The sequence below is a fragment of the Silene latifolia genome, chromosome 10, assembly GCF_048544455.1.
Source record: "Silene latifolia isolate original U9 population chromosome 10, ASM4854445v1, whole genome shotgun sequence".
Lineage (NCBI taxonomy): Eukaryota > Viridiplantae > Streptophyta > Magnoliopsida > Caryophyllales > Caryophyllaceae > Silene > Silene latifolia.
Genome location: NC_133535.1, coordinates 161,087,393 through 161,231,182, shown reverse-complemented (window position 1 = coordinate 161,231,182; position 143,790 = coordinate 161,087,393). Strand labels below are relative to the sequence as shown.

Sequence of the window (143,790 nt, the reverse complement as noted above, 5' to 3'; positions counted from 1 at the left end):
TAATACTGGTTTATAGAATCCAGCAGTCTCGAATGTCCCTGGTTGGTCCTCAAATTTTGTTCGACCGCTTTATCTGACCTAAGGGTTCTTCCGTGAGATTTCCGATGAATTTTGTTCAGGGATCATGGAATCCCGAATACCGAGTATATTAACACTTCAATTTCAGCCATTTCAGAGAACGTACCAGACTATGTTTCTTTTTCCTCCGGTTTTTCTACCACGTATCCGAGGTCTCTTGAGGAGTTACTTTATTTGATTTTATCCCATCCGACGTCTCTTAAAAAATTACTATATTCGAATTTAACCCCAAAAAATAAGTATAAATCCATTTTTCACAATTATTCGAGTTTCGGCACATGCTGGTTAATAGAATACTAACAGCCTCAAATGTCCCTGGTTGTTCCTCAAATTTTGTGTGGTCGCTTTATCTGACCCGAGGGACCTTCCGTGAGATTTCCGGTGAATTTTGTTCCGAGACCCTGGAAACTTGAAAACCGTGTATTACACTTTAATTTGAGCCATTTCAGAGGTCGTACCGGACTTTGTTACCTTTTCTCCCCATTTTTCTACCACATATCCGCGGTCTTTTGAGGAGTTACCCTATTCGATATTAACCCCAAAAACAACTATTAATCCTTTTTTCACAGTTATCGGAGTTTGGGTTGATGCTGGTTTATAGAATACCAACAACCTCAAATGTTCTTGGTTGGTCTTCAAATATTGCGTGGACGGTTTATCTGACTCGAGGGACCTTTCGTAAAATTTACAGTGAATTTTGTTCCGGTACCCTGGAATCCTGAAACCGTGTACTATACACATTAATTTGAGCCATTTCTGAGATTGTACCAGTCTATGTTTCTTTTTCTCCCCGTTTTTCTACCACGTATCCAATGTCTATTAAGGAGTTACCTATTCAATTTTTACCTCAAAAAACAAGTATCAGTCTATGTTTCTTTTTCTCCCGGTTTTTCTACCACATATCCAAGGTTTATTAAGGAGTTACCATAATCGATTTTAATCTCAAAAAACAAGTATAAATCCGTTTTTCATAGTTATTAGTTTATAGTATATCAGCAGCCTCAAATGTCCCCGATTGGTCCTCAGATTTTGTAATAAGGCTGCTTTATCTTATCCGAGGGACCTTCCGTAAGATTTCCGGTGAATTTCGTTTCGGGACCCTGGAATCTCGAAAACTGTTTATTATACACTTCAATTTGAGCCTTAAAGAGGTCGTACCAGACTATGTTTCTTTTTCTCCCGGTTTTTCTACCTCGTAACAGAGATCTCCTAAGGAGTTACCATATTCGATTTGAACCCCGAAAAACTATTATCAATCCCTTTTTCACGGGTATCGGGGTTTGGGCTAATGATGGTTTATAAAATACCGGCAGCCTAAAATGAACCCAGTTGGTCCTCAAATTTTGTATGGCCGTTTTATCTGACCCGAGGGACCTTCCGTGAGATTTTCGGTGAATTTTGTTCCGGCACCTTGAAATCTCGAAAACCTTGTATTGTACAGTTTAATTTGAGTCATTCTAGAGGCCGTAACTGACTATGTTTATTTTTCTCCCGTTTGTTTACCACATATCTGAGGTCTCTTAAGGAGTTATCATATTCGATACTAACCCCAAATAAAAAGCAATAATCCGTTTTTCACAGTTATCGGAGTTTGGGCTAATGCTTGTTTATAAAATACCGACAGCCTCAAATATCCCCGGTTGGTCTTCAAATATTGTGTGGCCGCTTTATTTGACCCGAGATACCTTCCGTGAGATTTTCGATGAATTTTGTTCCGGGACCTTGGAACCCCGAAAAACCGTATATTATACGCTTGAATTTGAGCCTTAAAAAAGGTCGTACCAGACTATGTTTCTTTTTCTCTCGGTTTTTCTACCACATATCAGAGTTCTCTTGAGGAGTTACCATATTCGATATTAACCCCGAAAAACAAGTATTAACCTCTTTTTCACAGTTATCGGAGTTTGGGCTCATGCTGGTTGACAGAATACCGACAGCCTAAAATGTACCCGGTTGGTCCTTAAATTTTGTGTGACCGCTTTACCTGACCTGAGCCTAAAATGCCCGTGAGATTTCCGGTGAATTTTGTTCCGGCACCTTGAAATCCCGAAAACCGTGTCTTATTCAGTTTAATTTGAGCCATTCTAGAGGTCGTAACTGACTATGTTTCTTTTTCTCCCGGTTTTGTACCACATATCTGAGGTCTCTTAAGGAGTTACCATATTCGATATTAACCCCAAATAAAAAGTATTAATCCGTTTTTCACAGTTATCGGAGTTTGGGCTGATGTTGGTTTATAGAATACCGACAGGCTCAAATATTCCCGGTTGGTCTTCAAATATGTTGTGGCCCCTTTATCTGACCCGAGGGAACTTCCTTGAGTTTCCGGCGAATTTTGTTCCGGGACCTTGGAATCCCGAAAATCGTGTACTATATACTTCAATTTGAGCTTTTCTAGAGGTCGTACCATACTATGTTTCTTTTTCTCTCGGTTTTCTACCACGTATCCTAGGTCTCTTAAGGAGTTACCATATTCGATTTGAACCCAAAAAACTAGTACCAATCTCTTTTTCACAGTTATCGGAGTTTGGGCTTATGCTAGTTTATAGAATATCGACAGCCTAAAATGTACCCGGTAGGTTGTCAAATTTTTTGTGTCCGCTTTATCTGACCCGATGGAGGCTTCCGTGAGATATTCGGTGAAGTTTGTTCCGGCACCTTTAAATCCCGAAAACCGTGTATTATTCAGTTTAATATGATAGGTTAACTCCCCAAACTCCGATAACTCTGAAAAAGGGATTTATACCAGTTTTTTGAGTTCAAATCGAATATGGTAAATCCTTAAGAGACCTCCGATACGAGGTAGAAAAACCGAGAGAAAAAGAAACATAGTATGTTACGGCCTCTAGAATGGCTCATATTAAACTGAATAATACACGGTTTTCGGGATTTAAAGGTGCCGGAACAAACTTCACCGAATATCTCACGGAAGCCTCCATCGGGTCAGATAAAGCGGACACAAAAAATTTGACAACCTACCGGGTACATTTTAGGCTGTCGATATTCTATAAACTAGCATAAGCCCAAACTCCGATAACTGTGAAAAAGAGATTGGTACTAGTTTTTTGGGTTCAAATCGAATATGGTAACTCCTTAAGAGACCTAGGATACGTGGTAGAAAACCGAGAGAAAAAGAAACATAGTATGGTACGACCTCTAGAAAAGCTCAAATTGAAGTATATAGTACACGATTTTCGGGATTCCAAGGTCCCGGAACAAAATTCGCCGGAAACTCAAGGAAGTTCCCTCGGGTCAGATAAAGGGGCCACAACATATTTGAAGACCAACCGGGAATATTTGAGCCTGTCGGTATTCTATAAACCAACATCAGACCAACCGGGATTCCAATTTTGTGTGGCCGCTTTATCTGACCCAATGGACTTTCCATGAGATTTCCGGTGAATTTTGTTCCGGCACCTTGAAATCCTAAAAACCGTGTATTATACAGTTTAATTTGAGCCATTCTAGAAGTCGTAAAAGACTATGTTTATTTTTCTCCCGTTTTTCTTACCACATATCTGAGGTCTCTTAAGGAGTTACCATATTCGATATTAACACCAAATAAAAAGCATTAATCCGTTTTTCACAGTTATCGGAGTTTGGGCTAATGCTGGTTTATAGAATACCGACAACATCAAATGTCCTCGGTTGGTCTTCAACTATTGTGTGGCCGCTAGCTTTATCTGACGTGAGGGACCTTCCGTGAGTTTTCCGGTGAAATTTATTCCGGGACCTTGGAACCCCGAAAAACCGTTTATTATACACTTTAATTTTAGCCTTAAAAGAGGTCGTACCAGACTATGTTTCTTTTTCTCCAGGTTTTTCTACCTCGTATCAGAGATCTCCTAAGGAGTTACCATATTCGATTTGAACCCCAAAAAACTATTATCAATTCCCTTTTCACGGTTATCGGAGTTTGGGCTAATTCTGGTTTGTAGAATACCGTCAGCCTCAAATGTCCCCAGTTGGTCCTCAAATTTTATTTGGCCGCTATATATGACCCGATGGACCTTCCGTGAGATTTCCGGTGAATTTTGTTTCGGGACCCTAGAATCTCGAAAACTGTGTATTATACACTTCAATTTTAGCCATTTCAGATGTAGTACCGGACTTTGTTACTTTTTCTCCTTGTTTTTTCTACCACATATTCGAGGTCTGTTGAGGAGTTAACCTATTCGATTTTAACCTCCCTCCCCCCCCCAAAAAAAAAAAAAAAAAAAATATCAATCCATTTTTCACAATTATTAGAGTTTGGGCTTATGCTGGTTTAAAGAATACCGGCAGCTTCAAATGTCCCCGGTTGGTACTCAAATTTTGTGTGCCCGCTTTATCTGACGTGAGGGGCCTTCCGTGAGTTTTTAAGTGAATTTTTTCTGGAACCTTGAAATCCCGAAAAACGTGTATTTATACACACACACATCAATTTGAGCCATTTCAGAGGTCGTAGCGAACCATGTATCTTTTTCTCCCGTTTTTTCTAATGTATCTTTTTCTCCCGTTTTTTCTACCACGTATCCGAGCTGTCTTTAGGAGTTACCCTATTCGATTTGAACACCAAAAATCAAGTATCAATCTCTTGTTCACAGTTCTCGGAGTTTTGGCTCATGCTTGTTTATAGAATACCAGTAGCCTCAAATGTCCACGGTTGGTTTTCAACTTTTATCTGGCCGTTTTATCTGAAACGAGGGCCTTCCGCGAAATTTCCAGAGGTCGTACCGGACCATGATTCCATAGGTCGTACTGGACCATGATTCCAGAGGTCGTACTGGACCGTGTATTATACACTTCATTTTAAGCCATTCCAGAGGTCGTACCGGACCATGATTCTTTTTCCCCCAGTTTTTCCACTACATATTCAAGGTCTCTTGAGGAGTTACTCTTATTCGATTTTAACTCCAAAAAACAAATATCAATCCTTTTTTTTTTAGCAATTATCCGAGTTTCGGCTAAAGTTGGTTTATAGAATATCAACAACCTCAAATGTCTCTGGTTGGTTCTCAAACTTTTTGTATGGCCGCTTTATCTGACCCGGTTGACCTTCCATGAGATTTCCGGTGAATTTTGTTCCGGAACCCCAAAATCCCTAAAACCGTGTATTATAAATTTCAATTTAAGCCAAATTCTAGAGGTCGTATCGGACCATGTTTCTTTTTCTCTCTGTTTTTCTACCACGTATATGAGGTCTCTTGAGGAAATACATATTCGATTTTAACCCAAAAAAACAAGTATCAATCCACTTTTCACAATTATCGGAGTTTGGGCTATTGCTGGTTTATAGAATACCAGCAGGCTCAAATGTCCCTGATTAGTTCTCAACTTTTGTGTGGCCACTTTATCTGATTCGAAGGACCTTACGTGTGATTTTCGGTGAATTTTGTTCCGGGATCCCGGAATCCCGAAAACCAAGTATTTATTCATTTCAATTTGAGCCATTCTAGAGGTCGTACCGAACTTTGTTACTTTCTATCGATTTTTCTACCACGTATCCGAAGTGTCTTGAGAAGTTACCCTAATCGATTTTAACCCCAAAAAAAAGTATCGATCCCTTTTTCACAGTTATCGGAGTTTCGGCTCATGCTGGTTTATAGAATACTTGCAACCTCAAATGTCTTCGATTGGTTCTCAAATTTTGTGTGGATGCTTTATCTCACATGAGGGACCTTCCGCAAGATTTCCGGTGAACTTTCTTCCGGGACCGTAGAATCCTGAAACCATGTATTATACGCTTTAATATAAACCATTTCAGTGATCGTACTGGACCATGTTTCTTTTTCTCCCGTTTTTTCCACCACATATTCGAGGTCTTTTGAGGAGTTACCTATTCATTTTTAACTCCAAAAAACAAGTATCAATCCATTTTTCACAATTATCCGAGTTTTGGCTAATGTTGGTTTATAGAATATAACCAGCCTTAAAAGTCCCCGGTTGGTCCTCAAACTTTTTGTGTGGCCGCTTTATCTCACTCGGTTGACCTTCCATGAGATTTTCGGAGAATTTTGTTCCGAGATCCTAAACTCCCGAAAACCGTGAATCAAACTTCAATTTAAGCCATTCCGGTTGTTTGAGAAGTTACCTTATTCATTTTCAGCTCCAAATAAATAGTATTAAACCATTTTTAACGAGTATTCGATTCCCGTCTCTCACTTAATTATCGCACACCGGCAACCTGACATGTCATCCGTTGTTCCTCAAAATTTGTGATGCCGCTTTATCTGACCCTGGAAATCATCTGTGCGATTTACGGACATTTTTGTTCCGGGACCCTGGAATAGCGAAAATCGAGTATTATACTTCAATATAGAGTTCAATTTGAGCCGTTCGGAAGGCTGTACCAGATTGTGTTTCTAGCTCTCCCAGTTTTTCTACCACGTGTCCAGGGTCGCTTAAAAAGTTACCCTGTTCACTTTCAGCACCAAATAACAAGTATTAAACCAATTTCAACGAGTACGAGATTTTCGACCGAGACCGTCCGTGTGATTTACAGACATTTTTATTCCGGTACCCTAAAATCCCGATAATCGTGTATTTAAACTCCATTTTGAGCCATACTGGAGAACGTATCGAATCTTGTTGATTTTTCTCCCGGTTTTTCTAGGACATTTCCGTGGACGCTTCAAGAGTTACCTTGTTCAATTTCTGCCGCAAATAACAAATATTAAAGCATCTTTTAACAAGTATCCGATTTTCGCTCGAGATTTATTTATCGCACACTGGCAGCCGCAAATGTCCACTATTCTTTCTCAAATTTGTGAGGTCGCTTAGACAAACATGGGAAATCGTCCTTGTGATTTGTAGACAATTTTTTTTCGAGACCCTAAAATCTCGAAAACCGTGTATTATACACTTTAGTTTTACATTTCAATTTAAGCCGTGCCGGGTCGTGCTTCTTCTTCACCCGATAATTATACCACGTGTCAAGGGTCGCTTTAGCAGTTACTCTATTCGATTTCAGCCCCAAATAACAAGTATTAAAACATTTTTAACGGGTCTCCGATTTCAGCTCAAGACTGGTTTATCGCACACCGGCCGACAGCCTCAAATATCCTCTTTTGCTCTTCAAATTTTGTGAGGCCGCTTTGTCTGACCCGAGAAATCATCTTTGTGATTTACGGACATTTTTTTCCGGGACCTTAGAATCCCGAAAAACGTGTATTACACTTACTTTGAGCCGTTCGAGAGGCCGTTCCGGGTCATGTTTCGTTTTCGAGTGGTTTTTCTACCATGTGTCTCGGGTCACTTCAGGAGTTACATTATTCATTTGCAGCTCCAAATAAATAGTATTAAACCATTTTAAACGAGTATCTGATTCCCGTCTTTTCACTTTATTATCCCACACCGGCAACTTGATATGTCATCCGTTATTCTTCAAAATTTGTGAGGTCGCTTTATCTGACCCTAGAAATCATCTATGTGATTTATGTACATTTTGTTTCCGGGACCTCGAAATGCTGAAAATCGTGTATTATACACTTCAATATACAGTTCAACTTGAGCCGTTTGGGAGGCCGTACCAGGCTGTGTTTCTATCTCTCTCGGTTTTTTTTACTACGTGTTCAGGGTCACTTCAGGAGTTACCCTGTTCAATTTCAGCACCAAATAACAAGTATTAAACCAATTTTGACGAGTATCTGATTTTTGCCTGAGACTGGTTTATCGCACCGCAACAGCCTCAAACGTCATCCATTGCTCCTCAGAAGTTTTGAGACCGCTTTGCTTGACCCGAGAACCTTCCGTGTGATTTACGGACATTTTTATTCCGTGACCCTGAAATCCCCAAAACCGTATATTATATACTCCATTTTGAGCCGTTCAGGAGGCCATATCGGTCTGTGTTTTTTTTTCTCACGGTTTTATTGTACGTTTCTATTCAATTTCAGCCCCAATTAACAAGTAATAAACCATTTTTTTATGAGTATCCAATTTTCGCCCGAGATTTGTTTATCGCACACTAGCAGCCTCAAATGTCCACTATTCTTTCTCAATTTCCGAGGTTGCTTAGACTGAGCCGAGAAATCGTCCTAGTGATTTATAGACATTTTTGTCCTGAGATCCTGAAATTCCGAAAACCGTATATTATACACTGTAATTATACAGTTTAATTTGAGCCGTTTAGTGGCCATACCGGGTCGTGCTTCTTTTTCTTCTGTTTTTCCTACCACATATCAAGGGTCACTCTAATTTATATGGATGATGTCTTGGTTAAAGAGATCCTTATATAGCCTGAAACATGCATCTAAAAAATGGAATATGGAACTTAGTAAGTGCTTAGTTAGCTTCGGCTTCATTCAATTCAAACATGATTAGAGCCTATTCTAAATGATTGATTAAGCTTCAAATAAATTCTTGGTAGCTCTAATTTATACGGATGGTGTGTTGATTACTGGTGTCGTAATGGAAGACATTCAAGCTTTGAACGATAGTTTACATCAGGAGTAGGTCTCCTGAGAGACGGTCTCTTAATAAGTTTTATTGAGAGATCATTGTACAATTTTAAGAAAAAGTGGTATTAAAGGTAATCTAACTTGATTATTATGTTTGCTATTTAATTTCCCCGGTTAATTACATCTTATATGACGTACCATCCCATAACAAAGAGATAAATATTGATCAGAACTCTTATTTTGACAATTATATATGATATTAGATTATATATAAAAAGTTTGATTACATTGTCATCGCAAAATTACTAGTATTATACTCAAACTAAAGTATTTTTCGAGAGTTTCATGATGATATATAATATTTTTCAAATAGGTTAAGCAAAAATATTGTATGGTATAAGATAAAATAACTAAAAATAAATAAATTATATGAAATCACAATAATGTCACCACAGTTTCATTAAGAAATATAGCATAACCTTATTTACATTTTCCATTTTATACGTGCGTTACTAATTTTAACATCGATCTTATATTAATGCAAATAAATATTGTCACATGTCAAACAAATAGTGACAATGCCATTCATTGAGTTATTTGAATTTCGGTTTATATATAGTATGGATTTACAATAAACTCCATAGTAAATAAATGGTGAGAAACTCTCCATTTCTTAGTTCTTACAAAGAAATAAACTTCCATTTTTTTTATCGAACAGTCCGAATTAAATTTTGGGACGATAAATATCTTAGCTTTTAAAACTCCTGGACAAATTCCTGTATTGTGCGTCATTACGTACGTGCATAGGAATATCTATCATGATTTTTCATGGGTGCATACGCATCGTATGATGGATGCATTTTAAGGTTCGAACATGTGTTTTTTTTTTCATGTGTTTGACCACAGTGAATCAGTGATTAGTGTATTCAACTTCTAGGTGATTTTCTTAATGACTTCATATGTTCTTAATTAGGAGAGTAATGATTATGGATTAGTAATTTTCTAATAACCTTTTTTTACTTTCAAGTAAATTATCATATCATGATGACATGATATGTTTAACAACGCAAAAATAGTTTGAAACTAGGCCTAAATCGATAATTAAGCTATGTTATGAGAGTAATGATTATGGATAAGTAATTTTCTAATAACCTATTTTTACTTTCAAGAAAATTATCATATCATGATGACATGATATGTTTAACTAGGCAAAAATAGTTTGAAATTAGGCCTAAATCGATAATTAAGCTATGTTATTTTGGAGTTAATTTTGTTAAACTAAATTTATAGGATCTATTTTTTTTGAAATTGTAGGATCTGAACTGAACTGGACTTATAAAATTTGAACTGAACTTATAGGATTTGAACTTTTCTGAACTGAACATATAGCGATATATAGGAGCGGAACTTTTCTGAACTGAACTAATAAAATCTAATTTAACATAAAATTAATTTAACTTAACTTAATAGAAGTAATTATTATTATCTTTACTTTTTAGAGATAACATTAAAAAAAATATAGCGTGAAACACAAAATAAAATAAAAATTCTTTTTCACTTTATATACATTATTTTATTCATGTATTACATCTTTTTTTAATCATCTATTTCCACCTTTTCCTCTTCCTCATCTCTTTTTTCTTCATCTTTATTTTCCTCGCCAAATATTTGTCTTAATAAATATAGTTGTACATATTCTAACCCAAAGATGAGTATTGTTTTATAAAATCATTTTCATGAGTTGTCTTTTTATATATAGGTTTTTCTAACGTGTGCCCTTAGGACACACATTAATAACCCAAATATGGTAAGATTATCAACATATTCTCATGAGATACTCCCCACTAAACTAAAAGAATAAGAAAACTCAATATTTTTCCCGCCTAAATGCATTCTCCTATAAGTGGGCCTATTTTTCTGTCATCTTAATTCAATACATTATTGGGCCAACGAAAAATTCAATGGGTAAGTATAATTTTTTCGGTAAAACAAGAAACTCGGTGGGCCCCACATTGATATTTTATATTAATACTAGCTTATTTAATAATAATAGAATTTTCATAACTATATGCGCAATCTTTGCCACAAATAAAATATTTAGTATCCTATATTTCTATACACAGAAAAGTTCTAGCTCCAAACATTATAGTGTTTGTATAAAGTATAATATAGATTATAGAGTATAATTAATACAAATAAAATCTCCAAAATCTTATGATGTATAAATAAATTTTGCCATTTTAAATAACGTACAAAAATTAGCTATGATGTATAAATAAATTTTGACATTGAAACTGAGGTTGATTAAAGCTAGGTAAAAAAAACCAACTGATTATATAAATAAAACGTGACATGTCTATGAAGATGCGGACTACCTGCACCTGGACAGAAAGACCCTATGAAGCTTTACTGTTCCCTGGGATTGGCTTTGGGCCTTTCTTGCGCAGTTTAGGTGGAAGGCGAAGAAGGCCCTCTTCGGGGGGGGGGGAGGGGGGGGGCATCAGTGAGATACCACTTTGGAAGAGCACGAATTCTAACCTTGTGTCAGGACCTACGGGCCAAGGGACAATCTCAGATAGACAGTTTCTATGGGGCGTAGGCCTCCCAAAAGGTAACAGAGGCGTGCAAAGGTTTCCTCGGGTCGGACGGAGATTGGCCCTCGAGTGCAAAGGCAGAAGGGAGCTTGACTGCAAGACCTACCAGTCGAGCAGGGACGAAAGTCGGCCTTAGTGATCCGACGGTGCCGAGTGGAAGGGTCGTCGCTCAACGGATAAAAGTTACTCTAGGGATAACAGGCTGATCTTCCCCAAGAGTTCACATCGACGGGAAGGTTTGGCACCTCGATGTCGGCTCTTCGCCACCTGGGGCTGTAGTATGTTCCAAGGGTTGGGCTGTTCGCCCATTAAAGCGGTACGTGAGCTGAGTTCAGAACGTCGTGAGAGTACAGTTCGGTCCATACCCTATATTATAATATGGCTTCTGATCATAGTGTAAATGAAAGAGTATAACCCTTATTATTTCATGAATATAAAATCGGATTTATATAGATCGACCATATGTCAATAAGTAATGTACTCTGTACATAATACGGAGTATCAACCTAATTTCTGTATTAGTTGTAACTTAGGTTATACTCCGAGAAAGCAAAGATGTCAATAAGAGTAAGAAAATCATAAACGAATCTTTTTGTAATCATTTTGATCGTTTTAATACTTCACAAATTCTCATTATAGACGAATACTATCCGTTTATACGTATAGACGGATACCATTTTCCCTCACAAAATACTCATTTGCCATAAAGTGGGAAGCACATGGGAGGTGCCCCACCTTGTCCCCCTACCCATTTTATTAGAGGTCTTTACCCGTCTGTTCGCCCCGCCCGTTTATACCAAGACCTATTGTTAATACTTTGAATTAACCTTAAGATCCATCCTTTCATACCATAGTTGTTTTAACATATTTTGCGTGAATTCACTTAATTAACAAGATCAACGTCTTTAACAAAAACAATAATTAGCTCAAAAGACTAATTAATTACATTTATAGAGACAATTTACATTGACGGCTGGACCTAATTACATCATTTAAGCTCGACTAATTAAATCGATGATATGACATAATAACTATTGTCGAGCTTAAATGATATTTGAAGCGATTGTACCTGTACGGACGGCTCGACTAATTATTGGACCTGTACGGACGGCTCGACTAATTATTGGACCTGTACGGACGGCTATTTAAAAATCCGGATCGGTTCGGTTTTCTCCGGATCGGTTCGGTTTCCGGATCGGTTCGGTTTCGGATCGGTTCGGTTTCGGTTCGGTTCGGTTTGAGCTTAAATGATATTTCTAAACAACCTGTACAATCGGTTCGGTTTCGGTTCGGTTTGAGCGATTGGACCTGTACGGACGGTTATTGAGCAAAGGGGCCAATTTACCCGTCTAAGTGTCGAAGTGGATATTTCTAAACCGCTTCTATCGAAGTTTCGATTATATGGCAAAGTCTATTGCATTCAATACGAGGGTCTCAAAATGATTTGTTTTAAGTGTGGGAAGTTAGGTCACGACAAAGATTCATGTCCAAAGAATCGCCCAATTGATGTAACATTAAGCATTATTGATGGCCAGGAAGTACTACAAGAGGTTCAAACTATCGCCTGTAAAGATAACTCGCTTGAAGCAGGCCTTCGTCCGGAAGAGGAGCATGATTTCGGTGATTGGATGATGGTAAAAAAACCACCCAGAAAAAAACCGCCTGCAACACCAAGCACGTCGGTACAACCCGCAACCCACCCAGGTTCGATTTTCAAATTTGGTCAACCTTCAAAAGATACAGGCTCAAGATACAATGTACTATCTAAGGAAACCGAATTTTCGGAAATTCATAATAATTCACCAAATTCTATTCACACACCAAATCATTCCATAATTAACCCTGAATTACCTACACAAAATCAGCACAATATCCCAAAATTCAAGCAAAAGATTGCTACACTTAACAAGCAAACTGATAGGCTTATTTCGCAATCAAAGTCCATCAAAACCTCTGCTAAATATGTTAAGAAAGATTCAAGCATAAAATCATCTAACAATATTATTACCTTATCTAAATTTAATGCTAGCAATAATAATAATAATACCACTAATAATATCCTTCAGGATATTTCAAATATTCCATCTTCTTCAAAAAACCAATCCTCTAACGCCTCTGCTAGTATTTCGAATACAATTTATACTACAAGCTTAAGCTCATCTATCAATATAGCTAACAACCATGAACCCTCATCCATACTTCTCCTATCTCGACCGCCCCCTACCTCAGCCACGATGCCTCCCACAAAACCCCCAGATAGAGGTGGTGCCTCCATCACAACGAATAACGATCTCGACATGGCCGGAGATGGCGGCTCCCTTCCTAGGAATAATGGTAGCGGAGAGTCCGATAATGGATGTCAAGTTCGAAGCAGTACTGACCAATCAGTCGAATCTATCGGTGGAGTTGTCGATACCATGGAGTGTTGACAATATTCTCAATCTAGTAAGCAGAGCTTATCTATCGTCTTTAAATTACGCACCTGTTTTTATGAGTACAAGAATTCCTAATTTGTCACATAACCTACCCCATATCACTTTCATGGTATGGAACGTCCAAGGCACCGGTAGTAAGAATAAAATAAGCGCCATTAAGGAAGTGGTTCGAACGTATAAACCTACGGTTTTAGCGCTCGTTGAAACTCACATGGGTAGTGATCACGCAATTAAACTAGGTTCTATCCTAGGCTATAAAGGTCATTCTCGAGTGGATGCAATCGGTTTTAGTGGCGGAATTTGGTTATATTGGAACATGGATGTGGTCTCGGTCAGACCAATAAAAGAACATCAACAATTTATAACTGTTGAAATTGCTCGTAATGGGGAGCTACCATGGTTCTTTTCTGCTATCTACGCAAGCCCCGACCCCTTGAATCGTCGAGAATTATGGTCTGAATTGGAGAATTTTGCTAGAATTAATAACAGGCCGTGGCTTCTTGCGGGTGACTTCAATGAAACTCGAAATTTAAATGAAAGACATGGGGGAAGCGCTTCCATGGCAAGACGCTGTGAGAACTTTAATAACTGGATTGAGAATTGCGAATTTATCGAGTTAGCTTTTTCTGGGTCTCCACACACCTGGGCCCGGGGAAACTCGGTAGAGACAAGACAAAGCGCGAGATTAGACAGAGCTCTTTGCACAGCTGATTGGGGGACGATTTTCGAAGAAGCAATGGTTAAACACATTCCCGCCTTTCAGTCAGATCACTGCCCCTTGTTCATCTCCCCAAACGGTTTTGTTCCTCTCAATTCTGTCAATAGACCGTTTCGTTTTCAGGCTTGTTGGTTAACACATGAGAATTTTAAAGAATTCGTGGAGGAAAGCTGGCCATCAGACGGGAATTTCCCATCCCGACTTGATCTTTTATCAAAGAAACTTCAAAATTGGAACTCTACTATTTTTGGCGATATTTTTCGTCGAAAACGTTCTCTAATTGCAAGAATAGGAGGTTGTCAGCGTGAATTATCCTTTGCAAGACAGAGACATCTTATTAAATTAGAGGCAAAACTTAGAAAAGAATTGGATGAGGTCCTTGCCCAAGAAGAGCTCTTATGGTACCAAAAATCGAGAGCCGAGTTCATCAAAGATGGTGACAGAAATACCTCTTTCTTTCATGTCAGTACCTTGGTAAGGAGATGGCGAAACCGTATTGTTTCTTTGAAAAACGAACAGGGTCTATGGGTAGACGATCCCAACGAAGTAAAAAAGATGATTGTGGATTACTTCAAAAATCTCTACACGGATGATAACAATTCGAGCGTGATAGACGGCTTACCATGAGATTTATTCCAAGATTTTAATAACAAAGATTGGGAATGGCTCAATAGACCATATGCCAAGGCTGAGATTGAACAAGTTATTAATCATATGGGCTCACTCAAAGCCCCGGGTCCGGACGGTTTCCAAGCACTTTTTTATCAAAAACATTGGCCTCTGCTCGAGCAATCATTGTGCGACATGGTTATCAAGGCACTTGAGGGTAAAGGGTTGCCTGAAGGGTTAAATGATACTCATCTAGTTCTTATACCGAAAGTGGATACTCCAGAATCGGTTACACAATTCCGACCAATCGGACTGTGTAATGTGGCATACAAAATAATTAGTAAAGTCCTCGCAAACAGAATAAAAAAAGTATTGCCTCGGGTTGTTTCTGAGACTCAAAGCGGATTTGTTTCAGGCCGTCAAATTACTGATAATATCGTTATTTTCCAAGAAATGATCCATTCGATGAATAAAAAGAAAGGGAAGTCAGGTATTATGGCAATAAAAATTGACTTAGAAAAAGCGTATGACCGTCTCCGGTGGGATTTCATTCACGCTACTCTCTCCGACATTGGCTTCCCCGTCCTTTTAACAGATGTTGTCATGGAGTGTGTTACCTCGCCAAGACTGCAAGTCCTTTGGAATGGTGAACCTACCGAGAAATTTATCCCCACAAGGGGAGTACGGCAAGGAGATCCTTTATCCTCTTATCTCTTTGTTATGTGCTTGGAAAAACTTCAACAAGCAATTGATCTCGAAGTCCGAAACAATAATTGGAAACCCGTGACAATATGCCGAAATGGACCAGACATTACTAATTTATTCTTTGCAGACGATATGGTTATTTTCGGAGAAGCCAGTGCGGAGCAAGCCCTAGTTATAAGACGAGTTCTTGATAATTTCTGTAAAGCTTCGGGAGAAAAGATAAGCGAGACAAAATCCCGAGTATTCTTCTCAAAAAATACGGTACTCGATAATAGGGAAGCTGTCAATTTGGTGCTCGGTTTTCAAGAAACAAATGATTTAGGGACTTATCTCGGGATGCCAACGATAAATGGAAGAGTAACCCGTCAAACATTTACTCACTTAGAAGAGAAAATTAACAAACGCCTTGCGGGATGGTCAACAAAACGCATGTCTTTGGCTGGAAGAGCAACTTTAGTTCAATCGTCGTTGACTACCATAGCCAATTATAATATGCAAACGGCTAAAATTCCAAGGTCGGTATGCGATTCCATTGATAGAAAATCTCGGCGTTTTCTATGGGGAGGAAATGAAGAAAAAAAATCAATCCACCTAATCTCTTGGGAAAACTTACAGAAACCCAAGTCCTTAGGGGGTCTCGGCATACAATCGGCTCGACAAGCAAACGCGGCTTTTCTCACAAAACTGGGTTGGAGAGTCCTTTCGGAACCTACAAGCCTATGGTCGCGTACTCTAAGGGCTAAGTACTGCAATAACCGCTGTGATATCGACATTTTTCAAGCAAAGAATAATATGTCAAATGTATGGTCCGGGATATCGTCTCAAGCTAAAACAATAGTTCGAGGCACAGCAACCGCGGTGGGAAATGGCCGTCGAACCCTATTCTGGGACCACAAGTGGGTAGATGGTCTGTGTCCGTCTGACCATACTCTAGCGCCTATTCCCGATAATATCCTAGGCATGACGGTGAGCGAGATGTGGGATACGAATCATGGATGGAAATGGGATTTATTCTCCGATCTTTTACCTCAAGAATTACTCCAAAAAATAGCCTCAATTTCCTTAGCCATTGACCCAGACCTTGAAGATTCGCTTTACTGGACAGGTACGAGCTCGGGGAAATTCTCTTTAAAATCGGCCTTGGGATTCTTGAAAGGAGAGGACAGTTCGTCCCAACCCGAACCCATGGTATGGCGAACCATATGGCGGCTACCAATCCAACAACGAATTCGGATGTTCCTGTGGTTAGCTTCCCACGAGAGGCTAATGGTCAATGCTAATCGAGTCAAAAGAAACATGGGTGACGATCCCATATGTCCAAGGTGCGCAACTGACGAAGAAACAACCGAACATCTTCTAAGATCGTGTCCGGTCTCAAAACAAATATGGGCCCTAATAGGTATTGAGAATTCGAATCATTCCTTTTTTAACTCCACCTTTACTGATTGGTTGTGCAAAAGTGCAAGCAATGACGTCTCTACGACGGATAAGGATTGGCCTATTTACTTTGCTTTAACTTGTTTGTGGATATGGCGATGGAGAAACAATATTGTGTTTGGCCGAGAATCCGAGAACCCAACACAACCCCGAACATTCATATACCGCCAAGTTGAGTTAACTAAGCAAGCATACGACCGTTTTGACTTTCTGGTACCTCAACCCTTACATGCTGAGATATATATTCGTTGGCTCCCTCCTCCACACTCTTGGATGCTGTTGAACACCGATGGTGCTTCGAAAGGGAACCCGGGTCCAGCCGGGGGTGGCGGCATCATTAGAGACGAAACAGGTAATTTCATCTCTGCTTTCTTTTTGTCCTGCGGCAGTTGTTCATCCATGAAAGCCGAGCTACTAGCTCTTCTTGTGGGGTTAGAAAGAGCAAAGTCGATTCACATAAAGAAACTACTCATTCACATGGATAATGCGCCTTGTGTCAATATGATAAACGAAGATCAACTCGTATCAAACAGCTTGAAGGTTATAGTGAAACGCTGCAAGGAATTAATACGAGAAGAGCATTGGTTGGTTAAACTTGAGCATACGTATCGCGAAGCAAACCGAGCAGCCGACTCACTAGCAAATCAAGGAGTCTACTCAAGCACAGTGCCTACTTATTTAGATAATCCATCCGCCAGTCTTAGAACGATTCTTCGAGAAGATATATTTGGGGTAGCTATTCCCCGTGTAATAGCTCATAGTTAATTTACGGGGCTTCGCCCCTCATTAGTACCAAAAAAAAAAACTATTGTTCGAACCTCATTTTTCTCAATGAATATGCACCACAGCACCGGCGCTCATTTTACAATTTACATCACCCGAACACATAAAATGATGATATATAACCGTCCGTACAGGTCCAATCGCTCAAACCGAACCGAAACCGAACCGATCCGGAGAAAAATATTCGATCCAAATCCAATTCTTAATAACCCATACCCGATCCACTATTTAAAAATCCATATCCAAATCCACTATTGAAAAACCCGAACCAAATCCAAACCCGATCCATATCCGAACCCGATCCAATCAAATAGTTTTGAAAATTTAGGCTTTATTGTACTTGAAATTTCAATTTTGTCATATAAAATGAATTTTTTATATAGTCAAATCAAGTTTTGGATCAGGTATGGATTTGGAGCGGGTATGGATTCGTAAAAAGTATAATGGATTGGTTATGGATTTTGAAATTTTGGATATGGATTGGTGATCCACTAGGTAAGTGGATCGGGTTTGGATATTGCAAAACCCTATCCAACCCGATCCATTGTCATCCCTAGTGGAGTTTAATATTTAAAACTTGAGTAAAATTTTTGTGTCCTGTGTCTCAGGTTGAAACTCCTTCAAAAAGCAATCTTGTGGAGTTTATTTATGATCTGAAACTATGTCTTATAGAATTTAAGTCTATTTCCATGGTTATAAAAAAGTGGTTTACTTGATATATGTGATTTACAAGCTATTACATGCATATATTTGGAGATTTATGATCTGATCTATGTTTATAGACTTCGAACCTATCACCATGGTAAAAAGGGTGATTAACTTCGTACACGCACTACACGCCAAAGAAAATGGCTGCAAATAAGCAAATTTCCCCATCATCCCAAAAAAATGATGATACTAACAATATTGCTAACTAATGTTGTCAGGATCGGGATTCTACTTTGGATCGATAGGGAGGGTAGGATCGAATCGGTAGAATCGAATCGTAGAATCGCAAGATTCTACAAACTCCTTAAATATAATTTTTTATTTGGTAAAAACATATAATTGAAAATCAAAATACTTATTTATTAATATTTATTCATAAACTATTGGTAATTAATGATTTTAGTATCATTGTATGAACAACTTACACGAAATTTAGGTTTTTCAGTGTCATTATATAAAAATATATATTAATTTTTTTATTATGGAATCGGATCGTAAAATCGTAGGATCGTATTATGATCCTATCACTAGAAATTTTCAAATTAATAGGATCGTAAGATTCTACAACTATGATAGAATCGTAGGATCCAGGATCGATCAAGCATTTTTGGATCGTAAAATCGTAGAATCGTTGGATCGAATCGCGATTCTAACAACAATGTTGCTAACAATGTAACTATGAGTAAATACTACTCCTTCCGTCCCGGTCAATAATAATTTACACTTATTTATCTCTCACTCACAAGTCACAAAATAAAGTAAGTGTAAACTATTCACTAGGAAAGAGGGAGTAGTCATCATCGTAATAAAATTACTAATCACAATTCACAAATAGAAAAATTACATACTAAAACCGTTACTGTTAAATTCAACAACGGGCCTGGACCGCACCCAAACGGAGGAGAAATAGTCCACATACAATAGGCCCAAGAGGGTTCCACTCTAAAACCAATTGGCGATAAGTGGTAATTCTTCTCCTCTTTTATCAATGTGGAACAACCCTCACATGTGGGACTTGGGTTTCTTCACAGTTACTAACTTCAAAAACTTGTTTGGCTGATTAACATGACGCACATTATATGAATATAATTATAATTATGTATGATTAGCGTGTATAATATAAACAAAAATAAAAAGTAAAAAACTGTTTGTTTGCTAATTATGAATTTGAACGTTAATTTGCTTTCTCATGGTCGTCTTTGCAATCAGTTTAGAATAAGGTTGTGTCCATAATGTGGACATTAACAAAATGCCAAAACATGCAACGTAATGAGATCTACATATGCGATTCTCAAGGACAAAAGTTCATTCATTAATCAAATTAATCATTCAACATAAATAATTAAGCACTTGTAAACTTTTAATAATTAACTATTTAGTTTTCTTTTTATGTGATTCGAGTTCTTAATTATTACGGAGTACGGAGTATTATTTTGATGACCATGTAGTAGCTACGTAACTATACAAAGCTTTTAAAAAATGAAATGTAGAGAGGGCATTATTATTCTTTTGTACTACTTGGTGCAGGTCATTTGATGATTATTGATAGTTCATACGACAAAATTTACATTTTTAAATAGAAGTGAAAAAAGACTAATAGTATTTCTCGGTTTGGTTGGTCAAGCCATCGTTCTTGTATTAATTTAATTGTAAACGGTTGGTAGATGAAGAAGAAGGTTCTTCTAGCAATAACAACTCGGTCATTTTTCGATGAGATAAAAATGTGTCAATGTCATCAGATGGTAACGAGAAAATTACGTTTGTTCCTTGAAATTAATAGATCTTATCCCTCGGTATAATTTGTTTCTTTTTATTTACGTTTAGTAAAAAAAGTCACTAGGGTTAGGGTTATAAAGTTGACGGGGTTTGAACTTGACCAGCTAGCTAAGTTAGTTAACATCTGCAATTACGTTTATATTATTAGGGTTAGTTTTATATTATTTTCTAACTTTTAACGACTTTCATAAGTTTGCCATAAAATGGACAGTAAAAAAAAAAAAAAAAAAGGAAAATACTCCGTACATGACTAGAGAAGGGAATTAATAAATTAAACTAATAATATACGGTGATTTCTCTTTCTTTCTAAATTTTGAGTATTTTAGTTAGCAAATCACCATAAAATTTTATAAAAATTAAAATAAAACCAACTTTTTTTTTACACAGTATTATTTATTTTAGCCATGAAAAATCGATGATCTACTAAGAACTAAAGCTTATTACTTGAGCTGCAAGCAATCGCTATATACACACACAATCACTAAATTTTGTTTGAAATACACAAATAAGAAATTTAACTAATCTGAAATTATTGTGAAAATCAACCCCAAGCAAATAATAAGTCGTCAAGTCCATTTTCTGATGCTTGATCTTCAAACTTGAGCTGTGAATCGAACACAAAATCGTCGACTCCATTGAAAAACTCATCACTACTGCATGATTCTTGGTTATACGTAATTGCACCTTGGCTAGAACTTTGTTGGACGTCCACATTAAAAATTTGATCAATTTCATTTGAATTATAACACGTAATTAGATCACCATGCATAATATTATTGTTATTATGCTCAATAATCATATCATCCATTGTAAGCCATTCGGCAAAGAAGATTTTTGGCAGGCAGCTTTGATTGTTGCTTATTATTGATTGTTTCGAATCGACTTCATTCTTTAGAGTCGAATCGAGAGTTGAAATTGTGGTGTTTGATTTAACATCAACTAGTGATTCATTATCTTCTTGAAGAGTTGAATTGGTTTGCTCAGTTCTGGAAATAATGGCTTCAATTTCTTTGGCCATAGTAGGTACTTTTTTTTTGAGATGTGAGTGCCAGAAGTTCTTGATCTCGTTATCTGTTCTTCCAGGTAAATTTTGCGCTATTTGAGACCATCTATCAGAAAAAGAAAATAATTCAATTAGAACGTAATTTACAATAAGAAAAGTTTAAAACAAAATTAGGAAAATGATACATACAGCCCCAAAAAAGAAAATAAAAACTTAAATCAAACGTTAATTACATTAATATATGCATAAGTTTGTCATAAAAAGGTTGTATTTATCATTAATCAAAGAATTAATACTTCAATCAGTAATTTACGAATATATAGTTCACTTTAACTTATATTTCAAACCCGTTTTATCAATAGTTATTAAACACTAATTACATGAGAGAGTTGTACTGAAATCGAAAACTACGTAACTAATAAATCAGAGTAATGTTTTAAGAAAGTGCCTAAGCCATTACCTTTAGACTCTTTGTAAAGAAATGGCAATTTTTTATAAAATATTATAATTGGAAGTTTTTTTATAAAGAATCATTCAATAAATTTTTCGGTATAATTATGGAATTATGGACATTGCGTCATGATAGTTTTAGTAGCTTAATTATCGTTATTCTAGTATTAGTCATGGTTAAATTAATGGGATAACTTATTGGTCTGCCTAATTATGTATGTCATTAAACTTTATGTTCATGCTTTTCTATGTAGATTTCAGTCATTTCACTGTATTAATTTGTCTGCATGTTGTATAATAGCTTGATGCCAAGATTGTCTTGTACTAGGAAGATACTACCCAAATAAAGCAAACTCTATAAAACTAACTGACACTTTATTGCTAAACCGACGGATGTCAGCTCACTTAACTCGAACTTTTTGAAATTACTCAACCTGACTGAACCCGTTCCAAAATGGCTCGTAAAAGCGAAAACAACATATTTAAAACCAAATCATTATCTGACATACAAATTAAAAATGACCCAAATTCGAAATAACCAGACTCGAGTAATTAACTTACTTGTTTCCTAACGTGGCATGAAGGGTTATAATGGTATCCTCTTCTTGAGCACTAAATGTGCCTCTCTTAAGTCCGGGTCTTAAATAATTAATCCATCTTAATCTACAACTCTTTCCATTTCTTTGAAGTCCTGAAATCAACCAATAATATTTTAGGTCTTCAAATTTCATAAAATAAAATTAATACGAGTAAATTTCAACTAGTAATTGAAAATGATGAGGTGATGAATGAAATTAAAGTCAAGCTTATATTATACTTGTAGTACATTGTATTTTATGCAATGTAAATGTCATTGTTAATATATTTTGTTTGCACCCTTTAAATTGACTATTCTCTTTTTGTCTTACTAGTTCTTTTATTAATATAATCTCGAAAGCAAAAATTAAAATCGAATTGTATTTTAATTACTATTTCGAATCTTTGCAAACCATGTTCCTTATCATGAATTCGTCAAAAATTGATGTAAATTACACGTATAGCTTTTTGTATGTATGTGTGTGGATTAAGAAATTGTAAGCACCAATAGACTATTAATCGTAATTTATTTTATTTTTTTCAAGGGGACCGCTAACTAAGCGAGCATTAAAACAAAATAGGACGGGTTCTAAATTTCAAATATAACTAGCATGGGTGCCCGACTTCGCCCGGGCCACCTCTATTTAGCATAAAAATATATTTTCAATTAACTAAAACTACTTTTAAAGTTGCATAACTCATAAATTTATCATTAATATATATATTTTTTATGATACGGAGTATATCTTAAAATTACAATGAAATAAATTATGAGACAAATTCACTACTCCCGCTATTAATATTTTACTTAAATCGATTACTTAGCTAATTTTTCATATATACTTCCTTTTGTTCTTAGAATTGTTGACTTTTATTACATTTGTTATTATTACTTTTACTATTCCCGTCGTAATTATTGTTACTTTCACTACTTGTACATTAATATTGATATATTACTTTTACTACTCGTGCTCGCTGGTAATATTGTTACTTTGACTATTCAAATGAGTGATTACTATCATATTACTATATTCAATGTTATTACAAATCTTTTCACTACTAACATAATTACTTTTACTCTTTAAGTATCCCATGAGTGATTTACATATATGCATTAAATATATTTCATATATGCATTAAACTAATTAAGTCGAAATAATTATGGAATATTATAGTTTTTGGAAATCTAGGTTGATTTATTTACTTTTTAATAGTTTCCAAAATATAATATACTTATTTGTTTATGTTAAAATAATTAACATCTTTATACTAATTAATACCATAAGTGGGACATGTTTATTTTAAGGAAAATCACCATATTCCGGTGTTCTCTAAATTTATATTTCAACCAAAACTATATAATATTTACATTAAAGTCCCTTGTTCAGGTCCATCGCACAGTGCTATTGATTTAAAACTATATAGTATAATTAATTTGTATAGCTTTATTTAATTACATTGAAGTCCTTTGGTTTCTGGAATTAATATATAGTATTGATTAGTTAATTACGACTCATAAAGACCTTATCAACTAAGCTGGCTGATAGTAAATGTGAAATCGAAATGAGTAATTAAAAATTATGTAAATACTAGGTAATCACAATGACATGAACAAGAAATGAGCCAAAGCACATTATTTACTATTGACGGTGTGCCATTTTATTTACTACAGTAAAAAAAATACTTCGTACTCGTAATTAATATATGATGATAAAATCGAATTAATATTTAACAAAGTGAAAACAGCTTAACAATAGGTCAATCTGATGTGATATTGTGATGTAAAACGGTTTTACACTAAATTAGGGTAAAATTTCGACTTACCGGCATACACGGGTACGGAGCTCCAACAACCGTGGCCATGTCGAAGAATGTGGTTTCTTAACCTTTGATCTTCTTCAGGTGACCATAATCCCTTCTTATGCTTTGGTTTTTGCTTTGTTTTGTCAATTGATTTCGAACCCATTTTCAATAATTATCGAAAAAATATAAGAATGTCTTGAAAAATAAATAATGTGTTAAAAGAGAAACAAAATTAGTGTGTAAATGTTGGTTTTAGCTTAGTAAGAGAGGAGAAAGGAGATTGATGATGTTGTGTTGTAGAGCATTTGACAACTGACGAAGTTTTGGTATTTAAAGCACACAGTCGTTGTCCTTGATCATATAGTTGTTTTACTATTAAAATAAAGAAAGAATTATTTTTATTTTGTTTCTTTCTCGTGCTTTATTTCAATAGTTTTGTAATTAATTGCAGACGTTTGTCAAATTATGGCCGGGAGTGGGGACTAATCACTAATGTCATTAAGTAAGAGTACAAATTTTTCTTCGTCTTAGGCCCTGTTTGGTAATCAGCAGATTGATATTAGCAGAAGCAGATTGGTCAAGCAGATTATAAATGACAGATTGGATTAACAGGTTTGACTAGTATATTTCAATTAGCAGATTTAGTAGAAGTGTTTGGTAATTAACAGATTTTGTTTAATAGATTGTTGTATCTATGTGTAGATTGTTGACGGATTCATATTTCACAATCTACTAATGTGAATATCTTTGGTAGGCAAAGATATTGGAAAACGAAGAGATTGAGCTCCAATCTACTCTTTCAATATGTCATTTACCAAACACTCAAAATAGTAGATTGGTGAGTCAAACATGCTAAAAGCTTTGAATATGCTGAAAATTTCTCAATCCGCCGTTTACCAAACACCCCCTTAAGTTTAAGACGAGTCAAATATTAGCACATTTGTATAGATAAGACAAACAACTTATTATTCCCTATACATTTCACTTTTATCTTATTTAAAGTATTTGACCCGTTTTAACCTAAAGACCGATATATAATAAACTCATATTTTATACTCAAAACAAGATTAGGCAAAGGGGTTGGGTGGGTGTTTGGTGAGTTCGCGTCGGGTCATTTCGACTGTAGCAATAAACATTATGTCGTGTTATATGGGGGGCGGGTAAGTTCGGGTTGCAACTCAAGTTTGAGTGCTCAGTTCGGGTGTCAAATTGAACTATTTAAGTCACATCAATTTTGACAGATCTACTCAAACCACTTGTTTTTTGTGGAATATCTATCTATAAAATACTATTAAAAGGCTTCCTAAAAATGCCAACTAGACAAAGCCACGTAGGATGTAGAAAAGCCACATAGACATTCATATTGCCACCTTGGTTAAGATTGACACACGTCCACCCAACCATTCTCCACGCAGACATCTATATACTATATAATTAAAAGGCTACTTATACCATTTAATTTTATTTCACACGTCATTTTTAGATTGTTTAATATTAATTAATTTAATTTATATTGCTTACTTGATTAATGACAATTGACAACATAACACTTAGAAAATTAACATTTAGTTGAATGTTTTGTAATAAAACATGTTAATGAATTGATTAAAAAATTTCATAGTTTTTTTTTTTAAAATTTATTTTCATATGATGAAATATTGGTTGAAAATATTGTATATTTTTCTTTTTTTTTTGGTAAAAAGTTAAACTTAACTTTCATGAAATTGTACCACTTCAAATTTACACCTACATCTATTTATTTAAGATCGTTATACAAACCCTTTTAATTAAAAATAAAATAATTGTGAAGTTTAATAATATTCTTAAAAGTAAAAGCATGTGATGAATGAACATTCGGCCCCTTTTTACCCTTTCTTTTGACTATCTTTTGGACTACTTAGGCACGATCTTAGGCCTTTTTCTTGCATTTTGCTCCATATTCCCGCCACTATCGATTCCGGTGCTCTATTGTAGGTAATTGAGCTAGCTAGAGGAAATTTGGGAAGAAACAAGGCACAAGAGGAAGATAGCAAAGAAGAAAGGGGAGGGAAAGACGGAGGATGACCATGAGCCGACCAGCCGGCAGCCGGCCGACCGGCGGGCCGTCACAATGGCATATTCAAGCTTCAAAAATTGAGATTCCTCGGCGCCGGATGGGCAGCCGGCCGCCGGTCGACCGGCTGGCGGTCGCTGCTACCCGTGTTTTGTCTTAATTCCCCTTTTTACAACTTAAGTAAAAGGACACTATAAATACCCCCTAAAAACCGTGTTTTGACACACTGATGGTCTCAAGTCAAACCTCGCAAGTGCACGATTTTATCGTTGTACACTTAAAAGGGTCGATCCCACAAGGAGTAGGTGGAGTACTAATCGTTCTAATTCACCGGTTTAGCTAAGTCGATAAATAATAAAGAGGGTAGTAACAAACTAGCACTAAACTATCAAATTTAAAGACTAAAGACAAGGTAAGATAAAAGCAAGCTAAAAGTAAAGGATAAATCAAGTAAATAGAAAGACTAGAACTCGGTCCGACCATAAACATGAGTAATTCCGCATACTAATCGTCTCGGCTAATCAAAAGGGGTAGAAAGGAAAGGGGGAGATGGCTCTAATTCGCCTAGAACCTCCCTTCCGGTCTCGCACTAGGACACTAGCTACTCCGGCTAACCCCCCTCCCGGGTTCGAAAGCCGGTCTCCCTAACTCAAAACCCAACAACCCCAAGAACATGCATTTTCCCAAGGAGGTCAAGTAAATGGTCAAGGTCATTAAGCCCTCATCATATTCCGGGTCATCCCACTCCCCCTTCCGGAGGTCGATTTCAAACACTAGCCTAGGGGCACCCTCCCTCGGTTCTCCCTTCCGGTCTCAACCTTAGTTGGTGACAAGGGTCGGTCCCCAAATACTCGACTAACAACCTAACCAACTTCCGTTGGTGTGGCAAGGGTCAAAAGCCGACACTACCCGGAAACCAACCCTTAAGCATGAAAATTCCCCAAAACTACCCTAACCAATTTTCCCCACAAATTAGCCTTAGTGACAATTAATTAGCGAAATTACCCATATCGGGCCAAACCGAGTCCTAGAAGGAGACTACTCACTAATCATGGTTCTAATTGCAAAATAAACAATAAAGATGGAAACTTTGGTCACAAACATGGTGAGGAGACAAATCTTACTACTAAGCATGCAACAATTCAACAATAATTAAGAGGAAAAGTGATATTAATCTAATAACAAGGTTTATTAAACTAAAAGACACAATCTTTAACCAAATCCACTCAAATATTAAGTCTTTGAGGACAACTAACCAAGGATGAACAAATAAAAGAGAGACAAAAGAAAGATGAACAATACAAAGATGAACAATGATGAAAATAAGAACAACAAACAAACAACAACAACAATTTTAACATAAACAATCAAAAACTTGGAGGAAGAACAAAATGTAAACAAATGGAAATAAGGAGAGAAATAATACCAATCAAATAGTAAGAAAGGAATTAGGATAGAAAATCAAAGAAGGAGGAACCTTCAATTCTTCTTACAACCCAACTCCAATTACTAATTAATTGAAGAACTAGACTAATTAAGGAATGATTAGGGAAAGATTAGTGAAGTAATTAACAAAGGTTGAAACTTGGAAAGGGAAATAATTCAGATCTAGGGTTATGTGTCAAAACACCGAAATTTGGGGGTATTTATAGTGTCCTCCTACTTAAGTTACAAAAAGGGGAAATTAATACAAAACACGCGTAGCAGTGACCGCCAGCCGGTCGACCGGCGGCCGGCGGCCCATCCGGCGCCGAGAAATCCCAAATTTGAAGCTCGAAATTGGCAATATGACAGCCCGCCGATCGGCCGGCGGCCGGCTACCCGGCTCAGGGTCACTTTTCGTCTTTTCCTCCTCTTTCTTCCTTGCTATCTTCCTCTTGTGCCTTGTTTCTTCCCAAATTCACTCTAGCTAGCTCAATTACCTACAATAGAGCACCGGAATCGATAGTAGCGAGAATATGGAGCAAAATGCAAGAAAAAGGCCTAAGATCGTGCCTAAGTAGTCCAAAAGACTAGCAAAAGGAGGGGTAAAAAGGGCCGAATGTTCATTCATCAAATCTCCCCACACTTAGTCCTTACTCGTCCCCGAGTAAGTCCTCAACCGAAGTACAAAGCACTACTAAGATAAATACGGTGAGTGGGTGCACAATATAAGCATCACTCAACTAAGCTACTAACTAAGCCGATTGAGTATTAGCGCACTCAACGCCCCTTCAACTCACAATTTGACACTCATGAGGGAAAAGTGCCCTATTGCAAGGCAAGTTGGGTCTTGCTACAAAACTTTCGACACATTCATCATGAAAGCACGTAATCAACAAATAGAATGCATCTAACAAAATGATCCACTTTCCTCATCTAAGTGGTCGGATTTTTCGAACAACAAAACATGGTCTCGGTCGGGAGTACCGTCTCAGAAGTGCCAATTGAGGTGCCAACCCCCTAAATGTGACAAAAGCAACCCTTGTGTGACCAATGCTCAAGAAACAAATTCAAGAGCGGGGAAAGGGAAGAAAGGGCTAGTCCGTCGAGAATCACAAGGCCGACACAAGATTCAACCAAAGGACCCATGACTAAGGAGACCAAGGCAACGACATCCTCACGGTTTTCACTCGTCACTCAATGAAAGAACAAGGTGATTTTTGTGACAAAAAGTAACCAAAATCACTCAACTAACTCGACTAGCGAAAGCGTGCCCGCAATCTAATGTGTAACACCGTCCTATGTCCAATGAAATGCAAACAAAGGGAAAAATGCACAAAACATGAAGCAAGGGTTACAACGGGGCTAAGGAGAAGGTCAAAACGGGATTGGTGCAAGCACCGTTTGGACATGTGGAGCTAAAATCAAGAATTGTCGACACATCACATCCCATCTTTTTATTGCAACACATGAGACACGTCTATGCCCTAACATAGCAATGATGACCAAAACTATGCAAAAATTGCATAAACCCAACTCAAGTAGGAAAAATTTGATAAAACTCCTTTTATTTCAACAAATGGTAACGTCTACACCCTAACAAAGACTCGGTTTCCCAAGCCATGCAAAAAATGTGTAAACCCGACTCATTTTGGAAAAACATCAATTTGCCCTCTTATTTAGCAACGGCTTTTTCTACCCCGTTTTATGATGAGGAGGGGTGTTGCTTGCCTCTTTCTTTTCTTCTTAACATATATATACAACACAACTCATCTTTTTTTTTTTTTTTCCATGACTTTTTCACTTTTTTATTTTGTTTTTCATTTCTTTTTCAAAACCTCTTATTTATATACAACACCAAATGTAGACAAAATTTTCGACCCAATGGACATGTACTTCGTCCATCACCAAATTCCGACTCCACCACCTAGACACTTCTACAAATCATGACCCATTCTTGATTAAGGAGGGGTGTTTTTGGGATGTAGCTCTTTTAGTGGGTATGCCAAAAGGAATAGGCTAAGGCTCAGAGGGGTGAATCAAAAAGGAAATCAATGCAAGGGACGAAACTAAGCTAATTTGGCTTTTGTGAGGTTCATAAAACTGATTTTTGCTTCAAATCATGTGCACAAAAACGTAATGCAATTTCATGGTCTAAGGACGATGCGACACACTTATGCGTAGTGATGTGACACGCCTCGTGAGGAGACCTACTCTCAAACCTAGATGAGGGCGGGGTATGAATGTACCCGCCCTAGGAGGCTCTACCCTTACCTTTGAGTAGTTTAGTCGAGCCAAAGGTCTAGTCTACGGCCCTAGGTCTCACAAGATCGGTCTAGACTCATTGGTCAAGCTCCCCCTTCCTCGGCTAACTAAGAGGCCACGGGTGCGAGTCACGAGGAGGGGAAAGGCACTATTGGGCACATTAGTTCATCATGGGGGTACTTGGTTCCCTTCCTTTGACCATGTTCTTCCCTAAAAACTTATTTACAAACTCAATGCAAAAGAAAGAAATGCAACAAGTATTTACATGTGAACAAATGCATGCGGAAATTTAAACAAACACGAAATAAAACATGCAACAAATTGGCTAAACCTAGCAGCACATCAACACCAAAATTCCAAACGGTCTCCCAAGGAGACACCCAAAGCAACAAAAGTCCCATCCTCCTCCATATTATACAACAATATAAAAAGAGAAAGAACGGAAAAAAAAAAGGGAAAGAGATAAGAACGTCTATACCAGGCGGTCTTCTAGTCTCCTTTTTGCCTTGGATAGTCAATGTACCTTGCCACTTTGTTAGCCGAACACATGTATATACAATGTAATATTTTTTGAATTTTTGAATTTTTTCAATTTTTAGTCATTTTCTTTAATTTATAAACATTTACAATTATAAACAAATATACACGAGTGGATATTTCCCTCCCCACACTTGAAATGTACATTGTCCTCAATGGACAAAAGCATAGGGAGTGAATAAGGAAAAGAAATGAACATATTTTTTTGATTTTTGATTTTTCAAAGGGAAAATAACATATTTTTGTAATTTTTGGTTTTGAAAAATTAAAAAGACATATTTTTGAGTTTTTTGATATGAGAACTCCCTCCCCACACTTATTTATTTACATTATTTCCAAATGGAAATAAATGTGTGGAGGGATTTCAAATTAAAAGCATGTTTTTGTTTTTTTTTTTGGGCCCTCCCCACACTTATTTATAGACATGGGAGGGCAATTTAGTGAAAGAAAATAACATGTTTTTGGTGATTTTTGTCATTTTTCAATTTTTAGTTGGTTTTTATCTTGAAAATGCAATGCATGCTCTAATCTATATGCAAAAATTAAATGACAATGCAAGTTATTCTAAGTGAATGCAATTACTACATGTGACAATATATTACAAAATTGAAATCTAATGCAATCCTATATGATGCAACTAAATGAATTATCAACTAAATGCATGCGAATAATTTAAACATGAATGCGAAATTTGGATAAAAGGGAGAGATCGTACTTGTCATTTTGGATTTTCAAACGGGAGCATAAGCCTTATGATGGTGCAAGGCTAGGAATTCCAAGAGCCACTCTACTCTTCCAACCAACAAGAAATATTACCAATTTTCAAGAAATGGAGAGATGAAATACTAACAAAGGGTCATGGAACGAGATGCATAGGAAGCCACCATTGCCAAAAGCTCACATTTGAAAGTACCCTCTCCACTTCGCCAACTCAATTCTCAAAATCAATATCATCATCCAAATTGAAATCATCATTACCCCCATCACGAATAACGTCATCATCGGTACTCAAATTCCATCCTCCTCCGGACCCCGACGCCCCCGCATCACCATGAAATGAAGGAGCCACTCCACTAAACCACGTGCCACTCTCATGATGAACCACGGGAGTAGGGAAGGCCGGATTACCAAAGTAATCCGATTGCATGTGGAACCCTCCGCGAATAGTCGGCTCGGTGTAACCATGGGTGGGCCATTGGAAGTAATCCGGGTGCGGCCCATCCCTCGTGACAAACCCGCGGCGGGCATAATCATCATAAATAGGATAATTCCCTACTCCTTGGTTATAGTAGATGTGGTCTAGTCTCCGGTCAACCTCGTCAAACCGAGTATTCATTTCACTTTTCATTTCACCCAACGCCAAGTTTAGGTTGTCAAAGTACCCTACCAAAGTAGGGTCAAGGGGAGGGTGTTGATAGCTCGGTTGTTGAGACGTTGAAGGCATGGAGTGAGTGTCAAAATGTTGTGGCAAAGAGGTAAAGGTGGAAGGGTGAGACTCCGAAGTCGGGCCATGGCGCTCTCGCCGAGAAAGAGTTTGCCGGGCACCCCCGGTGTGGTCACGCTCACGAATGGTGAGGAGGTAAGTTGATTGGTCTTGCTTGATAGTTGTTTCCTTAGTGTTTGGAAGGACAATTGAATCCTTGTCATCAATTTGCCAATATTCACGATTATCGGCGGGGTCAACTTTGAACCAATCCAAAGAGTGAGTCAAGTAAAATTTTGATAAGACATTTGGTTCTTGAACCGGGTTGTACAAAGACTCGTCAAACCCACCAATATCCTTAGCCAATTGGGTAATCATCCCACCCACAAAAATTCCCACACTTTGGTCCGGGAAATTAGCCAATTTCCGAAGGTGTAGCACAAAGTGGAGAGCAATGTTAATTTGGAACGGCTTGGGCTTTTGGAAAAGGTAAGACCCAAGGATATTTAGTTCATCGGTCCTTACGGACCACGGCTCACTCCTAGCAAAGATGGTCCACCCCATAAATCGATGCCATACCCTTATAGCCGGAAAATGAATAGAGTTGGCACTCCTTTTTCCTACCGTGGGGTCGGGCTTACCCGAAATAGCCTCCCAAACCCTAGAATGATGAAAGTCGGCGGGTTCCCTATAAGAGTCCATGTAATTCAAACCAAAGGCCTTCCCAAACCTCTTCAAATTCATAGTGTGGTTTCGGTTCATAAGACGGAACCTAATCTCAACAATTTCCCCGGTGCTTCTCCTTTTGTCAACTTGAAGCGAGCTCAAAAATTCCCAAGTAAGGCAAGGGTAAGTCAATCGCTTAAGGGTGTACAAGAATCCCATTCCCACCCCTCTAAACAATTTCTTAGCATCGGTATCTATCCCTAGGTCCTTCATTGTTTGGCTACAAATGAATTTAGTAGCATGAATTGGACGATTTTTAAATAAGAGGAACTTACCCTTTTGAGTACCGGAGGCAAAAACCAGATTAGGGAAGTCGGGATCCGGTGAGGTATCCGTCACTTGCGCCACCCCGAATTGAGCCGACTCCTCAATGGCCCTAGCCGTGTCCGCCCTAGTTCTTTTGGAAGCCATCTTCAAGTTAGGTGAAAAGGGAAGTATTAGTGTGGGTTGAATTGGGGAATTAGAGAGGATTTGATGTTGAGGGATTGTAGAGAGAGAGAGTGAATTTTAGAGAGTGGTGGGAAAAAGGGTGGGTGAGAAAATATATAGAGGGCGGGCACGGGGCTGGGAGCCGGCAGGGGACCGGCCGCCGGTCGACCGGCCCATGGTCATTCAGCATTTGTTAAAAAAAATTAAATTTTTGTGTCAAAAATGGGATGTCTCGGCGCCGGTCAGCCGACCGGCCGCCGGCCTGTCGGCTCGTGGTCATCTTTACTTCTTTTTCTCAATTTTTCGACTCCAAAATTCCAAATGCCTCGGCGCCGGTACGCCGACCGGCCGCCGGCCCTCCTTCTCATCGTCAGGCTTTCAAAAATGAACTAACTACCAAAAATGCATGATATATACAAATTTCATGGGTTGCCTCCCAAGTAGCGCCCTTGTTTTACGTCGTAGGCTCGACCAAGTAAACAAGCCAACAATCTTCATAGTAAGGACGATAAAAACATCTTAGTTCACTAGAAAGGTATCAAGGATCTTCATTTCCTTTAGGACGGGATTGCCAACGTGATAATGCTTCAATCTTTGACCGTTTACTTTAAAAGTTCGGTCTCCTTGGCTTATCTCAACCGCTCCATGAGGGAAAGATCGGACAACGGTGAAGGGTCCGGTCCACTTCGACCTCAATTTTCCGGAAAAGAACTTCAAGCGGGTATCGTATAGAAGAACCAATTCCCCCTCCTTGAATTCCCTTCTAATTATGTGCTTGTCATGAAATCTTTTCGTTCTTTCCTTGTACAACTTGGCATTCTCATAGGCTTCTAGCCTAAATTCTTCCAATTCATTCAAATCGAGAAGTCTCTTCTCACCCGCCGTCTTCAAGTCATAGTTGAGATGCTTGATGGCCCAATATGCCTTATGCTCAAGCTCAACCGGCAAATGGCAAGCCTTGCCGTACACCAATCGGAATGGTGAGGTAACCGATAGGTGTTTTGAAGGCCGTCCGGTAAGCCCACAAGGCATCATCAATTTTCAAGGACCAATATTTTCTTGACTTGTTCACGGTTCTCTCAAGTATAGTCTTCAACTCTCGGTTTGAAATCTCGGCTTGCCCATTAGCTTGAGGATGGTAGGCAAGACTCTTCCTTTGTTGCACTCCATACTTTTTCAGCAAAGCTTCCAATGCTCTCTCCCCGAAATGAGTACCACGATCGCTAATGAGGACTCTCGGGACCCCAAACCTCGGAAAGATGACCTTTTGAAGTAGCTTGATTACCTCCTTAGCATCACAAGTCTTAGTTGGGATCGCCTCAACCCACTTGCTTACATAGTCGACCGCCACAAGTATGTACTCATTGCCGAATGAGGATGGGAAGGGACCTTGATAATCTATCCCCCACACATCAAAGAGCTCAACTTCAAGCATGAAATTCATGGGCATTTCGTGTTTCCTAGTGATGTTCCCGCTCCTTTGACATTTGTCACATCCTTTAACATAAAGGGCAACGTCACGGAATAGAGAGGGCCAAAAGAAACCACATTGAAGCACTTTAGCGGCCGTCTTCTTGGAGCTTGCATGGCCACCACAAGGCAAGTCATGGCAATGGCTCATAATGGAGGTAGCTTCCTCTCTTGGAACACACCTTCTTATCATCCCATCGGCACAAGACTTGTACAAGCATGGGTCATCCCAATAATAGTGCCTCACATCATGAAAGAATTTCTTTTTCTTGTGATAGTCATAGTCGTGTGGTATTATCCCGGAGACCAAATAATTCACTATATCCGCATACCACGGTGCTTCACCCAAACTTAGGGACAACAAGTGGTCATCGGGCAAATAATCATTGATAGGAAGCCCATTGTCAACATTGAGGTTGGTTAGCCGGGATAGATGATCGGCCACCACATTTTCAACTCCTTTCTTGTCTCTAATCTCCATGTCAAACTCTTGGAGAAGTAGTATCCATCTAATCAATCGAGGCTTGGACTCTTTCTTGATGAGCAAGTGTCTCAAAGCAACATGATCGGTGAACACAATAACCTTAGCTCCCACCAAGTAGGTCCGGAACTTCTCCATTGCAAAAACCACGGCTAAGAGCTCCTTTTCCGTTGTTGAGTAATTTGTTTGAGCATCATCTAGAGTTTTGCTTGCATAATGAATTGCATGCACCTTTCCATCCTTCCTTTGGCCTAAAACCGCGCCCAAGGCATGATCGCTCGCATCACACATCAACTCAAACGGCAAGCTCCAATCCGGAGGTTGTATAATTGGAGCACTTGTCAAAGCTTCCTTCAACCTATTAAAAGCATCAAGACACCGGTTAGAAAACAAGAAAGGGGTATCTTTGGCTAACAACTCGGTCAAGGGTCTCGCGATCTTAGAGAAGTCCTTGATGAAGCGGCGATAAAAGCCCGCATGACCAAGGAAACTTCTCACCCCCTTAACATTGGTGGGAGGTGGGAGACTAGCTATGACCTCTATCTTAGCCTTATCAACTTCAATTCCTCGGTTGGACACTATGTGTCCCAACACAACACCTTCTTGTACCATGAAATGGCACTTCTCCCAATTAAGCACAAGGTTAGACTCTTGACATTTACTCAAAACTTTCTCCAAATTCATCAAACAATTTTCAAAACTTTTCCCAACAACCGAGAAATCATCCATGAAAACTTCCATTTCTTGTTCAATGAAATCGGAGAAAATTGACATCATAGCTCTTTGAAAGGTAGAGGAAGCATTACATAGCCCAAACGGCATCCTCCTATATGCATAGGTGCCGAATGGGCAAGTAAAGGTGGTCTTCTCTTGGTCACTTGGATGGATAGGGATTTGGAAAAATCCCGAATAGCCATCCAAGAAGCAAAAATAGTCGTGTTGAGCTAATCTTTCTAGCATTTGATCCATGAACGGTAAAGGAAAGTGATCCTTCCGGGTGGATTTGTTCAACTTCCTATAGTCCACGCACATTCTCCACCCGGTTACTGTTCTTGTAGGAATCAATTCATTCTTGTCATTTCGCACTACCGTCATGCCTCCTTTTTTGGGAACTACATGAACCGGGCTTACCCACCTACTATCCGAAATAGGATAGATAATGCCCGCGTCAAGTAGCTTAAGGACTTCTTTCCTTACAACCTCTTTCATGATGGGATTAAGCCTTCTTTGTGGCTCAATTGAGGATGCATCCTCATTTTCAAGAAGAATTTTATGAGTACACAAAGAGGGACTAATCCCTTTGAGGTCACCAATAGTGTACCCAAGGACACCCTTGAACTTCTTGAGCAAAGAAATGAGTTTTGAAGTTTGGGTGTCATCAAGTGCACTATTGATGATGACGGGAAAAGTGGAATTATCCCCTAGAAATTCATACTTCAAAGAAGAGGGAAGAGGTTTAAGTTCAACCGTAGGAGGAGGCGTGGAACTCTCCTCCTTCTTACCGACTTCCAACATTTCAAATTTGGGAGCTTGTTCATGAATAGGAGCCGAATCCAACATCCATACATATGCAAGAGTCTCAACATCTTTGTCATCGACTTCATACCCACTAACAAGACAAGTCTCCAAAGGATCCATGGAGGAAGCTTTTGGGTCATGCTTCTCCATGGGATTCTCAAGAATGTCAACAATGCAACAAGTGTCACCTAGAGAAGGAGCTTCCATTGACTTGTGGAGTTCAAATTCCACTCTATCTTCACCCACTTGTAAAGACAACTTGCCACTCTTTACATCGATCATAGCTCCACCGGTAGCAAGACAAGGTCGGCCTAAAATAATAGGCACATTGTAATCCTCCGGCATATCCATAACAAAGAAATCACATGGTATGACAAGCTTCCCAACTACCAAGGGTACATCTTCAATCACACCAATGGGAAATTTGACCGACCGATCGGCAAGTTGAAGTGAAACTCTAGTAGGCTTCAAATCTCCCAAATCAAGCCTCTTGAAGATTGAAAGTGGCATGAGGCTCACACTAGCCCCCAAATCACACAAAGCTCTTTTAATAGCCACCCCTTGGATAGAACAAGGGATAGAGAAGCTCCCCGGATCTTCTAGCTTGTTAGGAAGCTTGTTGGTGTGAGTGAGTATAGCACTACATTCCTTAGAGAGGTTGATGGTTTGCACCTCTCCATTCTTCTTCTTCAAGGTGACAAGTTCTTTAAGAAACTTGCCATAAGATGGAATTTCGGTAATCATATCAAGGAAAGGAATAGTTACATTCATTCCCTTCAAAATCTCAACAAACTTCTCATATTTCTTTTCAATTCTAGGCCTTGCAAGCCTTTGTGGAAAGGGTACCGGTGCTACATACTCCCTTGGTGGTGGAGTACATTCTTTGGTCTTAGTTACAATAGGCTCATCTTGCTTTGGAGGATCAACCATCTCCACCTCCTTAGACTTCTCCACCACAATTTCCTCTTCTTGCACAACTTCAACCGGGTGCTCTTTCACAACTTCATTAGTCACCCTCTTTCTCTTCCACTTAGGAGATTTCTCAACCTCCTCCAATTGCTTCCCACTCCTCAAAAATACCGCGTTCATCTCCCTTGGGTTAACCGTATTACCCGGAAACTTCCCCGGATTTTGAGCCAATTGACTCAATTGTTGAGAAATTTGGGCAACATGAGTTTCCGTAGCCTTTTGTGATGCCCGAATTTCATCATTCACCCGGCTTTGTGAGGCAATGTGGTTATCAAGCTTTGAGTCGGATTTTTGATTTGCAATAACCAATTGTTCAAAAGCTTGTTCCCAAGATGGTTTTTGAGGGGTTTGGAAGTTTTGGTTTTGTGGTTGGAAATTTTGGGTTTGTTGTTGATTGAAATTTTGCCCCTTGAAACCTCCAAATGGTTGTTGGTTTTGGGTGATGAATTGTTTTCCTTGGAAACCGGGTGGAATTTGTCTTTGGAATTGAGAGTTTTGATTGAACCTTGGTTGTTGTTGAGGTTGGGAAGTTGTGGGATTTTGAATGTTTTGTGAAGCATAAGATAAGAAAGGGTGAGTTCTTTTTCCATTGACAAATTGGTTGTTGTTATTATTGTTGAACCCTTGCCTTGCACTAGTTGACTCCCAAAGCCCATTTACTTGCTCATAGCATTCCTCACCTAGGGGTGCAATCAAGGGACACCCAATGGGAGTATGCCCTTGTTCACCACACAACTCACAAGACAAGACTTGCCTCATATCGGACCCCTTAGGTTTTGAATTTAGCAAGGCAACTTGTTGGGTGAGTTCATCTAGCATACCTTTAACTTCCACATTCAAAACGGAATTAGAATCCTTGCTCTTGCCCTTCCTCATTTGCCTATCACTTCCCCATTCCATAGTTCTTGAGGCCATCTCCTCGATTAGTTCCTTTGCCGCTTTATGCCCCAAAATGTCTAAGGCACCTTTCCCCGATCCCGCATCCAATGAAAGCCTAAGGTCTTGAGTCAACCCTTTGTAGAAATTGTTCACTAGCTCGGCTTCGGAGATGCCATGGTGAGGGCACAACCGTTGGAGCTTCTTGTACCGTTCCCATGCCTCATATAAGGTCTCATCCTCTTCTTGAGTAAAACTTTGTAATTCACTCTTGACTTTGGCCGTTCTTGAGGGTGGGAAATATTTGTTCAAAAATGCCGAGGCCAACTCATCCCATGTCTTGAAGGAATCCGGGTCACAATTCTTCAACCAATCCTTGGCCGAACCCCTAAGTGAACGGGGGAACAACCTAAGGCGAACCGCGTCATCGGAAACCCCATTTGACTTGTACATATCACAATTTTCAAGGAAATCATTTAGATGATCATTTGGGTTCTCCAAGGGACCTCCTTCAAATTGGTTGTCTTGAACAAGGTTGAGCAAGGCATTTTTAATCTCAAAGTTGTTAGCTTGAATTCGTGGCCTTTGGATGCTTGGATTGACTATGTGCTTAGGAGCCATAGTGTCTCTTATCGGAACCGGTTCACCCATGGTGTTAGGCTCTTCTTCTAAAATCCCAAAAGGATTTTCAAACACTACTTCGGTAGCTTCTTGGTGATTAACTTCTTCAATCGGTGGATCAAGTAAACCCCTTCTTCTTAGAGAGTTAAATCTTCTTGCCGTGGCTTCAATTTCGCGGTCAAGTTGATATATCGGTTGACCCCGTCTTCGTCGCCTACTCATGCAAAAGACCTAAAAACTTGAAAGAAAGGATTAGTAACAAAGGACTTAGTCTAAACTAGGACAAAAACGATTAATATCAAGCCGTACTCCCCGGCAACGGCGCCAAAAACTTGATGGTCTCAAGTCAAACCTCGCAAGTGCACGATTTTATCGTTGTACACTTAAAAGGGTCGATCCCACAAGGAGTAGGTGGAGTACTAATCGTTCTAATTCACCGGTTTAGCTAAGTCGATAAATAATAAAGAGGGTAGTAACAAACTAGCACTAAACTATCAAATTTAAAGACTAAAGACAAGGTAAGATAAAAGCAAGCTAAAAGTAAAGGATAAATCAAGTAAATAGAAAGACTAGAACTCGATCCGACCATAAACATGAGTAATTCCACATACTAATCGTCTCGGCTAATCAAAAGGGGTAGAAAGGAAAGGGGGAGATGGCTCTAATTCGCCTAGAACCTCCCTTCCGGTCTCGCACTAGGACACTAGCTACTCCGGCTAACCCCCCTCCCGGGTTCGAAGCGGTCTCCTAACTCAAAACCCAACAACCCCAAGAACATGCATTTTCCCAAGGAGGTCAAGTAAATGGTCAAGGTCATTAAGCCCTCATCATATTCCGGGTCATCCCACTCCCCCTTCCGGAGGTCGATTTCAAACACTAGCCTAGGGGCACCCTCCCTCGGTTCTCCCTTCCGGTCTCAACCTTAGTTGGTGACAAGGGTCGGTCCCCAAATACTCGACTAACAACCTAACCAACTTCCGTTGGTGTGGCAAGGGTCAAAAGCCGACACTACCCGGAAACCAACCCTTAAGCATGAAAATTCCCCAAAACTACCCTAACCAATTTTCCCCACAAATTAGCCTTAGTGACAATTAATTAGCGAAATTACCCATATCGGGCCAAACCGAGTCCTAGAAGGAGACTACTCACTAATCATGGTTCTAATTGCAAAATAAACAATAAAGATGGAAACTTTGGTCACAAACATGGTGAGGAGACAAATCTTACTACTAAGCATGCAACAATTCAACAATAATTAAGAGGAAAAGTGATATTAATCTAATAACAAGGTTTATTAAACTAAAAGACACAATCTTTAACCAAATCCACTCAAAGATTAAGTCTTTGAGGACAACTAACCAAGGATGAACAAATAAAAGAGAGACAAAAGAAAGATGAACAATACAAAGATGAACAATGATGAAAATAAGAACAACAAACAAACAACAACAACAATTTTAACATAAACAATCAAAAACTTGGAGGAAGAACAAAATGTAAACAAATGGAAATAAGGAGAGAAATAATACCAATCAAATAGTAAGAAAGGAATTAGGATAGAAAATCAAAGAAGGAGGAACCTTCAATTCTTCTTACAACCCAACTCCAATTACTAATTAATTGAAGAACTAGACTAATTAAGGAATGATTAGGGAAAGATTAGTGAAGTAATTAACAAAGGTTGAAACTTGGAAAGGGAAATAATTCAGATCTAGGGTTATGTGTCAAAACACCGAAATTTGGGGGTATTTATAGTGTCCTCCTACTTAAGTTACAAAAAGGGGAAATTAATACAAAACACGCGTAGCAGTGACCGCCAGCCGGTCGACCGGCGGCCGGCGGCCCATCCGGCGCCGAGAAATCCCAAATTTGAAGCTCGAAATTGGCAATATGACAGCCCGCCGATCGGCCGGCGGCCGGCTACCCGGCTCAGGGTCACTTTTCGTCTTTTCCTCCTCTTTCTTCCTTGCTATCTTCCTCTTGTGCCTTGTTTCTTCCCAAATTCACTCTAGCTAGCTCAATTACCTACAATAGAGCACCGGAATCGATAGTAGCGAGAATATGGAGCAAAATGCAAGAAAAAGGCCTAAGATCGTGCCTAAGTAGTCCAAAAGACTAGCAAAAGGAGGGGTAAAAAGGGCCGAATGTTCATTCATCACACACAACCCTAGATCTGAATTATTTCCTTTTCCAAGTTTCAAACTTTGTTAATCATTTTGCTAATCATTCCTTAATTAGACTAGTTCTTCAATTAATTAGTAATTGGAGTTGGGTTGTAAGAAGAATTGAAGGTACGGTTCCTCCTTCTTTAATTTTCTATCCTAATTCCTTTCTTACTATTTGATTGGTATTATTTCTCTCCCTATTTTCATTTGTTTACATTTGTTTTTCCTTCAAGTTTGTTTGATTGTTGTTGGTAAATTTGCATCCTTGTTGTTTGATTGTTGTTGTTTTCACCATTGTTCATCTTTTCTTTGTTCTTCTTTTCATTAATTCTCTCTCCTTTGTTCTTCTTGGGCTAGTTGTCCTCAAAGAGTTAATCTTTGAGTGATTGTGTTAAAGATTGTGTCTTTTAGTTTGTTCATCCTTGCTATTAGATTAAAACCATCTTTCTTCATAATTATTGTTGGGTTGTTGCATGTTTAGAAGTAGAATTCATCCTATCACCATGTTTATGCTTAAAGACTCTATCTTTGTTGCTTTCTTTGCCTTTAGAAACATGATTAGTGAGTAGTCTCCTTCTAGGACTCGGTTTGACCCGATATGGGTAATTTCACTAACTAATTATCATTAAGGCTAATTTGTGGGGAAAATTGGTAAGGGTAGTCTAGGGGGATTTGCATGTTTAAGGTTTGGGTTTTGGGTAGTGTCGACTTGTGACCCTTGACCACCAACGGAAGTTGGTTAGGTTGTAAGTTGGATACCCGAAATTTGACCTTGTCACCAACTAAGGTTGAGACCGGAAGGGAGAACCAAGGGAGGGTGCCTCTAGGCTAGCGTTTGAAATCGACCTCCGGAAGGGGGAGTGGGATGACCCGGAATATGATGAGGGCTTAATGACCTTGACCATTTACTTGACCTCCTTGGGAAAATGCATGTTCTTGGGGTTGTCGGGTTTTGAGTTAGGGAGACCGGCTTTCGAACCCGGGAGGGGGGTTAGTCGGAGTAGCTAGTGTCCTATTGCGAGACCGGAAGGGAGGTTCTAGGCGAATTAGAGCCATCTCCCCCTTACCTTTCTACCCCTTTTAATTAGCCGAGACGATTAGTATGTGGAATTACTTATATTTGTGGGAGAACCGAGTTCTAGTCCTTCTCTTTATTTGATATTTCCTTTATCTTTTAGCTTGTTCTTATCTAGTCTAGTTTATAGTCTTTAAATTTGTTAGTTTATGTGTTAGTTTGTTACCACCCTCTTTGTTATTTATCGACTTAGCTAAACCGGTGAATTAGAACGATTAGTACTCCACCTACTCCTTGTGGGATCGACCCTTTAAAGTATACAACGATAAAATCGTGCACTTGCGAGGTTTAACTTGAGACCATCAGCATGACATTTTATTTCAACCACTATTTAAGATCAATAATAATAATAGTAATTTTCACTAACATTTTTTCCTATTTAATTTGTTTTGCCTTTTGAGCTCCTCACTAATGAATTATCTTATTTAATAAAACTCATAACTCAAAAATAAATGAAAAGGCAAATTAAAAGATGGGAATCAATAGTTTATAATGGCTATTAAACCTACAATAGTTTCTATTCACTAATCCTTCATTTAATAACCATTACTCATGAACTTCCAAATTAAAAACTATATTTCATGGTTGAATTAAAAAATTCCAAAAAAAAGGTGTAACTTACCAAAATTCACATCAAAATTTCTTAATTTACAATTAAAATTCCCATTTTACAATAAAAAATGTTAGTGAATCGATTAACATTATTCATAGTAATATAGCTCATAAAATTTATACATTTATTTATTTATTTAAAATTACACAAACTTGAAAAGAAAAACAAATGAGTAGCTTAATAATATTCTTAAATGTAAAATTATGGCATTTTATATTCAACCATTATTTAAGTTCAACCCATGATAAATTTCACATAAGTCTAATGATTTTCTTAAAGGCATCGTCGAATTTTCTCACAAGTCTCTTCTAATTCCCTACCATAGCCTAACCGTTACTCCATTTAAATCTCATACTAATTTTGCAATAATTCCTACCATCATAAAGATTATATAAAGCAACCCATTATATACAACCCTTTGAATGCTTTTGTTTTTTTTCTAATTAATATTTATGTCATTTTGAGTTTTATTATTTTTTTTGGTCAACGAAGCGTGCACTTAGTCGCATTACAATAGGGGGAGGGGGAATCGAACCTGAGACCTATTGTCCATGATACCTCCGTCTTAACCACTAGACTAAGACATCTTCGGTTATGTCATTTTGAGTTTGTGAACACTAATTTTAGTGTACATCATTTAACTTCCAAATTAGCATTATTTAATCTCTCCTATTTAAGATCGTCTCATTTGTTTTCCTCCGAAACAATCATTTTGGGGTGGTAAAAATTTGCAGTATTTTATTTAACTTGAATTTGGAATGACGAATTAAATTTGTGTATTGTTTTTTGTTGTACTTTTTTTTTTGTAGGCGGTACAAAAGGAAGACCTTGTAGTGAAGTCGTATGGTTAGAGGCTAACTCTTATGCCATGCACACTCCACAGGTAAATTCACTTTTTATATAACTAACAAGATCAATATTTCAATTTGGTTTTAAAGTTTTCTAATTCGTACATAATCAAATTCTAAAATTTATGAATTTTTATTAGATGATGATCAAAATTAAAGAATAGGAATATATATCAATGATGAAATAAATTTCGAATTCATTTGATATTCACAAAAAAAAATCAACTATCTAAATTTTTAATTTTATTAGAGATAACCCGTGATTTCCACGGGTAACAAAACTAGTTACAAGTTAGAGTCCAAAAATTCACAAATTGTTAAGTGGGTGTTTAAGATTGTTGCTGGCTGCCCAAAAAAAAAATATTGTTGCTACACCTCGTTGTCAAAACTCACTTGAAATATTTTTGATAAACCCTTAACAATGTTATTATATTTACGGTAATGATAAATACAGCCCTTAGGGCTGTATTTAATGGGCTGTATTTAAGAACTAAATTACTTTCCAAAATGGAAAGAAATTAGGAATTTAAAATACAATTACGCGTAAATTGATGTCATTAATGCTTGATTTAAGGTTTTCATTCCTTTTTTGGCACTTTAAATGTATTTATCATTTTCCTTATACTTAAAAGTTTATAGTAACAAAAAAATTTACATTTTACATATTATATTTAATGTAACTATGGAATAAAAAGGTTAAATAGCAGGATAATCAATTCATGGATTATACTGTCAATTGTACCAGTTGGTGTAGAATATGATGAGCTTTGTAATAAAGAATCTGAGTTTTATTTTAAAGAATACGAGCTTTATTACATAGAATCTGATTTCATCCATTTACACAATAAAAATATAACTTTGAATAAGCTCTAAAAAAATACAGATAATCTCGATTTGTTTTACCTTGGTTGTACCATGCTCATATACAACTGAATGTATAATCATATTTGTGCAGGATAACCGAATCGTGTTAAGAATCGACATATTGAAAATCTTTAGACGATCTAAATTGTAAAATCTTACAAAATTAAGATTTTACCTTGTATTAGATTCTAACAACAATGTACAAACCATCCATGCATCATTGACAATGTTAATAATGACAAAATTGGTAGTGTCATAAACTAATTCGAACCCGCCATCTTTAAATTGTAATAAAAATGATAAGGGTGTAATTAGTTTCACTAAGTGTAAGTTTATTTATTTCACAAATACCTTTTTTAAATAATTCAAAAATGTTGAACATATTAGCTCCAATAATTTGTTGGTAAGACTATCTCAACCAAAAATTTAAACTAATGATTGGGGTCCAATCAATATTTAATATCATAATACACCCCCTCGCTTCAATGCTATTTGGGTTTGAAAAGTTGTTAGTGTGCATACTTCTCCATATCATGTGCTAAAAGTGCCTGAAACTCACTCCTGAGATATCGGTGGCTCCTAGGATTTAAATCCGTAACCTCATTGTCACCTGGTTGAGATTCAATCAATATTTAATATCCTAATATAATTGGACTCCTTACCTTTTTTTTGGTCAATTTTTTGGAGTAATATAATAATTAAAGGTAAATAAATGATTGATATATATACGGAGTAAGGATCGGGTTGGCCAGTATGGGCTAGGTAGACCCGTAACCGGGGCAGGTCAACACGAGTCGGTCTGGGCCTGGTGGAGGTGGACCCAAAACCTGCCTGGGAGCGGGTTGGGGTGGTGGGGGGGGGGTGAGGGGGGGGATCAAGGGCGGGCCGAGTTGGTTTTGATCGACCCGGGCTTTACACAGTCTAGCGGGCCGATGAGTAAAACTTGATTCGAGGGGCGAGCCGGGTCGACCCTGAGGGTCCGTTTGGATTGAAGGAATTGGAGAGAAGGGGAGGGGAGGGAAAGGGAAAGGGAAAGGGAAAGGGAGGGATTTAATTTCCTTTGTTTGGATAAAAAATATGGGAGAAAGGAAATGGAAGGGGAGAGAAATGAGAGGACTTATTTTCCCTCCTATAGAACAAATTATAATCTTTCCAAGGGTGGCAAGATTTGGAAATAAAACATTATTTGGACTCTAATTATACCACCAGCATCCTTCAATCCTCCATCCATTCTTCATCTCCCTCCTTCCTCCCCTTCCATTTCCCTTCATAATTTTTGTTATCCAAACACCCAAATCCCATTTGCCCTCCCCTTCTCTCCCCTCCCTTCACCTTCCTTCCCTCCCCCTCCCCTCTCTTTCCCTCCTAAAATTGTATCCAAACGGACCCTGAGGGTTTGAACAGCCCTAATACGGAGTAATATAAAATGACAAGGGTGTAAACACAAATTGGAACTACCTTAAAATTATTAAAATTATGATTTATGAGGCACCTTTAGTCCTTGGGATGGTTATTGACTTCTCTTACAGTTATACACTTTTACCTATTGGTCAATTTAAAAAAGGCCCTACAAATAATTAATAATTGGTCAATTTAAAAAAGGCCCTACAAATAATTAATAATTAATTAGTGCTAAGCATGCTTTCAATGATGACTTCATTTTGGGGAGAAAATTTAAGTTGCTAGAAGTTTGGAAGCCTTGATTTTTTATAGAGCAGAGCAGGTCAGTCCATAAGGCCAGGGAGTCTATTCAAGTATTCATCAGTTAGACCATAGACCAAATATTATAACGCTCTACTTAATATTATCTTACAAATTTAATTGAATTTGTGTGTTTAAGTTGGTGTTTTACGTAATTTTGTCCTTCACAAAGATTTAATTTTGTTTGATTCTTTTTAATGAAAAAGATTAGTTAATAGAAACTAATTTAATCGAAATGCAGGAAGTATCCAGGTAATAATATCACTATACATTGTCAAAAAAAAAAAATATCACTAGATTCAAGCCTCCTTAGAGCGATCTTGTGGAGTATTTATGATCTGGGTCAATGCCTTCTAAACTTCGAATCAATCACTCTCGAATGACTTACCTGGTATACGTGATTTACAGGCTATCACGTATATCCGAGGGTTTATTCAGCAGTCAGCACGCATTGAAAGTAGTAAGTGCGGGTTTCATCGTCACCAAAAATATCACTACTTATTTTTTTCAATCGAAATATTACCAACCTATTGTAAATGGATAGCAATATCACCATATATATGAGGGATCACAAATTCTTATTTACATCCGTTATTATTTACAACGGAGGTATAAATCTAACCCAACCAACACCTTTTTTCGGGGTGATAGGGTGATACATCCCTCTGTTATAATTTACAACGGTTATAAGCAAGACTAATTGATGAGGGATTATTGATTGCGTAATGTGTTCCCAATGTCCTTGTCTATTATCCTGGAAATCACAATCAAGGGAACGAGGTTGGTAGAATCAGCGGGAAAGAAAACCTGCTTATTGGGATTGACATTAGTCCGACTTTGTGAAATGACTTGAGAGATGTAGGATAAGTAGTGTGAGGTTCAGCAAAGGTGAAATACTACTACTTTTAAGGTTATTTTACTTATTCCGTGAATCGGAAGCGGGCACCGACCCTCTTGAGTTATGCAAACTCATGTCCCACATCGATAGTTTAAACGTGAAAGGTCATCTTTAAAAGTGTTCACAAAATACAATAGTATGAGACTTTTTAGGAATAAGCCAAAAAGTAAATCCGTGAAGGCTTGACCAAAAGCAGACAACATATCGTATATACTATATCAAAACTCAGTTGCTAAATATATAATTTAGCGAGTAATTAAATTTTGAGAAAAAATATATTTTTAGTCTCTACTTAAGATACCAAACTAAAATGGTAGCTAATTATGTCTTTATTGTAGAGACTAAATAAAATAGGTAGCGAATTTAGTAACTAACAGTTTTTAAATACGAAAATTTGCTAGTAGCTAAGTACGTAGTTATTATAGAGACAAAACATTGTGAGTAGCTAAATTTATTTCAATATCATGTATATTTTTTATATTTTATAAAAAACATATGTCAATGTGAAATATACTTTTGGATTATTATTATAATTTACTTATATTATTATAACTATTATTAAGAAGGTACCTTATAACTTACATACATAATAATGAATTTTATTTTTAAGTAGATATTCATTACCCAAATAGTCATTAATATTCATGTGCCTCAATTGTTAACAACAAAAATTACCAATCTTTCTACAAGAGGTAGTGCATGGATATATATAGATGCATGTTCGGTGAGCGATGGTCCTACATGTCATGTCGCACATTGAGTGTGGGGGCCTAGCTAGGGTGACGTGGCGTATAGGGCTGCATTTATTATGTCCTAGCCAATTTAGATACAATGGCACTCACTTGATCAGGTGGTCGTAGGACGCAATCCAAAGTATATTGAAGGCATTGTAGACATGGCTCGCAAATTTAGGATGCAATCCAAAGTATATTGAAGGTAGATGAGTTCGATATATATGTTTAGCACAATTCCAAATGGGACACATGCATGGATATACAAGCCCAAGAGCATATGTGAGGGCACTCACTTGATCAGGTGGTCGGTGACATGTAGTGTAGACATGACTCGGTAGCATGGTAGGTGAGTTAAGAGGAGGCTACCAAGACTTGGTGATATTAAGAGTAGTGTTTAGAAGTAGGGGTTGTAGGGTGTGGGGAGTTCTCCACATCGGTAGTGTAAAGGTGAAAGGTCATCTTTACAATACAATAGTAAATCCGTGAAGCTTTGGCATAAAGCGAACAACATCGCTCTATTATGGACAGTAAACATAAACATAGTAAAAGCTCAATGCAGATATTCACGCTTCCGCATAACATGCGAGCTGATCCTAGCGGAGGACATTGTATATAAGCAAATAAGAGCCACTAACTCATCATATACTATTTACATGTCCATAATGACATCAGTTTAGTTGTCGGATTGTACACTAATATATGTAAGAAGAGGTGTCACCAAGAAATAATATATTATCGAACTTTTTGTAATTGAGTAGTGAGAAACGTTGGAGATTATTTATTTGTATCATGAGTCAACTTTAACCAAATGCATAACCGCATAATTATTTTACGTTGTTGGGCGTAAATCTGTTGTGAATCAATTTCATGCATGCACATTGAAAACAAAGAAACACAATTTAAGGAAAAGAAATAAAGTAAGAAAACATTAGTCTTCAAAAATCTAGTGTTTGAAATATTGTTGAATTGAATAATTACTATTTCTACGTGCATGTAATGTAATGTCAACTTTAATGTCGCGTATAACCGTATAAACTATAAAGTCAACTAGCTAGAGAAGAAGTATATCAGTATATGTACGTAGTGTCGGTGTTTCAATTGATTGGATTATACTCGTGTTTATGGAAAACATGAAATTGTATTCTAAACCTATATCATATTTCATGTGTTGAGTATATTACTCATGATAGATTTTCTAAACGATGACTAGCTCACTAATCACTAGTATTCAAAAGCAATTACTTGTTTAGATGTCCAAATTTTATCGACGATTAATTTATTGTTTCACTCATATTAAAATGAGAACTCTCAACTCTATCAACCGTACAATACTTTGTATTAAAGTTAATTAACACGACATTTTATTTCAAATCACGTTCGTTTTGCTATTATATGAATTTTAGCTATTTTATGTGAGGTACTAAAGCCCGAAAAAAAATGCTTGGTGACCTAGCCTCTTACGACAATTAGATGATTTAACCATGATATTATATTTAGCTGTTTCATTTTCTTTCGTTTTTGGGTTAATATTCGGACCTGCTTCTTTTTTTTTTAACCAGGTTGTTACATTTTGGTATTGTCCAATACTCTTATCTAACGTCATTATAATTTAAATACGTCCGCAATACTATTTTACTTTTGAAATGATAATAAAACCCTAGTAATATCTGTTTTGATACATCAAACTGAATAGGAGAAAGTTAAGATTAAAAGCGAAAAATATTTGACCGTCCAAATCAAATGAGAGCGACAAAAAAACATACATTATTCGGCTCCAATGAAGTATCCGACTTAGACTAGTAATCTCTCAAGACCAAATTAATACAATGATTAATGACACACATTTTAGCTAATTGTATTTAAAACTATATAATTAGGTGTTTGCATGGCACGAATATGATGAGCTGTTATGGCTGACGATGGAGGCATGAAGCTACTTCACTATTAAAATTAACTAATAAATTGATAATATTGTTTTAATTAAACTACTACTAATAATTTGAATGTTAATTAATTACGAAAGTGTCATTGTTCACTATACGTCTATACTGTCTGATCAATACGGACAATAATACAGCTTGTAGTGATAGTAAGGGAAAATTAAATTAAGAAGGTGCTACAAATTCAATAATTTTCATGCAGCCCATGCATGATTATATTTTGGTAAGATTCGCAAAATCAGACATTCAGACATAAGTATTTTAGGATTGACTAATTATACGACCATTAAGATCGAGTTATGAAAATTAGTTTTTTTTATTGATTAATTAAACCAAATTAAAGTAAGTTTAACAACTACAAAAATAAACAAATACATGAGCAACGCATTTTGCCACCTTTCATTTCTTAAGTATGTAATATGAATTACTCATCTAGGCCCTGTTCTTTTGAACTGAATAGAGCCGAACTTAATTGAATTGAGGTAATTGAAATGAGCAATTTACCTTATACTTTCGGACGAAGGGGGAATAGTTGTCACAAACTCACAATTGATTACTCGGAATTAGGGGTGTTCACCAGCCCACATATTCCAAGACCGGGGACCAGACCGGTTAGGAGAGGACTCAAACCGAAACCCTTTAGGTCCGGTTTTTCCGGGTTTGGACCTGACTGGTTTATTTTACAAGGTAAATTAAGTTTTATATTTTAATGTGGACCGGACCGGACCGAAGACGGGCCACCGTATTTTTTGTGACCCATAAACCGGACCGACCGGTCCGGGTCGGTCTGATTCGCCATTCCAAGCCACTTTTTGTTCACCCTACTCGGAATAATGTTTTCGATTTGAAGAGAGAGGGTAACCACTAAGGTTTGGCCCATAACAACACCGACCATTGGCTTCCATTATTTTAGCCCAATATTATCCGCAAGTGCAACATAACGAAGACCATGTCAAATACAAATTTCGTTGGGCTTTTGTTCATGCTTTTGGTATGGTATTGCACTTTTATGGACGAGACAACCCATTTAACTCGGTCGTTCGACTGATATAAAAGTGGGTACGAACGATGTATTTTTCAAAATTTATATAGACTCAACTCGTTAACCTATCCCAAACCCGCAAGTTTATTATTTTATATATAGAGATTCTCCAAACTACCAAATGCTTATTATGGCTTCTATGATCAGTTAAACTTATACTATGATTATTCTTAATTATTGTGTAGAGCATTTATGTGTATTAAATAAATAAATAAATAAAAATAAAAATAAAAATAAAAATAAAAATAAAAATAAAAATAAAAATAAAAAAAGAAAGCTCAGATACGCTAATCTCATCCAAGAATTCAGAGAATGGTGGCGGACCCAAATCAGCCACAAATGCGTTAAATTCATCACAGCTTTCAGGATGCACCAGCCGGGAATCGAACCCGGGTCTGTACCGTGGCAGGGTACTATTCTACCACTAGACCACTGGTGCTTTTTGTTTAATGATAGTCAAATATATTATATGACTAATTCTAGTAAGTTAATTTTCTAGTTGTTTTTACTTCTTAACTTATTGGAAAGTATGTTGAATCTAAATGCAAAGACAATACAATATGAATTTGAATATGAGTTTTGTAAAAAAAATATTTGATCTTGAAGGAATTGTCGACTTCGATGACAAATGTTCTAATGGTACCATTATTACAGGTAAGTTTCAACGAAGAAAGAAGAAATTAACTTGTTGAAATTATTTTATTTTTTGAATTTTAATGATTTAAATTATTATTATTAGTATGAGAATATAATTTGTTGAAATTACTCATTAATTGTAATTATTTCATTTTATTTTATTTTCTCAAATTCATTGTTGCTATTGTAATTGTAATTCAGCTTAATTAACTCGATGATGTTAGTTGTTAATAATTCGTTGTTTTGATTAGTTTAATTAGTTTGTTATCAATTATTTGTCTTTTTAGTGTTTTTGGAGTTTAGGGAGGGGTACTTTTTGGGGGCATTTGGTTTAAACTAATGGAATGAATTCTAAATCTCAATACTTGTTTTAACTTGTTTGGTTGGACCTTGAAATGGAATGAAATGTCAAATAAGAATGAAAATGAAGTTTGAATCTTACAGGTTGGGTATGGAATTGAAGGGAATTTAATCAGTAATTTGTCCACGACAAATAACGACCGGCTCCTATATACTTTTCACAAACTAGTTGTTCCTCCGCGCGCGATGCGCGCGGAGTTCCAAAGCCCATCTCCACCTTTTTTAAACTATAAAGCTTGCGTATCATTCGAAAGGATTATTGTATAATATTTTCTTAAACAACAATTGTTTAAGTATAATCCAAGGCGATATATCAGAAAAGGATATGAGCTTTCCAACGCTTCTAAATTTAGGATTCCCAGATAATAAAGAGTTTGCATATGAGCTCCAAATACAGTGCAAGAAAAATGCAGTGTTTGCGCCTTTAAAAAGCACGTCTTATAGATCGAGTGCTACACAAACTATAATAAATTTCTGCCACTATAACAATCAAAATAGTGACATGAAAGGCAGGACATCAGAGATCACTACTTTTTCCAGATTAAAAACGAAGAGTTATAGGTCTCTTCTGCAGCGACGACGGGGAGTTTGAAGGGGGTGAGTTTGCTTTGCAGCTGGTTTGCTCTATTAGAAATGGGAAAGGAAAAAAAAAATTTAAAGAACTAAAATCTTCGATTTTCAGCTTCTCAATATAATAGCTATGAATATATCGCTGGTTGCCCATAGTCTCATATGTGCTCTTGTCGAAAAAAAAAAACAAAGTGTTTGATAAATAATGTAGGTTGTCAGTTCTCCGGTGGAATATTGCCGGAATAGCATAACCAGAGGCCGAGTCCAAAGTACCACATCCCTCTAATTTTAAAACATTAAGATTTCAGACCAATTTGTGACGGTTATACAAATTAAATACGGTTTGTGACAGAATCCTCAATCTAATCAAGAGATTCGACCAGTTTTTCTGTTCACCACCTTTTTACTCGAAAATCGAAATGTTCTAATATCGTTGCTCTGTCTAGGCTCCTCATCCAAGCCCTGGTCTGTTCCTTACCAATAACAAATGCTTCTCTCATTGTAAACCTTTCAAGTTTCAACATGTAACTCGTAAGAAACCAGAAGTACAAAGTTGTAAAGGCAACCGTGGAACACAGTACTCCAGAAATCGTATTCAGAAATTAGAGGGCAATGCCAAGTCGTAAGAAATCAGAAGCACAATTTTTTTTTTTTTTTGACAGCGAAGCACAAATGTTAATTAGCTGAAAACTTGAGAAGACTCCAACTCCACGCTGATAAAGCTCGGTGAACCTGAAATGCCTGCCGACGACAAAAGCAAAAGCACATCAATTACTAAGACACTCCAAAAACTCTATATTTATCATTAAATTAACTCTTTTAATGTAAATGGAATTATCTAGGGGGTTTACCTCCGCCATGCTAGAGGTAACTATTCCGGAACGACCACGTGTGTATATTATATTGACGTAGACCTGGTTGCACAATAGGAAAATCATGAATCACGTAGTTGCTATGAAGAACATATACAAACTTCAGAAGCTACACTTTGGGGGCACACTTTGGGTTGACGACATGAACAAGCAACCATATTCACGTTTTAGATCATTCCATCAAGGTTTAAATAATTATAATGGAAACTGAAAAAGCCATTAATTTGTGGTTCTTTTCCCTTGTGGGAATGAAAATTGGTGACAAGTGACAAATAAACTACTTCCGAGAAGAACAAACTACAAAGCCATAGGATGTTAGAACATATTAGCTGACATTTAAAACAGCCTACAAAGTTATCTAACCACCCTCTCTAGGTGCTTCTATCATACTCTCCATACATGCAATGTTAAGCACTTGGGAAACAGGGAAAAACAGAAAATATTCCGAAGGAAATTTTCATCACCAATAGCGGCGTTAAATAATCCCAAAAACATAGGGGCAAGGAAGATATCCTTATCTACCAACCTGAAATTTGAACAAATATGCTGAAAAGAGATATTACCTCGATATTCAGTATGTTTTGAGACACCATAACGATCTTCACTATTATTATTAGAGCTTGCAGTTCATGATTAGTGACCACGCCCACCATGGGCCAGCTAAACCTTTGAAACCGCAAGGACCTTAACACAAATATATAATAGCAAGGCCTCAACTTTACGCAATGCAATATAGATGTAGTCAACAAATCCGAAGACGGTGCCCATCAAAGCCATAGCCATCACGGCCATCTGTATCATCTTGGACATCCCTGGCTTCCTCAAGCTGAAAGAAACATTTGCCAGATAATGAACAATAATTTGATCAATACATATATATTAATCCTTTTCAATTTATGGACCAAGATCCTTATAGTTTATTTTAATACAAGCCTATTTCAAACTGTAGCTATGTTACCTTCCCTCCACATCCAACTCATTATCCTTGTGACTTTACCCCTCCAACCATACATATAAATATATGATACATATACCTCTTTCGAATTATATGCAATGACGATGTCATTTGTCTCAAAAAGAATACTTTTGTTTTAGCATGAATAACCAGAATGCATTACAAACTGTGGCTAAGCTACATTGCCTCAACAGAAAATTCAACACACCAAATCAAATAAAATCACAATAAGAACAAGCTAAGCAAGACTTTACCAAGCATAAGCTGGAGGCATATATGCATTATAAATACTGCATCACCAGCGCATCGATACTCATACTTAGCCAGGAGTGAGTTATCTGACACCATAATTGCAAAAGAACATTAATATTCTGAAATAAAGTAATACCCTAACACAAGCAATCATAATCAAATAAAGCAGAACCTTAATACAAACAATCATAATCAATTAAAAGCAGGGGAAAAACAATCATCAGTCACATCTCAGTATGTAAAACTCAAATTAACACCATCCAAGCGAAACTAACTAAATGCTAATCATCTTGGTCGTCGGTCTCATCATTACAGCCATGAGTGAGTTATCTAACCACCGATTTTAAAACAATTAAGGCCATTCAAGAGAGAGACGTGTGTCTTACTCTCATCAAAAGGGTTGAAAACAATCTAGCACGGGTGTTTTTCAACTTCCTTAAAAATCAATACACTTACTTCAATTGGGAAAGTATTCGACGTCTCATTAATAACCATGTCTTATTTATCAAAGATAATAATCCAACAGATTTGTTCAATAACCCGTTAAGTGAAGTCAATTCCTTATTCGGATTGCCTTCCTATTTGTTTTGGGTTTCAGGCTCTCATCCCCGCTAATTTGATAGGTGTAATTTGACAGGACCAGCAATAGAATGATGTACGGCTAAAATGAGAACCACGGAGAAGGTGACTCACAAATCGTCTATATTTCTCTCTTCCAGGCATGATTTAATCTCTGACTATTACTTCAGTTTCAATATTTGTTGGGTGACTGGGTCCAAGTTAAATGGTGATTTGGTTTGTTTTCAAAAGAAAAGTTGCAAACTAAAAGCCTAACAAACGACGACAACTCATGTTATATGAAGAAAGGACCACAGAAAGGTAGAGTGACTGGAAGCTCGAATAAAACACCACTCAGCCATTTTGCATCTTCAATGTAACTCATTTTCTCTGTTTTCTTCATAGAGGCTTCTATCCCGTGAGACCTTGAACCTATGTTACTCAGACTCGGTGTCAAGTGGCGGACAAGAAAAAACCAAAAATGTGAAAGTAGCCTGAACAAAAACAAAACATAGAGTTACATTTTGTAAATAAGGGAACAAAATCAGAATCCCGACTATGTAAATTAGGGAACATAAGCCCGACTATAAATTAAGAATAGCAAAAGCAAAAGTTACATTTTGTCAATAAGATAACATAAACAATCTCAATTTTGAAACAAACTCACCAAATAGGAAAAAGTGGCAAGCTAAGAGATTCTTGTGTGTTAAACACGCCAATTTAATAGGGCACAACCATTCGACAAAAAACACATCAATGCAGAATATGAAATTACGATTCCCATGGGCAGTAAGAAAGAGTCTATTTACCTAAGAGATGCAGCAACATCTTGAAATAGTCCACATAAACTGTAGATTAGGTCGTTTAGTAGAACAATTTCGACAATCCATCCGGTATTGTCGTGCAGCAACCCTCCAGGCCACCTCGGCAACCAGCACACCCTACAGACCACATACAAATATCATTTAAGACTCCAATTAGCAAATGTTACCCTAACCACCAGACACTTATGTTCCCAAATGCTTAAGGAGCCACTCCACTCTTAAAGTTTTGAGTTCTCATCTACATTAAATGATAAACAAGGCTCTTAAATATACAAAGAAGTGAGTAAATCAAATTTGTACAAATGCAAAAAGTTCATTAAACTGCATAAATGAGATTTAACAAAGCTAAAATATATACCCCCAGTGTCCGGATCAACTCTATAACCCGAAACGTAAAGAAATGACTGAGACACTCAAATAAGAAAAACGTAACAAACTGACAAGTGATAAAGACAAAAGGAATAAATTAAGGAAGAAAAGAAACCCAAATTAAAGAGATACAACAGTATATAAAACCCAACCGGGTTGACCGCTTAAAGAAAGATAAGTTAATCGCACAGCTAATGAAAGATTACCCAACACTCTTGCAGTTGTCCCATAATCTTTTCCTCCACTTCCACCGTTAAATTCAAAATTAAACCCTGATTAAACTTCACAGTTGAGTGTTACTCTCTCAGAAACTATTGGTTTGTTACTCTCTTCGTCAGAAACTATTTTCTTCGTATCCTCCTTGCTCTTGAGCCAAGTTTGCAATAGTGAATTAATCTAATTTGACCCGACCTAAACCTTCCCCGGACCCCGAAAGTATAGTTTGAAGCGAAATTATCCAAACCTAAACTGACCCAACCTGACAACACATGAAAGAACTTATTTGAACCAAAACCTTCATAATCCCAACCCAAAGTCACTTGACCAGTTGACCCCTTATAACCCAACTATGAGCTACCCGTACCCAAAATAAGTTAAGCTAATTGTCATGTCTACTCTCAACTCATTGTTTTTTGAAAGTATTTCAAAGTACCGTTTCTTATTCTAACTGAAATGCAAAGGAAGGTTCATTAACTTGAAAGTGATGATGTAGTCTGAGTTTCTATAATATATGGAGCAGCCAATATCTTCAGACATTGATTTACTAAAGCACAGACTTCTTAATAACAGCCGAAAATTGCTTATGGATCATGCTTTAAGAAAGAAAATAAGCATCATGGCCATCCCCAAGGTACGCTCTAATTTGACACTTACCAACATCTACCTAAGAAGACTTCTCAAAGACACGCAATCCAAAGCAAATAAAAAAATTACTTACCATCGCCGTGTCTCCTGACATCCTCACCGTCACATCACCACTGTCATCGCAAACGTCAGGTCATGTCGATACTCTGCATGTTTGGGTAGCTAATTTAATCATCCTTAGCTTGCCATCATGCTCCTGGCAACAATGTTGGTTGTAACTATTATAACAACAAAACATAAGCAATAATTAGAGAAATATCGTGTTTGCATTTTTAAAGAAGTAATCGTAACTATTTATGAGATAGGAGGCCAATCTTCGTCGCCCTTAGAAACGGCAACAATACCCACAAAAACTCACTCATAAGCAATGCAATGTAATCGGACAACTCAATTAAATTTTAACCTAGTTAACAAAATCAATCCAAATCTAAAATGAATAAATGATTCAATAAAAAATGAGTAAAAAAAAAAGAATAAAAAAGATGCAGAAATCAATCTAAAATGAATAAATGAATCAAAAAAAAGATAATACAATAACAGATCTACAACCTCTTTAAAGTTCATACGGAAATTGAATGATTAATTGCAAAAAAGGAGTAAAAAATTAGGTTAGGCTATTATGAGGAGCGATTTAGACAATAATATTTCCAGAAGAAGAAGAAGAAAGTGAACCAACCTTCAAATCAATCGATAAGCAATGGTCGAAGTTGAAATTAAGGCGATTACATAGTTGATGATGCAGATTAGAAATGAAGAAATAAGAAATGAAGAGAGGTGGAGATGGAGAATCAGTAGTAGAAGGAGGAGAGGGAGAGAGACGATCAGCATAGAGAAATGAATAGAGAGAGAAACAGTAGCAGAAGTAGAAAAAGAGAAGAACACTACTGTGCATCACATGGCTCGCACGGTTGTTACTGCTCTACTGTTCATTTGAGAGTGAATTTCCAAAGTTCTCACATTTAGAAGGGTCTTAGATATGTTACGGGATTAACATAGAGTACGGTATCGGATGCCCATAGAGTAATACAGGTATAGACTATAGTGATACCGACCATGGACATCTGTTTTAACCCAATTTTCCTCTAACATTTCGAAGCCCATCTCAAATCCAAATTGAAATTTTCGTTCAGGCTTATGTGTATTTTCTAGAATTTACAATGGCCCGACTTGAGAAACCTTTCCGAGCCCGCTAACCTGTATGGGCATGGCCATGGGTAAAATAACTAACGTAAGTCCGACACATGTTTGACTGAAACCTACATCGGGTCATCTCGATAATGTTTCCCCAAGGCTCTACTCTCTATAAATTTTTTCGCTAGTATTCATTTATCACAAGTAAATAAGTAATTTGTAATCGCCTTAAAAATAGTGTTTTTAGCAATTGATGTTGCAAAATTCTCATTCGTGACGGCACTATTCGTTGTTAAGTTTGTGACCTTTTACAAAGAACAAATAAGAGGGACTTGTAAAAGGTTCACAAGCAAGACGGTCGGTTGATATTGAATACAATTTAAATAAAACAAAGTGAGTATATATAAAAAAAGAAAGCTCAGCTGCGCAACTCTCAACCCGAAATTCAGAGAATGGTGGTAGACCCAAATCTGCCACAAATGCGCTGAAATCATCACAGCTTTCAGATTGCACCAGCCGGAAATCGAACCCGGGTCTGTACCGTGGCAGGGTACTATTCTACCACTAGACCACTGGTGCTTATTGCTTTCTGATTGCAAGTACGTCTATATATTGCTTATGGTTATTATTTGTTAACTTTTTGGAAAGTATCTTTGAATCTAAATGCCTTAGCTAGTTGATAGACAATATAAGTAGTGATAAGTGATGTATAAGCCTTTTTCAAACTTATGTAACATAGTCACCCTCTTCAATGTTTCGAGCCTATATTTTCTCGACATGAACTAAGAGATCGCAACATATATTGCACTCTTACATTGATTCAATCTTACGTACCAAAGTCTAGGCTCAATGGGACAGCTAAAAATGATTTTTTTAGTTAAGCTCGTTCATCTTCTAGATGTGCGACCGCTTCTAGAGTACAATAAAGTACAAGCCTATAATTCTTGAATCGACCTACACGAGATAATCTCATAAAAGACGGATAATCAGATATAAAAAGTAACAAGATAACATTAAAACACCACAATTTATTCCCAAAGTTAATTACACCTTAATCACAAATAATATGCACAAATAAAACAAATCAAGAATTCTTCAAGTTCTCCAAACAATACACCTACATAGAACAAAATACAAGCAAAAGAACAATTGTACAAAAAAAATTAAAATTCAAACTGAAAACTTAAATTTGTTGAATCTTTTCACAATCTAGTTACTTCATCAAATTCATAGTCTTCCTTAGAACAATCCCAATAGTTTCTTAGGTGGTTTTCCGGTTGTGCGACATTTCGCCGCAATTTCTTCCAATTTAGCAAGTTCTTCACCTCTTTTGGTTTCAACCAAAGCCTTTTTCTCCTCTGCTTCCTTTTGTATTAGAGCCAATCTGTCCTTCGTTGCTTCCGCGAATTTTGCCTTCTTTTTTTCTAATTCTTCCTGCATTTTATTAAGTCGTCTTAGTTAGGATATTAAACCGTTAACTGGGCCTCAACCATTACCTTGTTACGCTTACAAAAAATTAAAACTCGTATTTATAGAAGGTAAATGGTACCTCAATTTTCTTTAGTTCTGCCTCAACTGCTGCTTTCTTGGTGCTTTCCCATTCATCTATAGCTGCTATTTTCTTGTGTGCCCTGTTCATTTAGTTTGAATTCATTGTCATTGATAAAAACACAAGAAGCAGCGGGTACAGATAATGCATTTTAAAAATTTTTACCAAGGTCCAATTAACCGTGGGCCAAAAAATCTATTTAGGTCAACATGTATCCAGTTCAAGCTCGCATTTGATCACCTCTAAATTTCTACTGACCTTTTTATTATTTTAAAAAAACATGTTTATTGTTACTAATAGGAGGGAGAGTATAACTTAATGAGGTAATTTATTATTAATGAAATCGGTTACATATATAGGCCCTGTTTGGTAAACAGCGGATTAATTTCAACATAAGCAGATTGCAAAAGCAGATTATAAATGGCAGATTTTATCAGAAGGTTTGACTAGCATATTATAATTAGCAGAATTGATTTGAGTGTTTGGTAATTGGCAGATTACGATTAGTAGATTGTTAGTTTTCTTTGTAAAATGGAGAAAAATTTCCTATTTTACAATATGCTAACCAATATCTTTGGGTAAGAAGATATTGTAAAAAAAGATATTGACCCCAAATATCTTTGTTTCAATATCTTTGTTTACCAAACACTAAAATTAGCATATTGATTGGTCAAACATGCTAAAAGCCTTGAATATGCTAAAATTTGGCCAATATGCTGTTTACCAAACAGCGCCATAGTAGACCGTCTTGGATAACAATCCAAGAATATTCCTAAACTATTCTATAGGATATTATTATGATAACCATAATAATATCTTTCCTAATATCTCAATATATCTATATTCTCTAATACACCCTCAGTCAAAACGGTAGGTAACGGACGCTTTGACTGGACCAAAGATAGCTGATGAGACCGTTGTAGATGAGCCAAGTTGATATATGTCAACGCTTGACCCGGGTTAGTGCCTTGTGCTTGTCTTGATTATGCCATGAGCCATACATAATTAACACTAAGGAAACTAATCGTGCACGAGCGTCGAAACAACTCGTAAGACACAAACTAAATTAACGTCAAGGTGCACGAGGGCCGAAGCAAACTCGTGAAACACCGACAACATAAAAGAAAACAAATGGTGTACGAGGGCCGAAGCAAACTCGTGAAACACCGGTACGGTGAGGGCCGAAGCAAATTGATCAACCGTACAAAATAAAATAAAAAACACAATGAAACTAATAAACCATAAACAAAAGCACATATCCAAGAGGCACTTCTATCATGTCGCAGTAGACCGTCTTGGATAACAATCCAAGAAATTTCCTAAACTATTCTATAGGATATTATTATGATAACCATAATAATGTCTTTCCTAATATCTCAATATATCTATATTCTCTAATACTTATTTATATGATACGATGATTAAATTTTTTTTTGTCAGATAAGAAAAATTGGCTAAACTATAGTGAATAAAATTCAAACAATGATCTTACTTGTTCTCAGTTTTGCACTTCTCACTTTCTTCCCATGCTTTGATTAAGGACAACCTCTTTTCAACCTCAGCTTGATCAAGCTCCACATCTGAGAATAATAATCAAGAATATTAGAAATTCTAGTGAAACCAAGATTTGTAAATTGTAACTAGGAAGCGAAAAAAAAAAGACAGGGGACGAACTAGTAATACACTAAGTTAAAATAAAATAAAATAAAATAAAAAAAGATCGAAAATTTTAACTAAGAACATCAAATATTTCACTTCTAAGGCCGACCTCCCCTGCTAGCCCTATCGTTTCGTCACTATTAGAGACAAATGAAGTCATAGGCATACCTCTACTGACTGATTCATCAGAAGGTTTCTCTTCTTCAGGTTTATCTTCTGTTGTCTCTGCCACCTCTGTTCATCATAATTCAAAAGCATTAATTTCAAGTTTTATGCAATTAAATTTTACCAAAATGAAAGTTAACGTCCACCCACATAGTCAATATTCAATACGGGTTTTTCTAACCTATGCCCAGTGGGCATAGGATAAGAAATCAAAAAAGGAAAAAATTGAATGCATTTCTTGTAAAAAAGAAGTAAAAGTGATGAGATTTTGCAATTTCCCATAAAAATAGCGTTTAATTCTTTCCTTTTTTGATTTCTTATCATATGCCTAGCGTAGGTTAGAAAAACCGATTCAATACATATGAAAATATGAAATTTTGTTGAAACAAGTTTCGAGGCAGCCTTTAATTGTCGAAATTATAAAGTTTTGCTCTCGAAGGATTTTTTTTTTTTTTTTTTCTGTTGATTTCTTCCACTTTTTCTTTTTTTACACGAATACACAGGTTGAATTGGATTGAAGAGAGTACGTACCACCTTATATTTGTAACAAAACATGTATATAGTCAAACATAAAACCCTTAACATGTAAGGTTCCACGTAAAATCAATAATAACAGAAGTTTTAGTGTAATTATAGTAATAAGGAAGAAATTATAAAGAGGCTAAGATATGAAGTTTACGGATTAAAACGTCGATAATACCTAAATAATTTAGTATATTATTTATGTTTTCGTTGTTAAAGGGACAGCAGTCTCTACTAACCCACCTAGCTCCGCTACTGAAATTATATAGTTGTGACAGTTTATAGTTTTATACGGAATACTTACTTTCAACAGAATCAAGGGCAGTTTCGGTTGAAGGTACAACCTCCTCGGACGGTTCAGATGTCTCCACGGCCGGTGCAGGCGTCTCTTCTACTGCCGGAGTTTCGACAACCTCAACCTTCTTGGTATCCTCTTCTGCCATATGTTATGTTACTAGTGTTTCCTTAAAACCTTACAAATAATACAAACAAATAAATGAAATAAATGATAGAAAGACAAAAAAAATAATATGAATGGTGTTAATAAGTTGTGTATTGTCTAAGGTATTTAAGTGGAAAAAGCCAAGTTGATAATATTAGTTTAAGGAATATTTTGTTAGTAGATAAATATTGTAAATATTTTATTTTAATTTTTTTTGATTAAATTTTGTTAAATAAATGAAGTTATTATGTAGGTTGATTGGAGAGGAGTATTGCTGAGGAAGTGGCTTAGCTGGGATTTGATGGATGGTAGGTACAAGTACAAGGCAACTAAGGTTAATATAGAACCAATTAACAAAAAAAATGGCCTTTTCATAGTTGTCATTATTCTTATTTTCTTACGTTTTCATTTCGTGTAGTAATTGTTGTTTAGAAAGAATTGTTGTTTAGAAAGTGTTGTAGTAAATGGTGAAATAATAATATTGGAGTAGTGAATAGTACTTAAAGTCATACGTTGAATTTTTACGTCTAATAAAAGCGTGTTTGGAGACGTGAAAATAATTTATAATGTAATTTTTATTATAGTATGAAGAAAAGAACTTAAGATTGTAATTGAGGACCTGACCGATGACCGAAAAAATAAATTAGCTAGGTAGACTGAATACCGCATGATCTGACCAAACCTGATTTTCAGCCCTATGGAAGATCTTAGGTGACCGAAACTAAGATTTGTTACTATTTGGTATGCGATTATTAAATTTTAATTTCATTAAATTCAATAAACTCATTACTTGATTTGTCACCTAGTTTTAATAATCGCTATGTGAATAATATTATAACTTTGTTTTCATCATGTAATATGTTATACTCCCTCCGGCTTGCTGTTTTCTTCCCATTTCATTATAATACTTCTCACATATATTAGAGAAACGGGAAGAAAATTAAAAGCCAGAGGGAGTATTTCATCAGTGTGAAAATCTTAAATTTTCGCGCATGCAGCCCAAACTTTTTTTCAGGTCATTGCAATCATTTTACCAGCTTAATTTCAACTTAGTTCAGTTTAACTTCATTTAGTTCTCATCACTTCATTCCAGCTCTAATCAACTCATTTTGGCTCAATTCACTTCAACTTTATTCAGCACACAACCTATCCAACATTCCAAAATCATTGCATGATTGGTAAGACTATTTAAGAAGTATTGGAAAAGGAAACCACCCTTCTAAATTAGATTTTTTTTTCATGCTTCTTGGTTCTCCTACCTTTACGGCGCAAGTTGTTGGGGAAGTTATGACTTAAAAACTTAAAGAGGCCAACTCATAGACAAAGGCAACAACGACATACACCAATACAAACATATAAGAACAACTCCATTTGGGTCCCTTTTGTCTCATAAAATCAATAAATCATTCATACTTCCTGCTTCCATATCATTTTTGGAATTGAAAATGAGTGGAGTGTGGTTTTGGAACTTCCTTTTATAATTTATGAAAATTTAAAGGCAAATATATGTATTTATGTTGATGATTCAAGACAGCTAGATGGACAGGTACCCTTGAGGAGTTGAGGTCCCATATGGAATCTTTAATCAAGTTAGATACTATCATTTGGCTTTAACTATGTTACATTCTTGATGCATATAGAATCTTATATAAATTGATGTTAGAAATTACATCAATGAATGATTGATCAATTAGTTTTTTTTGTTTATAATAGTTGTAAGTTACGATTAAGAAGTGGTATGTACGATCAATTCCAAAAAAAAAAAGTGCTGATTTAGATGATTCTACATTTTCATGGTAATTTATTTTCATTTACAACCGGTATAAATAAGAATTGTGACGATCAAGATAGAGCTATTGAGTGTACAAACTACAAAGAATGATTGATCAACTAGTCTTTTGCTTATAATAGTTGTAAGTTACAACTAAGATGTGGTATGCGCATCAATTCCAAAAAAAATGCTGGTTTGAATGATTTTACATTCTCATGGTAAATTATTCTCATTTACAACCGTTGTAAATAAGAATTGTGATGATCAAGATAGAGTTATTGAGTGTACAAACTACAAAGAATCAATTTATGTATGGTTTGTGTGATTTAAGACTGTCTTAATCTAAAGACTCTCACAACTTATTTTTATTTTTACTTCTATTTTAATCAGTTGAATGAGCTGTCATAAGTTAAGATGGTCTTAATAAAAAATTATTGATTCACTTATTGTTAAATCAGCCTAATAACATGATGATTTACTCAAAAACAATTCAAGAATTCCAACCTCCAATACAAAATTATTATTATAAATATATCGTGATATTGACACGTATCATAGGGTAGAAAGGTATACCCTTCTTTAGTTGGGGTTTATAATAAGAGATTTTAATTGTATTAGGTCCATATTTTACATTATATTAATATATAAAACTATCTCATGCTAAGACTAAAGACATTTTTATTGAAATTGAATTATCAAAAGCGTCATTGTCAAAAATCACAAATTCTTACTTAAGACGGGCACTATCCGTCTTAAGTTGTAGACGGATACCATTTTGTGAGACAAAATGCCCAAATAAAAGATAGTGGGAGGCACATGGAGGTGTCCCCACCTTGTCCCCCTATTTGCTTTTTTGAAACAGAATTCACCCGTTTTAAGATTCGACCTGCCTTAAAATGTCTTAAAAGACCAACTCGTCAAAAATATGTGCTTATGTATCACATCAACTACTTTGGTTTTGCGTTCACGTAACCTCCTTTATTCTCAAGGACACCCAATTTGACACTTAGCTTAGTGGATAAAGTATATATCATCACAGTGCTTATCTATTACGTCGGTACTTACGAGTACTTTTCCTAATGTCCCTTACTATATCTAGCCATGGATAAAATAGGACACAATCAATGTGTGTGTTCGAGTCACAAATAAATGAGTTAAACAGGTTGTACACCCTCGACTTTTACCACCCTTAGACCATCCCCAAGCAAAAGGTCGACTTAATCGGGTCAATTAGAATTTTACTCTTAATCGCTCCTTATTAACTTGACCCATGTTCACCCTCCCAAGCAAAAGGTCACGACTTGGGTCAATTAATTCAATCATTTTCCACTTTCTAACATTTCCAATCATTTTCTACACTCTACCCCACTAAAACCTCTCTCTTACTTTTTTCAATTATTATTTACTAACTAATTATACACAAGTTTTTATTGTAATTTTAAAAAAATAAAAGTACTCCAATATATTAAACATTAATTTAATGACGTACACTTCGGAAAAAATTTATTAAATAACAAAGTTAAAATTTAATAATCGAAAAGCCGATTTCATTGACAATAAAAAAACCGCATATATAACTAAAAAAGCCGCATACATAATTTGAGCAATTAAAAAAAGCCGCATACATTATAAAAACCGTATACATAATTAAAAAAACCGCATACATAATTAAAAAAACCGCATACTCTTTGTACTTTTAATGTTAATATATTAGTTTTCTTTTTTTTTATTGGATTTTAAATATTGTAACCAATTACAATTTGACACATGTAAGGTCAATTGTTGGGTCAATTTGAGCAAGTGAAGGTCACAAATTGACCTCTTCTCACCTTTTCAACCCTTGGGTCATCCTAATCTTTTGCTTAAATGTGGATTAAGGTGACCTTATACCAATTGACCCCCCCCAATTGACCTTGCTTGGGGGTGGTCTTATAGCTTCCTATTACCACAATCACTTTCCGCATTTTCTCCTTCGTTCTAATATTTGTTACCCATAACAATTACCTGGCCGACCCCAAATCATTTGGGATCAAGTGTCTGATGTTGAAGACTGGTAGCCATACCCTTACCTTCAATCCAATTATCCAAACAATCCTTACGATGAGAGCGACTGCATGATCTGAAGTTCAAATTTTTCGACACACGTTATAACACACCAAAAATAATATGTACATAAAAATTACCGTACTTCTTAATATGGTTTAAATATCAAGTAAAAGACAGTCTGACTCGTGTAAATATGTTATCCCCTAGTAACTCAGTACAAGAGTTCAAGCAATAACCAATACAAATGTCGTCGAAACATTTACACATCCCGGCTTTCAATAACTGAATAGCTGTATTCATCTGGCTCCTGTTCCTTTCGAGCATACACTGTAAACAAGACAAAGGTACCGTATAATACAGTGGCAATGGCTGTGAAGTTGACAAGGAATGCCTCTGGGCCGAATTTCGCAAGGCCAGCGGTTTCAAGGAAAGTAAGCTTTTCTAGAAACCCAATGGCTGCATTTGCAATCGCTAATACGTACACAAATATCCCAAACAGGATATGCCACGGAAGTGATTCGGCTTTCAGGGCTGGATTTCCTCCCGGGTAGAAGAAAATTATGAGTCCATATATCCACTGCAAAATAGTCTCATCATTTTAGACAAACAAACATAGAGGTAATCTACATGCATATTTTGCGTCCACCTAAACGCTCTCTTTTTCTAAAGAATTGTTGAGCAGAAGTTGAAGACTAAGGCCTTGTTTGGACAGGAAAAAAGGAGGGAAAGGGAGGGGAGGGGGAAGGAGGGAAGGGAAAGGGAGGGGAGGGAGAATGGAGGAGGTGATTTTCCCTCCAAATCTTGCCTATGTTGGTGGGAAAATAATTTGCCTTGGAGGAGGGAAATGGAGGGATTCATTTTCCCTCCCTTCCAAATCCCTCCACCTTCATTTTGCTAACCAAAGAATGGATTTCTCATCCTTCCAATTGCATCCCCTCCCTTTCCCTCTAAATCCCTCAATCCAAACGCACCCTAAGGGTGTGTTTGGATAGTAAAAATGGAGGGAAAGGGAGGGGAGGGGGAAGGAGGGAATGGAAAGGGAGAGAAGGGAAGGGGGAAGGGGAATCAAGTGTGGGTGTTTGGATACAATTTCCCTCCAAATCTTGCCTATTGTGGAGAGATTTTGATTAGGCTTAGTGGAGGGAAATTGAATCCCTCTAAATCTCTCCCCTTCCATTTACCTCCACTCTCATTTGCTATCCAAACAAAGGATTTTAAATCCCCTACTCTCCCTCCCTTTCTTTTCCCTCCAATTCCTTTAATCCAAACACACCCTAAGGCCTTGTTCGGATAGGAAAAAAGGAGGGAAAGGGAGGGGAGGGGGAAGGAAGGAAGGGAAAAGAAGGGAAGGGAGAATGGAGAAGGTGATAATCTGGCCTATGTTGGTAGGAAAATGATTTGGCTTGTAGGAGGGAAATGGAAGGATCCAATTTCCCTCCCCTCCAAATCCCTCTATCTTTATTTTGCTAATCAAACAATGGATTTCTCATCCTTCCAATTCCCTCCCCTCCCTTTCCCTTCAAATTCCTCAATCCAAACACACCCTAAAGAATCAAATCAGACTTCCTGCTTATATTAGGTTACACAAACAAATGGTTCAGCTAATGCTACAATGCCCACTTTGCCAGTACACATGTAACTGAGTAATAAATCCAGAAGGCCGGCATAGAGCAAAAAACTGTAAGGAGTCCGGACTGTTGGACGCCATAAATTCTGTTCTGTTTCTGGTTCTGAAAGCTTTCTAATGAGCAATGAGTCAGTTGAGTAATTAGGGATCGATTTTCAAAAGGTCGTCCAGTAGTTTTTAATGCTTTGTCATACAAATTAGCAGTTCAATGAAACTTGAAAAATGTAATATGATACTGACCATCCATCAACCAAGAAGCCAACTTTTAGGTAAAGTGGTTCATTATGCAGCAACTTACACTACATATGCTGGGAAACTGTTTTGCATGCAAAGATAATTTTGAAAAAATAAACAAGTTGTAGCAGCTTACCTGGATTCCGTAGAGGACAATGATCCCAATCCCAAGCCAGGAATGCAAACTGTACAAGTTGAGGATTGAGCTCTCATTATGGAACTTGAAAGCAGCAGATATGCCAACAATGCCGAGTATCAACGCAATTGCATGCAGTACTAGATGAATCACTTTCTTCACTTCTTTCTTGAAGGGAAGAGATTTGTAGCTTACAATTGCTGCATTTTAAGTTCAGTGGGTGTAAGACAATGACAGCCTCCAACATTGCTGGAAATTAACAATATACTCTACCTACCCCATTTATATAGTCCCTGTTCGACTTTGGTGCTCAAATAATATTGACTGTTAACTAACATTTTCTCGTAGTATACAATATTTACAACTTTCAAAATATGATCTTATGAAAATAGCTGTTTTGTTAAATAAAGTCCTGACAAATTTAAAATTGTTTATCTACGTAAATTTTGAGAAATTAATGTTCCTAGTTGACATTGGTTGATCACAAAAGACAAATGGGAACAATAACGAACTAAGGGATGGGAATGGTATTAGCCTTATGGCCTAAACATTACCTTCACCTCCAAGTATGATGAAACCAATTAACATAAGAACAGGATGTATCTGCCAAAAGAAAAAACATCCAATGTGAGTTCGACCCTAAAATATATAATCAATTCTGAATTTGATGTTGCAATTGCGGTGTCAATACAAACAGAAAGATAATGCAATGCTTGATTGACAGTACGCCATGTTACCCCCAGCCTCAAACAACACACAAAAACATTACAACTATCAGAGGTTTCTGGCTACAGTTCGGAACAGATTTCCAACACTACAGCTTCAGGAGTTCATGTTTAATTTCTAAAGAAAATCAACAGCATTTAAATATGAAATTTTGATCCGGAGTACTTTTATCAACCTATCCTCCTCTCCCAGACTCATTTTATCCACATTGATATCATATCAGCAAACTAATCCTGTTTGTAACAATACACCAAAATAACACTTCGGTTTTCCGTCATTATGATTATGTCCAATATCTAAGCTCATGTAGATATCATACTTCCCATAATTCCATCACCCTAAAATAACTTCCTACTTGGTTTCCGAGTTATGCGTGAATTCTAGGCTGTATGATTGTACAGACAATTTTTTTTTGTGGAACATGTACATTTGATTTGAAGTCAAACTACTACTGATATTAGATGAACATAGACTATAATCAATAGCATATACAAGCAGCATAGTTAGCTAGCATTTGGAGATTGTATAAAGGTCAATTTAGTTGCTGTCAGATAATGACAGCAGCAGATAACCAAACATGATGAAATTAAAAATATATTTTTTGGGGTTTAACACGGCAACTTCAATCGCACCACAAGAATTGGTCTAGATTCAGTCCATTACTACCTTGTGCCCACCCAAAGTGTGCTATAATAAACATTTTGACGAATGATAATGTGAATTTTATCTTTAAACGCCAGCGAGATGTTTAAAAACTTTGTATCACATTACATATTGCTACAAGCTAGACAGACTATATTGAAAATACTTCTACGTGAAAATCTGATATTAAAAAAATATACTGTAATAAAAGACGCGTTTTTAAACATGTATTATACCCCGACACACACCAACAACATTATTATAGTACTCGAGGCCTCCGAGATTGGCAAGATAAGGCCTAAGGGGGATCGTGTGTACACAATCTTACGTTCTTACCCAAATGTTGCTTGACACAGAAATGTTCTTTCAGATGACTCACATGAAAATTGTGTTTAGAATTGCATTGTACGGCCATTACTTATAACTGACCAAGTGTAGCCACTTTAAAATGACAGACTATTCAAACACGTATGCACATGTATTGTCAGCCTGTTTCTATGATAAATATCAGCAAAGGATTGGCCACAAACAAGGAACAACATATAACCTATCTACACATTTCCAAAAGGTCAAATTCAATTGGTTGTTCTTGTCTTGATGAAGACTATTAGCTCAAGGAGAGCACCAGAAACACGTGAAAATAATTGCCTCATCAAAAGTTTATGGGGCCTCAGGTCAGACAACCAACCACCAGTATAGAGTAATTTGACTGGTAGTTTTAACTCAATAATGAAGCAGCTACTTTGTTACTCCCTCCGTTTCAGTCAATAGTTTACCTTTGATTTATTTTGTGAGGGGGAAATAAAGCAAGTGTAAAACTATTGACTGAGACGGAGGACTCATGTAGTCATGTACGAAGCTCAATTGACATTCTAAGCTACAAAGATTATTATATTAACTTTTGATTTGAATTATAGTAATATCTGTAGAGTAGTACCTCTTAGCATATTTTTAGACTCACAAATGGCTAACCAGATTCAGAACAGAATTTTTTTTTGTTGGCAGTTATTCATAATGAAATTTGAATGAACTTAATTAGTTTTTTTCAACTCATGTAAAGTAAGTATTAACTTCAAACAACAAAAATTAACACTTTTCAAATATTATTAGAAAAAATTAGCTAAAAAACAAAAAAAATAGATAATCCAGAAGATTAGAATTGTGTGGTGGGAAATAAATTTGTGCCCTTCATCACCAATCAAAATTTGTAAGCAACCTAGTATGATTCTTTGATAAATGTTAAAAGAAATTGGTGGCAAAACCGAATTCATTAAAGCAATACAACTATCTATATTTAACTAAAAGTAGAAGTAGATGCTCAGCAAAGTCATGTTCAACACGATCAGGCAGCTAAGTCAGACGCGTATAACATTAGACTATTTTACTATAGATAAGAAGATATTCCAAAAGAAGGAACTCGGTTCTCATTAACTTCTTAATGGATTTCATGATAAAAAAAAGCCGTGTTTATGAATTATGATCATGTATTCCATATTGGAATCGAGCAAAGGATGCTCCGTATTCAATTGAGCAATAATGAGAGGACATTTTCAGAGTAAGGAAAACACAGAAAGTTAACAGAAATGACAATCGAACCGCCAAAAAAAAAAAGAACAAGGTACTTTGTGAATGAGCTAGTATATGTTAGAAGTGCAGAAAGAACTCACATTGAAGATGAGGCCTTTGTTGGACGAATCCCATGCCAAGCCACCTCTGAAGCTTATACACCATACCAACACCATCACCGCTGCCACCACAGCCAACACGTGAACCACAAAAGTCAACGGTGTCGCCTTCACCGCCCCTGCCATCCTTCAACGTTTTTACTTTTCTCCCTTTCCTCTGTTATATCAGCTGTTGTTTATTGAACAGAGACGTTGCTGATGTGTAGGTCGTTTATCCAAAACCCGGGTTATATCTTCTGTTTTTCCTTAGTAGTTGGTAGCAACTACTCACTTAGCAAATGAAATCAATACTTGCTGTTATGGTCTTGGCCGTCCTCAAAATTAGCTATTTTGGCCGTCAGATTTTAAAGGGGGATATTTAGATGAGAAGAAAAGGTCCCACAGCTATAAATGAGGACCCAGATTTAATAACGACCAATTGGCAGAAGAGACCCACATGCTCCTCCAAGGTCAGTGTGTCTTCTTCAGTCATTAATCACCAGTATTGTAGCAAGGACTTTTAATATCTACCTCTAGCCAATATACTACCAAATTGGTATAGAATATGTGACTTTGTCTAATTGTTATTTAACAATGTGACCTTTGGCCTATTTGGTAGAGAATATGTCAAATTGGAATAAAATTAGTGAAAACAATTCCATGTGTGCCTGTTTATGTTAGCATTTCTAGTGGTTTAGAAAGCTAATTGAACTACAAATTTTAGCTACAAACGGAATAACTACGCTTGTCCTACCTCACATAGCAACACAAACATCATACAGTCTCACTAGAGTCTTAAATATAATGATGTAGCAAGGCACAATTCTAGGAGATTTTCAGTAGACAAATTTTCTCAAACCATAGCCCACAAGCAGTTAGAGCAGGCAGAATATTTTGAAAATTGAGTAAAAGCAGAAGGCAAAAAAACACAACAGAAGAAGAAATCCAGGCAATCAGCATTTCTAGGGAAGACCTTACAGAATAGAAGCAATAAAACAAGAGTAGAAAGGTCAGTTTATACATCTAAATAAGACTAACTCCTAGTTTTCCTGTTCTTATAAAGTGACATGAAACTTTAATGCATATATCATAATTTCATATCTGCAGTAGGACAAAAACCTTCACAGAAGAAAGATAGATTCTACAACCACTGATCTACTATCCGAGGCGAGATTACTAAAAGAGAAAAACATGTCAACAGAAGATGAGATCAAAGAAAAGCAGGAGAAGTATTCACGTAAACATGGAGTTTGTCGACATCAAAAGTGGAAGGAAACAGCTTGTGAATGGCCAAACAGCTTTATACCAAGCTGTTGTGGACAAAGAAGACAAGTTGGATGACCTGGCTACCAGAGAAGGCCATAACCATACCTTATTTACTGACCACTTTGACCTTTTGTCAGCTCAACCAATCCCTTCAGGTAACAGGCTTAATTTAATATGTTTCAAAAATTCAAAAGAGAAACATCTGAATAGGGTTTTGCAAAAGAGTGTGTGTTTTTAAGCTCGCAATATTATGTGATTACATATTCTCACGTATGCAGGCCATTGTTTATTAAATTACTGACAATGGCACAACAAAAGTGCCTCAAGGATCCTGCAAATAGCAGGGTGAGGGAACAAATGTACGCAACCTTACCCATGAGTTAACAATACAAAGAGATTGTTTTTTAACAACCCAAAATTAAAATTGTCGGGAATTGTATAGAATGACTGATACTTCACAGTAAAGAGAAGCGAAGCCTGCTTAGTCAGACATTTTTCTATATGAAACAATGCGTGATTATGAAAATAGACAAATTTTAGCTGCATTAATTCAATGGAAATCGTAAATTCAAGTGACTGACACCACAAAATGAGTTGAGGACTGAGGTTGCATTGATGCAACTATGCATTGGATTTAGATATGCACGTATGCAAACATGAGCTACTCAAAAGAGCAGGGACGCTAAAGTTACATGCACAAAGAGAACTCTATTTTGACAATAGATCATATTTATGATAGTATGAGACTATGAGGTAATTGAATAAAAGGTACGGGTTTAGTAACTTTGTTTTCTGAATCAAAAACCAAGCTTCCTCTGGGTCATTCTAGGATTGAAGAGGCGTCAAGCATCATGCAGTATGTGTATAACGTACTTCGTATAAGATTGTAACTAGCCACAAGCCCACAACCAACTACTAATATAGTCAGCATATCATGCAACTTGCTATAAATCTATAATAATCAAGACCAACCTGTATTAGCTTCCCAGAACATAATAAAGTGTTATTTAGATACATTGCTGTGATATCATACTCAATTTGAAAATCTGCTGTCCTGGCTGTGTGAGATATTCTCGTTCCAAACTAGCTTTGTTTGGCCTCCAGCTCCACTAGTTGCATAAGATAGACTCTGCATCAAATAGGAGCTGACTTTAATGAGAAGAAAGTATAAAGTTAAAAACAGAACAATGAGATGAGATACAAACCCGTCTTGCTCTTTTATCGACAGGAGTCCACGTAGGGCGCAATCCCGAAGGTTTCTCGTTGCTCAGCTGCCCATGTTGATTTTGCAATCTCTGCGGAGTCAACTTCCTTGGTGTGTTATCATGAGTTCCTCCCTGATATTTGTAATACTCGAGAATTGATGGACTTCTTCTCTTTGTACCTTTTGAGATATTCCTCTGATTACCAGATGGGGGAGCAGATGTGTCCCACGGCTGATTCTGCTGACGCAACCTTCTCTTCTCCTTGATCCGGTTAAGAAACTCCATTGTCCAAGGTGAGCCCTGTTGCAATTGTGCTGAATGAACAGCTTTGGACAGTGGTGTTTCGCCAAGGGAAGGCACAAACTTTTCTTTTGATAATGAGGCTCTGAAATTTTTCACAGACTTTTCGAATAAACCTGTCCTGATTTGCTCCTGTTGGGGGTTGAATTCGCTGCTGCCCCAGTTGTAGTCCACACCACCATAATCATTATCTGGTCTCAACTCTCTGTTATCTTCTAGTCCACAACTAGTGTTCGAGTCATCAACCATTGGAAAGTTTCTGAAATTTTTCACAGACTTTTCGAATAAACCTGTCCTGATTTGCTCCTGTTGGGGCTTGAAATCGTTGCCGCCCCAGTTGTCACCACCATAATCATTATCTGGTCTCAACTCTCTGTTATCTTCTAGTCCACAATTAGTGTTCAAGTCATCAACCATTGGAAAGTTCATAAAAGCGCTGCTATCAAATGATAATTTTCTCCCCAATTTACTACCTCCAGGAGATTGATTTTCAACAGACTCGCAGCCCACCGGAGAAGACTCAGCTTGAAGAAAGTCCATATCAAAGGGGGATTTGTCATAAATGTCAACAACCTCACCCACAAAATCATGTAGATCCGGAAGTATGTCAATAGCACACCCTTTCTGTTTTAGTTCATTCGCCCTACCCAGATTTGGCTCACCAAAACAATCATTTACAGGTAAAGTAGATTTAGCAAAGGGATCCCTAAATTGAGGGGCTTTCACACTCCGAGGGTCATTTGATTCAGGCCATGCTTTAGAAGGGTTCATACTTGCACTAGCACGTGGTCTATCTCTATCACCAAAGACTTCTTCATCCATGACGAAACCCGGCAGTTTCTTTTGCAGGGAAATCCTGGGACTTTTTGGCACCTTTGAATCTGAAGGACTCTCAAAATAATCCAGCTCTTCAATGCATTTATCAGATGTCATAATACCTTTATAGCCATGCATTGTATCAGATGATTTTGGAATAAGTTTTCTTTTTCTATCTACTGAGTTCACTTTGCAGGTGAATTTTTCTGAATCAGGAGGGGATGACATCGAGGAAGAACAGTCTGTCAGTCCAGATTTCGTTTCTTCTCGCTCTCCATATTTGAGCAGGATACTAAGAAGATTAATACTTTCCTCCGGAAGGTTATATTTTCTGAGCTCATGGATCCTGCAATCATTCGACCATTCAAGGTACTCTAAAAGCATGCATCCACAAGAAATGATTGCATGTGCTGAGAGCGGGTTGATAGAAGGAAACCTGGTAAGAAAATATTCAATATTTGTCTCTGTTTCAGGCAGCGTAGGGAGTGATCCTTTACATTCATTCCTGGCTCGTCCAATATAATTCAAGATAATTTCATCAGTCAACTCAAATGAATATGAATATAAGATCTGTATTTTAATGCCCAGACTTGCTGCTGCAGCATAGAGTTCATCTGCCGACTCCATTACAGTACCAAGGAAGTTGCTGTCGCCCTCAAAAACCTAGTTAAATAACAATTGCATAAAATTAAAACCAAAGTAATAGAATATTCCCTTTTTCAGCAGACAATTCAAATGATTTGGGGTGGCTACACTAAGTAATACAAAGTACCTCTTTCACATAGAACATAGCTGGATTCAGAGTATTCAAAAGCAGTGTATATAGGCCAAGATAATTACCAGAACAGAGGCAGTGAATGTGAAACTGAGAGATGTCAACACATTTGTGGCTATATTCTCAATGCAAAGTGGGACACTTGATGAGCCCTCATCTTCAGCACTAGATTTCTTTCCAATATTTTTGCTGTCATACCACACAATGCACGTCACAGCATCAAGTATAATATCTATGGGCAGCATCAAATCGCGCTCCACAACTTGTACTCCCCTCTTCTCCATACTGAGGATCTTTTGATAGGTGCCTCTCCGGGATATTATCATCTCTTTCTCGAAGTTTTCGGTGTTAACAATGATTACCAGATCTGGGAATGACGTGTCACAAGCCTGAACTGCTTCAGATTCTTGAGCTATTTGACAAACAGGCAGTGACAAACTGTCACATTTTCCGCCAGCTGAAGCAGCAGATGCAATATTGGAGCTCTCTACAAGGGGACCGAAGTTCAGCAGGCCTTCCAACTGCTGATGGTTGATTAAATTAAGAATATATCAGCTTTTCAGAAAAACATAAATTATGAGCACGCTGATTAAGAGCGAATATAAAATTTTAATATTCCATTAGTACTAAATGAGAGTCGGAAGGTGTCAATGCTTGCCACTTTGCCAGTTGCTTACGTGTAGTCAAAATGTCGACGAAGAAAATGTGTGCACGCACAAGGGTATCTTAGCTTTCCAACAAAACAGACATGTTATTGGGCGAAAAGAGCTGACAGCTCAAGTGATGTGAAACTATGAGAGTTAAACGTTTAAGGCAATAGGAATCCTGAAACTGATCAAACTTAGTAATCTCACACCCTCACTTCCTAAGCTATGAACGCTGAGAGGTGACTAATATATCTCAACATAGGCCTAAATTAAACTCAGCCCTTCCCCAAGATGGATGTACTAGCCTAGTTGCAGTTTCAAGTAAACTTGAAAATTGAGTAAAGAATCTTCCCTCGTAAGTTATCATACCACATTTTGCGTAAACAGTTCCAAAAAAAATAGTTAAATCTTTCCTGCCAGATTTTCATGCACATAAAAAAGGACACCTTCAAAAGTTCAAATACCATTTTTTACAGACTTCAGCATTTTAGAGTAAACCATTTAGCTGAAGAATCTCAATATTTGTTTTTGTACCCATGACAGGAATTTACAGTCAAGTATATGCTTGAGAACTGTCTAAACCGGACATCAAGACGAATGCTCCGAAATACAATTAAGAAAACATGTACAATTAAAAAATAAAAGAGATAAAAGTGAGCAGGGAAGCTCAGTTATATTTCAAAGGAATTTGAATATCACCAGCGGAATAAGACCTCAAGAGTTGTCATCAACAGTAAGACTTACAATTGTATCTGTGTCACTTGAGGTAACATTGACACCTTCACAGAGTGCTCGGGCAACATCATCAAGCTCAATCTTCACAAAGTGAAGGTTTTGCGAGCCAATGTGCTCACTATGAAGTGCTGAAAGTTTGGATACACCACATGGGCCTCCACACTCGATAATGAGGTCAATTTTTTGCGTCAGAATAGATGGAGAGATATGCCTGATTTTAAGGAAGCAAAAGTTACACATTACAAATGATTAGTGATCAGAGCAAATTAATGCATTATAGGTGACTGGTGAACAAAAAGAGGTAAACTCATAGGAGTACTATAAATCTTTATAGTATAGATGAGATGGACAACTTCATGACATGATATCTACAGAATGGACTCTACTTGATTAGTTTTTGCATGCATGCAACAGCGCGTCTTATTTCAGATGGGAAACAGCCGTCTGAAGCAAGACAGACAACATGTTGCCATTTTACAATAAAATGTTGCTATTTTCTGATAACATGTTACCATTATTTTTCACATCATTTTCATGGTAAAAAATTACAACTCTAGTTATAACATTTTGTTATTAAATGGTTACATTCTCTTAAAAAATGACAACATTTTGTCCGTCTTATTTCAGACGGGAAAACAACACGTCTGAAATAAGAATTTGCGTGCATGCAATAGGTTCAATGATTTCCTGTGATTTTTGTCTATGAACAGAGACATTACTGTAAACCAGACCTACATTTCTACCAAATAGGTACCATTTTCTGTGAAAAACGTACTTGTGTTTTACAAGTGCACATGCTGTCTGTGTGTGATCTTTTCCGCCACCAGCAAATAAGTCATAACTTGGATCTGACTGATATCCATGAGTGAGCAGATCTACTTCAACACATGAGATGTTCATGGAACTAAGAAGCCTCTTCAGTGATCTCCATGAATCTGGCTGAGCAAGAATCAAGATTTTGCGGCTCCTGTTACTGTATTGTCGCAAAATTTCCTTGATAATTGTTAGTGATGGATGGGACTTGGTTAACTCTTTATCAACTATTGATTTAGCATCCTCAACCAAAGTATAAATAGAGAACAATCTTGATTTCAGAAAAGGCAGGCTTTCAAATAATTTGCAAAGAAAGATATGGAGGTTATAGATACCGTAAATACATAGGCACCATGCCATACGCTTAATAGCACATAGTGTAATGAATATCACATCCTTATCATCCCTATGACCCATGCAAGATTTTTGTTTTGAGGATCTATTCATGTGATCCATTAGTGTATGCTCTGGAATTCTAAGCAAGTTCATGTCATCAGAATCGGTAACTGCAGATTTTGTCATGCTTAGTTGCGTATCCTGTCTAATCATTGCCAAGTAAGTTCTTCGAAGATTGTCGATGAGGATGAGGATATTATCCGATAACATAACTCTATGCAACTGAATATTAAACTTCTGGATGTTAATACTACTCGACGGGACTGCTTCTGCTACTGCTTTCTTATTAGGACCTCCAGAAAGCATGAAATTAGCAACTTGTGGCCTAAGTCTTTGATCTGTTCTCATACCAGAGGCAGCTTTTCTTGGGTTAAGGAAAAAGTCAAGATCGTTCACTTGAGGCATTAACTGAGACGAAGCCACTTTCCCATGTTCGCCATCTCTCAGTAGTTGATAATTTTCTATGATTTGGCAATCATCATCATCAAATAAGTTGCTAGATGCAACCTTGCGAACATCTGCTTCTGGAACCTTTACTCTACTTCCCATAAACTGACAGTCGTCAATGTCTAACAACCTTTTTGTTGCAGTGTGATTAACTCGCTGATTATCCGTGAAACTTTGTTCCGAGGGCATGTCCAGCTTGTCTTCTATGGCATCCACCTTATCCAAAGAGTATTCAGATAAGAGAAACTCAAGCAGCACAATGCCACAGTCACTTGGCTCCAAATTGGTTTTTATTGTATAATCATCAATGTCACTGAAAATTTTCTCAATTTCAGTATTGAGATGACCACTGTATTTATCGCTTCCTAAAAGATACCAATCCAAGTATATTTCATCAGATGTGGAGAAGGGCAGTTGTTCAAGTTCAGCGAGCACGGTATCAACAATGGTTTCAACTGACCAGGTCTTCTCATCATCAACAAGAGTAGGTACAGGCAGTGAAGTGAACGTGCCATCAATAATGGCTAGCTCTGGACTGACTATTAGCTCGTCAAAACTTTTGGAAAGTTGGTTGCTATTAAGCAACTGATCACATGTTTTGGGTTCTTTGTCTGTCTGAGGAACGGCAAGTGCGTCAAAAATATCAAAGGGGTCTGGATCAAACATCTTGAATTCCTCAAATTGAATAGACATAAGGAAGGGAATAGGAAAAGAATCTTCTGTCCAAATGTTGCTCTCAGTATAAGGATCTTCGATAAGTTGTAAGAAATCAGCATCTACAGTTAAATTCAGGCTTGTCAAACAAAACTCAAGGTGAAGTTTTGAAGTGTGACAACCAGAAATTTGTTCCAAAATGTCAGTATTCACTGAAACAAGTAGATTTTGACAGCTTAGTTCAAGATCATCATGACTTGCAGAATGATGTTCTTCCATGGTGACTACAAGAGAATGCCATTCATCTTCCACACAAAACCGTGTGAAATCAACAGCTCCGGTTTCATCAACTTCGAGAAGAGGAAACACAGTATCACAGGATTCACAGGGGTGGCTATTTTTCGGCAAAAGATCAATATCTTCAGGTATTGGGAGCTTCTCGGCCAGATCATACTCTTGACAAATAGTCTCCACTGAATTCACGACTTCCTTAAAATCAAGATCAAATTGATCCATTGGTATGAGATTGAGCAATTCCTGCAAGAATGATTCGGGAAATACATATGAAACTAAACCTGGGCAGATTAAGTTAGCAGCAAAAAAAAATAAAACAATATATAAACCTAAGAGAACATGTTTACTCCACTAAGAAGGTTGAATGACGATTGAAATGTTAATTACTAGTTCTTCATGCATGGTCAGACAGCCAGTTGTTTTAAACACGCCCTAATCACTGTTGTAGACTGTAGTTTCAGTGCTAGAATATATTACACAATGAGTCAGATGCCAGAACTCAGATTTCTCAGAAAATAAGCATTTTACCTTGGATCCAGCAAATAAATGGCATTTTACCTAATCGAAATTTACATTATTGCAGTCCTACTTCAATCCACCGAACCAGAAAAAAACTACTGTGATCCTTTGACCACCTTAAATAAAATTCAAATCAACTTTAAAGCAAGTTAAACAAGAAAACTTCTAGCTGGCGAATGCAAACAAGTCCATGCTTCTGTTATATTTAACTACAAAAAAGACTTCAAATAAATTTAAATCAAAACAATGGCATGAGCAATCTTAAGCTTACAGCTGCATTCACTCATTTAATTTGTGTTACCTATCTACTGATACAATAATTAAGCCAAAACAGAGATCATGTTTATATCCCAGAAGGCAAACAATAATATGTAAGCAATAATAAACAAGCTAATACAGTTGTGTTACCAAGTTATCATCATGTGCGTGACCTTCTGACAGAAAAAGATTCTTCTCTTTCTCTGACAAGCAAGCATTCTCCTGTACGAAACAACAAAAGAAAATAATGTATTCATGAACTAATATATTCCTGTAACATAAACAAACACAGATGGTCTCCAAACATTGAGTCAATTACCACATCTAGGCTCAGTTCTGGAATCTCGAACTGAACGATCACAGGTCTATTCTGAATCTTATCACCTCCAGTGGCCTCTTTACTCTCCTGATGGACAGCCAACAAAGGTGAAATGTGGAAGCGATATAGCCGTTAAGGCTAAGACAAGTTACCACTTCTTTTGCCTACCTCTGAAAACTGGTTGTCCAAGGATTCAGAATAAGAAGTTGAACAGCTTTGAGATGGATTTTTGGTGCAACATGAATATGATTCACTCTGCAACAGGCAAAAACATGTAGCACAAGAGACGTCAGAAACAGTTAGTAATACAGACTGAACAAGCCGTATGAATGCTTGGATAATATAAAACCCATTTAAAACCCCAACTCTGGTCATTTCTCTTTTGTGTCCGACTGTAGATCACTGGATTCTATGTCAACACATAGCTTACAAATGTATTCAATGTAGGATTAACATGAATTCGGAATCTGAATGTTCTCATGTGATTGTAGCATCAGAGTATCAGTAACTAACACTTCAGGACTAATGTTTGATTCTAGGAGAATTCTAATAAGCTGACAAAAACTAGATGTCGCTTATTTTGCCTATAATACAACAGTTACTAAAACGGAAAGAAACTAAAAATAGACGTCAATACCTTAGTAGTTCAAATGATCACAACTATAAAACATGGCAAGGCAACATCACAAATTCACAAACTATGGAACCAAGAAATTTCAAGACAAAGTAAAATTATATGTTCACCCCCTTCCAGCATGTCAATAGACAATAGGTAAGAGCATAGTGAGATCCAATTTTGAGAAGCTTGATTCAACAAAAACTAACACAAAGCTTTACACATCCTAATTTCCTGCAAGTAGTAAAAATGGCAAACATTTCTCCAAATTAAAACACAAATAGAGGAATGATCATCTAGCTCTTTAGCGAATGAAGCTCTTTCAAAAATTAAATGGAATACTTGACCAAAAAAATATTTGCAGTCGAATATTCCTTTCCATTCAGCTCATATACTACAATCTAATATGATCCGTGAAGCATGACTCAAACCTATATCCAACACAGAAAACACGATAAATATTGAGAGCTCAGGTGGCTAGGCCTAAGCAAACACTAATATCTTACTAGATCAAGACATATAAAAAAACAAGAATCAAATAATTTAAAGCACCAGGAACCTCTATAGCTAGAAAGTAAAAATGCAAACGAAAGGCCAAAATGCCTAAACAATTATCTGACTCAAAATTTAAGTTTCGTACTCCGTCAAAGCATATATACAACTCTGAGGTCAATAAACACTTAAATTTATCATACTCCGTCCAAGCATATATACAACTTTGAGGTCAATAAACACTTTAAATGAAATACTACAGACAATAAAACCCTGAATATCAACAAACACACTAGAGTAACTTAGACTCTTGGAGACAAAAATTGTAAACAATCCTGTTAAGCTAAAGCCTATGGTCAAAATTTAGCTTCAAGATGAATTCAGGGCACAAAATTCAAAACGAACAATCTAAGACTTAGGATGATTCATACTCCCCAAACTTTTACAATGCTACTCAGCCGAAAGGCATGCACAAACTTCAGCTGCGTAACCAAATCAAATTCAGCAATCACGAAGCACATTACCAGAAACTTAAAAATCCAACCTAAGGACGAGACATCGAAGCTCAAGTCGCATGTCTTGGCTCCAAAACTTGAAAGACTGTGCAGTTACAGTAGAGAGTTACCGAAGAACTGCCATATTCAACATCGGCATACTAAACAGTAAACACAAGCAGCTACATTATTTTACAATCGAACGAATCGTACCAAAACGCACGAATCACATCTTACTAATTTACATGTTTAACAAATTTTCAGCTCCACATTAACATAAAAAACACAAACAATCACAAAACCTAAAAACTTCCAGATCATACCAACAATAATCAAACGGTGATAAAATTACAGTACAACAACCTCAATTTAAAAACTCATAAATGTACCCTCGGAACGCAATCAATTCTGCTACTAACACTGGCATTCACCGGAAACCACTATAATCCAAGTCAATAGCATGTTAACACCGACGTAAAACCGCAATAATCAACGTCAATAGCATGAGGATAACAATTAGCATCAGTACACATATTTAAAAAAATTCCATCCACCGCAAGAAAATAAACAACGCAAACCTAAAATACTTGAAATCAACAGTTTATACGAAACGACAAGTCAATCAAGCACTAATAAATTGGAGTGTAAGAATCTCAATTTCATTAACAATTCGGAAATATACCTCCGGAAAATGAACATTTCCTCTATTAACTCCGGCATCAACCGAACAATCGTCATAATCAACGTCGATAGTTTGACGAACCTAAAATCAACAGAATATACAGACGATAATCAAACACTAACAAAATTACAGCATAATAATCGCAATTCTTACAACAATTCGTAAATATACCTCCGGAACATCAACAATTCCACTACTAGCACCGACATTGACCGGAAAACCGTCATTATCAACGTCAATAGTGTGAGGAAGTACATCAGCGTAAAAATTCGATAAAGCATCCTCGTCAACAGGGAGATTATCGAGGTGAAGATCGACAGCACAGGAAACCGAATCAACGGCGGACCGAAGAAGCTCGTCGTAGAAATCGACGGTGGATGTCGCGACGGAGGCGGAGGCGGCAGAAAGAGGAGAGAGAGGAAATCGGAGGAAACCTAGGGTTTCAGCTGCGGTGACGGGGGTGAAGTAGTTCGGAGTTAGGAATCGTGTTCGCATTTTTTTTTTTTAAGTGAAGAGTGTGAGAAGTGGAGAGAAGTGTTAAGAAAGCCGTTTGTGATGAAGTTGTATGGAACGATGGAAAGTATTGTTTGTTTGAATTGAAATTTGGTCTCTATGGTCTACGAGAGGGATATGTTTACATAATGGCGCGCATTTTTTCGCATAGTTGTGGACTTGTGGTATGTGGACTTGAAGAGGAATTCCATTCGGAGCGGAAATTGGATCGGGTTTTTGTGACTGTTTGGGATGCTTTGTCTTTGATGGAAGAATTTAGAAGCGGGTGAATTGGATCGAGATATTTAAATTGTGGACCGGATTTTAGTATTTACAGAATTACAGGTGTGCTTATGTATTTTACGATAATACGTGTTTAGGAAGAGATAAGGATGAATATTTAGGTACTTTTCAACGTATTGAAATTATTATAATTATCGACTTAAACTTTTAGTAATTGATATGATTTCTTATAAATGGATTGTAGACCCAACTCAATCTTTGTTTACCATCGTTTCGGGTTAGACTTTGCTTTGTCTTGACTTTGTTCAATTAACCACAACAAATTGCTAAACACACCCACTTACATGAAAAATATTAGTTGTGGCTCCATTTTAGTTTAAGACCAAACAAAATTCAAAGATTAACCTTATACTCCCTCCGTCTTAGTCAATTGTTATCTATTGCTTTTGGCACAAGGATTAAGCAAAGAAATATGAATGAATTTGGACCACATAAATCAAATAGCTCCACATGCAACGAAATATAAATCACAAAAGATTGTCAAAAATAGAAATAGATAACAAATCAATAATACACCCTGAAATGTAAATAGATAACTATTAACCGAGACGGAAAGAGTGTTAATAACACGATATACACAATTTCAATTTGTAAGCCATCACGTATACTTCCATGTTATATCCAATACCCGGTAAAAAAGGTAGGTCAAACTAAAAATCGGGCACATGCCTTGTTGTTTCCTTCTCCCTTTTTCCTTTTCCTTTTGCCTTTTCCCATGCGGTTCAGTTCTCTACTATCCTCGTCGATACACAATTACACATACATTCAAATTTCAACATTCCTTCAACCAAAGAATGCATAAAAATGATGTGTCAGAAGTGTTTCATACGTGTATGTAAATTACATTGCCAACACCATACAAATTAAAGGTGGCACCTTCATGTGCTTCAAAACATTTAAAACCGTACCAAATTAAACTAACTTCATTCCCAATTCAATTTGCACTCATCTTCGTAATATAACCTCCATTTATAAGATACTTTATGCCTGCCTAAATAAAAACCACTCTTTTTATACCATAGTTTTCATGCCAAAATTTGATTGTATTCAAGATAATTAAGCAACACATTTGTGGTAAAAAAAAAAAAAAAATCAAAGTTTATAGTATAATGGATCACACTAGAGGCCACACTACAACTGCATATGGAGAGGATGATACTCATGATCACAATCTTGGCTTGCAACACACTGGTATGAATTCTTTTAAAATGAGTTGATATCATTGAGTGATATCGAGTCTTGGTACTACCTTTTCATACTCTCACCTACAATATCGAGTCTTCAATTCGTGAGTTTATTTATTTCCTATTATTACTAGAAAGTTGCCAACATTGAAAAAAATGTACAATTATGTAATTATTTGGCACAAATTCTTATTTCAGACCACATCCGTCTGAAATAATAAGACGGATCACAAAATACCCATTTAGGGAGCGGGAAAGCACATGGGGTGTCCCACCACTCATGTGAGTTCCACTTGTGAGAGGTTGTGAGAGGTCTTATTGTTTTAGATGGATCTTGCGGTCTGAAGCAAGACGGACTGATTATTTGGGTGCGAGTTGTGAGAGCCGTTTTAACTTATTAAGAGGGTCTTAAACAAGGATTGATATAGTCCTTCCTATACGTTTTTAGCCTGTTCACCCTTAATAATATGTCGAATTGTCAATACGACAATACGTGAGATTAATGAATGTTACCATAATTGATGGAATGAAGGAGGAGGGCATGAAGAAGGTGAACATAAATCAGTACTGAAAAAAGTCAAGGCGAAGGCTAAGAAGATTAAGGATACTATAACGGGTCATGGTCACGGCCACGATGATGACGACGATGATGATGATGATGAGATGGATACGGATCCCAATGTCCATGGTGCTTCCGGTATATAATCATACTCCCAGTACTATTTGATCTCTTTTTAATAAACTATATATTTCCTCCACCCCACGCTTTTTTATTCGACTAAATAAAGAAATGATCGAAACAGAGGGACAAAGGAAATAGCGGTCATTAATTAGTCTCATATAAGCTTTAGGGTTAAGCTTAGGATACACTTGCTTGGCTTTTCGCATTCGATTTGTTCAATAGTTAAGAGTTTTTTAGGGACATTATTAAAGGACCTCTAATTTTGAGGACTTGGTTGAGTTGTATGAAATTTGAAGACGAGTAAGTTTTGGTTTTAAAGCTTGTGGCTCAAAGACATTTGTTTCGGTTTTAGGAGCCAGAAATCTAGGATTACTGAAATTAGGCAATTGTTTTTAATTTTGTTATCAATTGCTGATTTTTATGATGGTTAAAATTTCAAAATTTTTAGTTAAAATTTTCAAAATTTTCCTAGCTCCCCTTTTAAAATTACCCATTCGCCCCCGCTGACTTTAAATCCTAGCTCCGCCACTAACCTAGGTAGTGTTAGGTGACAAGGTGAGCATGGAGAAATTGCATATTTGTGATCACCTCTAGTGTTGGATGCGAAACCAATAGAGATTTTGTGTTTTTACGTCTACTTTTTATTTTAATTCGTAGAAGTCCGCTATCCTTCTTTATTCGTTAGATTGATGGCAGCCTTAGAACAATTTCAGTTTCTTGGTCGTACACGTAATGCTCCGTATCAAATGACTAGTTTACAGTCATTATGATATGAGATCGTAATACATATTCAAACTCGGGACCCAAAATTACGTGAACAAGCCAAAAAATGTTCATATAAATCTTACTGACAGCGGATGCACATGGCATCAATGTAGGCAAAGAGGGAATCACAGGGCAGCAACGAACCAACACTGGTGCCGCAATTGGAGGTCATGATGTATCGGCTTGCAATCCCGGGGCTTATCAGGTCTTTGATCCTACAACAACACACTATGTACCTGGTCAGGAAGAAACTTTGGGTTGGTCCAGGACTGATACAGGAACGCGGCTAGGACCTGGAAATCAACCTGGTATACTAGGGCATACTCCTGTTATTGGTCATTCGAGTGGTATTCATACCACTGGTGATTTGGGAGTTTCGCATAAGCCTAAGCTTGGAGGAATCATTGAGAAAGATTCTCATGTGCTGAAACATGGTGTTATTGGTGTAGATGTTAACCCGGGTAATTATCAAGCCCAAGTCGGCGATCCAATTGGCCGAGGTAAGTGTTCGTTCAGATTATCGTGTGTTCTTCATATGGGTATTCGTTACTATGCTTTGTTATCATCTTGCAAACATGGCTTTATGTGCATTGTTTCTTTGATACAAGACGCTTTCATAAGGACATTTTTGTAAAACTGCAATACCATGACATCCATTAAATGTAGTTATTGTTTTTTGGGATATTCTCTCGTGTATCCTGGACTTTTTCGTTTCCTAAGATATACCCCTCTTTTCTTGCGAAAACAGCAAACCTTTGACGGTTAATAACTCTTGGCTATAAGTTCATAATACAACCGCCTTTAAGAGGTCTTCAGTTTGAAAAAGAATCTACCGACGTCTCAACTTGTAGTCGGGAAGTATGGGTGGTCAAAGTTTATTCGTTAAAAAAAGCTTTGACCAACCATAACTATCGGCTACAAGTTCAAAATGCCTTGATTTTTTTTAAAAAAAATTCAAGGTCTTGACGAGATAATTGGTTTGAAAATAAAAATTACCGTTTTCTGAACTCGTAACAGATAATTATTCTCGGTCAAAGTTTTTTGTGAAAAATGAGGGGTACACATTAGAAAACGAAAAAGTTCAGGCTACACGAGAGAATATCCCTTGATTTGTTTTTTAATGGTGATGTTTATGGGGAGTTTTCTCTTAGCATAAAGCCGTGTTACATTAGAACTTATGAAAGGCTTCCACTGTATGATGGAATAAGTGTACTATTATACAGAGGGAGGAACTGCAAGACAGCATGGGGGTAATCTGGGAGAGCGAGCTACGATGGAAGGAGCGTCTCATATTCCCATGAGCAAGCCTCTAGAATATCAAACTTTTGACACTTCCGCCTCAAGGTATGTTCCTGGGCAAGAGGAGACGTTAGGTTGGTCAAGGACAGATACTGGTAGATCAAAGCTGTCTGAGGAACAACCTTACGCTCCTAAGAACACCCCTGTCATGGCTCATACGGGACATCATCATAACGAGGTTCTTGGCACTGGGGAAACGAGAGAATCTGGAAAGCTTTCAGAAGTACTTGACAGAACACCGAACCTTGAGAGAGATCCTCATGCTCCAAGAGATGTTGGCGAAAGGCGCCATGCTGAAAATTATCAGTCGAAGGTCATTGATCCGACTGGCAGAGGTATAACTTAGGCTAGTGTATATGTTTCGAGAGACAATATATCAGTATGCTTAGTATGCTTGGTGTTCTGAAATGTAACTAATGTGTTTCAGGCGGTGAAGAACTAGGAGTGACTCCCATCATACATCAGCTTGGAAAGATGAACATCCACGACGATTCCACCCGAACATCTGATTCAGATGTGAAGACAGGGCAGGCAGCAGCGGCCAAGGGAGTTTCAGTGAAGGAGTACCTGGCCGAGAAATTAAAGCCGAGTGAAGAAGACAAGGCACTGTCTAAGGTCATCACTGAAGCTCTACCATTACACAAGAAGCAGGAGAACCCTCTGGAAGTTGGACAAGGGGAGAAAAAAGAGAAGGTGGTGGTTAAAGGGCGAGTGACGGAGTCAGAAGAGGTGGCTAACCGCCTTGGCAGAAGCGAGGAGACTGATTACGATGGAGTAGGTCCTGGTTTAGCTACTCCTGGTAAGACTGTGATGGACAGGTTTATGGATGCAGCCGGTTCCTGGTTCAACAGAAGTGGGGATCCACGGGCTGAAGCAGATGATCATACTCGAGATGGTAAGTTAAGTCTTGCGTACGATCCCACGTGCATTGCATGAGGTCTGAAACTCGAGAAAGGACCTCCTAAACGATGAAAGTTGTTTACGAGTTATTTTTTAAAAAAAAGCACGCGTGATTAGTTAACGAGTTTTCCTTTTCCCGGTTTTACAATTTTCCTCGTGTATTTGTGGGTTTTTTTTGTAGGCGATGAAAGAACTCAGCGGAGCAGTGTTGGGGAATCTCAGCAGAAACAGAATGTAGGGGAGCCTGGACTGCAGTAGCTAATGTTTCATACTCGGGTTGTATTGTCTTATACTAATGTTTCATATTCTATAACTAATGTAAAAGTCCTGTAAACTAGATCTGCTGCATTTTTTTAATCCCGTTTTCTGTGAAGTATAAATCGTGTTGTATACTGTATTATCTGTCGTCTTGCAAAAATAAATCGTGTATTTTTATCATATTATCATTGTTATTTACAGTCTTATTAAGAGATCAATTTAGTTAATGTTAGTCAAGACTTTGGGCAAAAATCGTATGTAAGGAGTATGTAAGGAGTTAATGTCTCTGAAAGAGATGCAATCTTGAACACCGTAGCTACCTAAATGATAGCAGTAAGTCTCCGAGAGATGTACTCAAAAAACTTAAATTTCCGCATTAAAATCAAAATCGTTGTCAATTCTTTCTAGTGTTTGTGGTTTTATTTGACTTTTATCTCTACTACTCGCGGTGCTCCTAAAACATAAGGACCATTGCGTATGGAATTAGTATCTCCAACTCATAAAAAACCCTTGAAGTAAGTTTATTCCAATTTCGGTTAAAATTCAAGAGGTAAAAGGACCTTTACCTAACAAAATATGAGTGAAATTTTGATCGGGATATCAACTTTCTTACGGTGACCAAATACCACAAGTTTTAGACAACTTTCTTCGTTCCTTAAGGTGATGGTTGAGGCCCAACTATTATAAATATTCCTATTACGCTCCCTCACTCAAATGCCCGTTGGGCTTGAAGAGTGGTTAGTTGTGCACCGGCTCCCCCGTACCGTGTGCTGAGTTTCCACACTGGCTCTGATACCATAATAGATGAACCAACTCAACCAAAACCTTAAGGTGATGGTTGAAGCCCAACTATTATAAATATTCCTATTACAAGAAAACATGCAATATTTGCAAAAAAATCAACTCAAGCAAAAACTTATAATGATGGTTATAGGCCCATCTTGTGTAGATAAATTTTGAGACTTTTTGAGTATAAGGAACTTTACGTGTATAAAAGAGATCAACCAGTCTCTCTTAAAACGGATATACTCGTCTTAAGGCTAAAACATGTTAAATAAGATAGATATTGTCATCTTAAATAAAAATTTGTGAAAAGAGACTGGATCACTTGTTTCACTTTCACGTCACATTTAGTGTCCGGGTCCCTTTAACTTTTGACACATCATGTTCTTTTGACATTTACTAGTTGTTGCTCTGCGCCCGCCCGGGCGCAGTGCCCCAATTTGGTCGAACTTGTGGATGTTCCTACTGGGTACTACTGTAGAGCAATTAGGATTAAGATCAACATTCGCACTGATTTGTGTGGCAAACGGTGGAATAGCACTATTGTGTACAACATACCCCATGTAAACCGAGAGTTAAATATGTAATACCCCGTATTTTTATATAATAAATTAAACGGATATAATTAAACGGATATTATTATATATTAATTATTATACATTTTATGTCACTATTTATATCGGGTTAATTGTTGAGTTGATAATTACGTAAATTATTTTAATTAACCGCATTGTATCGGTATAAGTTAATTGTGACGGGTTTACCCTACACTCTACTTTTATTAAAATATATCTTTATTATTATATATTATTATTATTCTAATATTATTATTATTCTAATACTACTTTTCCTTCCTTTCACTCTATTATCGAGCACACCAACACACCAACACATGCCTTTCCTTTCTTTTTCTTTCTTTTTCTTTCTTTACATAAACAACCATGCTTGCTCCATCATTATCACCAAAGCTGAGATTCTCACGCAATTCGAGAGAGAGAGAGAGAGAGAGAGAGTAGTTGTTGACGGTACAGCAAGGACGAGCAAGGGACCTTTGTCGACGACCTAGGGTGGCCGTGGTGGCCGTCGTGGTGGCAGAAACATGGTAAGAGCGATTCACTTTCTCTGTTTTGGGTTTAATGTCGGGTTTGTGGTGGGTTATTCGTGTCTTATAATGGCGTCTAGGGTAGTTGTTGACTGAGTATATGGGTAGTAGGGTGTGGGACGAGTATAATGGTGGTGGTCGTGGTGGTTGTTGGTGGTGTTAGTGACAGAAAAAGGGTGGCAGCGATAGGGGGTAGCAACGAGTGTTAACACGGGTTTTCAGGTGGGTTTTAGATGGTTAGGTTTGGGGTGGTGCCCACGTCGACTAGGGGGAGGTCGATAGGGTGGTGACACTTGGTCTGGGTGCACTGTTTGACGGAGTACAGCACGGTGATGGTTTGGCAGGTGTTAGGTTACTGTTGTGGTGGTGGTTAGATTGAGAACGAGAGGGTTGGAGATGCGTGGTGGTGAACCAGGCCAAATGGCGGCCGTGGTTCACCTCGCCGGCGGCAGTCGACCCCAGTGGGGGTGGCTGTTGGTGGATGGGTTGATGTGGGGACCACGACTGGTGGTTGTCGCGGTGGTTTGGGTGGTGCGTGAGGAGTGTGGGGGCGTGTGAAGGGGGTACGGGCTGTTTGGTTGTGGAAACGGGTTTTTCTTCATTTAATCGTTATATTTCGTGTCGGGTTGTATTCTAAATTAATTAAATTATTCCCGAGTGCATTAAAATGATTAAAAGACGGGTTTTGGTCGGGTTGTTGAATTGTTCAAATATTGATTCGGGTTTTCTTAAAATCGTATAATTAGTTTAAATTATCGGGTTGGTTTAAGTTCCGAGTATCTAAAATAAAATAATAATTAATATTAGTTAAATGATTGGAGACGGGTTTTGAGACGGGATTGTTTAAGTTGTTTAAGGAATTGATCCGGGTATTTATAAATCATATAATTCATTTAATTATCATATTAGTTATCCAATTTAATTCCCGAGCCGGTTAAATAATTCAAGTCGGGTTTTTGAGTCGGGTTTGTTAAAAGAGGAAAGTTACTATATTGGGAAAGTTTCCATTTTAGGAGATTTCTATATTTAGTAGTTAGTAATTATAAATATTATAATTGTTTTAGGTGACGAATTCGTGAAGGATCAATTATCAAATTCATTGCTTTATTTTCGGATCGCTTAATCGCTTAATTGGATTCTTTGGCACTTTGAGGTAGGGAAATACACTTACTCTATTATCGATGTTGAATTGTGTTGATTTGGATCTTTGGTTGTTGATTTACGTTACGATTTATATACATATTGCATTGCATTAATTATTGTTGAGCATTTCATATGCATTGGAGTTGAAGGATGAGGTGGTAGTGACGATGATGAGATACGATGGGATGTTGTGATAAACAGTATTGGCCTTCGGGCTCCGTGATTGCCCTTAAGTGGGTCCGTGATTGCCCTTAAGTGGGTCCGTGATTGCCCTTAAATGGGTCCGTGATTGCCCTTAAGTGGGTCCGTGATTGCCCTTAAATGGGTCCGTGATTGCCGTTAATCGGTCCGTGAAATAAAAGAGAAATGAGAAAAGAGAAATGAGAAATGAGTTATGAGATATGAGATATGAGATTGAGTTGAGGCGGATAAGGAGGTGACGGAGTATCATGCATATCATATTTACTGTTTTATTGTTTTCCCTACTCAACCTCGTGTTGACGTGTTTGCTTCTGTGTCAAAATAAAATTGATGCCTGCTTTAATTGATGGCATCCTGTGGTGAACCATTTAATATTTCCGGTTAAATGGGGAGCAGATTTAAATAGCAGGTTTTTGAGTTAGCTGGATATGGGGAGCTTGGACGTGTGAGCTTTCGGACCTGCAGGAGTCTAGATCACAAATGTAGTTATATCACTTATTTAATTTCCGCTGCGAGTTGTATTTATTTTTACATTAGGTTCTAGTTGATTAAAAGTTGTAAGACATATGTAATCATTAAAGTTTTTATTTAAAGTACTTTGGTGAGTTGGACTTTGTTATCTACTACCTCGGGAAACCGAGATGGTAACAGTCCGTTTTATGAGGGAATGTCTTGACGAGGACTTCTTTTATAAACCGGGGTGTTACAAAGTGGTATCAGAGCGAACGATCCTTAGGCCTAAACTAATGAGCCCAATGAACATAGGAAGAGTCTAAATAAAATGAACACCGGGATAGAACTGTTAGGAGCACACTACGGTAAGGTATGAGTTAGGGGCCCCCTCACACCGAACCAGTGGCCCTCTCAGTTTGACTCGGACAACCCTGAGGGTATATGAGAGAAAAGGGTAGAAAGTTGCTTGAGGTTGAACAGAAATTCATATATCGTTGCCTAAGTGTTGACTGATTGATACATTGATTATTGCAGGACGAAGCTACGGTAAGTAATTTGTATGAATGATGTGTTGATAGCACTACTATGACTAAGTAATATGCGGTTATGTGATCCCAAAGCCATGCTAGTATAGTATTGTGATAGTAATTAGAAACACTATTTGAATTGCATGTTTATAGTCATAGCAATCGTGATTAGATATACGGAATAGATCGAGATGCGAAGGGATTCTATGGGGTACATATTTACGTAAGTACAGTGTGAGATCTAAGTTGGTATGGGTTAGTAGCGATAGTATAGTTGTAAGAATTGGGACATAGGAAATGAAAGACTTAGTGATGAAACTTGTTTTGGTTGATGTTACTCTTTAATTGACGTTACTGCCATTTCTTTTCTGTCCATTGCCTAAGGATAAAAATTTTATGAGAGGTAGCCTCGTGAGTTAGTGTTTATTTGACGTTGGATTCATGCTTATAGGATATACGGATTAGGAGTAATAAATAAATTTTGCAAACTGACCCAAGTTTTGGACCAACTGCTGTCACATTTGTTTGGACCGACTGAGTCGTAAAATTCTTTAAAAATGGAATCCTTGTACCTAGGACCTAAAGAGGAGTGAAAAAGGGTAGAATTGACCATACCTTACCTTTGTAAGTATAGAATATTTAAAATATTAAGCCATCTTTACTCGGGTAGAAACTTATGTTGACTTGTTTTACTTTTATAGAACCATGCCTCCAAAGAGAAGTACACCTACACCCTCTACCATGTCCCAAGACGAGATTGACCGTTTGATATCTATGAATGAGGCCTTGACTGCGGCTCTGAAGGCTAAAGGGTCAATTCAGGATCCAGCAAGGATGAGTGCTAATATTGCAAGACATAACCCAACGAAGTACGATGGATTAGGTAAACCATCCTTACTAGGAGATTGGCATAGGGAGTTTGATAACCTTTTTGAGTTGTTAGGATGTCCTGCGGAGATGCAAGTGGACCAAGCTGCTTACTATTTGAGGGGAAAAGCGGGTTTGTGGTGGAATCGTAATAAGGAGGGCATGAGGGAAGCTTGGAGGGGGAGTGAAGAACCTTTTATCACTTGGAAGGGTTTCAAGGAAAATATGAGAGTTGTATTTGTACCAGAACATATTAGGAGTAAGATGAGAGCTGAATTTGATTCTTTCAAGATGACTGAGGAGATGACAGTAGAGACTTATTATAACAGATTTATGGAATTGTCAGAATATGTAGCTGATTTGAATTTTAGTGATGAGATGTTGGCACTCAAGTTTGAGAAAGGATTAACAACAACTATTAAGAAGAGACTTGCAGCTGGTCAACCAAGTACCATGGATGATGTTTATCAGCGAGCTGGGCATGCCGAGAGGGTTGTTGATATGTTAAAGGAGGAAAAGGAAGAGAAGGGAGAGAAAAGAATGAGTGAAACTGCAGGCGAGGGGCAGGGGAATAATAAGAAGCAAATCAATACTCAACCTAAACCTTATTCAGCTGGGGGAAATAACCTTAGTGGGACAGAGCGATCCAACGATACTCGAGGTCAGAGTGTGAGTCAGCGAGTGTATCATTGCACCAAGTGTGGCAATAACCACCCGGGCAGGAGTTGTGAGGGGTACTTAGTGACATGTTTTGGATGTGGGAAAAGAGGTCATCGAGCGTATGAGTGTAGAGGCACACAGAGGAGTGGCGATGGAGGGAGTAACCAAGGGCTATATCAAACCCCAATATCAAGTATTAGAAGCAATACGTATCCGGGACAATGGAGTACTCAGAGGAGCTACAACAATAGGCAAGGGAATGGGGATGAGGGTAACTAGTTTATTGAGTGGATTAGAGTCTTATAATTCATATAAGTATTTAAGTTGTAAGCAGTTTAATAAAGTAATTGTAGTTCCGAAACCTTGGAACGAAGTTTAGTTTTAAGTTATTTTGTGATACATTTTCATGTTTTGAACTAGTTTTGTGATACGATTTGATAAGTATGATATGGTTTGATAATTATAATGGGGTAACCTTTGTTATAAGGATTAGTTAACTTAAGCGAGAGTTGAGAATCTTTTATTCTCTTTCAGTTGTTAGCAGTAGTTGAGAACCTTGTTATAATAATGAAGGTTACGAGGACGTAACCATGTTTTTAGTTGGGGAGGATTGTAAAATCTTGATGCTTAATTTGCACTTGTTTGTAGGTTATAGTGACCAAGTTGACGTTTAGTTGTGGGTTACCTATGCAAATAAGTCCTATATGTTTTGTTCCTACTTCGGTTAGTTGGTTGATGTGAAAAAAGGAGAGTGTGATTGAACCATTGGTATGGAGTTATGAGTTGTGGGGCCTTTGTGCCGAGTTACATTGGCGGTCCAGTGCGACCATGATTATGGAGTTACTTGAGTTTGAGATCGGAATTTAGATGGAAGATGACGGTGTTCTCAGATGATTAATTAGTTGTTATATAGTTGTGTTCACAAGTAATTATTAGTCGTAGTTAGTTGGGTTAAGTAAAGACGAGTTAAACTTCGGGACGAAGTTTATTTTTAGGAGGGCAGAATGTAACATTCCGTATTTGCTACGTTTAATTGATGAGTCAAAAAGTGTGTTAACCGTGTTAGTGTTGCGTGACGTCCGAAAGTACAATATACAATACCTTTTTGTTGTTGAGTATGGGAGCGAACTTCGGGACGAAGTTCATTTTAAGGGGGGAAGACTGTAATACCCCGTATTTTTATATAATAAATTAAACGGATATAATTAAACGGATATTATTATATATTAATTATTATACATTTTATGTCACTATTTATATCGGGTTAATTGTTGAGTTGATAATTACGTAAATTATTTTAATTAACCGCATTGTATCGGTATAAGTTAATTGTGACGGGTTTACCCTACACTCTACTTTTATTAAAATATATCTTTATTATTATATATTATTATTATTCTAATATTATTATTATTATTCTAATACTACTTTTCCTTCCTTTCACTCTATTATCGAGCACACCAACACACCAACACATGCCTTTCCTTTCTTTTTCTTTCTTTTTCTTTCTTTACATAAACAACCATGCTTGCTCCATCATTATCACCAAAGTTTGAGATTCTCACGCAATTCGAGAGAGAGAGAGAGAGAGAGAGTAGTTGTTGACGGTACAGCAAGGACGAGCAAGGGACCTTTGTCGACGACCTAGGGTGGCCGTGGTGGCCGTCGTGGTGGCAGAAACATGGTAAGAGCGATTCACTTTCTCTGTTTTGGGTTTAATGTCGGGTTTGTGGTGGGTTATTCGTGTCTTATAATGGCGTCTAGGGTAGTTGTTGACTGAGTATATGGGTAGTAGGGTGTGGGACGAGTATAATGGTGGTGGTCGTGGTGGTTGTTGGTGGTGTTAGTGATGAGAAAAAGGGTGGCGGCGATAGGGGGTAGCAACGAGTGTTAACACGGGTTTTGGTGGGTTTTAGATGGTTAGGTTTGGGGTGGTGCCCACGTCGACTAGGGGGAGGTCGATAGGGTGGTGACACTTGGTCCGGGGTGCACTTTGTTTGTGAGTACAAAGACGGTGATGGTTTGGCGGTGTTAGGTTCTTGTTGTGGTGGTGGTTAGATTGAGAACGAGAGGGTTGGAGATGCGTGGTGGTGAACCAGGCCAAATGGCGGCCGTGGTTCACCTCGCCGGTGGCGGCGATCGACCCAGTGGGGGTGGCTGTTGGTGGATGGGTTGATGTGGGGACCACGACTGGTGGTTGTCGCGGTGGTTTGGGTGGTGCGTGAGGAGTGTGGGGGCGTGTGAAGGGGGTACGAGTTTGTTTGGTTGTGGAAACGGGTTTTTCTTCATTTAATCGTTATATTTCGTGTCGGGTTGTATTCTAAATTAATTAAATTATTCCCGAGTGCATTAAAATGATTAAAAGACGGGTTTTGGTCGGGTTGTTGAATTGTTCAAATATTGATTCGGGTTTTCTTAAAATCGTATAATTAGTTTAAATTATCGGGTTGGTTTAAGTTCCGAGTATCTAAAATAAAATAATAATTAATATTAGTTAAATGATTGGAGACGGGTTTTGAGACGGGATTGTTTAAGTTGTTTAAGGAATTGATCCGGGTATTTATAAATCATATAATTCATTTAATTATCATATTAGTTATCCAATTTAATTCCCGAGCCGGTTAAATAATTCAAGTCGGGTTTTTGAGTCGGGTTTGTTAAAAGAGGAAAGTTACTATATTGGGAAAGTTTCCATTTTAGGAGATTTCTATATTTAGTAGTTAGTAATTATAAATATTATAATTGTTTTAGGTGACGAATTCGTGAAGGATCAATTATCAAATTCATTGCTTTATTTTCGGGACTGCTTAACTGCTTAATTGGATTGCTGGCACTTTGAGGTAGGGAAATACACTTACTCTATTATCGATGTTGAATTGTGTTGACTGGATGCTGGTTGTTGATTTACGTTACGATTTATATACATATTGCATTGCATTAATTATTGTTGAGCATTTCATATGCATTGGAGTTGAAGGATGAGGTGGTAGTGACGATGATGAGATACGATGGGATGTTGTGATAAACAGTATTGGCCTTCGGGCTCCGTGATTGCCCTTAAGTGGGTCCGTGATTGCCCTTAAGTGGGTCCGTGATTGCCCTTAAATGGGTCCGTGATTGCCCTTAAGTGGGTCCGTGATTGCCCTTAAATGGGTCCGTGATTGCCGTTAATCGGTCCGTGAAATAAAAGAGAAATGAGAAAAGAGAAATGAGAAATGAGTTATGAGATATGAGATATGAGATTGAGTTGAGGCGGATAAGGAGGTGACGGAGTATCATGCATATCATATTTACTGTTTTATTGTTTTCCCTACTCAACCTCGTGTTGACGTGTTTGCTTCTGTGTCAAAATAAAATTGATGCCTGCTTTAATTGATGGCATCCTGTGGTGAACCATTTAATATTTCCGGTTAAATGGGGAGCAGATTTAAATAGCAGGTTTTGAGTTAGCTGGATATGGGGAGCTTGGACGTGTGAGCTTTCGGACCTGCAGGAGTCTAGATCACAAATGTAGTTATATCACTTATTTAATTTCCGCTGCGAGTTGTATTTATTTTTACATTAGGTTCTAGTTGATTAAAAGTTGTAAGACATATGTAATCATTAAAGTTTTTATTTAAAGTACTTTGGTGAGTTGGACTTTGTTATCTACTACCTCGGGAAACCGAGATGGTAACAGTCCGTTTTATGAGGGAATGTCTTGACGAGGACTTCTTTTATAAACCGGGGTGTTACAAAATAGTTCCTAGATCGGTCTTCCATTTTGGTTAAGCATTTATATGACCCTAAAAGAAGATATCACGGGGAAAATTGTTGTGATTTAAGCTTGCGTAGGGCATGTTATGGTTAAAAGTATGTGTTCTGGGAAGAGGATGTGCGAGATTTGCATTCTTTAGACAATTTGAGCATTCAGAGTTTCTAAAAAGAAATACATTGTCGAGTGTTGAAGTATACACATCTGGAAAGAAATGTATATAACTAAATCAAAACAGATTTAGCGTTAAACACATACTTCAATACATTATATAACTAAATGAAAATAGTTTTGGAGCTAAATACATACTCCAATCAGTACATTATAACAAATAGAATGTATGACCGAACATCCGTACAATAATAGTTTATGTATTAAATTGTACAGTTATATACTCCGTAGCATGTTTCACTTCATCGCTCTCTCTGCCAATTTCGTCATTGTCTAGCAATGCTTTAATATGCAACATCAAAACACGATAAGTCGAATAACGAAAGCTATGTATCACAATCATTTCCTAAAAACATCAAGCTAGACAAAAAATTAACATATTATTCGTACAACTAACATTATATTATAACATTCGGTACAGAGTATATATAGCACCATTGTTTTCAATCATCACTAACCTTTTTCCAAGCAATTGCACATTTAGCCGTTCCACCTGCAAGTCAAGAAGATATTGAAACTCAAAATTGGTTATTCAGCCAACATGTCACAATATCATTGAAAGTCTATTTTTTCTTCTGAAATTGCAGTATGTGGATATTCAGACCTAAATGGAATTCATTTTAATGAAAAGCCGTATTGATTCAGGGAAGTAGCACTAAACCCAGATTCACATATCAGCTTTGAATTCAAGGACTTTTAATTTACTCAATTGAATGGCTAATTGAATTTGTATCCAAATGGAGTAATACAACAACGATTAAATTTACTGAGCTGTATAATCATTGTAAACATAAACAAATAATCAAATTGTTAAATCTGATGAAAAAGGGAAAGTAATGCAGACCTAATATCAAGATCCAAATCATATAAAAAGAATAGAGGGGAAGTAATGCATAGTACCATGGTTTTAAATCTCGGTATCGGTCGTAGTCGCGGTATCGGTATAATCGGTCCTTACTCGGTCGTCACGGACAGATTGCGGAGAATCTCGGTGATTTCTCGGGCGATATCTCGTATCGGTAGATTGAAAATCCGATACAACTCGGCCGATACGATACAACTCGGCCGAGATTTTGAACCCTTACCTAATAGCAGATTTGATTAGAATTTCCATAACTTTGTTCGCCATTGCATACGGAAGGGTTGTAGCTTGCACATATGAAGGAATGAGGGAGGTTATTTTTTTTCGGTTAGGTTGTGTTTTCTATGGGTATATAGAGCGGGCAAGTAAAATTACATAAGGTGCTATTAGAAAGCGTCTATTTCTTTTTAGTTATTTCACGAACTTCAGCGCCTCTATAATCCATTTTTGTAGTATTGGCTTAGAGAATATAATGGTAAACGTATAGGACATTACATCCATATGTTACAACCTAGTTAAAATTCACACTGCCAAAATGTATTAGTAGTAGCGTCACTCTTATCCCCTGATTGTAGCTAAGGTCTGCTGGTAATCTCTGGATTGGTAGTGTTTAATCCTGGGATATTGATAATCCAGGGCCATCACCACCTGATTAGCATTGCCACTAATACACTGAACCAGATTCATCACCAAATAATTCTTTTGTCTCTAAATTGATCAAATGACTATATGCACTCGAAGTGCATATTTTTAAATAAGGCGTACCTGATTAGCATTGCCACAAGCACCTCCTGCACAATCTATGAAAATTAAGTATTAATTGCTGCGCTAAGTGATATCGTAAAACACTGCTAAGTGCTAACTGAAAAGCTAAAGGTGGAGAAGAAGGGAAGGAGAGATAACGCGATTTAGTTACTGGTTATTTAAGATCTAAAAAAAAATTAAGACGCACAAGAGTAACTTTAGTTTGTGCACTTTTAAGGTTGAACAAACAGTTCTTCAAACCCACACAAAAATGGGGTATTTAAAATTAATTCCTTCAGAAGCTTGATAATCTTTGAACACATAGGTGTTTGAGCACATAATCTACAGTGCAGGCAGCAGAAAACTCACCAGATGACCTACCTCCAGTTTGAACATCTTTATTCCTAATGCACCATGAAGAATAAGAAGTTAGCTAAAATAATGCTAGAAGAGAATCCATAAGTCAAACTTAAGAGTGAAGCAAAATAGAATATATAACTCTTACTAAAGACTCACTAGCAGGGTGCTTCTTGCATTGTAAATATCAAGCGAGATCCATATAATTTCCAACTTAATTTATCTTCAAATCACAAATGTGTTTCACCCTCCACAATTTCGTCAAAATAAAGGTGCAATCCAATTTATACAAGAAATCCTCCACAATGCAACAAGGATGCCCATACAAGAACATTATGTAAATTAAAGAGAGATCGTAAGTGAAAATTAGAAAGTGAGGCAACCTCAGCTAGAGGCCACAACCGGCTTTTGTTCATGGGTCACTGGATATAGCAAGTGGAGCAGAGAAACGGCTCCAGACCACACCCGAGGGACCCAAATCAAGTATGTCGTATCCTACAACGCTAAAGCTTTAAGCACGTCCTAATATGTTTATCCTCATAAATTGTGGGTGTGCTACAGCTGTTAACCAGTGCAAAGTAATGGACCAACTCAAAATGAGCATTTAAAAAAGCTAGAGCATCTCTTTCCTGTACTTCATGGCAATCAACAAGCACGATCGGGAAAAAGAGTAGTAATTACTTTAAAAAAAGGGACGATAACAAATTGAGTATTAATCCAACCACAATCTTAAGAAGTCAATCTGATTTGAAATATGAAAAAGAACATCAAGCCGTCGAGAACAAATTCCAATGGTTAACAAGAAACTATCTTTCGCACACTAAAACATGTTTCAAGGAAAGAATGATGGGATCCCTATATACTTCAAGTATCCATCAATATTGTCATCACAATCAAAACCTATTATTCCCTCACTCTATTCCATTTAATATCGTCTTCTCGCCGATGAACATAAACCTTTCCTCGAGAACAACAAGCTGATTTAGAAGCTGCTGCATAACCTGACTGGCGGTTTATTGGTCTAATTGTTATGGTCCCTTGAGATTCAACCTTAAATATTTTTAAACAAACATCAATAATACAAGGACCTAGAAACTTGTATGTGACTATCTTATATGTAAATGAGGTCCAGAACATCACTTAATAACTGCATTTCATTTAATACACACCAGTATTCCAATTTTCATCTTTCAAGTGTCAAAATATTCAGCAGCATAAAATATGTAGTGCTCAGCAGTATAAATTCCAAACCAAAAGGAGATTTGACATGTCAGAGGTCGGCCGAAAGAAACCCTAGCAATATGCAAGGTAAGCAAAGAAAGTGTCAAAAATAAGGCCCCTCATTAACGACACTCTGCGCCACATGACCCCATATACACAGTATAATGCCAGGAAAAGAGAAGCAAGACGGTTTTAAAAATTTCAGACACAGTCAGTACCCAACAAATAAACCAGTGGAGAGCTCACCATTGAAGTAAAACCCTAACTAAGTAGAAGAACTCACCATCAACTGCCGAACAAATACCATTTTCCGAACAAAACTTATTAAAGGAGTATCTTCACAACCTGCCTGCACCCCATTCCTGCAAATTAGGGCATAATTAGAATTAAGAGAGAGTTGTACCATAGCAAAGAAACTTAAGGGTAGTTAAAATAAGCACGCAACGCAACAAAGACTAACGAAACTCATTAAAGTAAAACACTAACTAAGTAGGAGAACTCACCGTCAACTGCCGAACAAACTCGTTAAAGTTGTATCATCATAACCTGCCTTCACCCCACTCCTGCAATTTACGGTTCAATCGAAAGTTAGAGAGCTGTACTACAGCAAAGAAACTTAAAGGCAGCTAAAAAGGCAGACGAAAGCTGTCGAACAGCCGAAGAATGCATCACATAAATTCCAACTTCAGGGCCCTCAGCCCCTCACCCACAACATCCCTATCGCCCATGAACATGTATCCACAGAATAGCGCCGCATGAAAAAGTACACCAGAAAATTACACGTATCCAATGAGTACAACCAGCCAGCAAACTAAACATACCACAAGTAAAAGTTAAGGTTTAAAATACTACAAGCAAAAAAACATACATACGTAAACAGATTAAGAATAGCAACGAGGTGCCTCGATACGTTGGAAGCTGGCTAGAAGTCAGTCTAGCAATTTGCAAGGTAAGCAAAAGAGTGTAAAAAAATAAGTGTAGAAGGGCTGCCAGATAGCCTTTGAGCAGTAGCGCTTAAAGGAAAAGACAGTGCTAGAGAAATACGGCAATGGAAATAACAAACCCATTCAACTCTCCCTAACTAAACCAGTAGAAAAGCCAGTGAAACCAAGACCCATGCTCTATCAAAACCCTAAATAAGCAAACTAAAAACACATTAAAACCCAAACTAATCAACCAAAATCAATAGATAGCTTAAAAAGAAAGTCAAAAACTGCAAAATGAACACATAGATCAAATTGGATAATCACCCAGTAGCCTGAATAAGCCAGGCAAATTAAGAACCAATAAAAGCACATGCTTAAAGGCCAAACCAACACCATCGCCAATTATCAATTGTGTGAATTAACACAAAAATCAGCAAGGGATCCCGCAAAATCAGCAAGGGATCCCGCAAAATCAGCAAGCGACACAAACCTTATCATCGTTCGTTTTACTTCTGACATCAACAACAATACACAAAACCCTTTCTTGAGAATACAATCTTCAAATTTAGTTACTGCAAAATTTGAGAAATTCAACCAGCCATTGACTGCTAGTTGCTTAATTCACCTAGCAAGAACATGACGGGATACTTCTAAGCATCATAATCTTCATTCTGTGAAGCCTTACGCCTGACAGCATATATAACAAAGAATATAAATTGGGATTATAAGTAAATACCTAGGTTTTGCTGAGGGAGATGGATCGGTGTGTGAAGCAAGAGAATAAGTGGTGGAGTAAAATGACAGAAAAAATAGGTTAGAGTGTAGCTGTAATTTAAGGAGACAATGGAGGGAGGAGATCTCAAGGAAGAATCCAACAGGGGAGAGACTTGGCTGTGCACTATTCATTGCTACAGTGCAACCAAGTTCTCCCTTTTTAAGAAGTAAAGATATATACACAAAGTCTCAGTTATGACGAACATATTCGTCGTAAGCTTTCAACGGGTTAAATATTATCCGCGTAGATAGATAAGACAAAAGCAGAGTACTTAGGGAGTAGTAATTTGTTGTCTTACTAGTATTGGTGCCCGGCTTCGCCCGGGTTACCTCTACTTACCATTAAATTTTTATTTCATTAAATAAAATTACTTAAAGTTGCACAACCCGTACATTTATCATTAATATATTTTTGTATGACATATCCTAAAATTACGATGAAATAAATTTTGAGACAAATTCACTACTCCCGCTATTAATATTTTACTCTTATTAATGAAACAATAGTAATAACATTTCACTACTTGCCCGTAATCATTGTTACTTTCACTACTCCCACCGTAATTATTGTTACTGTCACTGCTGCCGCATTAATATTGATAATTTCACTACTCCCGCCATAATTATTGTTACTTTCACAATTGCCGCATTAATATTGATTATTTCACTACTCTCGTTGTTGTTTCTACCACTTTCACTGATCTCGCTGATAATATTGTTACTTTTACGATTCAAATGAGTGATTACTATCATATAACTATATCCAATGTTACTACAATTCTTTTCTTTACTGAAGAAATTATTTTTACTACTTAAGCATGCAATTTTAAGAGGATTCTATATTTATATAAATATATTACATATATGCATTAAATCAAATCGAAACAATTATGCAATATTATATATTATGGAATCTAACTTGAATTATTTATAACCTAGTTTAATAAAATTGCATAGATTTTAAATTTAATATATAATTTTATGATGATAATAATTAATAGCATAAATGTACATATTTATACTAATTAATTATTTTATTTTAAAGAAATTGACCATCTTCCAGTCTTCTATAAATATTTAGGAAAATTACCAAGCATCTTTTTTCTTTTAGTCTCCTTGAAATCGACCATCTTAATTAATTATTTTATTTTAAGGAAATTGACCATGTTTTAGTCTCTTACAAATGTTTAGGAAAATTACCAAGCTTCTATATAATTTAATTTTAACCCAAACTATATAATATTTGCATTGAGATCCCTTAATCGGGTCCATCACACGGTGCTAGTGATTTAAAACTATATAGTATAATTAATTTGTATAACTTTCTTTAATTACATGGAAGTCCCTTGGTTTTTGGAATTAATATATAGTATTGATTTACCCATAACGCACAAGTATCAGGTCTACTTTGTGGTTAAGTAATTTGAGCGGAAAATTTCGAAATTTGGCTTAATCTTTTGGTATATAGATAGAGGACTGTTGGGATATGTCGAGATATCGACATATTGTAATTTAGGAATATGACATATACTAGCTACCGTCATATAAATAATGAGATATTATAAAATAATTATAATATTCTAGATTATATATAGGGTAGAATATTTGGTTCTTTTCTATATTCTATATATATATATATATATATATATATATATATATGATCGACTCATTGTATCAAAGTACAATGAATAATGAGTTAGGATCCTCCCCATTATCTCCAAAAGTAATGGATGATTCATTACCTCTAATAGGATCATTTTAATAGTTTATTATTTCTCTTACACATCACCATCCATTACTTAATATTGTGACCGTTAAATCGTTTCAAGATAATATATACCTAAACCGTTGAGTTATAATGGAGAGGAAAAATAATGGTGAGATCCAAATTGACGAACGATTATCAATAATAAACAACAATAGGTCTTGGTATAGACGGGTGGGGCGAACAGACGGGTAAAGACCTCTAATAAAATGGGTAGGGGGACAAGGTGTGACACCTCCATGTGCTTCCCACTTTATGGCAAATGGGTATTTTGTGAGGGAAAATGGTATCCGTATATACGTATAGACGGATAATATCCGTCTATAATGAGAATTTGTGAATAAACAATTACTCTGGTACAATTCTCCATCTCCGATTCTATCAAGGATGATCAATACTTACCTGTCAAGTGAAAATGAGACAGAGTATCAAGACCGGCCGACTGTATAAAAGAGAAATAAAATATCCATGCAAGCAGACAAAACCACAAAAAATTCAAAATGGTGTGTACGGAAAAGTAGTAATGGTAAGATTGTAAGAATAGAAGAATAGTCCACTCAAAAAATAACAGCAATACAAAACTCAAACAGTACAGAATGTAAAACATGCCAAAAACACATGAAATATCAACCAAATAAACCCCACAAACACACATTCACGACATTTCTCAATAATTTCATTCACCTCCTTTAATCCCCTCATCTTTCCCTTACAAATCAAAAACACTATTCCCTCCTCTCCTTTCACGAGTATCCCTCCATGTAATCTCACGTTTTCGTGGCGGGTTTTAAGTTAAAACGTGATTTGTCGATAAGCAGAACCGGAGCTGGTAATATTAGTGTACGTACGAGTTAGCAGAGAAGATATATTTCTCGTATTATGGACCGGAATTGGTTAAATAAGTGGAAAGATTTTAACGAGACGGTTTGGCGACCGTTGATCCAGTCGCCAGCGAGATCGTCGGTTGTTGTTTTCTTCTTCTTCTCTTTACTTGTTGGCGCGTTTCTATCCACGCGCTTCTTTGAATCCTCTGTATGTTTCTTTTCCCTCTTTTTCTTTTTTCTTTTTCTTTTTTTCGAAAAGAAATTAGTAAAGTAATTATTGATCATATTCATAATGTTGCGTGTTCATTACGAATTTTGGTTAACTCAAGTGGTCAAATTTGTACTCCGTACAAGTCATTTTTTCAGTATGATGGTAAATTTGACAACAAAGTATGTTAATAATAGTTCTGTCGGATGGTGGCGGATGTTGAGTAAAAAGTAAATGTATAAGATCTTAGTTAAGACCGTTTTAAGCTTAATACCGAGTTTTTTTTATATATTTTAAGTTTAAGATGACGTTAAATAGGATTAGATCTTAATTTTGAACTCTCATTTTGGTTTGGTTTAGCATTTCTTAACCTTTAGTCTAATATCGTACACCCTAACTAATGAGATATCTTAGTTTTTATTTTATTAAGATTATACTTAATTATTTATGGAGAACCCGAGTACCCCATAATCTCTTAAAATAATTTAATGTGCACAAATTCTCATTATAGACGGATACTATCCGTCTATAGTTATAGACGGATAGTGTCATAAATTAAAGTGGATAGTGTAAGTGAGTGGGAAATGGATACCCCACTTGCACTACCCACTTTAATTTGTGAGAGGGACACTATCGGTCCTATAGCTATAGATGGATAGTGTCCGTCTATACTGAGACGGATTGTTTAATGTGTGTGAGTGAAAAATAAAACTATCTCCTTTCTTATTAGTTGGATAATTGGTAGATCTATCAAACGAGTTAACTGGATTAGATTCGAGTCGGGTTAATTTTGGTTTTGCAAGTGTAGACCTCCTCCGTAGAGTAGGCTATTAGGGCATCAACAATAGAGGTTTGTCAACAAAGGTTTGTGTATTTTTTAGAGGTTTGTTGACAAACCTCTCTATTGTTGGCAATGAGGTTTGAGGTTCATAGATGAGAATGGTTACACATTTGTATACAGGTTTGTCGGATGACATGGCAAGTGGTGGTCCCTAAAATGTACCCAACATATGAGAGAAAAAAAATGGATAATCTGAAGTGGGTCCTATAACATGAACCTTGCAAAGGTTTGTCTATTGTTATGTATAGGTTTGTTATTGAAGAGGTTTGTTAATTTAGTGATGTGTCAAGGGACAAACCTCTTTAGAGGTTTATCTATTGTGGATGCCCTTAGATATGGTCCGTATTGCATACGGAGTATGTAGTAATGTAGGTCAAATATAGAAAACAAATGGAGCGTGAAGCAGAAAAGATGCGGAATTGGCAAATTTGCAACTAAATACATAATGGGTGGCGTGAGCGTGATACAATGCACAATGTGTCATGAGTCTCGCTTTTATGTCTGGTTTGTTTCGACAAAATGTACTAAATTACCGGAAAGTCTAAATCGGGAATTCAGAGGAACATATATATACACATCTGTCACGGAGCATGTGTAAATGGGTCCACAATTCCACTTACACTGATACACCAATGGTCCAATACTCCAATGGGTAATACGGAGTAGTATACAAATGAACTAGTTTTGTTCAAGACCTTAATATTTGTTTCCCAAATTCTTATTTCAGACCGTCATATCCGTCTGAAATTATTAGACGGATACCATTTTCTCTCACAAAAAACCCATTTAGGGTGTGAGTGGGAAAGTACATGGGGTGTCCCACCACCCATGTGCTTCTCACTTGTGAGAGTTCTTATTGCTGTCTGAAATAAAGCGGCCTGAAGCAAGACGGACTGTATTTGTTTAGAATGATCTAAATACTTGCACTTGATGATGTTATTACCTAGACAATTAACCTGGCTTATTATATGTTACCGTATGTATTTGGATCCGTTTTCTACCATTAAAAAGGATATTGCTGGCATAATCGAGCATTTGTGAGCACGGATTTTTTTTGATAGGTCTATAGTCAGGTCGGTTTACTACATTTTCCAATATTCCGTTGTATTTTTTTTTTTAATTGGATCAATTTGTTAAGCGGCCTATTCGAGATTTGAGTTTGATAGGACAAATACTCGCGTTCATCGATTATTTTCTTTTCCCAAAATAGCAAAATTTTACGAAGTAAAATCCGCTAATAGGGTTTTAAAACTTCCGTTGATTTAGGACTAAATTAGATGATACGGAGTATACACTTAAAAAAATTAGGAAAAGCTTGACTTGCATTTAATGACTTGAAAAGACCAATGTATAGACATGGTCAAGGAATGATTAGATTTATCTTAGCGTGTAGTGTAGTGTAGTGCACTATGGTTCTAGCTTCTAACTTTTGCACATGCTTATTTTATCTTGAAGAATGGTCCTTTTCTTCTTTATGGTTAGACTTAATTTTGGCACTCAATGCACTAATTTGAAATCCTTAATGGCGTCTACGTTTGATTAAAGGAAAATGTACTTTTTTAGGAAATTATTTGTTGCCATAAGATTGCAAGAATCCCAAGTCCTAACCAAACTGAGTTTGAGTGAACAATTAGACGAATTATAAAACGTTTCCTCATGAGTTTTAACACTGTTGAGACCTATGGAGTCGAATTAGTGAAAACATGACTTTTCTCATATTAGATGCAAGTTAGAGTACGTATATCTTATATGGAGTATCTCATTATTAAGATATAGGAGTATAACTGTTGATTCTGTTTCCAACATCAGTAGAATATTGGACATCAACCATAAATTTGAGACTTTAGATAGGGTTATTTCTTGCATAGTTGCATGGAAATTAGAGGTGGCCCAGATGACCAAGCTCAAATCCGAAGAGTCCCTTATACTCAGACGCGGATTAGTTGAGATGGTTCCGTGTAGCTTAATGAATACTCCCTCCATACCAGACCAAGGTAACACTAACCTAATACAGCCGTATCATACCAATGGTAACGTTCCTTATTTGGCCCACATCATTACGAAATTATCCTTATATCCATTTGCTATTTACACAAAATGCCATTACATACTCCACCTACCAACCCACGATTAAACCCACAATTACATACCTCACCTATTTTTTCTCTCTTTACCCTTTTTTCGTTTAAAACCCCATTTTTTTACCATGGTACCATTTGTTTGGTATGGAGGGAGTATATTACTACCATGTTCATGCCAGAAATTGAAACCAACGGGGGCGAAAAGGTAACGGTTTAAGGGAAACTCTAAAAAAACTGGAATATTTTGACTAAAAACATCGAAATTTCTGTCCGCCAGCTGGGATGACCGCCCTGCTAGCCCCCCTAGATCCATCGCTGATGATATGCCATAGTATTTAACCATTTGAAGTGAGTATTTATTTGTATTGCCTAAATGAGTTACTATGTAACCCATTTCAGGAGCTTTGTGAATGATTACTCCCTTTGTCCGAGTCAATTCCGTACCTTTTAATTCCGCCCTGACGCAGGAAAGGCCATACCTAGACTGACAGCATTAAATCTGCAAGTGTCTTGAATTCTGTACCTTTTATATCCGTCTGAAAGAATAAATGAGACAAACAAATGATTGAGACGGAGGGAGCATAAAAGAAGCCATCTCTGGACATTTGCAGTTTTAATGCTGCTGTGTAGCTCAGCAGAGTGTTTACTTACTGACAGTCTCAAATGTTTAACATTTTTCTCTGGTTGTGCTTTCCTTTGCAGCCTATTGTTGCCAACTCCGCAAAACAATCACTTTTAACTGGCGAATCAGCAAAAAACATGACACTACCTAACAACAAATCCGCCCTGACGCAGGAAAGGCCTCTCCCGAAAACTGAAACTCCACTGAATAATACCGACTCTCAAAGCAAACCTACCCAGTCGGAAAAAAAGCCTCGCCCTAAAACTGAGTTTCCGTTACAATGTTCTGATAATAACATCACTCAGACTTGTCCAAGGTACTACCCTGAAAAGACGGAACTAGACCCTGATGCTCCACCTCCGCCCACATGTCCTGATTACTTCCGATGGATATATGAAGACTTACGTCCCTGGAGAGAAACCGGTGTAACACGTGATATGGTGGAGATGGCTCAAAGGACGGCTAATTTTAGATTAGTAATATTGAATGGAAAAGCTTATGTCGAGAAATACAAAAGACCGTATCAAACCAGGGATGTTTTCACACTCTGGGGGATCTTACAGTTGTTGCGTAGATACCCTGGTAGAGTGCCTGATTTAGAGCTTATGTTTGATTGTGTCGATTGGCCTGTCATTTTAAAACGACATCCTTGGCCCAATGCCACTGCTCCTCCATTGTTCCGCTATTGTGGGGATGATAACACATACGATATTGTTTTCCCCGACTGGTCCTTCTGGGGATGGTAAGTTTTGAAATGGTTTATTTTTGTTTATATGCTGTAATAAATCAAAATGGTCATAGCTCGATACAAGCTTTTGTGTTGTAAGATAAAACAGCCTAACCAAGTCGTGTTAGTCCAGTGGTAGCCGGGTTAAACCTTGAGGCGATAATCACTTGGCCACTGCAGCCCCCGAAGAGGTGGCTTATATGCTGTAATAAATCAAAATGGTCATAGCTCGATACAAGCTTTTGTGTTGTAAGATAAAACAGCCTAACCAAGTCGTGTTAGTCCAGTGGTAGCCGGGTTAAACCTTGAGGCGATAATCACTTGGCCACTGCAGCCCCCGAAGGGGTGGCTTACATGGTCCATGTGGTGGTGGTGGTGGGGGAATGCATGGGCTCTGGGGGATTCTACCCCTCGTCATAAAAAAAAAAAAAAAAAAAGGGATAAAACAGCCTCTCTGCAGGGTGAGGCGGTGTTATTATATGCCTCCCCCGCCTTTTGGAGGAGGCTTTAAGGCACGGCTCCATACGGTTAGGGATTCACAAGGGAAATTTTATATGCAGGGCTGAGATTAACATCAAACCATGGGATCACCTTTCAAAGGAAATCAAAGAAGGGAATAAGATGGTCAAATTTGGGGACAGAGAGCCTTATGCATACTGGAAAGGAAATCCCTTTGTTGCACCAACGCGGATGGATCTTTTAAAATGTAATGTCTCGGACAAGCAGGACTGGGGTGCTCACATCTTTATACAGGTAAAACATTACCCACCTTCCGATTAGAAAATCAGTGTATCACATATTGCCTACCTTCCTCTTAAATGCAGGACTGGATTAAAGAATCACATGAAGGATTTAAGCAGTCAAACTTGGCTAGCCAATGTATACACAGGTACATGCGCATTCTGCTTCGCCAATATAGTTTTGATATGCTATAACCCACAACATATACTGTAAAATGTTGACGGTTTGATTCAAAATTTGGTATGGATAGGTATAAGATCTACATTGAAGGGTCAGCATGGTCTGTAAGCGAGAAGTACATCTTGGCGTGTGATTCGCCAACCTTGTTAGTGAAGCCGAAATACTACGATTTCTTCTCTAGAGGACTGATGCCTATAAAACACTATTGGCCTATCAAGGAAAATGATAAATGTAGGTCTATTAAGTTTGCTGTTGAATGGGGTAACAATCACAAGAAGAAGGTAACTTTCTTTGTTAAGCCATTCGTGTTTATTGTCTGTCTGTTTTTTGCATCTTAGGACGGACTAGAACAAATCGAGTCCCTTGAAATTTCCTGAACAAATCATTCTGTCAGTTAAGGCAGGAAAAATAGCTCATTAGTTGCTGGTTGTTACGGAATCCAAATCCATAAAAAATTTGTGTGAGACGGTTTTGACATGTGAGACCATTGCATTAACAGGCTGCGGAGATAGGAAAGGCAGCAAGCGACTTCATACAAGAAGATGTAAAAATGGATTATGTATATGACTACATGTTACATCTGCTGACTGAATATGCCAAGTTATTAAAATTTAAGCCAACAGTAACGAAGAATACTGTTGAGCTATGTTCAGAAGCCATGGCATGCAGGGCATCAGTTAATCAAAAGAAGTTTATGATGGAATCTCTTATTAAGAATCCTTCGGATACTGCTCCTTGCACCATGCCACGTCCTTATGACAAAGCGGGATTGCTTAGACAGTTGAGGAGGAAAAACAATGCTGAAAAACAAGTAGGCAACTGGGAGATAAATTACTGGACTAATCGAACTATGCCACAATAGACAGAGATGTATGAATTACTGGATTCGTTGCTCCAAATAGGTATGCAGAAGATGTTAGATTGTTTTATTTGATGTAATTCGATCAACTGCTTTATGTTCATTTTTTTTTCTAATATTTTTGAAGCATCAAAATTTTAGTTAGGCTATTTTTGGTGCGTGCGTTTAAGGCGTTGGGGTAATATATAGCAGATTAATATATAGGCTACATTGTTTATCTTGGTCGGAACCCAATCTCCTGGTCCTCCAAGAAACCAACGGGCGTTGCCCTCTCCACCACAGAAGCGGAATTTCGCGCTGTTGCTTCAGTCACAACCGGAACTCTATGGCTTCACAATCTCCTCTCTAACTACATGTCACTGTCACCAAACCACCAGCCATCTTCTGTGATAACATCTCAGCTACCCTCTACGCCAAGAACCCTGTTTTCCACTCCAGGATGAAGCACATGGGTACATGGCCATCTCCTTTCACTTTGTTAAACAACAGCTTCAACGTGGTCAAATACGCATCTCTCATGTCGCAAGCAAAGATCAAATCGCTGATATCCTTACCAAGCCGTTGCACAAGCAACAACATCTTGAGTTACGAGACACGCTTGGACTTATCACACGAACGTCCAACTTGAGGGGGCGTATTAACAATATCTTACCAAATAATATCTCACACTCAAAAGGATAAACACAAATCAACACAATCCTCTCAATCAATCTATAATGTAAATATAGCACATATATATTATGTGAATCAATTAGCATCAATTAGTTTATATTGTATAGGCTCCTCTCCTTATTTAGATGTATGTAATCCCTATATATAGTGTACATTTATCATCAATGAAATAACAACTCTTTCACACAAATAACCAAGTCTTATAGTATCGTCTGATTGTTTAAGCTGCAAATTCATACTCGAGTTTATTAGCTACTGCAAAAATGCATCTTAATCCGCTTAAATATTTTGAATGATGAGGAACTTAATTTATGGATCAACCACTTAAATTTCAGTCTTGGTGAATGACGAGTTTATTAGCCTCGCCGGGTGAGTGTGTACAGTGACCCTCCCTAGTGGAGCCAATCTCCAACACCAGGTTGAACAAGTTGAGACAACATGCTGTCAGTGTCAGTGTAGGAAAACAGTGGAAATTGAGCTATGATGAACAGTCCAAGAAAGAGACCCTTTTTAGTGAATTTAGAACCGCGCAAAAGGGTATAGGGAAACAGAAGACGACCTTGACTTGGGTCCATATGAATGTCAATACACATATGACATTTGATATGGACCTTGCAACGTAAAGGTGGGTGGAGAAACTTTGGTTGATATGGATGTAAATGATGTTACATTTGCAAAGCAACGACTTTATGAAAGACAAAAGACTTCAACTTTCCGCACATACTAAATACATACATATATGTGTTGATTCAGTTAGTCTCCCTTAACACGAAGGTATCTGTTTTAACATTAAAATGGGTCAAATATCATTCCACTAAAGTACTACATGACTATATGCACCATATCATGTACGAGTATTAATCTCAAGATTGCTTCCGAATCCTTACTCTTTAAAAAGAGAGAACTTGGGGTGTACTGTAGCAATGAATAGTACCACCCCAAGTCTCCCTCTACCGTTGATTTTTTTTCCCAATTAGATCTCGGCCTTCCATCTATGCTTCACCCTCATCCACAACTTCTGTATCACTTCTTATTCAGTATCACTTCCCATCCACTCATTTCCATCTATGCTTCACTCTCATCCACAACTTTCCATCTCCCACTAAAAAGCCTCCATTTCCCCTTTCCCCTTCAATATCACACCACAATGACGACGGCTTGATGACGATGACGATGCTGATGATGAGACGATGACGGCGGCACAACCCATGATAATGCCGATGGCAACGCTTTTAGGTTACATCGTCTTCCTTCTTTTCGCTGTTCATTATTTTCGACTTTATTTTCTGGCTTTTTTTCGTTTGGTACTTAGATTTTGATCTTCGTTTTATGGGTTTTTTGCTCATATATTAGGTTGGTGTCCAATTGAATTTTAGGGTTTGGTTTGATTTCAGTGTCTTTCTTCTAAACTGTAGTAATACTCTTTTTGTATGCTCCTTTTGTATGCTTCTTTACGATGTTATACTTTTTTAAAGATTTGTTTGATATTTCGGCTTCTTATAACTGAGTTTTTGGGGGTGCTGTTGCAGTTGTTTGTAAGGGCTACGAAAATCAGCCTTGAATTCAGGTTAAAGATATGTACAACAATTTCTAATTGTTCATGCTGCTTCTTAAACTGTTGTTCAGTGGTCATCCTAATCTGTTATTGTGTTTACAGGTACTCATGGCGCCCAAGCTTTAAGCGCCTGCTCACTTGTGGTGGACTCAAACCCTTGGCTATCTGTGTTGGCCCGTCGCTGAATGTTACGGTAATATTGATATGACCAAGGCCAAACAATCTGTCTCTCCTCGACAAGTCAAGAGTGCTTCTCAATGGCAATACTTTACTTAATTATGCAGGAATGCTTCTTAAGAAGCAAAACATGACAAACAAATGTGAATTTACTTGTTTATAACTGGTTGTTGACTCCTACTTGTTTTACAATGTCCTCAGCTTTTCAATTGTTTTGCCTGTTCCAAAACTACAATTGGCTATGCCTATTCGAGTTACCACATCATATATAATTCTTTATTTCAGTGGTTTTGGGTGTTATTTCGTTATTGTTTGGGTATTATAATGATTCCTCGTTTTGAAATTAGATTTTCGGGTGCTGTGTGAAAATTGATTTCGTAGTTTAGATAGTTCTCTAATTTGCTGTTTTTTTTAAAAAGTTTAGGGTTTAGGCATTTCCAATTATGTCTTGGTTTGGGTCATTTTTTTTGCCAAGATCAGTTAACAAAGGGAGCTCAATTCAAATCATTGTCAAGCAGGTTTGCAATGTGAGTGTTATTCTTACCAAATTCTTTTTCGAGTCTTTTTGTTAACTCGGGTAATTGTGGTCAGCCTTATGGTACGATGTTGTGTATATATGTGGATATGTGGTAAACAATTTAAGACTTTATTTTTTTTGGGGGATGGCCGACTAATCTTGCTGCCTTATTGAGGTCTACATGTGGAAAATGCAGCAACAGGCGGTGCCTTTGGTGTTGAGAGTGGTGTAGATTGAAAAGGGTTTCTTATATAAGGTGGTGTTACATCTTCTGTTTTTTTTTTATACTCGACCTTGTTGACTGTGAAATGGCTCAGATTGTTTACAATTGTTTAGGTTTATGTTGTTTTGTGGTTCCTCTAGGTCAAAGATGTGCCTGCCTTCTTCGTTACTAATGCTCTATTTGCGTTACATGCTGAGCTGAGCATCTCTTCATAGATGAGGTCGGGCGAAGAACCAGGTAAATACGGAAGCCCTTTGGAATGTCTTTTTGCTACATTTATGCACAATAACCTGCTACTGACTCTCTATGATTGTTTGCCTCTTTGGACACTGTGAGTCATTTGTTACTTCTCTTTCACTGGCTGTATCTTGTGTATATGCGGTCGCAGGGTGTGGGGTGTCGTTGGTGAAGGCCCTTATTTTTGACACTTTCTTTGCTAACTTAGCAGATTGCCAGTGTGTCTTTAGGCCGGCTTCTGACATGTCGAATCACCTTGTGGGTTTGGATTTTATACTGCTGAGCACTGCAGATTTCAGTGCAGGCGTACAGATTTTTCCTCATTCTCATTGCTTGTCTTAGGCTGTTTTTTTCTTGCCTACAATACCTTCAACACGGAATTTTCATATTTGTTAGTGTCTTTAGGTTGCTGAGTTTCTGTCTTAATTGGTTTACGTGTGCTTTTCCTTCTTCCTGTTGATAGCTATTTTGATCTACTCTTTTTCAGTCAGGTACCTGCATTTTTTATAACGTAATACCCTGCGTTTTTTATAACGTAGTACCCTGCAGTTCTTGTGTATATCCTCCTTTGTGAGTTTCCTTTTATTTCTCTTTGTTTTTTTTCAATCAATTGCTCCAAATTTTTTGTTATTAAGGTATCTTATTTACTACCTTACTGTGCAAGAGATACTCATTCTGCATGGTTCTGCAGGATAACTATGCCTAGCAGAGCTTTGAGCGGGGCATCGCTGCACAAGAAGCTGGTGCCTTTTCTTGGGAGATAATTCCTGAAAGAGCTTAATTATTAAGTCAATGTAATAATCTTACCACGTTTCTGGTCCGGTCCAAGCATCAATTTTTTTTTCATGTATTTTCCAGGTCAAGGTTCCTGGTGGTGGAGGAAAACCATCAACAGTTGTCCATAAAGACGAAGGTCTTAGTAAGGTATATACTCGTAATTAATGTTTGTCGTTACTTAATGTTCAGTACTTGAGTACTTTAGCCTTCTCTTGTATATGTTCAATGTCTTAACTATAAACTGAACTTTTGGATGGATGGATGTTTCTGCTTTCTTCAAATATTCCAGTATGACCCTGCCAAATTGAAAAAGCTCAGACCAAGTTTTAACAAGGATGGAGGCACGATTACTGCTGGAAATGCTTCTAGCATAAGGTTGTTCCTTTATACTAATAACATGTACATTGTTGGCATTGGTGCTGACTTGGAAATCGTTTTGTGGGTGACATGGAGCAAATTAGGTCATGACAAATTCTAAAATCCACTTTCAACCAAAAAAAATCAGAACTTCAGTCTCCGCTCTTGACATTTTTATACTCGAACTCTTTTGAAAATGTGTTATTGCTCAATTTCAGTGATGGCGTTGCTGCACTTGTATTAGTGAGTGGTCAAAAGGTGTTTGGAATGGGGCTGCAGGTGATCGGAAACATGAGTGGTTATGGTGATGCTGCTCAGGTATTTCATGGAATTCCCTGGATTGGAGAGCTTTGAATTGAGGGTTCTATTTATTATATCGGGAAGGATTACAAGTTACTTTTTGAGATTTTATACGTGTAGAGCTTTTGTTCATGAAAGTGTTGCCTTATTGCTTAATTATAATGGGTGGGCAGACACTGAGATATTTGCTTAATTATAATGGGTGTTGCCTTATTGCCTAATTATAATGTTTGCTTCCATCGTGAACTCCCCTCATTTATCGACATTATTTATCTGTATCCTAAAAATTAGGGTTTATTGTTTTCCCCTTCCTTCGTCAACATTGGTGTTTTGGTGCGGTTAATCCGATTAATTATTATTCGTTTTCGTATATTGGGAAGGGTGATTATGTGGTTTTTGGGGCGTTTGGTTTTTGGTCCGGTGCTTGTGTGTTTTTTTTGTGATTATTGTCATGGTCTTTTTTATTATTTGAGATTAGGTTTTCCTGGGTTACTATTGTTTTTAGAGATTAGGGTGAATATGAGATCTGTATGACATTTTTTATGCCAGATGATAAGAATTGTTGGTTGAAAATTCGTGGTTAGTTGTGTGGTTCCGTGTTGCTTCAATTTTCTGAGTAGTGTGTTTCGTGTCCATCAATGGAGTGTTTAAACTATTTTTTTTAAGATTGTGCTCTTTGATTACGCTAATCTTGGCTATTTTCTACTCTATTTCAAACACTTTTTTATATAGGCGGTATACTCCACAGATTATAGTAATGGTGGCTCACCCGCATGCCAACTATTATATATACAATTATTGACTAGAAATCCAGTTGGCAGGTGGGTTAGGGTCTATGCACGTATATTATTTGAGACTTAGCTTACCGTCAAACGCCTGCCTTCATTTTTGTTTGCGCTGACCCTTCCGTCCTTATCTGTTGACATATGCTTTAGATACAGTGTTCAAGTTACTGCTTGTTTTTTTTTTCTTGCCGGTGGCGTAACCGATGTATCTTGTGGCAGGCGGCGTGGTTCCGTTGGTGGGGCGTGCTGCTCTATTTTGTCAGACTCATGGGCTGGTTCAAGTTCTCTTATAAATTGGAAGTTGGTAAGAACTCCTTCAGTCGGACTTTTCGTATTACCCCTGTTAGGCTAACCCTTGTCAACGCACTAATAGTGTACGGCTTTGTAATTAGCAAGGCGGCTGCCTTCCGGATTGAACTTCGCAACTTGGGGTTCTGCTTAGGTTTGCAGGCCACTATCATTTAGAGCCCTTGGATTCTTAGATGTAAATATCTTGCGCTGTATGTTCTGGAAGCTATGTCCATTGTTTATTCCATCTCTTAGTTAGACTCCAAGTTAGGCCGTTACTGTGTTTGACCGTGGTAAATTGTGATTTTCAGGGTTTCTTTTTACTGCGCATTGTCTCTTCAGCAGTAGTTCAGCCTCCAGTGGAAACTCGTGACTAAGGATATTTAAAAGTGACAAGGGTTGTAGCCTGGTGCGTTGTTGATGCGTGCTCACCTATGTACTGGGCTATTAGGCGGCATCTTCAAAGGTGGGGACTTTGTAATTTGTCCTTCATTTTATTTTAGCTAATTCGCAGTTGTGTTTGTCGGGTGCCTGCCAATTTACTTATCTCTGTTGTCTTTTTATACCTTTCAAAGCATCTTCTGAGCTCTATTATATTGTGTTTCTTGCATTTCCTGGTGTTTACTCGTTCCGGGATTTGGTATTCTTTGTTCTGTTATTGACGAATTCAGATGATAATTCATGTTTTTTGACCCAAACCATTTTGTGATTAAGCCGCTATTGTCGTTATTATCACCTTAAGAGATTGCAATCGAACCTGTTAACAGTTGTTTAGTTCTTAAGGCCAACTTGCTGCCTTTCATGCTATGTTACTCAGAAACGACAACAAGTCTTTGGAACTGTGTGCTCCAAGTATCTCTACTCGGCTATGTGATGATTTTTATTGATAGTTCAAGTGTATACCAATGTTCGAATGTGAAGGGTCAAACACGGCTTACACTGCACTTGCTTATGTTATCATTCATTGAATTCAGTTGGTGTACCTTCCTAAATAAGTCATAGCCTGCAGAATGCTTAAAAAGTAATCACCTTTCTTACCTGAAAAAGGAAATGACCATCATTGCATTACATTACTGCAGTCTGAAGTTAACTTACAGTTCAGTCTAGACTAAACCTGTACATTACCTTTGCTTATATATGCAAATCTCATGCTTTCAAATTTATGAACATCCTCACTTATTTGGTTAACATTGACAGTAAAAGGTAAGTAAATCATAGTGTTATTTCATCTAATGTACCATGTATATACGAATACTTGCAGCAATGTTTCGCTTAGTTCATGCCTTGGTTACATTTATAGTTTGAAGTGTTCTACTGATTTTACTTGTCGAGTTGTTGATAGGTTTTTTTTCTTTTTTTTTTATCAGGAGATTATGGCTCCGGCCATTGCCGTTCATCCTACTGATTTTGGTCACGACAATGTCAATTATCTTAGCTGAAAGAAGAACATACATAATTCATACTGATGATACTCGAGTTCGGATTCTAAAGGGTCAATCTCAAACACGGTATGAAGGAATCTTAGGCTCTATCAAGAAGACAACAGCCCACGAGAGTGAAGACGATGAAGAGGCATTGGCCCCTGAGCTTCTCTATACCTATGAGACGACTATGACTGGTTTTTTGCTGTTAAACTCACCGATCAACAACATCGTTCTTTGACTCATACTGGTAGGGTACTATTTGTAGCTCCTGAGTAGATGTTAAGCCTGCACACCACATATTCAACTCATTTGCTAGGGCTAGAAATTGGCAGAGGGTTATGGAATGAATCTAGCTTGGCGTCTGATGACGTAATAGGCGTTCTTGATACGGGAATTCGGCCGGAACATGTAAGTTTTAATGATAAAGGATTGTCTAAGGTTCCTTTAAAATGGGAGGGTACTTGTGAGAAAGGTACAAATTTCTCAACTTCTAATTGCAAGGGCTTTCCTGAAAGGATATGAGGCGATCAATGGCAGAATCAACGAGACTGATGACTTTCGATCAGCCAGAGATTCAAATGGCCATGAGACACACACTGCATCCACTGCTGCAGGAAATGTGGTCCCTGGTGCAAGCCTCTTTGGAAATGCCTTGGGTATTGCCAGCGGAATGACTTATTTCGTTCTTGTCCTTCTGTACTGATTAAATAAGTTACATCCAGCTTAAGTTCTTAGTAAGATCTGGCAAGTCTGATTATACAGGTTGGTACTTAAGCAGTTTGGGTCAGCTCGGGTATTAGTCTTTTTAAGATCAGGGATTTCAGGACGGGTCAATCTATAAATTTTAGGCTACGTCTGATTTCTTATTGAGTTTCCTTTTCCCCTCAGATTAGTTATTTAGACCATTTAGGGTTGACTCATTAGCAGTGACAGGCTGGCCAGAAGTTCAGGTCGTTTTGGGCAAGTGTTTAAATCCCGAGTCAATTAGAACATCATTTCCCTATGGCTATAAACATTTTGTTTCATATTAGTCACTGGGGACATTTCGACTAAATCATTAATTCATTATCGGTTAGTTTTACTGGAATCCCAATAGAACCAAAGAATCTTTATGTTTTAGATTGTAATGGAATTTGTGTAAGGTAGAATCACTCATAAATTGGTTACGACTTTTTTCTGTGAAGTAGTAGTCATTTGATACTGAAGAATCCCATATTATCCCACATGTGAGTGTCCCACATTGAAGGAGAAAGAGAGATTGTACCACTTTATAACCAAGGGGGCTACTCCTCCTATAGCCAATTGGTTTTAGGATGGAACCTCCCTTGTGTTGTTAAGTGGTCCGTCTCTCCTCCATTCGGGTAAGGCCCAGGCCCATTTGCATGATTTAACATGGTATCAGAGCTCATGGCTAAAGACCTGGGGTATGATGATTAACTGGGCCATTGTGTGCCAGCTGGAGCCGAGGCTTTGTGTACCTCTTATTTGGCCCAGTCTGAGCTTGTTAGCAGTCGGAGAAAATTCCATCCGTTGATGGCTCCGGTCTGATTTAAAGTGGGCCTCACATGTGTGGGGGAGTGTGAAGAATCCCATATTATCCCACATGTGAGTGTCTCACATTGAAGGAGAAAGAGAGATTGTACCACTTTATAACCAAGGGGGCTACTCCTCCTATAGCCAATTGGTTTTAGGATGGAACCTCCCTTGTGTTGTTAAGTGGTCCGTCTCTCCTCCATTCGGGTAAGGCCCAGGCCCATTTGCATGATTTAACAGATACAAATGTCAACGCTTCCTTCATTATGGGTCATCTTGAAATAGAATATTAATGTTATTAAATCAGGGAGTCAGGGATAAGTTATATGCATCCAACCCCATGATCCCACTATCTGCGAGAACGACATTGGAGAATTTTAGTTTTTTTTGTTATCCATACATGCCGTAACCCATTCACATTTAAGTATTTAACACAGAAAAAACAAATATTCTGAACGACACCTACATTACTCGAATGTCTATTCAAGCTCTTACCACCCCAAGTTAAGTAATACAGATGATTTCAATCAAAACAAATGCATACGATTCAGTTGTGTGTTCCAAGCCCTATCTATGTGTGGAACATTGCTTCTTAGGCAACGGTGGAATCAAATTATGTAGCTACTAAATACTGAGCCATTTCTTATGTTACATATGTTTGTATAGTAGATGAGTGAACTACCAATTTTGCCCTAAGCCATTAACTGCATATCCCTCCATCAAATGAGGATACTGTCATTTTCCTTTTCTCTTTTCTTTTTCCTTTATTTTGACAACAATAACATAGTAATAAACTTCATCATGTGTTGACATGATGCTGGTACATTGCCCCAGAATACTACAATGGAGAAATCGTTACCAAAAAGCTTGATCTATATGCTTTCGATCTGTGATGCTCGGACTCTTCACCTGACCCTGAGGATCCGGTGGACAGGATCCGGGCACGGATCCGGACATGGATCCTTGACGGATCCTTCTATGAGAAATCGGTGTGAGAGAGTTGTTTTTAATCTCTGTTTTGTACAACAGTCCTATATCAAGAGTGATCTTGACACGATTTTTAATGCTGTAATAAAGTCTTCATTCATGTTAAACATGAAAAAACTACTTTTCCTTTCTTTTCTTTGACTTTTTTAACTAATAATCAATTTATTTTCAAAAAACTAAAACATTAGCCGAGTCCAAATTCAAATTAGGATCCTCGTATCCGGGTCCTTGTTTTTGAGATTTCAAAGATCGGACCCTCGGATCCGTGTCCGTGTCGGATCCTCGTATCCGAGTCCGAGCATCACAGCTTTCGATATAGTATTGATGTAGTTTATTCCGGGAAAGAGGATTAAGGAACTAGCAGGACAAGCCCCTTCCCTTTCCTATTTTTAGATTCAATTCAATTGACTGGTAATTATTTACTATATAGTTAGCTTTATATAACTATATAAGTATGTAATGCAAATTAGTGAGAATATATGATAGTGTGAATTATTTACTATGGTTTTGATGCGCTGCTCTAATGAGTTTGTCTATGTATAACTCCGTAAAAGTAAGCCCAGTTAGGTCTACTGACTTTCTCCATTTTTCCCGATTATTATTAATTCGTGTTTTTCTTGCTTCTGATTAGTTCTATTGTTTAATTCTAATTTATGCTCACAAAGTAAGCTGTTTTGATGGCAGGGTTGTTCTCACTTCTCACTACTCATTTAGGCTAAGGCGAAAAAGCCAGGGCCGAGTGTATTTGTGGTCTTATGCGACCCCTATAATCATTTTAAGGATCTGCTTCTACCAGTAAAAAATCGAAATTCATAATTGTTTTGATGGGTAAAGGATCTCTAGATAAATGTTAGTGACTATAGAGAAACATGCTTCATATGCATTGTGTGTATGGTACTTGTCTAATATGTCAATTCATCATTTGGTACATTGATCTGTTTGGAGCTATATAGCTACTGCAATTTCAGAATTTATGTAAATGGTTGGTGCTTATTGATTTTGTTACAAAAAATCTCGGCACGTCGTTGCCACTGCTACTAAAAAAAAAATGGGGGAGTTATTAAAGAAGATAGACTAGCACATTTAAAGAATAAGTGGGTGCTCAAAGAAGTCTCTAATCTAAACACAAAATAGTTCACGCTTATCTTGTCAACTTCTGGTACACTTTTGTTTGTAATGGGTGCACACTTTCAAGCATAAGAAGGAAAGGTTTCAGGTTAAATAGCCCAGTTGTACGGAAAGCTGTATTGGAAATAAAACTAACAGTTAATTTCTGGGTGTACCGGATAGTAACATATGACTACTAGACAAACCCTATTTTTACTCCTTACACATTCCTACTTTGTCCTTATTAATCCTATATAGCATGTATCATAGTGCCTTTATTATGACTTTACAGTGCTGCACACTGTCTAAATTCGTGACCTAGCTGTAAAATCGTACGTTCTAACCCCTAAGTCATCCGATATGAAGTTGACCACCCAAAATAGTGGTGTAAGGTTCCCGATATGTCTGGTAAATGGTTGAGACCAAATTGGCGAAGTAATTGACATTCTATTCTATACGCCAACGCATGGTACCTCAACAGAATTTAAGTTAGTTTTTTTTTATAAACGATTAACCGAATTGGGGCTCCGCGCCCGGGAGGGCGCGGCGCAACAACTAGTGTAAGAAAAGGCATTTTATTTGCTCTAAATACCATAAGACCCTAAAGAAATACAACTAAATTACGCTATGAATCCTAAAAGTTATCTTATCATTCTGTCAGTTACCAATTTCAAGACATTGTTAAGCCAGCAAAATTAGCTCATTAGTTGGTGATTGATACGTAAACTAAATCTACAAAAAACTTGTATAAGACGGTTTGATATGTGAGACCATTGCATTATCAAAGATTCGCTATGAACAATCCAAGAAAGAGACTCTTTCGATATCAGTGAGCTACTCTCTTTAGCGAATTTAGAACCGTGCAAAAGGGTATAGGGAAACAGAAGACGACCTTGACTTGGGTCCATATGAATGTCCATACACAAATGACATTTGATATGGACCTTGCAACGTAAAAGTGGGTTTAGAAACTTTGGTTGATATGGATGTTAATGATGTTACATTTGCAAAGCAACGACTTTAGGAAAGACAAAAGACTTTTCTGCTTTCCGCACATACTAAATACATACTCCGTGTTGGACCAGTTAGTCTCCCTTAACACGAAGGTATCTGTCTTAACATTAAAATGAGTCAAATATCATTCCACTAAAGTGCTACATGACTATATGGACCATATCATGTATTAAGAGGGGCAAAAAACTTGTATGAGACGGTTTGACATATGAGACCATTCCATTAACAGGTTGCGGAGATAGGAAAGGCAGCAAGCGACTTCATACAGGAAGATGTAAAAATGGATTATGTATATGACTACATGTTACATCTGTTGACTGAATATGCCAAGTTATTAAAATTTAAGCCCACAGTAACGAAGAATACTGGTGCGCTATGTTCAGAAGCCATGGCATGCAGAGCATCAGATAATCAAAAGAAGTTTATGATGGAATCTCTTATTAAGAATCCTTTGGATACAGCGCCCTGCACCATGCCACCTCCTTATGACAAAGCGGGATTGCTTAGACACTTGAGGAGGAAAAACAATGCCGAAAAACAAGTAGGCAACTGGGAGATAAATTACTGGATTAATCAAACTTTGCCACAATAGACAGAGATGTATGAATTACTGGATGTTGGTGATATTGATCACAAGGCATTTAAGTGCATTCGGGTTTCTTATGTCAAATCGGTTTTGAGCCCGTAATGGATATAATGTGAGTCGGGAATACGGAGTGTATGCTCATATAATCGTATATCGAGTTCATGTATGTAATGGATAAGGTAATGATAAATAAGTTTATCATGTTCGGTAAGTATATACGAGGTATATGGCATCCCCTACTGGGGTCATATACTCGGGGATATTAATATCAAATACTTAGCGAAATTCGAGAAACCAAAAATAAGAATTAAGCAAATTGGCTGCGTCCCCGATCGGGGATGCTAACCCCTATCGGGGTTGTATGGTTTCACGTGGGAAATAATTGTCAGACATTGGCAGTTGTACTTTGTTCTCATTGGTTTATAATACCAAAAGGAACATGTTTATCCATTTTTGTCAAACATGTGTGAACATACTTCATGCATTGATATAAATAAGGTGTAAAAACAAAAACATATGATCAATTGCATTTTCTGGTTTTGACAAAAATAAAGTAAAAACAAAAACTCTTATGGTTTATTTATTCTTTGTTCTTGCCTTATGATACGTAACGCAGCGGATGAAAACACGGAAAGATAAAAGATCGAAAAGCTAGACCTATAGCTCGACAATCTCGAGTTCAAGACAAGACCTATTGACTCGAAACTCCGCTTAAACAACACAAGAGACTCGTCAAGCGTTGAATAAGATTTGTGTTCAACAAGCTGTCGAAAGCACAAAGTTTTGATAGAAATTTTTAGTGTAAAACTTGATTGTTATTCCAATAATTATAAGACTATTTATAGTCAAGCAACGAAGTCAGTTGAACAAGGAAACAATACCAAAGGTTGCCTTAAACAACCATAATAAAATAAGCCATTAACTAAATTAAATAAGGTGCACCACCCCTTTGCATGCTCTGTTGAACGCTTCCTTTATTGCCATAATTCCACTTGCCTCAATTAAGTCCTGAACAAGTAACCAAACTCACGAACTGAGCCCGCACATTCACGCCAATGTCACGCCCCGAATCCATGCTCCAAACAGACAATGGAGCGATGCTGTCCATACTGTCCACCACCGTATCATCCCCTCCCCCTTGAAACGGAATTGACCTCAATTCAAGAAGACCGTCATCATCAAGATAAGGAGAAAGATCACCCACATTAAAGGTAGCATGCACGCCGCAATCACCAGGCAACTCGATTTTATAAGCATTGTCATTGATACGATCAATCACCTTGAAAGGACCCTCGGCTCGGGGCATCAGTTTATTCTTCCTTTTACTCGGAAATCGCTCCTTCCGCAAATTAACCCATACCAAGTCGCCCTTTTGATAAACACGTGGCTTCCTATGCTTGTTCGTTTTTGCGTCGGAACGGCATTGACGGACTCAATACGCTCACGCACTTGTTGGTGCAATTTCATCATTGACTTTAGCTTGGACTCGGCGTCTTTATGGACCAATTCAGCCTTTGGAAACGGAATTAAATCAAGAGGCATATAAGGATTAATCCCATACACCACCTCAAATGGAGAGTGACCCGTCGCATAGGTAGGTGAGCGATTATAAGCAAATTCGGCATGAGCGAGTTTAATATCCCAATCCTTTTGAGTACGACTAACCAACCCACGCAACAATACTCCCAAGGTCCGATTAGTAACTTCCGTTTGCCCATCCGTCTGAGGGTGATGAGATGTGCTAAACAAAAGTTTGGTACCCACCTTTCTCCAAAGCGTATTCCAAAAATAACTTAGAAATTTCGAATCACGGTCTGAAACAATTGTCTTGGGAATTCCGTGGAGGCGAACAATTTCACGAAAATACAATTCCGCTACATTACTAGCGTCATCAGTTTTGTGACACGCAACAAAATGAGCCATTTTGGAAAATCGATCCACCACTACTAGAATTGAGTCTTTACCTCTTTGAGTGCGCGGGAGTGCCACGATGAAGTCCATGGACACGTCCTCCCAAGGATGAGTAAGAACCGGCAGCGGAGTATAAAGACCCGGCTTGAACGAACTCTTCGCCATTTTGCAAGTCACACACTTCGCTACAATGCTAGTTACGTCTCCAAGTAATTTCGGCCAAAAGAAGTGTTCTTTCAACACTTCGACTGTTTTCACGACACCAAAATGCTCGGCTAATCCTCCACCATGGGCCTCACGAATCAATAACTCCCGAATTGGGTGTCTCGGCACACATAGACGATTTCCTTTAAAAAGGAATCCGTCTTGAATTAAAAATTCACCATGGGCCCCAGTTTTGCATTTATCAAATAGCTCCCCAAACTCCTTATCACTTGCGTAACAAGACTTCAGAACTTCAAAACCCAACAATCGGGTCTCCAATACGGCTATTAACGTGTACCTGCGAGACAAAGCATCGGCTACAACATTGCTCTTACCATCCTTATACTTCGATGAGAAGTGAAAGGATTGTAAAAACTCGACCCATTTAGCATGACGCGGACTCAATTTTTGCGGTCCATTTATATACTTTAACGACTCATGGTCCGAGTGTAAAATGAAATGATTTGGACGTAAATAATGACTCCAATGACTAAGAGCTCTAACAATGGCATAAAACTCTTTGTCGTAGGTGCAATAATTTAATCTCGCTCCTCCTAATTTTTCCGAAAAGTAAGCAATGGGTCGCTTACCTTGTAACAAAACTGCCCCGATGCCTACCCCGCTTGCGTCACACTCGACCTCAAAGGGTTGCGAAAAATGCAAAGTGCCAAAATAGGTGCGGAGCATAATCGTTTTTGATTAATTCGAATGCTTCTTGAGCTTCTTTGGTCCACACAAACACGCCCTTCTTCAAGCAATTGGTGATAGGGCTAACAAGCGAACTGAAATCGCGTATGAACCGTCTATAAAAGGAGGCAAGACCATGAAAGGAGCGTACCTCGCTTACTGTTTTAGGAATGGGCCAAGTACTAATAGCTTCGATTTTTGCCATGTCTACTGATACTCCGTCCTTTGACACCATGTAACCCAAAAATAACACACTGTCAACCAAGAATGAGCATTTCTCCCTTTTTCCAAAGAGCTTCTGATTTCGAAGCACTCCAAATACGAGCCGTAAATGCTGCAAATGATCATCAATATTCCGGCTATACACCAAAATATCGTCAAGATAAACAACCACAAATTTACCCAAAAATGATTTTAAAACTTCATTCATCAGGCGCATAAAAGTACTTGGCGCATTTGTGAGTCCAAACGGCATGACAGTCCATTCGTAAAGGCCGTGCTTTGTTTTGAAAGCGGTCTTCCACTCATCTCCCTCACGCATACGAATTTGGTGGTACCCACTTCGGAGATCGATTTTCGAGAACACTTGTGATCCGCACAATTCATCGAGCATATCGTCGAGCCTCGGAATTGGGAACCGGTATTTAATCGTGATATTATTCACTGCTCTCGAGTCAACGCACATACGCCACGTACCATCCTTTTTTGGAACGAGCAAAACAGGTACAGCACATGGGCTCATACTTTCTCGAACATATCCACGTTCCACCAACTCGTCAATCTGCCTTTGAAGTTCCTTAGTTTCTTCCGGGTTACACCTATAGGCTGCCTTATTCGGTAATGGGGCTCCAGGAATAAGGTCAATTTGATGCTCGATTCCCCTAATTGGAGGTAGGCCGGGTGGTAATTCATCAGGAAAGACATCCTGATATTCAATTAGCAATTTATCAACTAATGAGTTTGAGTGGGAACTTGCCCTTGTACCCAATTCGTCTTTGGCTGTCAACAAATAAACCACCTCCCCTTGATTTATTGCTTGTTCAATTTCTTGCTCTTTCACCAACATCACTAGTCCATCGTCTTTCTTCTTTTTTTTTGTACTCATGGAACGAACTTCGCTCGCTGACATGGGCTTCAAAATAATTCTCTTGCCTTTGTCTTTCAATTCGTACTCATTGCTTCTCCCTCGATGGATTACGTCCCTATCGAACTGCCAAGGACGGCCCAATAGTACGTGACACGCATCCATAGGGATCACGTCACATAATATCTCGTCAACATAAGAGCCCATTGACAAGCCCAATCGAACCTGCTTCGTTACCTTCACCTTGTTACCATCATTCAACCAGTGAAGCGAGTATGGTTTAGGATGCGCCAAGGTAGCCAATCCTAGCTTCGAAACCATCTCACTGGACGCCACATTCGTACAGCTACCCCCGTCTATAATCACACTACACCATTTATCCTTGACTTGGCATTTGGTATGGAATAATTGTTCTCGCTGATCGGAGTCGATGGACTCGGGTTGAACCTGTAACGACCGAAGAACCAAAAGTGTATCGTATACAGGTGCTTCGTACCCTTCTATTTCTTCCTCCTCCTCTTCCTGTTCAAGACTAAAAATTCCGCCCAACCTCTCTTCCTCTTCAGCCTGCTCACGAAATTCTACTGCCTCCCGTAAGGTCACGACTCGTTTGTTTGGACACGCACTTTGATAGTGACCGAAACCCTGACATTTAAAACACCTCACTTTTGACAAGGTGATTTCTTTTGGTGTATTGGTTGTTTTAAGAGTGGACGTTGGATGGGGATTTTTGTTTGGATTGTAGTTGGACGCAGGGGAATCGTTCTTTGAAGAAGACTCAGTTTTAGTCCAGGTTCTATTTTTTTTGTATTCCGTACTGGACCCTTCCCCATATTTGTTTTTGCCCTGGGACTCGAGTTTTAAACAAAGTCCGCAAAGTGTGTCGAAATCAGAGTATGGGTACATCTCTACGACACTAGCAATATTATTATTTAATCCCCGTAAAAACCTAGCCATTTTCTGTTCCTCGATTTCCTCCAATTCTCCCATCAACGACAATCCCTCAAATTCATCTATATATTCTCCCACACTCAACTTCCCCTGTTTAAATTCCGCAATTTTACGGTAAGTGGTTATTCGATGGTTCGATGGTACATACCTCTTCCGTAGTTTGCGTTTTAGCGATTCCCATGAAGCGATTTTCTCCTTTCCAGCCCGAGTACGTTTGGCCTTCAGTCCCTCGAACCACAACGAGGCTCCCTTACCCAATTTCAAGATTGCGTATTTGCACCTTTTTTCGTCGTTGAGATCCTTGAAATCGAACATTCGTTCAATCTTTCTTTCCCATTCCAAATAGTCCTCTGGATTCGTACCTCCTGTGAATTCCGGGAGTTCGTTAATTTTAAACTCATCTTGTTTAGTTCGATAACGGCTCCCAGTGGGTTGATTTCGAAGCATCTCGCGCACTTGAGCAAGCAATGTTTCGTCATCGAAATCTCCCATGGCTCGTGGTACTGTAAATTGAGGTTTGTGGTTTTTTTTTTTTTTTTTTTTTTTTTTTTAAATTGGATCGTCTCGATATATGGAAATCAAGAGCCGAAGCTCTGATACCACTTATGATACGTAACGCAGCGGATGAAAACACGGAAAGATAAAAGATCGAAAAGCTAGACCTATAGCTCGACAATCTCGAGTTCAAGACAAGACCTATTGACTCGAAACTCCGCTTAAACAACACAAGAGACTCGTCAAGCGTTGAATAAGATTTGTGTTCAACAAGCTGTCGAAAGCACAAAGTTTTGATAGAAATTTTTAGTGTAAAACTTGATTGTTATTCCAATAATTATAAGACTATTTATAGTCAAGCAACGAAGTCAGTTGAACAAGGAAACAATACCAAAGGTTGCCTTAAACAACCATAATAAAATAAGCCATTAACTAAATTAAATAAGGTGCACCACCCCTTTGCATGCTCTGTTGAACGCTTCCTTTATTGCCATCCTCTATTGCCATAATTCCACTTGCCTCAATTAAGTCCTGAACAAGTAACCAAACTCACGAACTGAGCCCGCACATTCACGCCAATGTCACGCCCCGAATCCATGCTCCAAACAGACAATGGAGCGATGCTGTCCATACTGTCCACCACCGTATCATCTTAAGACAAAGGAATCGTCTTATCCTAGAGAGATTTCGTGCAATCCAAAGGCTATAGGGTCGAAATACTCTAAGGAAAGTGCGTTTAGCACGATTCGATTGGGCATTATAAGCCGTCTTTTGTATCGTTTCATTTCCGTTATTATTTGTGCCTTGTTGGTTATACAATTTGTATTCAAAATACAACATTCTTAGAGTATTTTCGTTCCATGATAATGATCGTAACGGTATGCGAGACGGTGTCCAAATCTGGATTTTTGATATGGTTTGAAGACGGTGTATTATTCCTTGTTGTATGCATGGACTGAGGCTCTGCGGTGGGGTACTAATGTACTAGGAGCGGTTTTTTGCATGATTAATATTTATTAGATGGGTTGATAAGATCAACAAGGAAATCACAAGAAATAAGTACATTTGTCTTGACTATATATTAGTAACTAGTGTGATGCCCGTGCGTTGCACGGATTCTAAAATAATTGTCTAAATAAATGTAAAATGCGTAAGGATGTTTTAGACTTTATTGTGTAAAGGGGACTATAGATCAATTTTAATGCTAACATATTTGATTAACAATAAAATTGCTTAGATAGTAGTTAATGCTAAACTAATTGACACTTATTGGATAACACATATCTTTCCCTTAGATAGTAGTTTGGAACTAATATGAGATATATGATATGGCCTATGATATTATTTTCAGAAACTATACTACCGATAAGATACATAGTACTTTACTTGTGTTGTGTAACTATTTGTGCAAATTTTACTAATAAATAATACTCCCTCCATTCCAATCCAAACTACCCACTTGCCTTTTGGAGGTCAAACTTTGAAGTTTGACCGTTAATCCACAGAAAAATATAAAACTTTGAACGATAAAGTTTACATATTTAGTTGTATTATGAAAATATCTTTCATAAATTATATTTTTTGCAAAAAAAAAAAATTATATACAAAGGAAGAAAACGCGGTCAAAGTGTCGTCTCGAAGACCACCCAAAAGCAAGTGGGCAGTTTGGATTGGATTGGAGGGAGTATTGGTTTAACCAAAGTTTTTGATTGATTATGTTTTCTTTTTATATATATTACGTATCGCTATGTTATCTTTGTGTGAATTTGATTTTAGAGTTGAAAATCATTCTATTTCCATTAGCGACACTGATCTTTCGCCAAATATTTTTTTTTATGTGCGTGCACTCCTTCTTTCAGATGATTTTTATTTACATATTAATCATTTAGTAATAAAATATTTAGTAAAATAACTTAATTTTTATTATTAGGTCAATATAAGCACGGTGACTAATGAATATGAGGAAAAAAACAGGGGTTATAATATTTATTGTTGGAACTGACTGCTATCTCTAAATAGTGTGATAATAACCTATCCGAAAATGACTTGAACCTGAAACAACCCGACCCAGTGGCGGAGCCAGATATTAACCCCAACGGGGGCGAAAAATCTCAGTAGGGGGCGAATGGGTAATGGTTTAAGGTAAACTCGGAAAAAGTTGGAAAATTTTAACTATAACAATGAAATTTTCGACCGCCCTGCCCCTGCTAGCCCCCCTAACTCCACCACTTATCCAACCCGACCCATTTCGAACCAAATTCTTGAAAACCTGATTTGTCCCAACCCGAACCTAACCCGTTTAGCTCGTTTGCCAGGTCTATCTCCATCCCAATAATTTTTTTTACATTGATTAATATATTCTTCATAGAAATTAAAAGGATAAATAAATGATGGGACGTGAGGAATGCCAAACGTTTTTTTTTCTAAGCTAACTTATCGTGTACCTTTGAAGCAAACTACCTTAGAAAAACTATTGTTTAATACAGAGTATATTACTACGTGTGTAGTAGAGGTTAGACATCCCAAGAAATTTGTGCAAATCTATATGTTAGAATGATTTAGGCAAATACGCAATTATAGCAAAATTTCAGCGAGGGTCGAGAAATTATTATGATGAAATAAAATGGGCATGCTTGCTCTCATAATCATAAAATACACAATGAATGGATCATATAATGATCAATTTCAGCTTCTCATAGGAAGCAATCAGGTCGTTTAACAAATTTTTTAGAATGATAGAATTTCTATGGAATTCATTTGCATTCTCGATAGTAGTTAGTAATAAACAAAATTAAGTCACTTAGATTAATTACAAAGACTTGAAACTATTATTAAGTTATTGATATAATATTTAAAATATGATGTTTAGATAATTACAGTATTAAACACTATTTGAATATTATTTTATATATAAGTTAATTTTTATTAAACATTATTTTTATATTATTCTTTATGTTAATTTTTAATTTTATTTTAAGTGTTTAAAAAAAATTGAGCTTACAGACATTTTATGTTGTGAATTATCATATTGAATAATGCGTATAAAATTTGAGATTATGTATATATCTAAGTTTTTTTTTTATAGTATATCGAATTTTTCATATATATAAATAAACCGGAATATTAAGAAATAATCTTCTAATTCTAATAGAAAAGTTGAAAAAGGTAATTTTAAAATAATAAGTGCACAAATATTAAAAAAGAATTTTTTAATTCTAATAGGAAAATTGTACATGATTAATTATTTCCTAATTCTAATAGAAAAATTGTAAGTAATTAATTTTAAAATTTAATTAAGTGTTTTAAAAAAGTTGGAGACTACCACGTCGCTCGAAAAAAGCCTCAAATATATATTTACTAGATTTAATGCCCGGGCAATGCCCGGGCCGATTTGTAATATCTTATGATAATGTAATTATACTCTATGTCCCTGTTTTTTTGTACTTAATTTCTTTGAACTGACTTTAGAACTTGTAGGCAATACTCCAAATAGATTGTAGGTTAGCCCTAATTAAACATATTACTTTGAAGTTGGGGGTTTTATTTAATTTATTTGTAATTTGATTTTATCTGTCTCGTGTAAAACTTTAGATGCGGATTCTGCTAATTTCTCATCCTTGGGTAGCTAATGCAATTGAGGTATGAATAACTTCTTCTTGGAATTGTTATTATACGCTTCCAAGTCCTAATCACTTGTCTACTTTAATTAAACGAAAATTTCCATTTAGATGTTTTGAGTTTTGGTCTAATTCCACTTTAGTACCTTGTGGTTTGTATAATTTCACTTTTAGTGCCCTAAGGTTTGGATTACCTCCCACTTTGGTGACCTAAGTTTTAAATAAAATTTCATTTTGGTAACCTAAAACATGTAATAATCAACTTTTATTTTAATTAATTATATTATATTTTCAGTAAAATAAAGTGTAAAATTAGATATTATATTACATATAAAATAGAATAATCAACATAATATTGTAAAACGCTTGATTTGTTAGGTTCAAAATATTATTTTTAATATAAAATATTATGTATATGTCACCAAAGTGAGAGGTTGTCCAAACCTCAGGGCACCAAAAAGGAATTAGGTCAAACCTCAGAATATCAAAGTGGAAATAATCCTTAATTAATTATATTGTCATTGTTTGCATGCTTAAATGTTACAGTGTTAGTACCATGATTGTGATAAACCAATAACTTCACCATGGAATATACTCACCATAAATGGAAAATGAAAAGGCCAAAAAGCAATTGTTATAGCTTCTACTCCGTATTATCTAGGAGATAGAATGTAGGTTTGAAAAAACTTTTCTATGGAAGATGTTCTTATTCGTGTGACTCTTGTATTCCAGGGCTGAATCATTCGCGAAAAACTATAAGAAGCTAGCACTTGTAAATCACTTGTTTTATTGGTCTAAATTAACATCGTCTTCTACTCATCTTCTTCTGGAGTTTTTATTAATAAGTCACCGGATTCTTGTAGTATAGTCAATTATAATGCTCTTCTGGAGTTTTTATTAATAAGTCACCGGATTCTTGTAGTATAGTCAAGTATATTATATATGATTATTATTAATCGTGGGGGTAAATGGTTTGTTAAATTCAACAACGGACCCGGGCCGCACCCAAACAGAGGAGAAAGAGTCCACAACGTAGGTCCAAGAGGGTTCCACTCTAAAATCAATTGGCAATAGAGGGAGTAGCCTCTTACCTTATAAAGTTGTAATTCTTCTCCTCTTTTATCAATGTAAGACAACCCTCATATGTGGGACTTTTTGGGTTTTCTTCACATAGTTTATAATAAAGGAAGTCTCTAAAAATTGAACAGAGATAAATTTCCAATATCTTAGATTGGCTAAAGCTGTGTTAAATTAACTCAAAAATAACAATTTATAAAGTGACAACTCTTTTAATTCCTTTTGCCTCGCTAAAAAAACGGATAACGATACAGACAAAAAAGATACTTGCATGGGAATTATTTATCAATGCTAAAAGGCTGATGATAATGCTTAAGGAGTCGTTCCATAGGTTTTAAACAAAATATGGTTATTAATGACAAATTAGTTTGTCATAGATACATAGCAATCAACCTGTCAAATATGCAATTAGAGCAAGACAATTTTATTTATCAAATAAAAAAACTGTTAGAATATATTGTGAATATTTAGTCACAAGATAGTCTTATTGTATTTCCTTATTAGTAGTAACTAATTGATTGTAATTAGGTCAGAATCTACTCACATAACTTGTATTTATACGTAACAATAATATCAATGAAAGGCAAGCACAATATTCTTTCAAAAACCAAGTGTGATATTTGCAAGGTACTCCTAAAAGAGTACATATTTCAAGCTTTGTAACTGGAAAAATACCTCAAGCTTAATTGTGTACATCAATATCAAAATCAGTAAATCTCTCTTTAGACCGCATGTGTATTTTATTATATAAATACATGGTATATACTTGACCCGTCTTAAATTTAAGAAAAATAATGCCTTGTAAATATGAATTTATGTATCAAAATAGACCATACCTCGAAATAGATTATTTCATTATTTTCCATTCATGAGTTCAACAATCTTCTTATTCTTTTTCGTGCCTGAAATTTCAACACAAACACAATTAGTACAAATAATAACTCTAAAAAATTGTTAAAGATACAACATGCCAGCGCACAATAAACACACACAATGTAATTTTTAGCTACGTAACACACGGAACATGCTTATGTAAAAGTTAAATCTATACAAATAAAAGAATCATCTAAGCTTGCGCTAAAAACTGAATCAGATCAAAAAAGTTTGTTTGGTGCATGCAATTTATATAGAGTGCTCCGTATATATAGTATTTGTATATATGCACAACTACAATTCTACAAAGTTATACGAAAGAAGTTAAACTCTATTTCTAATCTTATATTGTTATTATTATTAGAGCGAGTAGTAGATGGATACTATCTCTTAATTAATTATTTTTTTAATATTATAGCTGGAAAGTCTTTCACATAGGTTGGAGACTCTATAATCGCTCGAAAAAAGCTTCCTTTATTAATATAGATAGATATTGATTTTTAAATTTGTTGGGCATTTACATGTATCACAGATATGCAAAGTCTTTGCTTTAATGATATCATGTAGATATATATTACTACTGGCATTGAAACATGGTTATAATGTTTGCATCATGGGTAATGAGGTTGTTAATTTTGATGCTATCTTTCTTTGCTAATATTGAAGAAATCTTGTGTTATTAGATACACGCTTGCATCATGTTATTACTCATGGATTAGCAGTTTGTGATGTCGGTTTGTAAAACACGAAATATCCTACGATGGCATTAAATAATCATTTGAATTTGCTATTATTTAGTGCAGTTTCAATTTTGATTTGATGTCTTCGACTTTGCCGAGTCTGGGCATGAATGCTGTTTTAGTGAAGTTTCAATTTGCTTAATCTTGTATGTGGAATTGTGGATATGTGGCCTCTTTGTTTCTAATCTTAACACCGCAGTGAAAGTTAGGAACTAGGAAGATGGTCATGTCTATCCATGTCTTTTATCATAAATTTATGATGGTTTAATAAAATTGGTTATTCTATTTGATTTATTTGTGGATATATATTCGGTTTTAAGATACATATTCCATGTCTTGCAGTCTTGTTAATTGTCTATTGGTGATAAATGAATGATTATGATACCGGTTATGGTATGATCATGATAGTCGTTATTGTTATTTTATAACATAACTATGTACTCACTTTAAACATGTCAGTGTTGTCTTGTATAATTTATATCTGGGTCTGTAGATATTTATTTTAGACATTGAGCATGTTTAATGAGTGGTTTAAATCTTAATATGGTGTAATATTAAGTGGTTGTCTTTTTATGTCTATTATCATATGACATGATTAAGAGGCAATCTCTTGTTTCTTTTGCAATTCATGTGATGTTACAATAATTGAGTACTATCAATTATATGAATTGTGTGTGTACTATATAACAATATATAGTGGTGTACTATTGAATGATGTACAACAAGTTGGGTGTGAATGTCTATAATAATACTTCCTTGATAAGATACACGGTAATGCAAAATAGAGCGGTATAATACGGATGCTTGTATGGCTCGTTAGCAAGTGTATTGGTCTTTGATGGTGTCAAGTTCTGGTTCATGGTGACTTGAGACACCCTAGTTGATCAAAGGAGAAGTTGGAGAATCACTCATGTAAAGGGACATATTTTATGTCAATTTTCATCTCATTGTTGCTAGTCCTTGTAACTTATTTGGGAATGTTCAATGAGATGGGTATTAGTTTCAAATTTTGATAAAAGTTGATTATTGAACATGAATGGTGTATGTCATGTTGTGTATGTTTGTTAACATATATGTTTGTTTGATCAATTGGTTTTAAAATTGATCATGGTTCTTCTTGTGATTTTTAATGTGCAATAGCTTTCTGCTCACATGGATATTAGAGTGATTAATGGTTTATTAATGTTGTTTGATCATCAGATGTTTAATAATCATGTTAAAATTGTTTATGTATTACAATTTACTATGTTTCAGTTGAGTAACATCTATTATTTTGATGATCAATAATATATTCTTATGGATGTTGTGTTGTTTTCACTATGCTTGTTTGCAAGTAATTACACCAGTTTTGTTTCAATCGTTTCATTATATGGTTTTATATAATGTATGAAATAAGTCATGTGGAGTGGGATGAGTATATTATGTAAGCTCTCTTGAATGTATGTAATACACGGAAATATTGGTATTGAGCGGTAACATATGGGTACACATATGTAGCTTAATATAAATGAAATATTGGTGTATTGATTGTTTTAGAGAGGTATTGAGGGCCGGTATTTGGTTCCTCAGGTAGCTTGGTTTGTTCAAAGAGAAGTTAAAATCTCACTCTTGTAGTGTCATAAATGTTCAAGTTGTTAACTCTCACATTGGATACTAATATGATAGGAACTTGTAATAGAATTTTATGGACTATGTTGTTTTGATCAAAGGAGTTTTGAATGATTTTTTTTTAGTAGTACCGTGGTATTATGTTGCTCATGATCAATGAATATTTGATTTGTTATATTAATAATGTTGTTAGTGTGCTAACTGTTTTGTGATGTTTGTTTAACACGTTAATGTCTTGCGTAAAGCTTTAAATTTTGCTGATATAATTGATTTTACCATATAATCTCGGGTATGATGGTTTATGATGACCATAGTGAGATTATGAAGTCATAGTGGTTTAGTCATGTAAGAGGTAAATCAATATCATTGAATGTAACCAACTATTGACAAGTCTGGTTATGGAATTGTCATTTGTTGTAGGATTAATGACAAATCGATCTTTGGTAAACCAAAGGTGATCTTGCCTTGTAAAAGGTGATTTTGCTATTATGTTCTTATATGAAGGACATGGGGGAGGTAATATGATCCTTGGTATTAGGATCAAGGGTGAGAGTATAACTATTATTCTCCGGTTAATACTCCTATGGATCGAGTATGATGCTTTTATCCAATGGTGAAAGTGGTGTCATGACTCGGGGATTTTCACAAGTGCTTGATCATTTATGCGGTTTAAAGTTGAGTAGGTATACTAGTTAAATTAGTACTCATCTTTGGCAGTGTGAAAGTATGTAAGAAAGCCATGGATTATGGTTTGTCCTATGTCGGTATTTTCCTTTGGTTTAGAAGGAGTAGTATATGCAAATTGAATTGCCAATGTAGATGGTTCTTTTTTTTTTTTTTACGACGGTAATGTATTCTTGCTTGGGGAGGTGCCATTGGTTTATGGGCTTCTAAGGAGCGAATTTGCTATACATGTTTTAATTGACATTGGAGTTGCATTTTGTAGTATCAATTAGCTATAGCTTCTTTAGTTTCTTGATAAAGAGGCTAAGTGGCTAGGTAAAGTGATCTACGAGTTTATTTTAAATTTGTGGCCGATGTCACTTGTGTTTATGGTAGTGATGGTAATTTGACTAAGTTTATAGTCATGTGTTTACGGTGATCGCGACACCGGGTTATTATAAGAACACTTACTATCATAGATAAAGTGATCTTGGTTGTTTTATAAGATCTTATATCTAGTGGATCATTTTGCATAAAGGATCTACTAGGGACTTGGTTAACAAGTCGGATATCGGGATGGGTTTAAAGTCCATCTAGATCTTTGTGATGAGATACCCAACTTCCCTCTAACAAATTTTAGAGGCTAAGTTCAATGTGGAAGGCTTATTATGAAAGATTGAAGCACATGTATTATAATCCCGAAAGGTATGTGCATGACCTGCATGACAAGAGGTTGAAGTTATAAGACTTCTTAATGTAATCTTTGATAAAGTGCATTTTGCGGGTGCACGATGAAAGATTCACCTATGTGAGCGTGAAGTGTAGCCGCTTCAAGAGGCTTGGACTTGGCCTCCTATACTCTCATGAAAGGATATGGACACAAGGCGGTCAATAGTGTCACGTTTGTAACTTTAAGAGTTGTTTGAGTCTATGTGTATATTATATTCATGTATTCAATATGGGTTGAAAGGTTCAATCCGTGTGACACCTTGATTCTCGAATATTTGGAATGTGTAATGTACTAATGTGGAAGTTCAATCCTTGGGACACTTTCATTTATGCATAGATTTGTTGCTTTGTTGTTTTAACTGGAAACAAGGGATACACTTAAATGGGGGAGGAATGTTGGTGATATTGATCACAAGGCATTTAAGTGCATTCGGGTTTCTTATGTCAAATCGGTTTTGAGCCCGTAATGGATATAATGTGAGTCGGGAATACGAAGTGTATGCTCATATAATCGTATGTCGAGTTCATGTATGTAATGGATAAGGTAATGATAAATAAGTTTATCATGTTCGGTAAGTATATACGAGGTATATGGCATCCCCTACTGGGGTCATATACTCGGGGATATTAATATCAAATACTTAGCGAAATTCGAGAAACCAAAAATAAGAATTAAGCAAATTGGCTGCGTCCCCGATCGGGGATGCTAACCCCTATCGGGGTTGTATGGTTTCACGTGGGAAATAATTGTCAGACATTGGCAGTTGTACTTTGTTCTCATTGGTTTATAATACCAAAAGGAACATGTTTATCCATTTTTGTCAAACATGTGTGAACATACTTCATGCATTGATATAAATAAGGTGTAAAAACAAAAACATATGATCAATTGCATTTTATGGTTTTGACAAAAATAAAGTAAAAACAAAAACTCTTATGGTTTTTTTATTCTTTGTTCTTGCCTTAAGACAAAGGAATCGTCTTATCCTACAGAGATTTCGTGCAACCCAAAAGCTATAGGGTCGAAATACTCTAAGGAAAGTGCGTTTAGCACGATTCGATTGGGCATTATAAGCCGTCTTTTGTATCGTTTCATTTCCGTTATTATTTGTGCCTTGTTGGTTATACAATTTGTATTCAAAATACAACACTGGATTCGTTGCTCCGAATTGGTATGTAGAAGATGTTAGATTATGTTATTTGATGTAATTCGGTCAACACTAGTTAGGCTATTTTTGGGTGCGTGCGTTTAAGGCGCTGGGGTAATGTTGTTTTGTTGCTTCATTGTACTGTACTTATCATTCAGTTTTTACAATTAACAGAGAATTTAACCTTTCTGTAAATGCTTTTGAACTTAATAATTTGTTAGAATATGACTCGAACGAGTCGTTTTCTATTTTGAATATGTGAGAGTGAGATTAAAAGATGGAGCAAAAATAGACTAAGGAAGAAAAAGACGCGGAGCAGCTACATGATTCTGATTATAGAATTGCTTCATGTGTGTACGTATGAAACATGCTGGCTATAACTAAAATTTGATTGGTGCGTGCTTGAATAATTCTTTAGGCTTGGTTTTTGACTTACCATAGGATTTCCTTAGTTGGGTTTATGGTAAACTTTGTGTTTACTATTAATTTCCTAATTAGTTTAGGTATATAGTTTTGGGTGAAATAATACTATATAAAGACCCGACTATATTCTAGGTTAATTAAGAGAGGAAGGTAGAAAACTTGGTGAGGCAAGTTTGAGGGCTCGTCTTTTGTAATCTGTAATTCTCTCCATACATAGTGAAATATTTCCCTGGCCCTTGTGGACGTAGCTATCATATTGATAGTGAACCACATAAATTCTTGTGTTCTTTATTTCGCTATTGTTATTGCATCGTCTCAACACGCTTCCGCGCATAACAATTGGCATCTGAGCTAGGTTATTTGATCTGGGAGAGATCATGGCACAACAGTTAGCCACAAAGATCGACAGATTTACGGGAAGGATTAATTTTGGACTATGGCAGATAAAGATGAGAGCTTTGCTTAAGCAACAGTGTATCTGGAGACCGTTGACGCCGGGTTTCTCCACAAAGGTGACAAAGACTACCGCAGGGGCGGTGGCAGTCTTGAGTCGTCGATCCACGGTGGATCGAGGATCTGAGTTGGTAACAATGGAGGAAAGGGCTCATGCTACAATCTTGTTATGTCCGGCGACGACGTTACGAAGTTGCGGTGAGGAAAGCTGCGGTGGCTTGTGGGCAAAATTGGAGAGTCTTTATATGACTAAAACACTCACCAATAAATTGTTATTGAAACAACGTTTGTTTGGCCTCAGAATGCAAGAATGTATGTCACTTCGGGATCATCTAGATAAACTTAACTCTATTTTACTAGATCTACGTAATTTAGATGTTAAGATAGAAGATGAGGATGCTGCGCTTATTTTGTTAGTTTCTTTACCGTTATCATATGAGAACTTTGTAGAGTCACTTGTGGTGGGTAAGGAGACTTTGACCCTAGAGGAGGTGAAGTCGTCGCTTCACACTAGGGAGTTACGCCAGAAGGCAACTAATGTTGTGGTAGATAATCAGGCTTTGGGATTGGTTGCTAAATTTGAAAAGGAAAGTTCAGTTGGTGGAGGGAAAAAGAAGAAGTCTTATAGGCCTAAGTCAAAGGGACCAAGTTCTAGTGATTATTGCGATAACTGTGGGGAAAAGGGTCATTGGAAGTTAGAATGTCCTAAGCCAAAGAAGGGAAATTTTGCTTCTTTTGCAGCTGCACAACAATCAAAAAGTGATTACGACTCTGAGGATGATCTTGCATTGGTGGTCCAAGAAAAGAATCATTTAGGTGATAGATGGGTTCTTGATAGTGGATGCACATCTCACATGTGTTCTAAACGGGGGATGTTTCTGACATATAGTCATCATAGGAGCACTGTTACCATGGGTGATGGAGCGGTTTGTGAGGCTGTTGGAGTAGGCTCTGTGAAGTTTTTAATGCATGATGGAAAGGTTAGATATCTCAAGGGTGTAAGGCATGTTCCACAACTTAAGAGTAATCTTATTTCTCTTGGAATGTTAGACAGGAGGGGTTTTCGATTTCAAGGAAAAGGTGGAGTATTGAGTGTGTGCAAGGGTCCATGGGAGTTGCTTCGTGGTGTGAAGTCAAGTGTAGGTAACTTGTATCTTTTACATGGTAAGGCATTGACTAGGGGGATGTCACCTTCTAAACATTGTGGTAATGTAGAGGTGGCTCATACTAGGCATGTTGGTCTAGAGGGGTTGAATCTTGCTTCTGGGTTGATAGTTGATGATGTCGAAGGTGAGGTGGAGCTTGCCGAGGCTCTAGTGGTCGATGGATCAGGATCAACAATAAGAAGTTCAACAACCGAATTGAAGAGTTCCTCTTTTGTTGAGGATGATTGTGTCAACGGGAAGGTGGAGTTAGGGGATACTCCTAAAGGCCGGGTTGATAAAACAGATCGTCAAGAAGAACAACAAAGAGTCTTTCAGTTGCAGAGTGGTATGATAAGGTTTGGAAATTTCGAGCCTTGTGTACTAAAAGGTAGCTATTTTGTCTCGAGCAACAAGTCTAAGCCAGAAGATGTTGGGTCGAGAGGTGATTTTATAGGGAGTCACCAGTTAGCTAGCGCGTCCCGATGAGGGCGCGGGACCACCCTGGCATGGGTGTGAGTGCTCCGGCGCGAGCACAGGTAGGGAGCCCCGACGGGGGCGTCCATGCCTCGGCGTAGGAATTTGACTCCGGCGTGGGTCTGGTTTTGGCTATAGTGTAGCTTATCTTGGCTAAGGTGGAGCTAGCACGGTGTCTCATGGTTTGAGACTGGTATCGGCAATCATAGTGTAACTATGGTGGAGGGCTCAGTTGACTGGAAGTTGTTCGTAGATCCGACTGTCCGAGTCAAGGTGGAGATTGTTAGAATATGACTCGACCGAGTCGTTTTCTATTTTGAATATGTGAGAGTGAGATTAAAAGATGGAGCAAAAATAGACTAAGGAAGAAAAAGACGTGGAGCAGCTACATGATTCTGATTATAGAATTGCTTCATGTGTGTACGTATGAAACATGCTGGCTATAACTAAAATTTGATTGGTGCATGCTTGAATAATTCTTTAGGCTTGGTTTTTGACTTACCATAGGATTTCCTTAGTTGGGTTTATGGTAAACTTTGTGTCTACTATTAATTTCCTAATTAGTCTAGGTATATAGTTTTGGGTGGAATAATACTATATAAAGACCCGACTATATTCTAGGTTAATTAAGAGAGGAAGGTAGAAAACTTGGTGAGGCAAGTTTG

At 37.2% G+C, this 143,790-nt stretch overlaps 9 protein-coding genes, 3 long non-coding RNA genes and 5 other non-coding genes across 30 annotated transcripts; 7 read left to right on the top strand and 10 right to left on the bottom strand.

The window, feature by feature from the left end:
- Positions 1–13,804: 13,804 nt before the first annotated feature.
- LOC141608798 (uncharacterized) lies at positions 13,805–14,833 on the top strand. The gene has a single exon (XM_074428142.1). It carries the CDS (start codon positions 13,805–13,807, stop codon positions 14,831–14,833), a length of 1,029 nt encoding a protein of 342 aa, XP_074284243.1.
- A 5,721-nt stretch (positions 14,834–20,554) lies between these two features.
- Positions 20,555–24,359, bottom strand: LOC141609499 (transcription factor LAF1-like). The gene is made up of 3 exons (XM_074428545.1): positions 24,078–24,359; positions 22,239–22,368; positions 20,555–21,333 (listed from the first exon to the last, which is right to left on the bottom strand). The coding sequence occupies exons 1-3, from the start codon at positions 24,217–24,219 to the stop codon at positions 20,766–20,768; spliced, it is 840 nt and encodes a 279-aa protein (XP_074284646.1). The 5' UTR covers positions 24,220–24,359; the 3' UTR covers positions 20,555–20,765.
- Positions 24,360–38,397: 14,038 nt separating this feature from the next.
- Positions 38,398–38,504, top strand: LOC141610304 (small nucleolar RNA R71). Its single transcript, XR_012528206.1, has one exon. It is a non-coding gene; the product is annotated as a small nucleolar RNA R71 (small nucleolar RNA).
- Positions 38,505–51,000: 12,496 nt separating this feature from the next.
- Positions 51,001–51,088, bottom strand: LOC141609950 (small nucleolar RNA snoR114). Its single transcript, XR_012527850.1, has one exon. It is a non-coding gene; the product is annotated as a small nucleolar RNA snoR114 (small nucleolar RNA).
- Positions 51,089–51,094: 6 nt separating this feature from the next.
- TRNAG-GCC (transfer RNA glycine (anticodon GCC)) lies at positions 51,095–51,165 on the bottom strand. The gene has a single exon. It is a non-coding gene; the product is annotated as a tRNA-Gly (tRNA).
- Positions 51,166–52,555: 1,390 nt separating this feature from the next.
- Positions 52,556–57,930, bottom strand: LOC141606754 (uncharacterized). 4 transcript variants are annotated; one of them, XR_012526814.1, is made up of 8 exons: positions 57,663–57,930; positions 57,060–57,204; positions 55,739–55,870; positions 55,065–55,423; positions 54,374–54,457; positions 53,728–53,990; positions 53,144–53,206; positions 52,556–53,033 (listed from the first exon to the last, which is right to left on the bottom strand). It is a non-coding gene; the product is annotated as an uncharacterized LOC141606754 (long non-coding RNA). The 4 variants fall into 4 exon arrangements; XR_012526816.1 differs by having other exon boundaries at positions 55,281–55,423; XR_012526813.1 differs by having other exon boundaries at positions 54,374–55,423.
- Positions 57,931–58,531: 601 nt separating this feature from the next.
- LOC141609949 (small nucleolar RNA snoR114) lies at positions 58,532–58,619 on the bottom strand. Its single transcript, XR_012527849.1, has one exon. It is a non-coding gene; the product is annotated as a small nucleolar RNA snoR114 (small nucleolar RNA).
- Positions 58,620–58,625: 6 nt separating this feature from the next.
- Positions 58,626–58,696, bottom strand: TRNAG-GCC (transfer RNA glycine (anticodon GCC)). The gene has a single exon. It is a non-coding gene; the product is annotated as a tRNA-Gly (tRNA).
- A 429-nt stretch (positions 58,697–59,125) lies between these two features.
- On the bottom strand, positions 59,126–62,768 carry LOC141606752 (remorin-like). 2 transcript variants are annotated; one of them, XM_074426032.1, is made up of 5 exons: positions 62,317–62,768; positions 61,494–61,559; positions 61,159–61,246; positions 59,667–59,748; positions 59,126–59,551 (listed from the first exon to the last, which is right to left on the bottom strand). In XM_074426032.1, the coding sequence occupies exons 1-5, from the start codon at positions 62,453–62,455 to the stop codon at positions 59,357–59,359; spliced, it is 570 nt and encodes a 189-aa protein (XP_074282133.1). In that variant the 5' UTR covers positions 62,456–62,768; the 3' UTR covers positions 59,126–59,356. The 2 variants fall into 2 exon arrangements, with proteins under 2 accessions (XP_074282133.1, XP_074282134.1); XM_074426033.1 differs by having other exon boundaries at positions 61,494–61,550; positions 62,317–62,559.
- Positions 62,769–66,375: 3,607 nt separating this feature from the next.
- Positions 66,376–71,901, bottom strand: LOC141606750 (transmembrane ascorbate ferrireductase 1-like). The gene is made up of 4 exons (XM_074426031.1): positions 71,304–71,901; positions 68,823–68,871; positions 68,269–68,468; positions 66,376–66,848 (listed from the first exon to the last, which is right to left on the bottom strand). The coding sequence occupies exons 1-4, from the start codon at positions 71,445–71,447 to the stop codon at positions 66,531–66,533; spliced, it is 711 nt and encodes a 236-aa protein (XP_074282132.1). The 5' UTR covers positions 71,448–71,901; the 3' UTR covers positions 66,376–66,530.
- A 47-nt stretch (positions 71,902–71,948) lies between these two features.
- LOC141606751 (uncharacterized) lies at positions 71,949–76,279 on the top strand. Its single transcript, XR_012526812.1, has 6 exons — positions 71,949–72,309; positions 72,408–72,721; positions 73,795–74,064; positions 74,551–74,673; positions 74,752–75,326; positions 75,490–76,279. It is a non-coding gene; the product is annotated as an uncharacterized LOC141606751 (long non-coding RNA).
- LOC141606749 (protein SHORTAGE IN CHIASMATA 1) lies at positions 73,488–83,753 on the bottom strand. The gene is made up of 10 exons (XM_074426029.1): positions 83,200–83,753; positions 83,029–83,109; positions 80,913–80,999; positions 80,745–80,831; positions 80,576–80,647; positions 77,820–79,891; positions 77,054–77,255; positions 75,728–76,186; positions 73,772–75,550; positions 73,488–73,695 (listed from the first exon to the last, which is right to left on the bottom strand). The coding sequence occupies exons 1-10, from the start codon at positions 83,521–83,523 to the stop codon at positions 73,600–73,602; spliced, it is 5,259 nt and encodes a 1,752-aa protein (XP_074282130.1). The 5' UTR covers positions 83,524–83,753; the 3' UTR covers positions 73,488–73,599.
- A 1,029-nt stretch (positions 83,754–84,782) lies between these two features.
- LOC141606748 (uncharacterized) lies at positions 84,783–89,090 on the top strand. Its single transcript, XM_074426028.1, has 6 exons — positions 84,783–85,014; positions 85,540–85,704; positions 86,568–86,954; positions 87,678–88,088; positions 88,181–88,648; positions 88,835–89,090. The coding sequence occupies exons 1-6, from the start codon at positions 84,933–84,935 to the stop codon at positions 88,909–88,911; spliced, it is 1,590 nt and encodes a 529-aa protein (XP_074282129.1). The 5' UTR covers positions 84,783–84,932; the 3' UTR covers positions 88,912–89,090.
- Positions 89,091–96,154: 7,064 nt separating this feature from the next.
- On the top strand, positions 96,155–98,280 carry LOC141609498 (uncharacterized). Of its 2 annotated transcripts, XR_012527441.1 has the most exons (3): positions 96,155–96,331; positions 97,399–97,487; positions 98,073–98,280. It is a non-coding gene; the product is annotated as an uncharacterized LOC141609498 (long non-coding RNA). The 2 variants fall into 2 exon arrangements; XR_012527440.1 differs by lacking the exon at positions 96,155–96,331 and having other exon boundaries at positions 96,937–97,487.
- Positions 98,281–105,604: 7,324 nt separating this feature from the next.
- LOC141606747 (uncharacterized) lies at positions 105,605–124,877 on the top strand. 2 transcript variants are annotated; one of them, XM_074426026.1, is made up of 6 exons: positions 105,605–106,253; positions 109,878–110,539; positions 111,085–111,277; positions 111,349–111,413; positions 111,516–111,726; positions 111,945–112,451. In XM_074426026.1, the coding sequence occupies exons 1-6, from the start codon at positions 106,101–106,103 to the stop codon at positions 112,305–112,307; spliced, it is 1,647 nt and encodes a 548-aa protein (XP_074282127.1). In that variant the 5' UTR covers positions 105,605–106,100; the 3' UTR covers positions 112,308–112,451. The 2 variants fall into 2 exon arrangements, with proteins under 2 accessions (XP_074282127.1, XP_074282128.1); XM_074426027.1 differs by lacking the exon at positions 111,945–112,451 and adding an exon at positions 124,487–124,877 and having other exon boundaries at positions 105,698–106,253.
- Positions 113,959–120,791, top strand: LOC141606744 (acetyl-CoA acetyltransferase 2-like). Of its 8 annotated transcripts, none has more exons than XM_074426021.1 (14): positions 113,959–114,212; positions 114,506–114,543; positions 114,634–115,235; positions 115,422–115,481; positions 115,589–115,685; positions 116,177–116,255; positions 116,377–116,428; positions 116,544–116,609; positions 116,752–116,837; positions 117,038–117,137; positions 118,124–118,208; positions 118,301–118,388; positions 118,504–118,658; positions 119,560–120,791. In XM_074426021.1, the coding sequence occupies exons 5-12, from the start codon at positions 115,664–115,666 to the stop codon at positions 118,318–118,320; spliced, it is 510 nt and encodes a 169-aa protein (XP_074282122.1). In that variant the 5' UTR covers positions 113,959–114,212; positions 114,506–114,543; positions 114,634–115,235; positions 115,422–115,481; positions 115,589–115,663; the 3' UTR covers positions 118,321–118,388; positions 118,504–118,658; positions 119,560–120,791. The 8 variants fall into 8 exon arrangements, with proteins under 8 accessions (XP_074282122.1, XP_074282121.1, XP_074282120.1 ...); XM_074426020.1 differs by having other exon boundaries at positions 118,297–118,388; XM_074426019.1 differs by having other exon boundaries at positions 118,297–118,404.
- Positions 124,878–126,148: 1,271 nt separating the features above from the next.
- On the bottom strand, positions 126,149–130,172 carry LOC141608797 (uncharacterized). The gene is made up of 2 exons (XM_074428141.1): positions 127,797–130,172; positions 126,149–127,303 (listed from the first exon to the last, which is right to left on the bottom strand). Exons 1-2 carry the CDS (start codon positions 130,170–130,172, stop codon positions 126,149–126,151), a joined length of 3,531 nt encoding a protein of 1,176 aa, XP_074284242.1.
- Between the last annotated feature and the right edge of the window lie 13,618 nt (positions 130,173–143,790).

Bases quoted from the DNA above. Each gene is read 5' to 3' on its own strand.
- LOC141608798 (XM_074428142.1), top strand. From the start codon at position 13,805: ATGGATGTGGTCTCGGTCAGACCAATAAAAGAACATCAACAATTTATA.
- LOC141609499 (XM_074428545.1), bottom strand. From the start codon at position 24,219: ATGGGTTCGAAATCAATTGACAAAACAAAGCAAAAACCAAAGCATAAG. The intron at 22,369-24,077 runs GTAAGTCGAAAT...GGTTGATTTCAG, and splicing joins CTCCGTACCCGTGTATGCCG to GACTTCAAAGAAATGGAAAG. The intron at 21,334-22,238 runs GTAAGTTAATTA...TTTTTCTGATAG, and splicing joins CATGCCACGTTAGGAAACAA to ATGGTCTCAAATAGCGCAAA.
- LOC141606752 (XM_074426032.1), bottom strand. From the start codon at position 62,455: ATGGCAGAAGAGGATACCAAGAAGGTTGAGGTTGTCGAAACTCCGGCA. The intron at 61,247-61,493 runs GTATGCCTATGA...TATTATTCTCAG, and splicing joins TGATGAATCAGTCAGTAGAG to ATGTGGAGCTTGATCAAGCT. The intron at 59,749-61,158 runs GTAAGATCATTG...CTAAATGAACAG, and splicing joins AAGTGCAAAACTGAGAACAA to GGCACACAAGAAAATAGCAG.
- LOC141606750 (XM_074426031.1), bottom strand. From the start codon at position 71,447: ATGGCAGGGGCGGTGAAGGCGACACCGTTGACTTTTGTGGTTCACGTG. The intron at 68,469-68,822 runs GTAATGTTTAGG...CTTAAAATGCAG, and splicing joins CATCATACTTGGAGGTGAAG to CAATTGTAAGCTACAAATCT. The intron at 66,849-68,268 runs GTAAGCTGCTAC...ACTATTTTGCAG, and splicing joins TTGTCCTCTACGGAATCCAG to TGGATATATGGACTCATAAT.
- LOC141606749 (XM_074426029.1), bottom strand. From the start codon at position 83,523: ATGCGAACACGATTCCTAACTCCGAACTACTTCACCCCCGTCACCGCA. The intron at 83,110-83,199 runs GTATATTTACGA...TGTTGATTTTAG, and splicing joins GAATTGTTGATGTTCCGGAG to GTTCGTCAAACTATCGACGT. The intron at 75,551-75,727 runs GTAATTATCTTG...TTATTTAACTAG, and splicing joins CATTCACTGCCTCTGTTCTG to GTTTTTGAGGGCGACAGCAA.
- LOC141606748 (XM_074426028.1), top strand. From the start codon at position 84,933: ATGGATCACACTAGAGGCCACACTACAACTGCATATGGAGAGGATGAT. The intron at 85,015-85,539 runs GTATGAATTCTT...GATGGAATGAAG, and splicing joins TCTTGGCTTGCAACACACTG to GAGGAGGGCATGAAGAAGGT. The intron at 88,649-88,834 runs GTAAGTTAAGTC...TTTTTTTTGTAG, and splicing joins AGATGATCATACTCGAGATG to GCGATGAAAGAACTCAGCGG.
- LOC141606747 (XM_074426027.1), top strand. From the start codon at position 106,101: ATGGACCGGAATTGGTTAAATAAGTGGAAAGATTTTAACGAGACGGTT. The intron at 111,278-111,348 runs GTAAAACATTAC...TCTTAAATGCAG, and splicing joins GTGCTCACATCTTTATACAG to GACTGGATTAAAGAATCACA. The intron at 111,727-124,486 runs GTAACTTTCTTT...TTCCATTAACAG, and splicing joins GTAACAATCACAAGAAGAAG to GTTGCGGAGATAGGAAAGGC.
- LOC141606744 (XM_074426018.1), top strand. From the start codon at position 115,664: ATGAGGTCGGGCGAAGAACCAG. The intron at 116,429-116,543 runs GTGCCTTTTCTT...TGTATTTTCCAG, and splicing joins CATCGCTGCACAAGAAGCTG to GTCAAGGTTCCTGGTGGTGG. The intron at 116,610-116,751 runs GTATATACTCGT...CAAATATTCCAG, and splicing joins AAGACGAAGGTCTTAGTAAG to TATGACCCTGCCAAATTGAA.
- LOC141608797 (XM_074428141.1), bottom strand. From the start codon at position 130,172: ATGGGAGATTTCGATGACGAAACATTGCTTGCTCAAGTGCGCGAGATG. The intron at 127,304-127,796 runs GTACGCTCCTTT...TTCTCATCGAAG, and splicing joins TTCCTAAAACAGTAAGCGAG to TATAAGGATGGTAAGAGCAA.